Genomic DNA, 144179 nt, shown 5'->3' with positions numbered 1-144179 from the left:
TAGAGAACCAATATTCATCTGTAACCTTGATATTAAACATAAATATATGAACATAGACCCATATCCCTATAATTATATAAGTATATTTTTATATATGTGTGTATATTTACACCTCTATAAATGTCTTTTGCCTCCAACAAACAATCCTTGAACTAACTACAAGTTTTCTTTCTTGATGTGTTTTGTTTTGTTCTTTGTCAGTGATTTGTTGTTGTTTTGTTGTCTAGTTGTATACTGTTGCTTTGTTTTCCTCTGTCTTATTTTCGTGCATGTTATTGTCTCCACAGGTCTGTCTAAATAAGACAGGCTGGATGAACTATCTGGAGGAAAAACAATGGACCGACAGTTCCGGGGGGGGGCTTGGGATAGGGGAAGTGGGGGGGTAAGGAAGTGGTGTTAACAAACCCAGGGACAAGGGAACAACATGGGACCCAAAATGGTAGTGAGGAGGGAGTGGCAGGCCTGGTAGGGAATGATCAAGGGTAAGGTTACATAAAGAAGAGGTATAGCTGTAACCCAGGTGGGGATGGAGCTTGGTAGTAGGGCAGGAGGAAAGTCAAGGGAGATGGAGGAAAGAGCTAGGAGTCAAAGGGCATTTATAGAGGTCTGGACAAAGACATGTACATGCAAATATATATATGAGGATGGGGAAATATATCTATGTTTCTGTATTTATAGGTTTAGTTTTAAGGTGGCAGAAGGAACTTGGACCTCTACTCAAGCACTCCTTCAATGCATGAATACTTTCTTTTATTAAGTTGGCACTCTACGATGCTCACCCTCCCTACACAACTGCTGAAGCCAAAGTGTGTGAACAAGTAAATGTAGTGAAGAAAGCTGATGGTGCCCGGCTATCAAACGAGATAGTGTCTGGGGTCTTAAAGGCTTGAAGATAAACAAGCGGCCATCTAACTCAGAAGGCACAAAGCCCACATGGAAGAACACACCAGCCTGTGTGATCGCGTGGTCCTGAAGGGATCAGTTATCAGGTATCAAAGAACAAAAAAATCATATCATTGGATGCACACCTCCATGATACGATCACCAATGACAAACGGGTGCATAAGCAAATGTGGCGAAGAAAGCTGATGGTACCCGGCCATCAAAAGAGATAGTGTCTGGGGTCTTAAAGGCTTGAAGGTGAACAAGCGGCCATCTAGCTCAGAAGCAATAAAGCCCACATGGAAGAAGCACACCAGCCTGTGCAATCACGAGGTGCCAAAGGCATCATGCAAAATATATATATATATACGACAGTGAATGAAGGGGGAAGTGCAGAGTGGAGACCCAAAGCCCATTTGTCAACCACTGGAGATCCCCTCATAGAGGGGTTTAGGAGAGGAGATGGGTCAGTCAGGGTGCGATGTAGTACCGATGAAGAACACAGCTTTCCCCCAGATCCTGGATACTTCCTTCCCACAACTACCATGATCCGAATTCTACCTTGCAGGACTGGATAGGGCAGAGGTTGTATGTACACTGGTGCATATGGGAGCTGGAGACACAGGGAATCCAGGGTGGATGATACCTTCAGGACCAGGGGTCTGAGGGGTGATACTAGGAGAGTGAGGGTGAGTGGGTTGGAAAGGGGGAACCGATTACAAGGATCCACATGTGACCTCCTCCCTGGGAGATGGACGGCAGAGAAAGGGAGGAAGGGAGCCTCCGGATAGGGAAAGATATGACAAAATAACAATCTATAAATTATCAAAGGCTCATGAGGGAGGGGGGACCGGGGAGGGAGGGGGAAAAAAAGAGGACCTGATGCAAAGGGCTTAAGTGGAGAGCAAATGCTTTGAAAATGATTAGGGCAAAGAATGTAGGGGTGTGCTTTATACAATTTATGTATGTATTTGTATGGATTGTGATAAGAGTTGTATGAGCCCCTAATAAAATGTAAAAAAAAAATGTCTTTTGCCTCCTTTCCTCCTCTATTTCCCTTTACTTTCCTCCTGTCCCACTATCATGTTTGACCTTCATTTGGCTCTCAGTAATTCCTCTTTCAGCTACATTGCACTTGATCTAACCCCACCAGGCATTCTACACCTTCCTCTCCATCAATTTTAGATCTCTTGTTCCCTGTCCGTGGGTCTGTTGGCTCCCCTCCCCCTTCCCTAGCTCTCCCTTTCTATTATCCCCTGGAACCGTTGGTCCCATTTTCTTCTCAGGATTGTAGGATTTGAATTTTTCTAATATGGTTATAAAGTTCTTTCCTGTTGTTTTGTTTATATAGTGGATAACATTGATTGTTTTTCTAATATGTAACCATCATTGCACCCTTGTTATGAATTCATGTTGGTCATGATGATTTACTTTACTGAGATATTTATTGTTGGCTTTATTAGGTAGGGTTTTGTTGAGATATTTTTACATTTATGTTCATAAGGGATATTGCTGTATTATTTTCTTTCCTGGCTATGTTTCTGTCTGATTTGGGTATAATGATTTTACAAGTTTCATAAAATGAATTTGGGGACTTTCCATTTTTATTATGTCCTACAATGGTTTGAATAAAATTGGTGTCAACTCTTCTTTGAATGTATTGGGAGTTTTTAATTGCATGACTCGTTTCTCTTTTCAATATGTATGTTTACTTTTCCTGCTTCAGTGTGTTCGTGTATGATAGATGGTGGTGTTGTTGCTGTTATTGGAAGGTGCTGTGGAGTTATTCCAACTCAGTGTTCCTATGGACAATAGAGCAAAACCCTGCCCCATACTGTGCAGTCCTCACTATTGTTCTTATCTTTGAGCCCAGTGATGCAGCTACTGTGTCAATCCATCTTGTTGAAGGTCTTCCTCGGTTCTAAAACCCGGTACTTTTATCATGCGTGGGACACGTCTCCAAGGTCTGTCTCCCTGGACAACATGTCCAAAGTACATTAAACCAAGTCTCGTCATTTTCTGCTACAGAGCCTTCTGGATGCACTTTTTCTAAGACAATTTTTGTTTTCAGTTCCTCTTTTTAAGTAACTTATTTTTTCTCAATTGCTGTCAGGATTCCTGTCATTTGTAACTTTCATCATGATATGTCATGATTATTTTATTTCAGTCAGCCCTGCTTTTGGTTTGTTTAGCTTCATGAGTACATTTTTTACCATGTCATGATATATTAAGGAAGTTTCCTTCTCTCTGCTCTTTTGATTGTTTTGTTTGTTTCTTCCTGTTTTTTTTGTCCAATCACACATAATGTACTTGATGTTGTCCCACAGAATTCTGTGATTTTCTCTAGATTTTCTTGTCTATTTTAAAAATTATTCCTTTACCAAATTAGGTTGAGAGATTTTCTTTAATCTCACTGATGAACTCTCTCTGATTCAATTCTAGTCCATTTGCTCTTTTTTAAAATTAAAAGATCATACTACTGGGGACTCAGTTTATTGTGCCAACCTGGCCGATAAACACATGTGGGGTTAATTGAAGGGCAGAGGGATAAATGGCTCAGTGAGCCTCACCTTTCTAGTTCTCGGGTCTCTTGCTTTGTGGTCACACCAGGGTGCAACTGCTTTCGCAGTTCCCTGCTACAGCCAGCTTGCAAGACAGACTTCCTGCAAGACATCCCCAGGGAGAAGCCACATGAACGTACCCCGATGCAGCCCTGGGTGCTGGAGCACCCACGTGGAGACCACTGCCAGCGCTGAGATGCTTACATATTCATTGACTCAGCTTTCCTCTGCAGTCGACATCATTGTGTCTGTTTTGTGAGATGGAGCAGGACTTTGTGGACTGTTATTGGACTAATGGGTTAATGTTGGACTTGTGGGCTTGGGCAGCACTGGGTTGGGATATTTTCTTGTTGCGCACTTAACCTTTACATACAACTCTCTCTTATACACAAGTTGCTTTAGATTTACTTCTCCAAAGTACCTAGACTAATAAAGGGGCTCTTAGAGCTCTTATAACAATCAATACATCAATTGTATCAAGCATATTTGTACATATGTTGCCAAGATTATTTTCTAAACATTTACTTTCTATTTGAGCCCTTACTATTAGACCCCAGGGACTCTCAAGGGGCAGCATTGTACTAGGAGGCCAAGAGGTGCAGTCCTTATGCCCTTGTGATGATACTGGCCTTGCTGTGCCCCAGGGTCAGTTAGCCCCTAGGGCAAGGCAGGGCATGAAGTGAGACCAGTGTTAAGAGCTCCGCTGGTGTAGGCAGTCCCCAAAGGAGAGAGGGCCACCGTTGATCCCAAACCCTAGCGAGGTGATCTCCTGGCTGTCTTTTCAGGCAAGTGGGGGAGATATGTCAGTTACGTGGGCGCTGACAGAAAATGAACCACCCATGTGATGGACATGGGGCTTAGAGGAGCCAGCAGAGAGCAGGCTGCCACGGTCAGGCCTTATCAGGGGTTTAGAGGCCAGGGTCAAAATATCAGTCCCTCTTTTTCCCCATCCCTACCCACCCCACCTTGACCCCTTGATAAATTATAAATTATTATTATTTTCATATCTTAACCAACCACTCTCTCCCGTCACCCTTGGTTTCTGTTGATCGTCCCCCTGGGGTGGGGGTGTGGTTATGTGTCAATCATTGGAGTCACCTTTCTCCTGCCCTCCTGGTATCACTACTTCCATTGTTATTTCTTGATTCAGTGTGTGTCGAGCTCTTATCTGTATCTGTGTACATGTTCTGGTCTAGCCCGCAGTGAAAGGCAGGACTGGAGTCATGGTAGTGGGGGGTGAGGAACCTCAAGGAACCAGAGGAATATTGTATATTTCATTGGTGTTATACTGCATCCTAGTTGACTCATCCCTTGTGACCCTTTTGCAAGGAGATGTTCCATTATCTACAGATGGATTTGGGGGGGGGGGTGTGGGGTGTGTGTGTGTGTGTTTTGGGTCTTCTGATGCCTGTTACCTGATCCCATGTCATGATCACACAGGCTGGTGTGCTTCTTCCATGTGGGTTTGTTTATCAGCTAGACAGCTGCTTGTTTAACCTCAAGCCTTTCAGATCCCAGATGCTATATCTTTTGATAGAAGAGGTACCATCAGCTTTCTTTTTTTTTTTTTAATATTAGCATGGTGTGTTTTATTTTTGCAGTACTTTCACATATCCTGCTCCAATTAGTGATACTTATTTTCCCCAGAGATAAAGAAAACAAGGGAATGGGTTATTAAGCTAAACTGAAATAAGGTATGAATAGCAAACTAGTAAATGTACAAGTAATTTTCTCACATAACACTTGATCACTAGAGTATGAATAGCAGCTTCTCCAACTCTGACACCAAGCGATTACATTTAATGCGATGGAAAGTTAATGTCCAAGCCTGGGTGAGCAGCATCTGACACTTGTCAGAGCCAGTCTTAGTTTTCTGTTGTTGTTGTGGTCGGGTGCTGTCGAACCAGCTCCACCTCACAGTGACCCTCTAGACAAGAGAGCACACCCCATCCAGTCCTGAACCATCCCCAGTATCGCTCTATTTTTGCATCATTGTTGCAGGCAATCCATCAGCTTTCTTTACCACATTTGCCTGTGCACCCATTTTGTCTTCACCGATCATGCCAGGAGGGTGAGCATCACAACATGCCAGGTTCTTAGAACAAAGTATTCTTGTATTGAAGGCAGGCCCTGAGCAGAGACCTAAAGTCCATCTACTACATCAATGCCTTGCCATATATGATGTACATAGACCAATATCTCTATTTTTATGAATTAATGTATTTACATAGGTACACACTTATGCTTATACTTCTATCTATAGCTTTGCTTCCTAGATCTTTCCTGTTTCTTTTTACCTTTCTTCTACCTCACCATCACACTCACCCTTCTTCCACCTTAGTAGTTCTTCTCAGCTAAATTGCTGTTACCCCAACACCACCAGGATCTCTTTATGTCCTCCTCATTGTTGATTTTAATTCCTTAGTTATTCCCCTGTCTTTGGCGTTGTTTGCTTACCACTCCCTTCCCCTGCCTCCTTCTACTCGCAAAGTCCTTTGCTCTTCTAATGCGTTATCTGTTTCTCTCATCTTAGTATTAATCTTCTGAATTTCTCTTTGCTGTGGTGTACAGTTTCTAGTTTCAATTGATGTGTTATTTTAGTGCTTTCCTGAATTACTCTAAAGTGTGTGTGTGTGTGTGTGTGTGTGTTCAGTTTTTCTTTAGCTTCGCAATCTTTCCTTTCTCCCGGTTCATTGATAGTATAAAAGTATAATTTTTAATAGTTTATCAGGTAATTTCAATGCCTTTTCTTCCTGAAAAAAGGTCTTCTAGCTCTATATTGGTCATGTGCTTCAGCTGTTCTGTCTTGTTTCTTCATATAAACTTAAATTGCCTTTGCCACTGAGATGTTGTAGTATTAGTGTTTTTGTGTTTAATTGATCTTAGTATCTTGAGACTGCAGACACTCCACCTATCTACTGGTTGTTGTAAAGGATAATTTGAGAATGTGTGTGGTACTGTTTGTTGTTATTATAGCACAGTTAGCAATGGTTTCTTTGGTGGTCTCACTTACGTAAAGATGATCAGGTGGTACAGGATTATGTAGTGTCTGTCACTGTATAGGTATGACTACAGTCATAGAGGTGGCTAGGCCTGCGATTGCTGTCCACTGTCAGGTAGAACAGGAAGGGACAAAAAAAATTGCCAACGAAGAAATAATTTTTGAAAAAGAAACCAGCAAGAGACAGCGGACAAACAAGAGCAAGTGAAAGGAATTTAATAACTAGAAGTGTGTGTGTGTGTGTGTGTGTGTGTTTCAAAAACCAAGGTAGAAAAAAATAAAAGAGAAGCTAATCAAAATATAAAAAAGGAAAGGAAGGGAACTGGAAAAGTAAATTAAAATGGAAAGAATAGAAGTAGAAGCAGAAATAAAGAAGAAAGCAGAGTGCAGAAGTGATTAAAATAAATAAAAGGAAGTGAAGGAAAAGGAAAAACAAAGAGAAAACTTGGGGTGAGGACCTTTTTGTATAGGTCACAGCCTCTAGGGGGTTGAATATTGATTCCAGATGGAGCTTGGCAGGCCTATCTGTTTTCTGTGGTCCACGCACCTGATCCAGTAGGGTGTTTTTACAGCTTAGGTGATAGCTGAGAGGAATCTTTCTGGTGGAGAAGCAGCTGGGTCAGAATGGCTAATCATGGGGGAACTTTCCACGTGTCCAAGAGCAGCGAGGGATCCAGCATTGTATTTTTTGCTAGTGCTATGAGGAGAATCTCAAGCATTCCTGGGCATGGGGGTGATAATCCATCTCTAGGCATGGGGATGTTAAACCATGAGGGCATAGCTTTGTCTTCAAGCAGAAATGGACTTACAAGGATATCTCTGTCTGGTGTATGGGTGAAGGTAGGGGCTGGCAATTGTGATATCAGGAGGGTGTGGGAAACAAGTGAGGATCCTTTCTTAGTGCCAGCTACCAATGTGCCAGGCTTCTGTCTGGATGGAATGCGTCAGGCTAGCTGACAATTCACCTGTCTGTTCTTGCACCACTTTTGATTCCCTTCATCTTCTAGTTAGTTTTCAGTCCACTTTTCTATAATTTCTTCTGAAGCTCAAGTTTCCAAGATTACCTAGTTTTACTAGATCTCTTGTATCTTTGTTGTAAGTTGTCTGTATAGTTATTCATTATACCTGATGTCCTTAATACATAAGTTCTTCTTTTTAAAAAAAAAATATATATACTAGTTACACTCCTGGAAAATTCAGGGTTTATTAAAGTTGGGCAAAAAACCACTTCCGTGTTTACAAGTTTCTTATTGAATTTAATTTAAACTATACAATTCATTTAAGTAATTCTGATTAAAATACCAATAGCTTTAACAAAATTTGAATAAAGCAATAAATATAGTAAAGTTAACTTAATTCCTTATTAACTACTTGTTACTGTTGAGTTGATTATGATCTATCACTGTTGGAATTTTAAAATAAGCTATTAGTTTGTTTTTTATTGATGTAAAATATAATCCAAGAGGTTATTTTCCAATAATTTCTTTTCTGTGTCCCTTTTTTCCCTCAGCATTTTTTACCTCGTTGGAAGTGTGAACAGTTAATCAGACAAGGAATTCTGGAACATGTGCTGTCATAGCTTCACATTTAGACAGAGTCCAGCTCTTGGAGACATCTGTACATCTTTCCATCTACCTGACACCACTGTTTAATTGTTAAAATTACAGGCATTCTTTATGTAAAACCAGAATTACTTGACTACATAGTTTTAGTGCTCATTTCTAAGAATTTATTAGAATCCTAAGAATTCTCACCCTTGCAGTAATCTCTATCCATGTATATAACATTTTATATTAGTGGTTTGTTAATTACCTTTGAGTCTTTTTCCTCTTTTCCCCCCAAACACAGTTGCATTTGGCTGTACAAGAAGAAGGCAGACCCTCATGGGTCTTACATTCGGCAGGGATGCTGTAGCATTCCTGGTGAAGCCAAGAAGCCCAATATTCTTGAATATTTATTAATGTTTCACACAAGCAAGTTACGATGATGTGTAAGACCTCTTGCTATATTTAATGTGTAACCACAATTGTTTATCATCTGATTTGCGAAGGCAGACAGTAATGGCTAGCCTGGCACATGACTATCAATAAACTTGTGCATCAGCAACAACTAAATGCCATAAGCAAGGTAGCTTAAAACAAAGGGAAGTTTATTCTCGGTTCTGGAGGCCAGAAATCTGAAGGCAAGTGTTGACAGCACCTTGTTCTCTCTCTGAAATAAGGGAGGTCCGTATATCGTTTTTCTCAGCTTTTGGGAACTGCCAGCAATTCTTAGAGTTGCTTAGCTTGTAGTCAATCATTCATTATCTATTTACTTGTGTTTTTGGATTCAAATGCCTTTTAAAGATACCAATCACCATTTTGAAATAACAGTGAAAGCAAATAATAATTTATAAGTGTATGTATATATATAGGTAGATATGAGTTGAACCGGTGGTCTGTGGGAGTATACCTGTGTGGCAGGGACTATTTTGATATACTTATTTGTACTGTAAATATGTCAATATGTCCACGTATGTGATAGAGCATACAGGGTACAAAGTTATGAAAACTTATTCATGTCCAAAAACACCTTCAAGTTCTGAGGCACTGGACTGGAAGGGTAAAGACCATAGTTTGGAGACTGTCTAGGTCAATTGGTGTAACAGTCTTTAAACCGAATGTTTTGCATTTTATTTGGATGAGTAGCAGTTACAGGGAGTCTTATAAGCTTGCGTGGTGACCAGTTAAGTTCCAACTGTTAGTCTCTTTCCATTTGGAAAACAGTTGAAATCAAAGACCCAAACAATTAGGTTAAAGAACTATTGGACCACATGAACTCCTACCTCCTGAGGGGTACCAACTCCCACAATCAAACGGGTCCAGTTGTGTAATTGAGGGGTAAAATTAAAGAGACAACAGACAAAATAAAGTATACAATTGCTCACCTTCAGGACGGCCATGATCTCAACAGCCAGGTCCACACACAGAGAGAAAATGTATCATATTTCTAATCATGCTGTATATACATTTTGAGGACATTCAAGCCCCCTAGTGACAGGTAACCATATGCGTAACAGGAAGGGGCTGTACAATAGGTTTATGCGTGACAGAAAGGGGACGAGCTAGGAATACACACACAATAGGAAGGGGGAAACACTGGGGATACACCTGTGACAAGATACCCGCTAAGCAGCTGACCTCCAAGTGTACAGTCATTTACCATGTGTCATAATAAGGTTGTGACAACCTGGGGAAAACCTTTCTGTATCCCACAACCTCTCTAACCTTAAGACGAGGAGAACTGGAAGGTTCCTGGCTACCACTCTAGTAAAAATCAAAGATCCTGAACAGAGTAGGAGAGAAAAGACCAGCTTCACTGGTCTGATAAAGACAGGTAGAGAATCCCCTCTCCCCCTAAGACTATAACCCTTAAACATCCGTCAAACCTGAAAATGAACCTATTCCCAGAGATCATTTTTATGCCATACTGGACAGACCTGTAAAATAGTAACACTTGTGAGGACTCATGAGAACAAAGTATACTGACAATCATATGAGAAGAAATGTTGCTAAAAGCCAAGTTCAGAAGGCAGGAAGAGGGTGAAATGGGAACCCAAAAAGAATGTTTAAGGGATTACAACTAATGTCACAAAAGAAACAAATTAAGAATTGTTGAATGCGAAACTAATTCTGTAAACAGGTACAATGATGAAGTGTTCTTTAATTAAATAAAAACTTAGTATTAGATTGTTGTTGCTGTGCATGTTGGGTGCTGTTTAAGATTTTCAACTCAGCAACCCCATAAGTGTTTGTTGGGGCTGTAGTTTTGGTCATCTCTACTATATTTTAAATTATGAAATGATGAAATGTTAAGTAAGTGAGTAAAGCTTTTCCAAAAAGTCATGTGGAAATAGAACTAAAAGATAATCAAGAAGGACTTCTGCCAAGATTAAATAGACACCGAGAGATTGAGACAGAGTCACAGAACAGAGGCAGGGTTCAGACAAAAATGAGTGAAAGAGAAAGATTTTATTGAGGGAAAAGAACTCCCAGATGGATTCCGCAACCCAACAAGAATAGGTTAAGGAAGTCGCGCATGGTGCTAGGGTGGCAGGATATATACATATTATATGAGCTTAAAGGCATATGGGCCGGTAAGGGGAAGGGAGGTTCTTTGTACTGCGGCTGCAAGTTTCGGAGCAGGAGATGACCTGTCCATAAATCATCTTGTTCTCAGCAAACTTGCTTCCTGGCACGCTGGGGGGGAGTCTGTGTTCTGCCCGGGGGTAAGCTTTGTGACATGCTGGAGGCAGCTGCTTTGAAGTTCAGCAGGTCATTTGTCTTCTTGAGAGGCTGGTGCAAGGGGCTGCCTGGTCCGGACCTGGCCCAAACAGACACACTACCAAGATCCTGTACAAGAAATATGTGAAAGACCAAATAAAACACGAATGAAAATCCAGGGACCCTCAGTTTTAGAGGAGAGGATAGAGAGATTATTTGAATGCTGACTACAAGAAGCTGAATAAAATCTAAATATGAAGACACGAGACTAGTAAATTCTCAACTGACATTACAGCACATCCATTATGAAAATTGTGTTTAATGTGAAATCATCACTATAATCAACATTGGAAGATTTTCTTCTTGTACCCATTGCTGTTGAACATTATGAAGTTTTGTGAACAGGGTTTGATCAGAACAATGAGCTGACAACTGCCCCATATCAATAGCTGGCAGCCCAGGTGCCCAGCCCTCCCCCTCCCCCCACCCATTTACCATAGGAGTTCTACCTACAGGTGGGGGCCACTTTTTGACTAATGATAGTGGCCAACATCTTCTAAATCTGTTCTCAACTGCACTCCGCAGTGAACAGAGAATTATAGTCATTCCCGTTCTGTGTCACACCCATAAGGAGACAGGTGCTTAGCACCTAACAACATATAATCACCAATTAAGTACAAATAGTACCATTACAGTACACTGAAAAATTCAATTTCATTTCACCCAAAGAAACAATTCACCAAAATAAAGATCTAGAAGCCCTTTCTAAGGAAGAAATGTCATGGGAACTTCCTAATAGTTAATAATTGGGCATTTTACATAGAGAATATTGCAAGGCAAACAAAACTTTGGGAAAATTCAGGGACGACTACAATAACAAAATTAATGAAACATTAGAAATTATACCAACACAGCAAATTAAAATCCAAAAGATTACAGAAGTAGGTAGCATTGAAGGTAAGTCAATGAAATGTAATCAAGAAGAAACATTCATCAAGAGAAGACAAAGCTCATTAAGCTGATCATTTTTAGGTGCTATTTAGTTGGTTCCTCATAGCAACCCAGTGTACAAAAGAGCAAAATACTACCGTCCTGTGCCTCTTCACAATTAGGTTTGAACTTGTAACCATTTTATCAGTCCATTGTGAGAATCTTTTTTACTACCCTATTTTAACAAGTCTGATGTCCAACAACTTGAGACAATATGTTCAAAGTATGTGAAATGAAATCTTGTCATCTTTACCATTAAGGATCATTCTAGCTGTATTTGTTCTAGAATACTTGTTCTGCCTGTCCCTGGTCTTCTCACTGTTCTTCATCAATACCATGATTCAAATGTATCCATTCTTCTCTGGTCTTAATGCCCAAATGCCACACTCTCTTGGGTCAGACAGGTCTCAGTCTCAAAGTGACTCCCTTGCTCTTCAACACTAAAATGTCTTGTGCAGCAGATTTGCCCAGTGCAATACTGTTTGTTTTCTTGACTGCTCCTTCCATGGGCATTGCTTGTCAATCCAAGCAGAATGACATTTTAGATAATATTAGTCTTTACCATAATGTTGACTACTGATTATAAGGGTTTTGGTTTCCTTTGCATTGAGTTGTATTCCATACTGAAGATTGCAACCCTTGATCTTCATCAGCAAGTGTTTCAGGTCCTCACCTGTAGCAGTTGAGGTGTCATCTGTATATTGTAAGTTGTTAATAAACACTCTCTCCAATCCTGGGCCTGTCTTCATATGTTCTTAGAATATTATTTCACCATATATTTTGATTAAATATGGCGAAAGAAAGCAGCTCTGACATGAATATTAGCTGCTTTTAAACAGCCCCATATTGTTCTATTCCAATGAATGCCTCAAATACCACTTGGTTTGTACAGGGATGATCAAGGGTTGAGGAATTCCCATTTTTCCAAATGTGATCAATAGTTATGATCTATGTACCCTGTTACCTTTACAACGCAAGTAGCAACAGTTGTTATCTTTGTTCAGCCAAGATCCATCTCATATAATCAATGATAAATCCTTTGTTCCACATCCTCTCCTGAATCTGACTTGAATTTCTGGCAGCACTCTGTTGATTGTAACCATTGATGAATTTTTTTCAGCAAAAGTTTATTTAACAGATATTAATATAAGAAGTTTGATAACTTCTGCAGTCTGTTGTGTCACCTTTCTTTGACGTAGGCACAGATTTTCAGTTGGCCTTGTAACCTTGTGCCAAATTTCTTAGGCATAGACGAGCCTGTATATTACTTCGCTGAGGAAACATTTCCATTGACCAATTGCAGGAACTTTATTTTTTGCGAATGCCTTTGATAGGGCTTGGACTTCTTCCTTCAATACCATTGGTTTTTGATCAGAAGTTACCTCTTAAAATAGCTGAATGTACTTTTCAGTACAGTGAGTGTTCTTCCCATCATCTTTGGGTACTTCCTGCTTTGTTCAATATTTTGCCCATAGGAATCCTTAATGTTTAACTCAAGGCTTGGATTTTTTTTTTCAGTCCTTCAGCATGAGATATGTTGAGTGTGTTCTTCCTTTTTGGTTTTCTAACTTCAAGTCTGCATATTTGATACTTTGTCTCATTAATCTGCCCTTTGTGATTTTCTGTGAACTTCATTTCTTAAATTTATTACAGTTGATCTATGATCAACTGCAAGTTTTAGGGTCTCTTCTGATATCTGCTTTATTTTCTTTTTATTGGCATATTGCTTTCTTATTATATAACCTTGTCATTTATTTCATCCCACAGCATATCAGTTGTCATCAGTGTTGTTAATATTTAATGCTGTTCTTGATGTGTCTATAAAATTGAGGTGGGATATATGCAAGGTCATATTGGGGCTTTTGTGGGCATGTTTTAATTTTCAACATCAACCTGAACTTTTTTGTGAGGAATTGATGTTCTGTTTCACAGTCAGCCTTTTGGCTGCTATTACTGAGCTTCTCTGTCATCTCTTCCCATGGAGGTAGTCAGTATGAGACCTATCTATACATTCTGTATGCTGTCTATCCAAGTACACATTATGTTGTTGAAAAAGGTATTGCATTTAAGTCCATCTCAGCAAATTCTATCATGCAATCAGCAACTTTTGTTTCTCTGAAGCCATAGTTTCAAACTATTGTCCCTCTTTGTTCCAGCTCTCATTCCAATTATCAATAATGCATCTTGATTATATTTGTGATCAGTTCAGACTGAAGTTGGTAGAATTCAATTTCTTTATTCTTAAATTAGAATAATAGTCATACTAATTGGGCTTCCTTGTAGGTATATAGATATTTTCATATTACAGAAAGCATTGTACTTTAAGTTTTGAAATTCTCTTTAGCCCACATTCACACAATTCAATAGTTCAGTCATATCAAGAAGAATTGTACAATCATTACCACAATTTCAGAATATTTTCTCTATACCCCCCCACTGCCATGGTTAAATCATCTTTAAATTGAGTTGTGTAATCACCTTGAGTCCTAGTACTCACTCCCCCTCCCGCCTTCATTGTTTACTCCCGAAATAGCCTCCCCCTCCCCAATCCCTGCTCACCCACCCCTATATCTCCTAGAAACCCTTTCATCAGTTAACTATATTTATCCACTCCTGTGCTTCAACTGGTAAATCCAACAGAAATAATAACAAAAAATAAAATGATATGGATAAGACAATAATATATAAAGACAAATAAAAAGCACCAACATCATTTCTTTTTTCCTAACCCACCACCATCAATATTTTAAAGGCCAGGGAAGAAGTTTTTATCATGGAGTAAGCAAGAGATCCTTACACCTAGAACAAATTCAGGATGGATCTAGAAGGTCAACTGATCAAATCCCAAGTTTGATCCAGCATAATCAGGATGACAATGATTTTTGTTTGGTAGTAAGTGTTTCAGACCTTTGCCTGTAACTAGAGATCTGCCAGTGGCTTAATTTGTCTTGATATTCTGCAGATGGATTTTGGGCTCCCACTGTCCTCCATAGCCTTCCACAAATTGGGTGTTCATAATTTTAGGTCTGATATTACTTCTTTCATCATATTTGAGTTTATTGTCATCTTTGACTCATACGAGCTGGTTTTCTTCCATGTTGGCTTAGTGGACTCCTTACTTAGATGGTTTTTATTTGAATACACACCTTAAAACCACAAACACGATTCCACTTGAGAGCCAAGCACCATCTGCTTTCTCACCACAATGCGTAAGACACTCTTCAGTGATCTTTTCATGTGAGTGAGTATTGAGCAGGGCCATGTTTTCAGAACTGACTATTCTTGGGCTGGAGCTAGAGTTCATTTGGGGCCCATAATCTAGCTGCTTCTCCCGGGGATATTCATGACTCAGGTTTACTGTGGTGGTTGTGTGTTAGTCCAGGTAGAGAGATCCAGGGAGACACTCGTGTATAAAAAAGAACTTTATATAAAAGAGCAACTATATATTGAGAAAACATCCCTGCCCAGTCCAGATCAAGTCCATAAGTCTGATATTAGTCCATATGTCCAATACCAGTCTATAAATTCCTCTTCAGACTCAAGCAACACATGCAATGATGTTGAATGAGGAAAATCACAGGCCAGTGGGTGAAAAATCCGGATCCAGTGGTGGTGGAAGCATCTGAGCGATGTCATGGGTCTCCATATGACTCCTCCATCTCCAGGGCCCTGGCTCCATCGGTGTAGCTCAAAGTGGCTTGTCAACAGGAATGTCTCACAGGGAGACAAACAGAGTGAATCAGATACAGAAAACCTTAAGAGTAGAAACAACATTGTCAGAGATGGTGCCAGAAGATGAGCCTTCAGTCCAGAAGACACTCAGTATGACTCCAGGAGAACTGCCTTCACAAAGTAGAGTCTATTGTGATGTGGGTGGAATACACCCTACATGAGTAAAGCCTTCAGGACCTTCATTTACTGATGGGACATGACTCAAAAGGAGAAGAGATAGCTGAAAACACCAATTACTATATATGCTTGAGTGTAAGCCACGTTTTTTGTTTTTTAATTTTAACAATTTATTAGGGGCTCATACAATTCTTATCACAGTTCATACGTATACATAAATCAATTGTATAAAGCACATCTGTACAGTCTTTGCCCTAATCATTTTTTCTCCTCTTTTCTTTTTTTACATTTTATTAGGGACTCATACAACTCTTATCACCATCCATACATATACATACATCAATTGTATAAAGCACATCCATACATTCCCTGCCCCAATCATTCTCAAGGCATTTGCTCTCCACTTAAGCCCCTTGCATCAGGTCCTCTTTTTTTCCCCCTCCCTCCCCTTTCTCCCGTCCCTCATGTGCCCTTGGTAATTTATACATCGTTATGTTGTCATATCTTGCCCTATCCGGAGTCTCCCTTCCCCCCTTCTCTGCTGTCCCTCTCCCAGGGAAGAGGTCACATGTGGATCCTTGTAATCAGTTCCCCCTTTCCAACCCACTCACCCTCCACTCTCCCAGCATCGTCCCTCACACCCTTGGTCCTGAAGGTATCATCCACCCTGGATTCCTTGTACCTCCAGCCCTCATATGTACCAGTGTACAGCCTCTGTCCTATCCAGGCCTGCAAGGTAGAATTCGGATCATGGTAGTTGGGGTGAGGAAGCATCTAGGATCTGGGGGAAAGCTGTGTTCTTCATCGGTACTACCTCACACCCTAATTAACCCATCTCCTCGCCTAAACGCCTCTATGAGGGGATCTCCATTGGCCGACACTTGGGCCTTGGGTCTCCACTCTGCACTTCCCCCTTCATTTAATATGGTATATATATACATATACATATACACATATATACACATACATACACACACTTATATCGTTGTTTGTTTTTTTTTTTGCATGATGCCTTATACCTGGTCCCTTGGCACCTCGTGATCGCACTGGCCGGTGTGCTTCTTCCATGTGGGTAAGCCACGTTTTTCAGCACATTTTAATGTAATTTTTGTGGTAAAATTAGGTGCTTCGGCAGATATTCAGGTCATATACTTGAGTATATACAGTAATGGAACTTAGAATGTAGGGATTTAGGAAAATTGAGAGTTGTAAAAAATGAAATGGAAGACAGCAATAGATATTCGTGGTGTTAGTGAACCAAAATGGACTAGCATTGGCCATTCTGAATCTAAATGTAGCTTGCTGAGAATGATAGATTCAAGAGTAATAGTGTTTCTTGCATTGTCAAAAAGGACATTTCAAGATCTAGAGTATAATGCTGTCTGCGATGCAAAATCTATCCTCATATATGGAAATCCAAACAATTGTGATTATTCAAATTTACATACCAACCATTCAAGCTAGTGATACAGAAATTGAAAATTTCTACCTATGTACCTATGTCTCCATTCTGTAATTTATCAAACATGGGAATACTGCATAGTTTAAAATCATGAAAGGTGTTAGTCAGGTTTATACTGTCTTACCATACTTACTCAATCTGTATGATTAGCTCAATTATATAAAGAATGTGACACCAGAATTGGAGGAAGGCATATTAACAAACTGCAATATGCGGATGACACAACCTTGCTTGCTGAAAATGAAGAGAAATGGAAGCACTTGCTGATGAAGGTCAAGGATTGCAGCATTCAGTATGGGTTACTACTCTATAAGGTAAACCAAAATACAACTGGACCAGTAGGTAACAGCATGATAAATGGAGAAAAGGTTGAAGTTGTCAAGGATTTTGTCTTGATTGGATCCACAATCAATGCTCATGGATGCAGCAGTCAAAGAAATCAGAAGACATGTATTTGGGTAACTGAATATTTTGAGTACCAAGTTGCGCCTGACCATGCCGTGGCATTTTTTTTCTTTTTTTACATTTTATTAGGGACTCATACAACTCTTATCACCATCCATACATATACATACATCAATTGTATAAAGCACATCCATACATTCCCTGCCCCAATCATTCTCAAGGCATTTGCTCTCCACTTAAGCCCCTTGCATCAGGTCCTCTTGTTTTTTCCCCACTCCCTCCCCTTTCTCCCCTCCCTCATGTGCCCTTGGTAATTTATACATCGTTATGTTGTCATATCTTGCCCTGTCAGGAGTCTCCCTTCCCCCCTTGTCTGCTGTCCCTCTCCCAGGGAAGAGGTCACATGTGGATCCTTGTAATCAGTTCCCCCTTTCCAACCCACTCACCCTCCACTCTCCCAGCATCGTCCCTCACACCCTTGGTTCTGAAGGTATCATCCACCCTGGATTCCCTGTGCCTCCAGCCCTCATATGTACCAGTGTACAGCCTCTGTCCTATCCAGGCCTGCAAGGTAGAATTCGGATCATGGTAGTTGGGGTGAGGAAGCATCTAGGATCTGGGGGAAAGCTGTGTTCTTCATCGGTACTACCTCACACCCTAATTAACCCATTTCCTCGCCTAAACGCCTCTATGAGGGGATCTCCATTGGCCGACACTTGGGCCTTGGGTCTCCACTCTGCACTTCCCCCTTCATTTAATATGGTATATATATACATATATACACATACATATACACATATATACACATACATACACACACTTACATCTTTTTTTTGCATGATGCCTTATACCTGGTCCCTTGGCACCTCGTGATCACACTGGCCGGTGTGCTTCTTCCATGTGGGCTTTTTTGCTTCTGAGCTAGATGGCCGCTTGTTCACCAAGCCTTTAAGACCTCAGACACTATCTCTTTTAATTCCTGGGCACCATCAGCTTTCTTCACCACATTTAGTTATGCACCCATTTGTCTTCAGCGATCCTATCATGGAGGTGTGCAATCAATGATATGATTTTTTGTTCTTTGATGCCTGGTAACTGACCCCTTTGGAACACCTCGATCACACAGGTTGGTGTGTTCTTCCATGTGGACTTTGTTGCTTCTGAGCTAGATGGCCACTTGTTTATCTTCAAGCCTTTAAGACCCCAGTCACTACCTCTTTTGATAGCCGGGCACCATCAGCTTTCTTCACCACATTTACTTGTTCACCCACTTTGACTTCAGCCGTTGTGTCGGGAGAGTGAGCATCATAGAATTCCAATTTAATAAAAGAAGGTATTCATGCATTGAGGGAGTGTTTGAGTAGAGGCCCAAGGTCCTTCCGCCACCTTAATACTTGACTTATAAATATAGACACATAGATCTATTTCCCCATCCTCCTATATATATTTGCATGTACATGTATTTATCTAGACCTCCATGAATGCCCTTTGACTCCTAGCTCTTTCCTCCATCTCCCTTGACTTTCCTCCTGCCCTACTACCATGCTTCGTCGCCACCTGGGCTAGAGTATACCTCTTCTCTAAGCAACCTTACCCTTGATCATTTCCCACCAGGCCTGCCACTCCCCCTTCTCTACCATTTGGGGTCCCATGTTTTTCCCTTGTCCCTGGGTTTGTTAACACCACTTCCTTATACCCCTCTACCCCCCCACCCCAAGTCCCCCCGGAACTGTCGGTCCCGTTGTTTTTCCTCCAGATAGTTCATCCAGCCTGTCCTATTCAGACAGACCTGTGGAGACACTAACATGCACGAAAACAAGACAGAGGAAAACAAAGCAACAGTATACAACCAGGCAACAAAACAACAAAAACAAACCACTGACAAAGAACAGAACAAAACAGTTCACAAGAGAAAAACTTGTAGTTAGTTCAGGGATCGTTTGCTGGCCCTTAGGAGCGTCTTCCAGTCCAGTCTTTTGGGGGCCATGGCATTTTTAATCATCTCATTCACATGTAAAAATTGGACATTGATTAAGGAAGATCAATGTAGAATCGATGTATTTGAATTATGGTGCTTGTGAAAAATATTGGAAGTAATTGGACTGCCAAAAAACAACAACAAATCTGTCTTGGAAGAAGTACAGCCGGAATGCTCCTTAGATACAAGGATGGCAAGATGTTGGACATTGGACAGGTTTTCAGTAGAGACCAGTCCCTGAAAGAATGCTTGTTACAGAAAAGGCACAGCAAAAAAGATGGATTGACATGACTGAAATCATAGGCTCAAAGAGAAAACGTGTGTAAGGATGACACAAGAAACAAGCACTGTTTCCTTATGTTGTCGATAGGGTCACCGAGTCTGAACTGACTGGGTGGCACCTAACAAAACAAGATTGAATATATGCCATCAGTTATATCTATTTTTTATGTTCAAATAAATCTTTATTTTTTTAAATCATTTTATTGGGGGCTCATACAACTCTTATCACAATCCATAGCACATCAATTGTGTCAAGCACATTTGTACATTCGTTGCCCACATCATTCTCAAAACATTTGCTCTCCACTTAAGCCCTTGGCATCAGCTCCTCATTCCCCCCCCCACCCGTCGCTGCCCTCTCTCTCATTAACCCTTGGCAATGTATTATTTTGTAATATCTTGCACTGTCCAACATCGCCCTCCACCAACTTTTCTGTTGTCCATTCCCCAGGGAGGAGGTTATATGTACATCCTTGTAATCGGTTTCCCCTCCCCCCCCCTCCTTCCACCCTCCTGGTATCCCCACTCTCACCACTGGTCCTGAAGGGATCATCTGTCCTGGATTCCCTGTTTTTCCAGTTCCTATCTGTACCAGTGTACATCCTCTCATCTAGCCAGATTTGTAAATTAGAATTGGGATCATGATAGTGGTGGGGAAGGAAGCATTAAAGAACTAGAAGAAAGTTGTAAGTTTCATTGTTGCTACAATGCACCCTGATTGGCTGTCTCGCCCCACCCCCCAACCCTTCTGTAAGGGGATGTCCAGTTGTCTACAGATGAGTCTCTCTTGGTTCCCTAATCTGCACCCCCCTCGTTCACAATGATAATATTTTTTGTTCTTTGATGGCTCCTACCTCATCCCTTTGACACCTCATAATCCCACAGGCTGGTGTGCTTCTTCCATGTGGGCTTTGTTGCTCCTCAGCTAGATGGTCGCTTGTTTACCTTGAGTCTTTAAGACCTTAGACACTATATCTTTTGCCACCATCAGTTTTCTTCACCACATTTGCTTATGCACTCATTTGTCTTCATTGATTGTGTTGGGAAGGTGAGCATCATGGAATGCCAGTTTAATAGAACACAGTGTTGCATTGAGGCAGTACTTGAATGGAGGCCCAATGTCTATCTACTACCTTAATACTAAACTTTGAGGGCCCCCCAGTCCCTTCAAACCTTGTGGATCTGTGCCTACTTATCTTTATGATGCGCCTCCTGCGACCCAGCAGTGTTGAATTTCCCTCTTACTAGCTCTCCTGGGTTGATTTCTGTGGAGTCCCTCTGGTATGTGTTACTCAGTCACCATCTTCCCTCCAAGATAGTTTTTTTAAAAAACATTTTATTAGGGGCTCATACATCCAAGATAGTTTTTATTGATTGTGTTATTAAACTTTTTTTGGTCTTCATTGCCTTTTTTCTTGACATTTTTTTTTCTTTGAGAGTGGTGTATTGAAGTCTTCTGTTCTTACTGTCGATGTGTCTTGGTCCTTTTTCAATTCTATGAGGATCTGATGTATTTCAAAGGTATTTCATTGAGTGCATAGATGACTATTAAAGTTATGGTTTTCTGAGCTATTTTTCCCTTTATCAGTATGTAGTATTCAATCTTTTCTCGTTATGTTGTTTACCTTGAAGTTTATCTTCTTGGAGATTAATATTGTTACCCCTGCTGAGTTTTGTTGCTGTTTGCTGGGTATGCTTTTGTTCCACCTCTGATTTTTAATTTCTTCAAGTCTCTGTTTGTGAGGTGTTTTTCTTGTAGGCAGCATATTGATGGGGCTTGCTTTCTTATCCATTCAGCTTCTCTCTGTCTCTGTACTGGTGTATTTAGTACATTAACATTCAGTGAAATTATTGACATGTATGTGTATTTGTTTCCACCATTTTGGTTTATATATGCGTGTGTTGTGTGTTTGGATGTGTATTGTGTTCAGTTTCTTTGTTCTTCCTGTGTGGTTCCCTTGCTCTGGGTGTTGTTCCGTGTGTGCTGGTTTTTGTGAGGAATTGTCTTGAATGTTGGTTTCAGGTTTGTGTGTTGTTGCTGTTGGTTTTTTTGGCCACAGTACTTCATTGAGTATTTTTTGTAATGGTGGTCTTGCTTTTGGCTTTTCTTGTCTTGAAATAATTGTATTATACCACCATATTTAGTTGCTGAACCTTTGTGTGTAATTGATCTTTTTCTCTAGGTGCTTTTAGATTGTTTGTTGTTTCCGTTCTGATGTTTGACATCTTGACTACAATATGCCGTGGAGTTTGCCTTTTAGAATCTCTCCTGGCTGGGGTTCTTTTGGCTTCCTAAATAATCGTCTTTTTCTCTTTTAGACATTGAGCAAAGTTCTTTGGCTGGCGCTCTTGGACTATTCTCTGTGTGGATGTAACTTTGTTTGTTTCTTCCTCTTCTGGAATTCCTACAAGATGCAGGTTGTTCCTCTTAATGGTGTCCCACATTATTATCAAGCTTTTCTCAGTCTCTTTTGCATTTTTTGGTTATTTGTCCTTCCTTTAGATTGGAATCTATAGATTTGTCTTTCAGTTCACTAATTTGGGTTTCTATCTCTTCAATTCTGTATCTCTATTTTTTTTACAGCCTCCCGCTTTTCCTTTATAGCAGGGGTGTCAATCTGGCCCTGTCGGCCGCATGTAGCCCCTGAGGAGCTTTTTTTGTGGCCTGCGATGCTCCGAAATAAAATGAAAATAGAAAAAAAATTGTTATGAAGAAAATAGCACTTAGGGGAGATCGAGGCAATACCGTACACACAATTCCCTCGTTAACCCTTTATCTGAAGATGAGTATACATGTGGCCCAGTGCTTTTTGGGGGGCCTGTGGATGTGTATAAATGCACTGACCTAGTTCCAGTGATGATTGGAAGCGATCTGTCTGCCACTCTCAGTGTCACATAATGTAAAGAGATCCCAATAGTGAAAAGGTGAAAAATAGCACTCTGGGTTGTGCTGTTATGATCATACCTAGCAGCAGTGCTAGTGACCATTTTTAGAGGGAAGCCATTACAATTGTGCATCACGTTTGTCAGCTGCCCAAATCTTGGTGTTTTTTATTAGTTACCTTGTTATATTTTCCGGTCACAACATAAGACGTAGTGAAAACTAGTAGAAGGAAAGCACTGTCAAGTTAAGGGTAAAACAATAATTTTAGTTTTATAAATACATTAAATAAAATAAATATTTAAATAAAAGCTATTATAGTATTTTAATTATCCTATCCATATTCCTGAATCCTCACTTCAAAATAGAAATTGAACAAAATTTGTAAATGTGATGTGGCCCATGTGAATCTTGCCTGTTGCACCAAATGGCCCGCTTTTTAATTGAGTTTGACACCCCTGCTTTGTAATTCTGCTATTTATTGTAGTGTTTGATTTTTGTGTTTCTGTTTGTTTCTCTAATGAGGTTATAGCTTTTCTATTGTTTTATTTTTCCTTTCAGACTTCTTTCAGCTGTTGCATGAGCACAAACATCATTCTTTACATTCTTTTTCTGGGAAATCCATAACTTGTACAGTTTCAGGTATTACATTTAAGTCTGATTGCTATTTGGTTATTTGTTTATGTTTCTCTTGTTTTGTGTGTGTGTGTGTGTGTGTGTGTGTGACTAATATCTTCTGTTGTTTCCTTGTCATCTTGGAGTCTATTGGGAGTGTTATGTAGGCGATGTTATTTGGAACTGGTTAACTCTATTAGCTGGTGCAGTAGAGGGCTAATGGATAGTTTGTATTAAGTGTCTGAGGGAGGTTGCTAATTTATGTGTTAAGGGAGTCATATGAAATTTGGGGAGGAAATGTTATGAGTGTTGGGAGAGTGAAAGAAGCAGTAGGTTAAAAAAGAGGGTGGAGGATCAGGTAGTGTTATATAGTAGGTTAAAGGAAGGGGTATTTGGCCCTGAAATGCCTCATTTGCAACGATGGATCAATGGGTACTAGTATTTGAGAGCAAAAACAATTTTAAATATTGTGATAGTAGTATTAGTCTTTGGTTTTATGAGTCTGAAAATGTAAGAAAAATTTTGATGATCAGTACAGTGAAACTAAAAGACAGGTTAATGATGTTATGAAGTAAAACTTTGGATATTTAGACTAAATAAAGGAAAATGAAAGAAAAGGGGTAAGAGATGACAGTTTTAATAATAGTAATAGGAAAAATCATACTAGCATAAGATGCAGGAGAGCTGTTAATGTATGTTTGTCCGGGACACTAAGCTTCACACAGAGCTTAGTCTCTGTTGTGGGTGCGAACTAGTAGGTAGATGGGGTGTTAGGGGTCTAGGAAATAAACCAATGAGATCGGAAGGAAAAAACATAAAGTAATATATCATACAAATGATATATATAAACTCCCTTATATAAATTCCTTGCCTGGGCTTGTAAAACCTGTTCTGCCTGCCAAACCTGCTCCAGCTTCTTGTTTTGTGATGCAAATACTTAGTCAATGAGTCAGGTGTATGCAATCCAGGTATGTGTAACAAGTAATATGAAAATAAATCCTCAGAGTGGCCCAATTATTTAAGGTACCAGGCCTTTGGGGTGTCTTCCGATCAGGGGTTGTGCTGAGTGGTACCTCAGGAGGGGGCTGGAGCTCTTGGTGTTAATCACTTAACACCTGCTTTCAGCTGCCCTGTTCTCAGCCCTGTGAGGCTCAGTAAGCTGTGAAGTACCCACTACTAGGAGTGAGTCCTAGATGGGGGATCTCCACTGGCAGTCTTCTGGTCTTGGCAGGAAGCCAAAGAAATTTATATTTTTATTTTCCCTGGTCCCAGTCTGGTCACTTCGAATTATGATCCTTTTGCTCTATCACACCCCACTGGCACGTACCCCCCACCCCCTCAGCTAGCTTCCCAATTCAAAGACCCGGGAATCTCCCCTCAGGCGGCCGAGGAGATGCCCTAAGCGGTTCTAATTGGCTGGTGTTTCTGCTCTCTCGTTGTAGTCTATTTGTGTCTACATATCTTTATGGTGACAATCCTGTGGTCTGGAAGTGCTATCCCTTTCAGTAACTCTTTTGCGCTGTTCTCTGCAGTGTGTGCTGCTTGGTCATCCTCCTCCTCCCAGCTGCCCCTCAATCCCCTCTCAGGTGCTGCTTATCTCCTCTTGCTGCTCTCATTGTCTTTCTTATTTGAAAGTTCATATCCCCTAGGAGGAGTCATCAGGCTGTAACCTGTTTGATAGGTGGGCCTAGTGCTACAGTTTCCCACAGGGTCACGTTGACATAACATCTAACTGCCACAACAGCTAAAGGCAAACTGCTTGTGCTGCTCCTTTAAAACTGGAATTGAGAAAAACACATTTGCCCAATTAGTAGCTGCTATCAGATACTAGAAGAGATATTAATCTACTCAAGCAATAAAACCATTTCTGGGACAGCAGCTGCAATTGGAGTCACCACCTGGATAAGTTTCCAGGCACCCCCTGCCATTCTCAAAGATCCATCTGTTTTTTGCACTGACCAAATTGACAGGGACAGAAGAGGCATTTTCTGCCTGCAATATGGGAATTAACAGAAGACCTTGTGAGAACAGGTTAGTAAGCAGGTCAACCTTGAAGCTAGGCCCTAATGAATGTCCTCACACAGCAGTGCTGCTGGAGATAAATCTGACAGCACACTGATCCAGAGACAAAAGCTGAGATTGCAATTTAAAGAGCCTCAAGGGTGGTCTAAATAACTAATTAGAAAGCTAATTGTACATCTGTGGAGTGGCAAACTCCTCCCCTTTAAAACTGTCTTTTAGAAACTAGGAGTCTTCCCCTAGACAATGAATGACCCTTCTTAATTTGTGAAAGGGGCCCCCACTACATTCCGGGAGCAAAGCATATTTTATCTATGCTTAAGGTATCCTTTTCACCATGCCAGAAGGACTCACATACTTTCTTTGGAAATGATTCTATCTATGCTTTAATAAAATTGTTGCCCAGCCTGTGTGATCACAAGGTGTAGATGGGATCAGAAAGTGTTAGGGAGCTAGAGGCAGAAACCTCTACCTCTACCTGCCAAGGCCTCCCTCCACCCTTACAGACTGTGGGAAGCTGCTCCAGGCTGGATGGCATGAATAAATTCAGGCAGTTGAGACGAAGCCAGTACTCTTGGGAGGACCTCAATCTAGGCCAGGTGAGCTTAATTGAGTCAATGGAGTCAACCAGTACTGTCAACCACGCCTCCCAGTGGAGGGCCCTGAAAAGTCAGAATTGCAAGGAGATGACAAGCAATTCTCCAGGTCTCCAGACCCCATATGCTAATTGCCATACATTCCTCACTACCCCTGTAAAAACCCTCGCCCCAGCTGCTGAATGGGACTTCCCTGACCTGTCCACCTAGGTCATGAAACCTCGGCAGGGAGCCGCAGGATCCGCCCTACTGCCCCACCTAATAAAGCTATTTCTGTTTCTGCTTTCCTTGTCCTGTCAGTTATGTCTGTCTTCCTCCCTGTACCTCAGTTTCACCTTTACACTTCTATCCTTTATAAAAATTCACTTGGATCACAAACCAGGCTTCGGTGTGAATTCATTCTCATGGGAAGCCAATGACCCAGGTATTTCCACCTGAGGAATCTAACAGTATCAGACATCAGGAGACCCCAAACCATCATATGATGTGAATGAAGGGAGTCGGATGGAGACTCAAAGCCCATCCGTAGACAATTGGACATCCCTCACAGGAGGGACAAGTCAGCCAGAGTGCAGTACAGCACCAACGAGACACACATTTCTTTAGTTCTTTAGTGCTTCCCGCACCCCACCCCACCCACCTATCATGACCCCACTTCTACTTTACAAATCCCAGTTCTAGCTTACAAATCTAGCTAGACCAGATGGTACAGATAAGAGCTCTTGTCACACGGGATCCAGGACAGATAAACACATCAGGAACAGTAATGGGAGTAGCAATACTATCAGCGTAGGCCACTTAGGGGGAATGTAGGGGGAGAAGGGGGAGAAACAGAGAATTGATTACAATGATGATGTAGACATAACCCCCACACCCTGAGGGGGACAAACAACAGCAATGTGGGTGAAGGGAGACAGAAGATGGTGTAAGATAGGAAAACGATAATAATTTATCAAGGGTCTTGAGGGTGGGAGGGTGGGTGAGGGAGGGAAAAAAGGAGCTGATATCAAGGGCTCAAGTAGAAAGAAAATGTTTTGAAAATGATGATGGCAACATATGTACAAATATGCTTGACTCCACTGATGTATGGATTGTTATAAAAGAGATGTAAGAGCCCCTAATAAAGTGATTAAAAAACCCCACACTAAAAACTGGCTTAACCGCTGCTGGTGCTTGTGTGTGTGTAAGCACAGCTTATACCTGGACCCTTACAAACCACATAGGTCTAGAGTTTGCTAGTCCCCCCATAGACAACAGCTCAGTTCGGAAGTAATGGTCTCCAGCCCTATATTCTTCAATTCCTTGATGGTGCAATCTTTGCACCCTGATCTTTGCAATCCCTCCAGGAAAACATAATTGCGTTGGCTTTACCATTTTCCTAAGTAGAGGTAGCTTTACTAGCTTCCACTCCTGCCCCTGCCATAGTAGTCCATGTTCTAGAGTCAGGTAGCCATATGGGGTACTGGCAGTCAGTGAGTCTGTCTATTCCATTTATGTGTTCTAGAACAGGGAAATTACTATAGGATAGGTTTGGGCTCATACTGGATCCCCTGTGAGATCAACCTGAGCTAAGACTCCATTATAACTTGACCTTTATATGCTCCTAGTCTGATTGTGGGACCTTAAAATTTAGGGTCACTTAGATTAATGTCAGTTTGGAGCCAATGTCCAGTAACCATCCCCAACGTCTGATTATTTCCGTTCTCCAATGAGAAAGGCGCAGTTTCCACTGGGCAGGCCTGGGAGAAAGGCTAACTATGCATTTTTTTATTAGTGTAGTGGGTGCCTTCCTCAAAGGGACCTGGCTTCCCCGTAAATGAAGGGTTTGTGAACTGGCTCAATTTTTGGGAATTGATCGAGCATTTGCGACTCTATATCTGGCTATTTGAATTAGACTGCTATCCAACTGGCCTAGAATTTTTCAACTTGTACAGATCAATGATAGATTTGGTAGGTTTCTCATTTATTTCACTCCTAGGGACACTCTGCTTAGGTATCCAATGCCATACAAATCAGGCTATTCTGTTACTACTTTGACTCTGCTAACCATTTGGCAACCACACCCACCTTGTCTCTGTTAAATGCTACTGCTTACCGCCTACTACCATGGGACCCAATCAGCCATGTTATGTGCAAACGTCTTAATTAGGGTATTTTCCACTGTCAAAACTGGCTCAAAATAAAATATCAATCACAGCAGTCTTTAGAGATACTTATGATCCCTTCAGAAATTTGTTTCCCACTGAGAGAAAAGGTGTGTCCTCAGTGCATTCCATTTGTGAGTCTATGGGTCTGCCCTGAAACACGCCCATTCCCTTAATCCTCTAAAGTATACCAAGCTAGGTCTGGTACTTCAACTTAACTTGCTCTAAGCCACTGCAGAAGCTTTGCTTCAGTAAACCAAACAGATAAACTATTAGATTCTGTCCTAACGTCTGGTGCTGAAACACTGACTGAAGGATCAGTGCTTAGTTGGTCCACGTCAACACATTCAGACTGATGCAACCGTTTGCTCCTTGCATCATCATCTCACTCCCGCACACATTCCTCGGGTCTCTGCCTGTACATACTAGAAAATGCTAGCAGTCCTTTAAGAGGATAGCACAGCTCTTTCTGGATCAATATTTGGAGGTCACCTTTGGGATTACTGAGACAAGTTTAGAGGCAGTGTCGAAGCAGGCATGAGTGTCGAAGGTGTTTCCCAGCAAGTGTCAGCATTATCTTGCAAGGCATCTGCTGCAGGGAATGCTCCAGATACAACTCGAGGTTCCCTATCAGCAGGGAAAGTTGGGCTAAGCTCAAGTGCAGGTGGAGGGGACAATGGCTTTACTAATGACGGATTAAACTCTTCAGATGTGAGTGGTAGTGTTGTTGGCTGAAGTAACTCAATGGCATGTCAAGGATCCATGTTCTGATATTTCTGAGAATAATCTTTCCATGTGTCCCTATGATGGTTCGATTTTATATCAGTTTGATGCATCTGTGTGAAAGTATGGGTAGAGTTCAATCTCAATAAGGCCCTCTCCTTGGAGGAGGTGCCCAATTTAGAGAGATGCCATGGACAACTTTCCTTCCCTCTCCCTCCATCCTGCTTACCTTGATTCTGCATCTCTAGGATTCATGGCCGAGCCGGCCTGCTGATCATAGGAGCTGCAGTGCCCTGCCCTCTTCCTGCTGACCTTACATCCAGATGCTCTTGCCCCTACTGGCCTGTGATTTTCCCGATTCCTGCTTTGCCTTTGCTTCATTGGCTGGAAGCTGGGTGAGTCTAAAGGGGACTTCATCTAGCATCTGACCCATGGACTTGAGTTGAACTGGGCTGGGCTTCCTGATGTAAATTTATTTTTGCTATAAAGTTATTTGAGTGTAGTTTGATTTATTTCTCTAGAAAACTCAGCGTAGCACAGTCCTCTCCACCGTAACTTCCAGGTTCCCATTTAGTCCCAATCCATGCTCTCCTGTTAACATCAGAAATCATTCTAAGTAGAGGGTTCAGTTAGTGTTGTAATTCAGCCACTCTTTTTTTTTTAGATTTAGCACTTTTTAAAAAAACATTTTATTAGGGGTTCATACAACTCTTATCACAACCCATACATATACATACATCAATTGTATAAAGCACATCTATATATTATTTGCCCTAATCATTTTCAAAGCATTTGCTCTCCACTTAAGCCCTCTGCATCAGGTCCTCTTTTTCCCCCCCTCCATCCACGCTCCTCCCTCCCTCATGAGCCCTTGATAATTTATAGATTGTTATTTTGTCATATCTTGCCCTATCCAGAGTCTACCGCCCCCCCCCCCTTCTCTGCCGTCCATCTCCCAGGGAGGAGGTCACATGTGGATCCTTGTAATCAGTTCCCCCTTTCCAACCCACTCACCCTACACTCTCCCAGCATTGGCCCTCACACCCCTGGTCCTGAAGGTATCATCCACCCTGGATTCCCTGTGCCTCCAGCTCCCATATGCACCAGTGTACAACCTCTGCCCTATCCAGTCCTGCAAGGTAGAATTCGGATCAGGGTAGGTGGCGGGAGGAAGCATCCAGGATCTGGGGGAAAGCTATGTTCTTCATCGGTACTACATCGCACCCTGACTGACCCATCTCCTCTCCTAAACCCCTCTATGAGGGGATCTCCAGTGGCCGACAAATTGGCTTTGGGTCTCCACTCTGCACTTCCCCCTTCATTCACTATGGTGTGTGTGTGTGTGTGTGTGTGTGTGTATATATATATATATATATATATATATATATATATATATATATATATATATATATATATATATATTGCATGATGCCTTATACCTGGTCCCTTTGGCACCTCGTGATTGCACAGGCTGGTGTGCTTCTTCCATGTGGCCTTTATTGCTTCTGAGCTAGATGGCCGCTTGTTCACCTTCAAGCCTTTAAGACCCCAGACACTATCTCTTTCGATAGTCGGGCACCATCAGCTTTCTTCGCCACATTTGCTTATGCACCTGTTTGTCTTCGGTGATTGTATCATGGAGGTGTGCAGCCAATGATATGATTTTTTGTTCTTTGATATCTGTTCCCTTCGGGACCATGCAATCACACCGGCTGGTGTGTTCTTCCATGTGGGCTTTGTTGTTTCTGAGCTAGATGGCCGCTTGTATATCTTCAAGCCTTTAAGACCCCAGACACTATCTCTTTTGATAGCCGGACACCATCAGCTTTCTTCACACTTACTTGTTCACCCGCTTTGGCTTCAGCAGTTGTGTCGGGAGGGTGAGCATCACAGAGTGCCAATTTAATAAAAGAAAGTATTCATGCATTGAGTGAGTGCTACTATCTACTTTTTTGCGACACTTCGCTGTAGTACCTTTATCTTCAGTGATCATTTCATGAAGGTGAGTACTGAGCAGGCCCATGATAATTCTTTTTAAGTGTGAGCCCCCAAACCATTCCTGAATCTATGCTTTTTAAAAAATTTGCTAACTTAGGAGTTAATACAAATGTCACATTATTCCATAGTTCAATCACATCAAACAGAATTGTAAAATTGCTGCCACAATCAGTCTCCACACATACATTTCCCTCCTAGACTACTTGACATCATCTCCCTCTTACTTCCCCCGACCCTCTTTATCCTCGCCCCCCCACAAACTATTGTTATATTTTCTTTCTCAAAGTCTCTGGGTCTCATTTACTAAAAAGCAGAAACAAATAACAGCTTCAAGAAAGTGACCCCCATGGTGCTGCACCCCTGAGACACACCTTAATATACCCAAGCACATGCAACACACAGTAGAGGGGCTGTCACAAGATTTCCAGAATAATAGATATCTTAACCTAGCATAAAGGGGGTTGATGTAACATGACCTTATTTGTCCACCAACCATCAGTACACCACTCTTGGTACAGCTGTTTTCTGCTTCCTCAGGCACCATGTATTTCCAGCTTAAGTCCTCATGTTACAAGTGTGTCTGAGGTAGAGTCTAGTTCACCCAGTGGGATTCCCATATGGGGCTCACTGATGTAGCCTCTGGAGCATGCATGCACCCCAAAGATCCAGGATTTGGTGTCCCAGCATTTTATGGCACCTGGTCTGCTTTCCTGGGATACCCCCCCCCCAGATGCCCTACACCAGTTCTGCCCACCCATTGCATGCCACTGAAGACACCTCCCATTTATTGTTGCCAAGAGCATCCTCAGTCTTTTGTCCCCCACCTGGAGGTTAGCTCTCCCTCCCCTCCCTTCAACAGGCATGCACCTATGTACCCCCAAATTTGACCATTCCCTTTCATCTCCTGTGCGGCACCTCTCATCAGTAAACCCCATTCCTCCGAAGGGGCTACCTCCCTCTCTGGGAGACCTCACCACAGATCTAAATGGCTACTATTCAGCGAACAGCCACTACCCCCTCGCACCCTCCATTTGATCCCAGCTGTCGTGAGGTGACCTCCGGCCAAGTGACCTACACTATACTCACCAGGAGCAGATGATGTGTAGGTCATTGGCACTGGTCCAGCTCGTTAGCGGCCTGTCTGACCCCAGCCAGACGACTGCATGGCCTGCACGCTTGAGCTTGCGCCCCTTCTGCTGCTTGTTCCTGCTGCTCTGGACTCACACAGTGCTTGTCCTTTCGTGCTTCACTCGCTTCCCTCAGCATGTCTTCCAGAGCCCTCCACGACGTGAGGGGTCTCATTGCTGTTCTTCAGGCATGCGCAGTACTCATCATGTTTATGTACCAGAGGTTTTTTATCCATTGTTGGGAATGGAGGCCGCTTCTAGCAATTGTGAGCTGTGCTGTGATGAACATGGGGGAGCAAATGTCTGCTTATGATGTTTTTTATTTCTTTGGGGTATATGTTCAGTAATGGTATTGCTGGATCATATGGTAGTTCAGTTGCCATCTGTTCTAGGTATCGCCATACTGCCTTCCTGAGTGTCTGTACATATTTACAAGTCCACCAGCAGAGGATAAGAGTTCCTATCTCACCACACACTCTCCAACATTTGCTGTTCTCAGCTTTTTTACTTTAACTGGGCTACAGTTATGGGTGTTAGGTGGTATCTCATGGTTGCTTTGACTTGCATTTCCTGGATAGCTAATGACTGAGAGAACTTACTCATATGTTTATTAGTTATTCGCGTATCATCCTTTGTGAATCATCTGCTCCGGTCCTTTGCCCACTTTTTCATAGGGCTACTAGTTTGTTTTTCTTGCCACCTTGTAAATTCTGTAGATTTTAGTAATTAGTCCTTTGTTATGTCATTACTAAATATCTTTTCCCAGTCTATGGGTCTTTTTACTCTTTCAATGAAGTCTTTTAATGTATGCAAGTTTTTTATTTTTTAATATGTCCCACTATTTTGTTTTCTATGGATTGTGTCAGCTTTGTTATTTCTGATAGCCCATCTACTGCACTAGGGTTCCTACTTTTGTCCCAGTTTTCTGATCCTGAGAGCTTTGGGTTTTACATTTAGGAATTTGATCCATCTTGAGTTTGTTTATGTGCATGGGTGAGGCAGTGGTCTTTTTTTGTTCTTCTGCAAGTGGATAGCCAGTATTTCCAATAGCATTTATTGAAGAGGTGTCTGCTTCCCATTTAATGTTTTTTAGGCCTTTGTCAACAATAAGTTCTCTGTCTGTGGAAGCTAGAGGGTAGACAGGTGTTATTTTTGTGAAGGGAAGACAATATAAAACAAGAGATTGGCAAAAAATATTGGAAATGAAAAGACAATGGTAGATTTAACGAGTTATTTAATGTAAAACTGATGTCTGCTCTATAAACCTTCACCTAAGTAACAATAGAAAATATTTTTAAAAACTTAAAAAAATTCTCTGTCTCTGAATTCTATTCTTTAATGACTATTTTAACACAGACACACACACGTTCTATTTTGTTACCATTAGACTCACAGTTTAATGATAAAAATTACATTAAAACAGAACAGAAAAGTTGGTGAAGGGAGACGTCGGACAGTACAAAAAAAATAAAAGGAATTTTTTTTAATTTATTTTTTTAACAATTTATTGGGGCTGATACAATTCTCTTCACAGTTCATACATATACATACATCAATTGTATAAAACACATCTGTACAGTCTTTGCCCTAATCATTTTTTTCTCTTTTCTTCTTTTACATTTTATTAGGGACTCAAACAACTCTTACCACAATCCATACATATACATACATCAATTGTATAAAGCACATCCATACATTCCCTGCCCCAATCATTCTCAAGGCATTTGCTCTCCACTTAAGCCCCTTGCATCAGGTCCTCTTTTGAAATTTTTGTTTTTTTAAAAAAGTGACTTAAATAAGAAAAACTGTGCATGAGCAGCCAGTAGTAACTATTGTTCTCTCTGCACTCGGAGGAAACAAGAGTGAAGTCAAAAGACATGTTGAATACAATTATTACAATAGAATGATGAACAACCCAAACATTAGTCTCTATAATCTTGAGCTTGGAAAACCTAAATGGTGCCTGACTCCCGCTACCTATTACTCTGAACACAATCACATTAGAAGGTCCTCAATGGAATGGGGGTAAAATGTGGAACAGAACTCATGATCATAAAACAGACTGGGTTTACTGGTTGAATGGAGTCTACTAGCATACCCCAAGAATATAACCAATGTCCTCTAGGCGTGGAACTGAAATGACCTTTTTTAAAACCATCAACAGCTTAAAACCCAAAGGGCAGCATTTACCCAATGACAAAGTCCAGAGGGTTACTAAAGAAGGAGTGATGGTAAGAGAAAGCCCAGTGGGGAAGTAGGATGGCACATGGATGGTATTGGAGTGGATGTGCAAAATCAATGTGTATGAATTTTTCGATGTAAAACTGATGAACTTCTCTGTAAACCTTCACTTAATTGGTAATAAGTATACTTCCCTTCCCCCACCCTAACAGTTTCAGAGTCTCAAATGTTTTCGTGTGTTGTATCTTCATTTTCATTTGACTCTAAATATTCACTGGTTGTTTGTATAATGGTTTAATTTCCATATAATTGTGTATTTCAGTTTCATTGTGTTACCAAATTCTGTTTACATTCAATTGTGATCAAGAAATATACTTTGTCGCAGTCTGCTCCAGCAAGGGGACAGCATGCCACCAGCTGTTGTCAGTTGTCCAGTTCCCTCTGTGTCCCATTAGCTTCCCCCAGGGACGTCATCCTCCGAGCCTGGCGTGCCAGCGTGGGGTCTAGTCCCGCTCTCTTTCTCTTCCTCTCTCCTGGCCTGCCTCTGTGTGGGTGTGGCATGCTGGCTCCTCTCCCTAGCCTGTAGCTCTCTCTCTTCATGCATCCTTCCATGTGACCATGCTGTCCTCATGGTTTGGTGCTTCATAGTAGGGTCTACATGCACTCCAGGCTGGGAGAGGCAGCTCCTGGACAGTCTTGAAGGCCAGCGAAGAGACCCAGGATTTTTGTATAGTTCTTTTCTCTTTTTAAAAAATTTTTCTTATTGATTTACTATTTTTATTTTAAAAAATCATTTTGGGCTGTCATAGTCGGTGTACCTACCTATATAGGATAGGTATGGGAGGCATGCTTGAGGTGAGAGCTTTGGGACCAACGGTTCCAGGGAGACCTGGGAGGTCAGAGTGGTGGAGGAAGGGGTGCTGAGCAGGCTGCGCCATGGACAGGGGAACAACTGGGGTATCAGAGCCAGTAATGAGGATATAGGGATCCAAGGTGGGGGTGGTGGTAATGTTGGAGCAACAGCAGACTAGCTAAGGGGGTTACCAAGAGGCAGAAATAAGGGGAAAGTGGCAGTGGGACATGAGGAAGGTAAAAGGCAACAGAGGAAGGACCAAGGAAGCAAAGCAATGGATAGAGGTATAAACATAGTGCTGTGCATATGTAAATACATTAATCTACAAAAATAGAGGTATTGGCCCATATACATATATTTATATGGCAATACCCTGAGGTAGGGGATGGACTTTGGGCATCCACTCATATCCTCCTTCCATTCAAGAACACTTTGTTCTATGGGGACCCAATGCCCATCTGTAGACAACTGGACATCCATTGCAGAGCGGTAGTGGGGAGATGAGTCACTCAGGCTTCAGTGTAGCAATAACGAAACTCACAACTTTCCTCTAGTTCTTAAACACTTCCTCCCCCCAACTATCATGATCCCACTTCTACCTTGCAACCCTGGTTAGACCAGAGGATGCACAGCGGTACAGTTGGGATTTGGAAACAGGGAATCTAGGACAGATGAACCCCCTCAGGACCAACAGTGAGAGTGGTGATACCGGGAGGGTAGGAGGGGTAGAAAGGGGAAACCAATCACGGGGATCTATATATAACCTCCTCTCTGGGGAATGGGCAACAGGAAAGTGGGTGAAGGGAGACGCCTGGCAGTGTAAGATAAGATAAAATAATAATTTATAAATTATCCAGGGTTCATGAGGGAGAGGGGAGCGGGGAGGGAGAGGGAGAGAAAAAAGGAAAATGAGGAGCTTATTCCAGGAACCAAAGCGGAATGTGAAGTTTGAGAATGATGAGGGCAATGATTGTATAAGTGTGCTTTACACAATTGATGTATGTGTGGATTGTGATAAGAATTGCATGAGCCCCAATACATACATTTTTTTAAAAAGAGAAAGTTTTGTTCTAACCAGTCAGCAGCATGAGATGTTTACCCTCCTGACACAATCGCTGAAGACAAAATAGGTGCATAAACAAATGTGGTGAAGAGGGCAAATGGTGCCCGGTTATTAAAAGATATAGTGTCTGGGGTCTAAAAGGCTTGATGTCACACAAGCTGCCATTCAGCAGTGAAGCAACAAGTCCACATGGAAGAAGCACATCACTGGTGCGATCATGAGGAGTCATAGGAACTGGGCATCAGCAGACACATAACAAATAAAAACGAGAGGGCTGGAGCAGACATCCAAAGCTCATCTGTAGATAGTGGAACAATCTCCCCACAGAGGGACCACAGGGAAGGATGAGTCAACTTTCCTCTAGTTCTTAAATATTTCCTCCCCACCACTATCATGATCCCAATTCTATCTTAAAATCTGGCTAGACCAGAGGATGTACACGGGTACAGAAAGAAACACAGGGGATCCAGGACAGATGAACCCCTCAGGACTAGTGGTGAGAGTGGCGATAATTCAAGGGTGGAGGAAAGGTGGGATAGAATGGAGGAACCGATTACAAGGATCTACAATATAAGCCCCTCCCTGAGGAACAGGCAACAGAAAAGTGGGTGAAAGGAGATGTTGGACAGTGTAAGACATAACAAAATAATAGTAATTTATAAATTGTCAAGGGTTCATGAGGGAAGGGGGTGGGGAGGGAGGGGAAAAATGAGGAGCTGATACCAAGGCCTCAAGTAGAAAGAAAGTATTTTGAGAATGATGATGGAAATAAATGTACACATGTGCTTGACACAATGGGTGTAGATATGGATTGTGGTAAAATGATTAAAAAAGAGAGAAAGGAATATAGTCATTGTACAAAAAATAAGAAAAGAATATAAGCCAGGTGACATTCCACCATTTCCAGATCTAGCTCTTTCTTTTTTATTAAATCAGTTTTTGGGGGGCTCGTACAACTTAAAAAATAGTTTTATTGGGGGCTTGTATAACTCTTATCACAATCCATAAATATATCAATTTTCAAGCACATTTGTACATTTGTTCTCATCATTTTCCCTTTTGTGTTCAACTTTGAGTGACTTTCTAGTATCATTCCTTCACATTTCTCACGTTGGAGGACTGGCTTTAAGTTTTCTTGTATGGGAGTCTAATAGCTATGAACGCTCAGCTTTTATCTTGGAATACTTAACTTTTTTTTGAAGGACAATTTTTACAGTCCTTAATTTTTGAAGGACCGCTTTACAACTTGTACAGTGTAAGCATTTTTCATAAAACAAGTATGGATAGATATAATCATATTTATCATATGAGCAAGGGGAACACTGCGGAGCATGTTTGGGAACATGGCAGGGCTGAAAGAGACAGGTTTTGTGCTACATTTTATTCATTCCTAAACAGTGTTATATGAAAAAAGAAACTTTTAATTAAAAATATCTTTTGAAAGAAGGGCTTGGCTCCCCTCCTTGACCCCAGTGAAAAAGCCTATCACTCATACCTGGCCTGCCCTCAAAAGATCAGGTGATATTTTTACATCATTTACCACAATTCATATGCATTCTGATTCAACCCAATAATTGCAGCAATACCGTCAATGTACCATTTGAGTTCAGTTCCCGATCTGCAGGGGAAGAGTGCAAATCTTGGAGGTCCTGCCTATCTCTGTTCGATCAGTAAACCTGGCATCCTTTAGGGCTATGTTCTTAACTTCTCCCCCACTCTAGACAGAACCTTCTGTTGTGATCCTTTTCATAACACTTGGTCATGGTAGCTGGGTGCCGAACAATGTTTTCAATTTCTAGGTTGTGAAGACTGACATTTTCCTGGTCCTTCAGTCTGGGCACTTAATTCGGAGACCTGGGTTTGCTGACCTGAGTTTGACCAGAGCCTGAGCTGAATGTCTTTGGGTTGAGGCTCATAGCAGAGTTGTATGCCACTTCGGGTGTTTATTAGCATACCTGAAACTCTGTAATGTGTCCTGTTAAACACCTACCCTGAGCATTTCTCTTGGCACTATAACTTATTGAGTTATTAAATTCTTTCATCACGCATTTTGTCTGTGAGTTTCTGTGTAGCCGTTGCAATGGATACATACAAAAGTAAAAGAGTGGACACTAATCAAGACTATATAATGCATATATAATAAATGTACAAAGAGACCAGGAGACTTACTTACCATCTTTGGGATAGTGCGTGCCTTTAGGACGAGTAAAAGGTTGCAATCAATAGAATACGACCTTCACCTCTATCTAAAATATTTTATATCTTTTAAAAAGAAAAATTTCAAAATATTATATTAAATGTATCTAGTTGATGGGTATATGGGTTTTCTCCTAAAACTGTATTTTCTAATTATTTGAGATATTTTATAATTGAAGAACAAAGGACAAAATTGAAATATAGATATTTTTTAATTGAAAAACTGCAAATACAGTGACTCATTTCACATTACAGTAGTACATTCAGATAAACAAATGACCATCAATTTTGGTATAAAACCATATTTTTATCTTTTTTTAACATATAGTTCAATTCCCAGTGCAAAAACACTCCAATGAAAAAAAGATTAATGTACAATAAATACAAGCCTACAGGTGTAACCAAAGTACCAATATTTACATGTGGTAAAGTGGTTCCAAACGAACAAGAGTCCTCTCCTTTATTGTATAGAGGACACTCTGCTTACAGAGGGAAGCCCTTCTGGAAAGTCTGCACTCAGCAGCCATTGGGAAGTGTAACAGAGGACAGAGCTGAATAACCAGACAGTAAAGCTCTTAGGTTCAGGGTAATGGTTTCATGGGACATACCATTGGCTTATTAACATGTTTGGTGCTTCTGTTCTACCTCCTCCTTCAGTTGTCAGGCACAGTTGGTGTCGATTCATGTGGAACAACAGAATCGAATAGAGTAGGATTCTGGAATGCATGGCTAATTAGCTGCCTCCATAAACAATGCCCTCCTTTGTCACGAGTCCAAATGAACTGCATGGTGCCTGGCTACCACTGCTGAGCATTTTGATCAAAGAGTTCAGAGAAGGATCCTGAACAAAATGGGGCAAAAATACAGACAAGAATAGAAAATTCTCACAATTCCCAACTTTCTGGAGGCATGGAGGGTGGCTGACCTCCTAAAACTATTGCCTTAAACCAGAAATGTACCATAATGTCTTCTTGAAACCAAGTAATAGTTTGGCTTAACTAGTAAAAAAAAAGTCTGCTTTGAGCTTGATGATCTTTTAACAACTATGTATGTGGAATAAAATGGAAAACAACTTGAAGTATTTGCCTGGGACTTTAAACAAAAAAACAAAGCCAACCACACTGCCATGAAATCAATTCTGATTCACAATGACCTTACAGGACCGAGCAGACCTGCCCCTGTGCGTTTCTGAGACCGCAACTCTTCATGGGAGCAGACAGCCATGTCTTTCTCCCAAGTCTGTTGGATTTAAAGTGCTGCTTTTGTGGCTAGCAGCCCAGCGCTGTCATCACCATGCCACCTGGACTCCCCTGGAACTCTAAGGGGAGTGAATTTATGCTAACAGATGAGCAACAACTCAAAAAAGCTGAAAATGGCTACAGACCGGAGGAATATAATCCGTATCAGCAAACTGTATACATTAAAAACTGCTGAAGTGATGTATGTTTTGTTGTGTGTCTGCTTAAGAAAACATAAATGAAATTTAAAAGGAAAAATATGATAAAGCTGTCTAGAGCCCTACTTTACATTTTAATCTTTGAAGCCAAAGTCACTACGAATTGTAATTGACTCGATGGCAATGAGAGCTTAAGTCGAAAATGCAGTATTGGAACTGCATTATCTTAACCCACTTTCTCTGTCAGGCCTGACCAAGTGTTTCCATCATGTTTTCCCAGTGGTAAAATTGGGAGTTTTATAAAAATGTGCTCTTGTCCAACACGTGTATGTTCCCAGGATCTGGCACAGAGCAGATGCTGCTGGAACGAGCCAGACACCACAGTCGCCCTGTTTCTGAGGACCATGGCCAATAAGCTGCAAGTGATTAAGGCATCACAGTGGCTCAGGTTTTAAGATTTTCTTTTCAGAATGAATTCCAAGAAAGCAAGCAGTCTTTACACACAGAGGGATGCCGGAGAAATCTTACTGATTAATTTGTTGAGAGCTCTGAGTTTTTCTTCCAAGATGAGGCTGTTTTTCTCAGCTCCTCTTTGTTTCTCTTCAGTAACCTGGAGGGCTTTAAGCAGGTGTGCGTTCTCCACATAAAGCTCCTTGAGCAGCAAATTGGACTTCACGCTGTTTTCAAACTAGAGAGGGAAGAGAGCCACCCATTACTATGAGTGCAGGGAAGGGGTACATGTTCCCGACCCTGTTCATTCCACGGTCGTTGAAATGATAACTTTAGGTTCTTAAGGATATAACAAAAATATTGCGTGTATGACACTTCTTGTTACCCTGAAGTGAGACCTCCAACTGAGGGTGTGATGAATTATGTACTGGAGAAAATTTAAGGGAAATTGTGGGAATCAGTTTAACCGGAAGACCCAAGAGTCACAAATCAACAGTTCTCAGAAAGGCTATTGTACGATACAATAATGAATTGCAAAGAATGACAACAATTTTTGGTTCTTTACTGCCCCTTGCCCTAGGAATCACTGTGGCCCTGACCCCCACTGCTGTTTCCTGGGTCTGAGCTTTCTGCCAAACCCATACGGTTTCACAGATGTGAATGACAGGAAACACTAGCAATGACCTCATTCAAAATACAAGGGCACAAGAATCCCAGCATGGGGTTCAGTCAACACCAAATTTCACTTGTAGAACATAGTCAGTAAGCGCCCACATGCCAGGTCTTGCTCTAGCACTAGCGAAGCAGTGGTGAACGTAGTCTCTGGGCTGTGCACCACATATGCTAATGAGAACCAAACTTAGTATGCCATATGGGGGAAGTGCTGAGAAAACCAAGCAAGGAGCAAGAGGGGGGCAGCTAGTTGGTTGAGGGAACTGTAACGACTAATGTAAACCTCAATTTGACTAGACTATGATTCTCATCAGTCTGACAGGTGCTTTTTCATAATGGAATCAACTTTCATTTTTGTGATCTGATATGAACAGCCAATCAGTTGAAAGGGAAATTGCCTCGGGAGTGTGGCCAGCTTCCTTTATCGAAGTGGAAGTTGTGGCAAAGTTTGCTCTCTTTCTTGACCTGCACTCTAGTTGCCTGATCTGCAGTTCCTGTGTTATAAACCTGAAGAAGTCTCCAGCCTAACCAGCAGGTCGTGGATTCACCAGTCCTACAACCCCACAAGTCATCAGAAATCCTTAGCTTCCACTGGACACATACGGTAGGTTTGGGACTTGCCAACCTCTACAACTGCATAAACCCCTACCATGCAGCAAATCTCTTTATATGTATGTATGTGTGCATCTCACTGATGCACCCCTCTCGAGAACTCAGACTTAGCTATTTGGCACCAAGAGTGATTCTAGAAGAACAAAACTCAAAGAATAAGTGGTAGTTACATCATTTCATGTCAACTTGAAGATATATGAAAGTGTAAGGGTAGAGTTTAGTCTGTCAATCAGGTCACACCCTGATGGTGACTCTCTGTGGGCGAGACTTTCTCATAAGCAGGGTCCTGGGCACCTCCCCCACTCTCTGTGCCTTCACTTTCCTGGCTGCTGCAAGCACTACGATACGGTCAGTTGGATCCACATAACTACACCCACTGGCCTGTGATTGTCCTGCATTCTGCATCATTGCATGTGACTTAATGAGTCTGAAGAGCGACTTATAGACTGAAGAGCTGGACTGGAATGGAATGTTTTATTGATCCATAATTACTTCTTGAGATAAAACTTTTTCTTATACATATATGAGTATCTCTGGATTTGTTTCTCTAGTCAACCCGGCCCAACACAGAATGCTTTCTTTCTTTTTTAGTTATATACTTTCCTTGGGAACTCTTACATCTCTTATCACAATCCACACAATCATCCATTGTGTCAAGCACATTTGTACATCTGTTGCCATCATCATTCTCAAACATTTGCTTTCTACTTGAGCCCTTGGCATCAGTTCCTTGTTTCCCCCCTCTCCCCAGTCCCCCTCTCTTATGAACCTTTGATAATTTATAAATTGTTATTTTGTCATGTCTTACACTGTCCGACATCTTCCTTCACCCACTTTTCTGTTGTCTGTCCCCCAGGGAGGGGGTTTTATGTAAATCCTTGTGACTGGTTCCCCCTTTCTATTCTACATTCCCTTGACACTCCCGGTATCACCACTCGTCCTGAGGAGTTCATCCATCCTGGATTCCCTGTGTTTCCATTTCCTATCTGTATCAGTCTACATCCTCTGGCCAGATTTGTAAGGTAGCATTGGGATCATGATGGCGGGGGAGGGAGAGGAAGCATTTAAGAACTAGAGGAAAGTTGTATGTTTCATCATTGCTACACTGCACCCTGACTGGCTTGTCTCCTCCCCATGATCCTTCTGTGAGGGGATCTCCAGTTGCCTAAAGATGGGCTTTGTGTCCCTACTCTGCACTTCCCCTCATTCACCATGATAGGATTTTTTGTTCTTTGATGCCTGATATCTGATCCCTTCGACACCTCATGATCACACAGGTTGTTGTGCTTTTTCTATGTGGGTTTTGTTGCTTCTGAGCTAGATGGCCAATTGTTTACCTTCAAGCCTTTAAGACCCCAGATGCTATATCTTTTGATAGCTGGGCACCATCAGCTTTCTTCACCACATTTGCTTATGTACCCATTTGTCTTCAGCGATCATGTCAGGAAGGTGAGCTTCATGGAATACCAGCTTAATAGAACAAAGTGTTCTGACATTGAGGGAGTACTTGAGTGGAGGCCCAATGTCCATCTGCTACCTTAATACTAAATCTATAACTATATGCACATAGATCTATTTCCCCATCATCATATATAAATATATTTACATATGTACACACCTGTACTTAGACCTCTATAAATGCCCTTTGCCTTGTAGTTCTTTCCTCTTTTTCCATTTACTTTTCTCTTGTCCCACTATCATGCTCAGCCTTCATTTGAGTTTCAGTAATTCCTCTCAGTTACATTGTCCTTGATCAAGCCCTACTAGGCCTCTTACACCATCCTCGTCACTGATTTTGGAGCACTTGTTGTTCTCTTGTCCCTGGGTTTGTTAACTCCACTACAGCATGCTTTCTGAACTTATTCTCAAGTCTGGCTGGATTTAAAAGTACTAATTGCTCGACTTCCAATAGTAAAGAGGCATAGTAATCCATGGCATGAGGTGGCAATAAAGACAAGCATAATATCCCCACCATTAGATCAAACATCTGTGAGAGACAATGCTGTGAGTGACTACTATTTCATTATTATCTTTCAACATTTTTGTTACACCCACAAGCATAGTGAAGCTGGCTGGTTCAGCTTTCAGATACACAACGCGGAAAGAGAAAATGATGAGTCCAGAGCTTCAAAGTCCTGGCTCAAGCAGTACATAAAGGACCTGAAAGTTGCTATTTGGGTCTTGAAATAAAGTCTTATTTCTTGTAGCAGTGTTGAGATTGCTGAAAACCCATCCAGAGTCTTATCCTCACTACCACTGAGTTGGCTGCAATGCACAGTGACTGCACAAGCCAAAATCAAATGTCCTCGAGGGCTCTGGGGGCTATAAATATTTATCGGGGCACAAACTTCATCTTTTACCTGGGGCGTGGCTGGTGCTTTTAAAATCGCTGACCTTTAGCTAACAGTCCAGTTTGTAACCCACACACCACCATCATTCCTGAGTCCTAGCTGAAGAATAGCTAATTACACCATCAACTGAATCCCTTATGTTGAAAGGTTTGACGGGGAAGATGTGAGATCCTGAAAATTGAGATGGGAAAATGTGGACAATAAAAGGATCAAGCTAGGGACATGGAGCCCTTATTGTTGAATTACCTTTTTTTATTTTCAGAAGGACCAGCCTCCTGCCCCCATCTGAAGGGATTAACCCACCTTCTTTGCCTGAATCACCTTCGAGAGTAAAATCAGCCCTCTTATCCTCATCTGACCATAGTCCCACAGCTGTGTCCCAGGAATCTTTGTATGAGGCAAATGCTTTGCAAGATGCACTTTTTGCTTTTAGAACAATAACTAGTGTGAAGTCCACTGTCCCGTGACACGACTTCTTTGAGGCATAAAGTGTGGCCCAGGAGGAGGTATGGCATACTCCAGACAGAGACTGCTTGCTTTTCCTACTGAACACAAGGAGAAACAAAGGCCTCGGGATTAGGTGTGGGAACTGTGTCAGTCTGAGTGTAGTGCTATGAGCCTGCCAAGTGGCAAGTCTTCATTCGATGTTTCAGCTCACGGCGTCAGAAAAGTACCTAGTAGTTACATTGTTGCGGGACGACAATGAGGACTATGAAGTGGCCTATACTGAATGAAGTTGAATTGCTTTTATATACTGGAAAAGGGATCTAAAAGCTGAAGTAAATTGGAATGTTAGAGTAGATTTATCAAGATGGACATACCCACACATGCAGGGGATGCTTAGAGGGCTCTATCAATTCCAAGATGAGCAAGTGTATAGGCCCACAACTCCTATGAATCCTCTGAGGTAGAAATCCACTACACTGTCAGAATATAGATAGTTAATATTTCTCAAAGGATCCCTATGGCACTAAACTGACACTCATTCTAGGAGGCCCAAATGTCAGCTCATGCCTATCCAACAGTGGGTACAGTGGTCTCTGAAATAATCCTGTAATAATCTCTCCAGGTCCAGAATATGCAATTGACAGAATTTTGGATCCCTGACACATGGAGAAAGGGTTATTACAGTAAGAAAGGCCAAGTGGAAGCCATTAGAACTTTCCTCAAAGAAATATTAGACCAAAAGCAGTATTACATTGCTGGAGAACCTGCAGAGATTAATGTCACCATAAAGACTTGAAGAATGGAGGGGGATGATTTCCACCACAATCTCATTCAACTTACCTATCTGTCTTGTGCAAAAAAAAAAAAAAAAAAGGATCTTAAGAGAGTGACAGTGAATTGATATAAACTTAACCAGTGGTGGCTCTGATTGTAACTGCTAATCCAGATGTGGTTTCACTGCTTGAGCACATTAGTACATTTCCTGGAAGACAGCACATAGCTATTGCTTTAATCAATGTCTTTTTCTTGATACCTGTCAGAAGCAGTGTACCTTTAGCTATCAAGGTCAAGAATACAAGGGGGCTTCAAAAAGTTCTTGAATGAGATCAGGTCCCTTAAGGGTAGCATTGGTGAAGAAATTAGATGGTGCCCCACTAATCAGACAGAACAGCATCTGGGATCTTAAAGGCTTGTTTCCAAACAAGCAGCCATCTAAGTGAGATGTCAACTAATTCACATGGAAGAAGCACACCAACATCTGTTATCCATAGATTGTAAATTATATAATCCATATCGGAAGAAGGGAATAGTATCAAAGCTTAGCAGGCGAGATTCTGGTTTTCTGAAGGGAATGGATGAGAGCGGAAGGCCAAAATACATTTGCAGGAGCTACTCAGCGAATAAGTCTCCAGTGATTTTCCGATGAAACTGAGGAATGGGAAGAACCTGGTTACCAGATGAGAGTACTGAAGATGACTATAGGAAATTAAAATGATAACTCTGACTTGAATAGCTAAAATCTCGAACAGTTAAAACTATGGGGGTTTATTTCTGTTGTATTTTGTCATCGTGGTTAGCCGTCTCGATTCTTTGTTATGTTTTTGCTTAACGCCTGGCCTGCAGTTCTAGTTCATAAACCTGCAGACATCTGTTCCTCTGCTACCCCATGAACCAGCAGAGGTCTCCAAGTTGCCACTGGACCCATGGATATGGGACGTGCTAACCCCCCCATGTGTGTGAGTCACGAAGTACAATTTTCTCAATATATTTACATACATGTTTTACTGGTTTTGCTTGTCTACAGAAACCCCGAGGCTGTTCCTGTAAGATGACATGTGAACGGAGTTCTGAGTAAAATGAGAGTCCAGAGACTATCCCAGTTTTTCCCAAAGGGGGCAGTACTGCCCGTTGGGTAGCAGTGAAACAGTCCCGTGACGATGTCTGGGCCTCAAAGCATCCAGGGGCGCTACACAAGCAGACACCCAAACCGTATCCTGAATTAGGGGCAATAGTACAAAAGATTTTAATGGTCAGGTGGACAATGAGTGATTTTTTTTTCCTGTAAAAAGGGGTGGTAGGCCAAGTAAGTTTAGGAATCTAGGGGCTATGTGAACACCAGGTAGCAAGAAGAGAGATTACAAAGACCTTGCAGCTGGTCAGGGCCTCGGGTGACTAGGTAGCAGCAGGCAGCCACCATAGCTGAAGGTGTGTGCTCCTGAGGAAACATAGACAGGAAGTCAGGGCAGGAGTGGACACTAAATCTAAGAGAGCCTTAAAGGACACCGTGACAAGGTTGACTTTTACTTTGAAGAAGATGGGAAGGTGTGAGGCGCGGCGAGCTGAGATCTCAGAGGTATTGCAGCGCCTGTGCTAAGAAGAAATCAAGGCCGGTATGCAAGGCAGAACCAGGAAGGCCAGAGAGAGGGCATAAAGTGAGGGGGTGTGGACCAGAGTGAGATCAGTGGGGTACGAGTGCTTGGAGTCTATATCCATTCTGAAAGCTGAGCTGCGAATTAGGTGTAGACCCAGGCAGGGGGGACGAACAGTGGCTGAGCCATGAGAGGAGCATGGAAGGGAGAGAAGCAGGGTTGTGAGCACAGAGTCTTTGAAGGGCATTTAAAGAGCAGAGAGGAGGGCTGAGGGCTAGGCCAGAGGGCCAGGCTTCTTTACAATGGGCTTACATACTTATGGCAAGGAGGGCTCCCAGTGAGTGGGGGAATAAAAAAGAGCAAGGCAGGATGGAAAGAAGAGGAGAAAGGGGACTTAAGAGGAGTAGGGGAGGGACAGGAGGAAGTAAAGGAACAGTAGAACAGTGACAGGCATGGTGCCTGGCACTCGGTAGAGCAAAACCTTTTACAGGGCCGAGACTATTTTCCCACAACCACGAACAGGGAAGTGTAAGTGTGTGGGTGCCTATTTATGGCTGTCTGGTGATCAGGAAATGTTACCGGTATTTAGCACCTGTCAGGAAGGATTCTCAAGTACAACACATGTGATATTCCACCAGTGAGCAACATGCTTCCCCCAATGCTAATCTGTTTTCTACTTGAGGTATACGATGGGGTACCCACAAAACCTGGAATTTTGTTTCAAAGCTTTGTATTTAAATTTTTTTACAAAACAACCTTATCACCTTCAAAGTACTCTCCATTACACCTAATACATTTGTCAATTCTGCGCTTCCATTCTTGGAAACATTGTTTTTTTTTTCAAATTCAGCTGTTTGGACGGCTGATAGCACCTCTCTCATTTTTTTGCTTCATCTCTTCTATATCATCAACTAGCTGTCCTTTCATGTTCCTCTGCATTGGTGGAAACACAAAGAAGTTGCATGGAGTGAAGTCAGGTAAGGTGCATGGGATAAGAGAGGCATGCTGTTTCTTGTCAAAAATTGGCACACTGAGATGGCATGTGAGCAGTTGCATTGTCATGATGGTAAAACCAGTCCCCCATCTGCCACAAATCAGGTCTTTTTTGTTGCACATTGTTACACAATACTTTCAAAACCTCTAAATAGAAAGTTTGATTAACAGTCTGACCTAGTGGAAGGAACTCTAAATGCACTATATTATGGACATCAAAAAAATCAAATGAGCATAATCTTGATCTTTAATTTCACTTGACGAGTTTTTCTTGGGCAAGGTGATGACGGTGTCTTCCCCTGGCTTGACTGAAGTTTGCTTGTCACCAGTAATGACCTTGAGAAAAGTCTGGATCACTTCAGAGTTGTTCTTTCCAAGAATGACTTGTTTCCAGTTGACACTCCTTCTTGGTGGCCTGTCACAAATCTTCTGTTAAACTTCACTGAACTAAGCTCCAAGATAGTCCAGATAACTTCCCCATCTTTTTAATGGTCCATCATTGGTCTTCAAGCAAAAGTGGATGAATTTTTTGGACATTTTTGTCTGTTTGGAAAGTTGATGGACATCCAGAATAAGGTTTGTTATCGATCGACATTTTACCTTTTTGGAAATAAGAAAACTACTGGTACACTTGAGTTTTTTTCAGAGTGCTATCCTTGTAAGTTGTATTCAACATCACAACAGTTTCTGTGACATTTTTCTGGAGCAGAAAGCAAACTTTCACAGCCACACGCAGTTCTCTTAAATGAGCCATCACAAAAAACAAGGTGTGAGCAAAACTGCTTTTATGAAAAAATTCACTGTGACCAGAGAACCTTCCCAGGTGACGCCGCTGGGTGCACTAACTCAGAACAAGTTGCTCGATGCTCAGCTAGTAGGAACAATGCATCCTATGAAAGCTCCACAGAGTGGAGTTTTCCTGTTTTTCTTTTTTACCCACTCATATATGTTAGGTCATGATTAAGGGGCTGCTCAGATACCTTATCTGTGCAGTATAGTCTCCCCTAACACCCTGACTCTACAGTCCAGGAAAATGTGTTTTCTTCAAAGCCCTTGGCCAACTACAATCTTATTATTAGCTCTCATCAGCTCTAGAATTTAAGTTCCATGAGGGCTTATTTATCTCAGGTCTACCTAGAAAAATGCTTTCCTACACAGTAGGTGCTCAGTAGGCAATGTGCTGAATGAAGGATGCATGAATAAATCCATAACCTTCCTGAGGTTATGTGGCCATCTCAAAAAAGAAACCTTAAAATGATACCAAAAAGAAAATAAGTACAATAAACAAGCTAGTTTTATATATATAATAGAATCTTTTATTGACTGCTATTAATTATGAATCCTGTGGAAAATTACTTCATGTTCAAGTATAAGGTGTTGACTGAGGCTCAGTCTGAGGGGTAACTAATGAACATGGCCTCTCGGAGTCTGTGACCAGACAGTCTCTTACTACACCAGCTGTGTGAATACCCAGGAGGTAGAAGTGTGCAGATATAAGATGTTTGTGAGGAAATGACAAGAACTTATCACTCACCTGGTCCTTCTGCTCATCTACTTTTTCTTGTAGAAGCATTTCCATATTCTTTAAGATCATTTCCACTTTATCCACTTGCTTTTCTGTGGTATTAAGTTGTTTTTCATGTATTTCCTGACAAAAGGAGGTTACCAATCAAAAAATTATGTTTTAAAAGAACTAACTTCAAGACATTTAAAATGGTATTTGGGCGAAATGTACACATCTACAAGTTACTAGCTACGAGCCTCTGTCTGAACATGGGATGCTAACAAGCTCTGTCAGGAGTATAGGTGTGGCGCAGGGCGTAGTGTTTTGCATAGGAATCCGACAGTGGCAGTTTCTTACATAGGCTTACAAAAAAACAAAAACAATGCCATCAAGCCAATTTGACTCACAGCGTCCCTCTATAGAGTTTCTGACAGGATTTCTTTATGGGAATAGATAGGCTTATCTTTTTCCCTCGGATCATCTGGTGGATTTGAACTGTCAATCTCGCTGTCAGCAGTCCAATACTTATCTGGTAATGTAACCACTATTCCAAAGGCCTGTCATATGTTTTAGCAGTTGTGTTCCTAGGTATTTACTCAAATGAGTTGAAAATCTGTATCCACATAAAAGCCTGCATACAAATATTTATCGTAATTTTATTCATTATTGCCCCAAACTGGAAGTAATCAAGAGGTCCTTCAACAGGTCAATGGCTAAACAAACGAGCATATCTGTATCATGGAAATATTATCTAGCAAAAAAAATAAATGAGCCATCAAGCCATGAAAAAAATATGGAGGAAACTTAAGTACTTATTAAGTACAAGAAACCAGTCTGAAAAAGCTACATAATGCATGATTCCAATTATAAAGCAAAATTAAAGAGACAGAAACAAGGTCAGCGACTAGCAGGAGTTCAAGGAACAATAGAGGAACAAACAGGTGGAGCAGAGAATTTTAAGGGCAGTGAAATTATTCTGCATGAAACTTTAATCTTGGGTACAGGGCATGCCTACGGGCAACCCTAAGCGTCATCCTGAATGGGAACAAGAGACAGCAGTTAATAACGAAAACTGATGCTGTGGAGTTAGTTCTAACTCAGGGCAACACATGTATTTGTCAGAGTCGAAGTGCTCCATGGGGCTTTCTTGGTCATGATCTGACTCTGTAATTCTAACATCCCAGAAAACCTGATCTGATCTGTAACCACATGGAGTTTCTTTCTATCTCGTTATTTATTTTTCAATATGAAAACCGTTTGCAGTAGTGGTCTCATACAATATCTGTCTCTTGTGATTGACTAATTTCACTCAGCATCATGTTCTCCCGAATAATCCATATTATTGTTTTGCATCACATCTTTTAAAACAGTTGTATTAGCATTTCACCCACGTCATACAATTCAATCAGATCAAGAAAAGTTGTCCAATTGTTACAATATTTAATTCAAAACCTTTTTCTTCTTCCTTGTACTCATTGTAATTCATGTACTTATTTTTTTCTAACTGTGGCACAAATATACAGAAATATTTTCCAATTGCACAACTTCTAGTTGTATAATTCAGAGCGAGAAGAGGCTCAATAATATTCTTCATGTTGTACAACTATCATTGTTATCCTTTTTCAAACTATCGACCACAGTGACAGAAACTCAATGCTCCCAAAGCAACAGATCTTTCCCCTTCACCCATGGTAGCTGTTGGTCAAGTTTGGTTTCTTTTTTTAGAGTATTTTAAAAAATCATTTTATTAGGGGCTCATACAACTTTAAAAAAATTTATTATTATTTTTTAAACAATTTATTAGGGGCTCATACAACTCTTATCACAATCCATACATATACATACATCAATTGTATAAAGCACATCCATACATTCTTTGCCCTAATCACTCTCAAAGCATTTGCTCTCCACTTAACCCCTCTGCATCAGGTCCTCCCAAGAGCAACCTCACTGGACACCCCTCCCCCCACAATGTCAGCCCTCCCTCTTCTCCCCTCAACAGGCATGCACCTATGTTCCCCCAAATTTGACCATTGCCTTTCTTCTTTCCTGTGCTGCCCCTCGCATCAGTAAGCCCCATTCCTCTGACAGGGCTGATTCCCTCTCTGGGAGACCTCACCCCAAATCCACATGGCTACCTCTCAGGGACCAGCATCAACCCCACCCCATCCATCTGATTCCAGCTCTCATGAGGTGACCTTCGGCCAAGTGACCTACATGATACTTACTTTGAGCAGATGATGTGTGGCCTGCCTGGTCTTTAGCGGCCTGCCTGGTCCCCAGCCAGACGACTGGATGGCCTGCACATTTGAACTTGTGCCCGTTCTGCTGCATGTTCCTATTATCGTGGACTCACACAGTGTTTATCCTTCTGTGCTTGACTAGCTTCACTCAGCATAATATCTTCCAGATGCCTCTACAACTTGAGGTGTTTCATTGCTGTTTTTAGGGATGTATTCCATTGTATGTATGTACCAGAGTTTTTATCCACTCTTGTACTGATGGTAATGTAGGCTGTTTCCAGCTTCTTCCTGCCCACCCACCAGCTTTTTGCTACTATGAACTCTGCTGTGATGACCATAGGGGAGGGAAACATCTGTCCGTGATCTGCTTCTTATTTCTTTGGGGTACAAACCAGCAATGGTATTGCTGGATCATATGGTAGTTCAGTTGCCATCTGTTTTAGGTATCGCCATACTGCCTTCCAGAGTGCCTGTACATATTTACCAGTCCACCAGCAGGGGATAAGAGTTCCTATCTCACCACACACTCTCCAACATTTGTTGTTCTGTTTCTTTTGAAAAATCATTTTATTGGGGACTTGTACAACTTATTGTAATCCTTCCATTGTGTCAAGCACATTTGTTCATTTGTTGCCATCATCATTTTCAAAATATTTTCTTTCTACTTGAGCCCTTGGCATCAGCTCCTCATTTCTCCCCCTACCTCCGCCCTATCCTCCCTTTCACATTCTGGTTTTTTTTAATTGGGCTAGTTATGGGCATTAGGTGGGATCTTATGGTCATTTTGACTCGCATTTCCTGGGTGGCTAGTGACAGGGAGCATGTATCAGTATACCAGTATCAGACTGTTTTGACAACTGTGGCTGTATAAGTAGGTTTTGGGGTCAAGTAATGTGAGATCACCTGCTTTGTTCTTTTTCTTGGGGAGTTCTTTGCTTATCCTGGGTTTCTTCCCTTTTTATATGGAGTTAATAATCAGTGTTTCCATTTCTTTGAAGAATGATGTTAGAATTTGGATCGGCAATGCATTTTATTTGTAGATTGTTTTAGATAGTATCAACATTCTCACAATACTGAGTCTTCTGATCCACAAACACGGAATATGCTTCCATTTGTGTAGATCCCGGTTGGCTTCTTATAGTAATGTTCTATAGTTTTCTTCGTACAAGTCTTGGTTTTTGGTTAAGTTTATTCCCAGGTATTTCAGCTTTTGCAAAGGATACTGATTCCTTGGTATCTTTTTCTGTACCCCCATCCCTGGTATAGAAGAAGTCAATTGTTACTCTTGTATACTGCTACTCTACTAAACTCCTCTATGACTTCCAGCTAGTCTCTTGTGGACCCTTTAGGATTCTCAATATATAAAATCATATTATTTGCAAACAGTGAAGTTTCACTTCTTATAATGAGATTCTTGAGGCTCTTGCTATCTATATTTTCAACTTGTCTTTTCAGAAAGGTTGTAGGAATTTACTCTCTTTTTAAGATTTAATTCCTTTATGCTACTCTTCTAAATAAAGCAGATTTATAAAAAACTATGATATTCCATGTTCTTTTCCCCTAGGCTTCCTGGCTATGTGTGGGGCAGTGTATGTCTCCATATCTTTAAGTTGTTGCTCTCATATTCCCACTCTGCACTGCCCACTCACCTGCTCTTTCACCTGGTGACCAGCCCGATCCATCTTCAGTGTCAGCAACTGAACGGGTACTTGATTTTTCTCATTTTGAGCCTTGTGGACAAAGGCCTCCTCACCCAGGTGAAGGATCCTATGGTTGAGCTGAGATAACTGATCCTTGTATTTCTGACTCTAGAGCAAAAAAGGGTAAAACAATGATTGAAAACAAAAACGAAGCCCCAGCAGATCCTTTCAGTGGTTAATGAGGGGTAATTTTGTCTCACTGTGGGACGTGGCAACATCTGGAGGCATTTTTCATGGTCATAATTGGGGTAGGTAGGGGTGGCTACTGACATGTAGTAATGCTACTAAATATCCTACAGTGTATAGGACAGCCCCTATACAGACTTATCCAGTCTCACACAGCAATGATGCTGAAGTTGAGAACTCTGCTTTATTCCTGAGAAGAAGTGAGAATACATCTAGACCATTAAGAACATTCAAACCACTGTTCTGAAGGCCTCCCACTTTTATCTAAGTTATTTAAAACATCGTGTTAAGAGGGGGGGGGAGGAAGAAACTTAAAGCATATGAATCTCTTCAAAAGGACCTCTGACCTGTCCCTGATATCCAAATCTATCTGGCAGTAAGTTGTTGATATTCTCAGTACCACTGGGCCAGGAAATTAGAGTGTCTGACAGATGTCCTCTTGGTGTATACACAAATGGCCGTGTGTTCCAACAGTTGCTAGAAAATTTCTCAGTTTTTCACCATAGAGATTTCAGTTACTGTCAACCACTGGTCAGGAGCATCTTTCAATAAATTACAATTTAAAAGAATCAAATTACATTTTTGTTGGATTGCCTTTCTTTTTTTCTCACAACAATTAGTTTTCAGGGGAGAGATCAACCACAGTTCCAAGGTATTCCCACGTTGGTGTGAATACCTATGGTTCAGCAATGAGCAGAATCATATCATTTTTATCTTGTAGGTTTAATACGCACACACAAGGGTAAGTATAAAAGCATTTTATAATAGAAACTTGTTAAAAATGATTATGGAAACATATGTATGAATGTGCTTGACACAATGAATGTATGTATGGAATGTGATAAGTTGTATGAGCCCCCAATAAAATGATTAAAAAAAGAAACCTTAATTAAACAAAACTATCAAAATATGAAGCTACTGTTTCATGTCATATCTTTATCTATGCCTATATGCTTCTGAAGTGTTTTCATCTTTCTATTCATTTCCCAAAGAATTCTCACTCTTCAATTTATGTCATGTCAAATGGGAGTTTTGTCATGTTCAAGGGATGCAAATCATGTTCGTTTTAAATGTCCTCTGAGCTTGGGAACACAGAGCAGTGTGGAAGGCAGATAAGGCTGCGTCAGGTGGATGGGTCGTTCCCAATGAGGAGCTCGTCAGACAGTCCTTGCTACCCTCCAGGAGGAGCAGGTATGGCGCCGTAACAAAACACACGCCGTGGTACATTTTCCTGTCCTTCTTCCTCCTCCCCAGCGCAGCTTTCCATTCTCTTCAGATGTCTTCCTGAGAAGTCTCTGTGATCATCCTTGAGAAAATATAAAGAGGATTCCTTTGAAACCCAGAAAGAGAGTCTCCAAAGCCTTCTGAGGTGACTTGCCTTGAATTCATCTTTGAGGTCTTCCCGACCTTCATTAAAACGCTAAAAAGTATTGTGTTATGTGGAGCAGCAGCATTCCTGTAAACTTGTGGGAAAACTTAATTAATTTGGGAATATTCACTTGAGTTTTGTTAAAAATGTGATAGCCCTGATGTAAATGAAAATTGATTTTTTAAAATTTATGTTTTTCCCAGATCATTTTATTAGGGCATAATCCAGACATCATACCAATAGCTCTATCAGATCAAGCAGCGTTGTGCAATTACTGCATATAATCAATTTCTTCCTTTTCATACTACGTGATATCAGCTCCCCATTACCTCTTTCCTCCCCATCAATACACCCCAAGAACTCTTACTCCAGTTATTACCTCTACAGATTCACCCAATCTGGGTTTGATAAACCCCCAAACACAGAAAGATACATAACAGAGAATCAAGAAAGGTACCAAAATAACAAAATACAGCAGAGATAAGACCTAATCTAGAAAACAACAGCAAAACCCAGAAAATATTAAAAACTAGATAAAAGTCAAAGTGTATCTAAAGGGAGCTCAAATAACAAGATTTTAACCATTCAAGCCCTATTTATCATTTTAATTTACTATAATCGTCTTTCCAATACCAGCTGCCTGATAACCAGGTTATTCCTATCCCTCAGTGATAGTCAGAGGGGGGCCACTGGAGGCTTATTCCCTGTGGAGAACCTGAACATGTATTTTGGGCTCCCACTGTCAGCCATAGCTTTGTGAACACCAGAATTTCACAAATTTCAGCTCTGACAGCACGCCCTTCTTCAGATCTGGTTTATATAATTGATAATCCTTGGATCATCGATGATCGTGTGCTTCTTCCAGGTGAGTTTACTGGCATCTCACTTAGATGGGTGCTTATTTGAAACAAGCTCCAATTATTTCCAACAGGGTTTTGTGGAGACCTTGGGTTTTTCTCTCTCTATAAAATCATACCATCTGCAAATAACTAGAGCTTAATTTCTCTTTGCCCAATTGCACTCCCTTAATCTCTTGTTGCCTTTTGATTCTGGCTAGGATCTAGCACAATGCTGAATAAAAGTGGGGATAATGGGCATCTTTGTCTGGTTCCCATTTTCAATTGCAATGATTTCAGCTTTTCTCCATCCAGTATGATACTGGCTGTTGGATATTAAGACATGGACTTTAGTATATTGAAGAATTTCCTTATATTTAATTATTGTTTTTATTAGGAATGGGTGTTGGATATTGTCAAATGCTTTTACTACATCCATCAATATGATCATCTGGTTCTTCTATATTTTGTTTATATGGTGGTATGAATCCCATTTGGGCATGAAGTATTATTATTATTTTGATATGTTGTTGAATTCTACTGGCCAGGATTTTGTTGAGAATCTATGTTCATGAGAGATATTGGCTTGTAGTTTTCTATTTGTGTGAGGTCTTCCTTTCATTGTCATTGGTTTAGTAATTTTTTCTCCATCTTTTGACTCTCAGTCTGTTTTTGTCTGTGAGTTTGAGGTGTGTTTCTTGAAGGCAGCAGATTGATGGATCTTGTTTCCTAATCCAGTCTCCTACTCTGTCTTTTGACTGGGGTATTTAGCCCATTGATTTTCATTGGTATTAATTCCAAATGCAGGTGAGTTACTATCATATTGTATTATCTGTGTTTGGGAGGGAGGAATCTATTCATGTCCTTGTTTCCCGTCTAGATCTACTGTTTTGGGTGTTGTTTTAGTGTGTTGACTTCTGGAAAGAAGCACGGACTGTGGCGATCTCATAATGTTTTTGTGCTGTTGATTTTCTGACCATAGAGATATGGGTAGTGTTTTCGGCAATGCTGGTTTTGTTTTTATGAATTCTCTAACTATTTCCTTGTTTGGGAATACCTTTATTTCTTCTTTATATGTGATATATCGCTTTGCTGGATACAGGATTTTGGTTGGCAGGTTTTTACTTTGAAAGTTTGATCTATGTTGCTCCATTTTCTTATTTCCTGCATATTTTCTGCTGAGAGCTCTGAGCTTATTCCAATCTGATTACCTCTGAAGGTGACTTTTTCCCTCTCTAGCTGCTCTCAAGATTCTCTCCTTTTCCTTGAAGTTGAATATTTTGACTATCATATGTCCTGATGCCCTCCTATACATGTCCCCTACCCCCACCCCCCGGGTCTAACCTCCTTGGAGTTCTCTCTGTCTCCTGAATGGTTATTATCTCCTCCTTTATAGTACTGGGGAAAATTTCCTCCACAAATTCTCTTACTAATTTATATGTAGATTTGTTTGTTTCTTCCTGTTCCAGTATTCCAAACAAGACATTCATTACTTCTGTTCATGGTTTCTCACATCATCCTCAGGTTTACTTCAGATTATTTTACTCTTTTGTTTGTTTCTCTCATTTGCTGAAGTCTGCATGGTTGTCTTCAAGTTCATAGATTCAATTTTCATTTTCTTCCATTCTATTGTTCAGTTCTTTTTTGGGGGTAATTATTTTATTGGGGGCTCATACTACTTTTATCACAATCCATTCATACATCCATTGTGTCAGCACATTTGTACATTTGTTGCCCTCATCATTCTCAAAACATTGCTTTCTACTTGAGTCCTTGGTATGAGCTCATTTTTTACCCTCCCTCCCTGCCCCCCTTTCTCATGAACACTTAATAATTTATAAATTATTATTAGTCATGTCTTACACCGTTCAACGTCTCTCTTCACCCACTTTTCAGTTGTACATCCCCCAGGGAGGGGGTTATATGTAGATCATTGTAATTGGTTCTCTCTTTCTACCCCCACCTTCCATCCACACTCCCAGTATTGCCACTCCCACCACTGGTCCTGAAGGGTTCATCTATCCTGGATTCCCTGTGTTTTCAGTTCCTATCTGTACCAGTGTACATCCTCCGGTCTAGCCAGATTTGTAAGATAGAATTGGGATCATGATAGTGGTGGGGAAGAAACATTTAAGAAATAGAGGAAAGTTGTATGTTCATCATTGCTACACTGCACCCTGACTGGCCCATCTCCTCCCCGTGACCCTTCTGTAAGGGGGTGTCCAATTGCCTACAGATGGGCTTTGGGTCCCCAATCTGCACTCGCCTCATTCACAATGATATTATTTTTTGTTCTTTGATGCCTGATACCTGATCCCTTTGACACTTCATGATCACACAGGCTGGTGTGCTTCTTCCATGTGGGCTTTGGTTGGCCTAGAAGGCCACTTGTTTACCTTCAAACCTTTAAGACTCTAGATGCTATATCTTTTGATAGCCGACACCATTGACTTTCTTCACCACATTTGCCTTCAGTGATTGTGTCTGGAAGGTGAGCATCATGGAATGCCAGTTTAATAGAACAAGTGTTCTTACATTGAGAGAGTACTTGAGTAGGGGCCAAATGTCCATCTGCTACTTTAATACTAAACCTATAAATATATGCATAGTTCTATTTCTCCATCATCATATATAAATATATTTACATATGTACATGCCTATATTTAGAGCTCTATAAATGCTATGTGCCTTGCAGTTCTTTCCTCTATTTCCTTTTACTTTGCTCTTGTTCATGTTCAGCCTTCATTAGGGTTTCAGTAATTCCTCTCGGTCACATTACCCATGATCAAGCCCTACCAGGCCTCTTACACGCTCCTCACCACTGATTTTGGATCACTTGTTGTTCTCTTGTCCCTTGGTTTGTTAACCACTTCTTTTCCCCAACCTTCCCCTCTCTCATGTCCCCCTGGAACTGTCAGTCCCATTGTTTTCTCCTCCAGATTGTTTATCCCACCTATTTTATCTAGATAGACCTGCAGAGATAATAATATACACAAAAACAAGACAGAACAAAACAAAGCAATAAAAGAAAACAAAACACCACCACCAAAAAACAAATGACAAAAAAAAAAGAAAAGCCTGTCAATAGTTCAAGGTCTGTTTGTTGACATTTGCGAGTGTTTGCTGATTGAGCCTGATGGGGTGCCATGCTCTGAACCCAAAGTCTATTTTTGATAATGCCTCGGGACTTCCTTGCTCTGCTCCCCTTGCTGTTCTGTTGCATGCCCTTCATGTTTTGCCTCAGTGTGGTGGGGTCAGATCGGTCTAATTCCCACACTGTGTCTCCAGTGTTGTCCCCTATAGGGCTATGGGTCAGTGGGGGATGTCCTGTCTCATAGTGGGACCAGCCATATGGTCCTCTCTGTGCATTGGCTGTTCTTAGTGGGGATATTGTCCTTAAGGCTTGGTGGGCCAGGATGTGCTCCAGTCTCTCTTCCTCCCCCTTCATTTGCTTCGATTTGCTCTGATCAGACATGTCCCTCTCTCGGAGCTGTAGCTTCAATGCTATCCTCTGAAGTACTTTCTTCTGGGGGCAAGGGCTGCTGTCCATGTAGTTGGGATTGGGGCCAACCCCTCAGACCTCTCTACTGGTTCCTTGCTTCATGCCAGTATGTTGCATTCACATCTTGGAGCATGGGGTAGAAGTCTGGTCCTTCTTTCCCGGCGACGATATGAACAAGACCCTCCCTTTGGATGGGTTAGTTCCCTGTTCCCCAGCTACCCATTTATTTCATTTTCTTCCCCCCCCCAAACCTTTTTAATTGTCTAACATATGTATCCCTGGATTTGGTCTGGCCCCTGCCATACTACCTGGACCTCACCCCAGGAATGTTTGTATACAGTAGCTTTTTCCTTATGTCCCTTTTGCATTTTTTTTAAGTTTACCTCAGCGGACTCATGTTGTATTTGTGTTTTGTGCTTGGCTTACTTTGTTTAGCATCATTTTCTCCAGTTTTTCCCATGTGGCAAGGTGCTTCATGCATTCATCACTGCTTTTCAGTGATGTGTAGTACTCCAGTGTATGTATGTACCATAGTTTTTATTTAAATCATTTTATTAGAGGCTCATACAACTCTTAGCACAATCCATACATACATCAATTATGTAAAGCACATCTGTACCATAGGTTTTTAATCCATTCATCTGTTGATGGAAATTTGGGTTGTTTCCAACTCCTTGCAATTGTAAACTGTGCTGCGATGAACACCGGTATTGCTCAGTTCTCATACAATGTTTTTTAATTCTGTTATCTCATTGTTTTGTTTCTCGGTTTCTTTGGGGTGTGAGGTTCTTAGTATCACACTTTCTTCCTTTTTTCAGAATTGATCCCCAAATCTCTTGTATGGTCACAAACATCATTCACCTGTATTCTCTTTCTGGTTATTTAAGGTCTTCACTTTCTGTGTATTCCAATGAAGTTGCGTAATCTTCAGTTGTTGACTTTTGTTTATCTTGATTTTTTGTGGTTACTACTGCTGACTGTTGTTTGCATGGCATAGTGATCCAAATGTAGATGGTATGTAAGGTTCTGGATTGTGTGTGAGTAGGTGGAGGAGGGAGGGACAGGACTTGCTCTTTGGGTTAGTGGAGAAAGTTCAGATAGGGGCTGGAAATTGTATTCTGTTGAGATGAGGGAGAAATGATAGAGCTGACTGGGTAGAAGGAATAGGAGATAGGAATACATGAGTAGGATTTAGGTGACAGAAATAATCATGTGGTGTTCTGGTTATAGTGGTTTTCTGATAAATTAAAAAAGGGGATTTTAAGGGGTCTGCTAGTACTTGTTAGTTTATGTGAAAGTGTGTCTCACTGTTAAGATTCTGGCTGAGACTGGCTGAATTCCCAAGGAGGTTCTAACTGATGGCAGTTTCTAACATTTTATATTTTCTTTTGGCTGAGGTTTTTCTCTGTTTTGCTTTGTCATTGTTTGTGCTTTGTGTGATTTTCTGTGTATGAAATCCAGGCTATGTAAATCTCTAGAGACAGTAACTGGAGTGATAGTTGTCTAGGGGCATGGCAGGGAGGATGCGGGAAGTGGGAAGCTAACAATGAGTGGAAGAAGGAAGAGTTCTGACATTGATGGTGCTGATGACTGCACAACTCTTACTCTTGTACTTCTGCCAAAGAAGCCTCATCTCAATCTAATTATTATCAATGACTAGACAAACCCAAACTTCAAGACACGGAACAAAACAATTGCATGTAATATTCAAAAGTGCCATGGTCTCCAAAATAAAGAATAGACCGAGAGAAAGAGACAAGAAGACATGATATAAATGCCATATGTGATTCTAAGAATTATCAGGATGGCTGGCAGCACCAAAATGGGGTGTCCCTGACGGCAGTAATGTATCCACACGAACTTTCTGATTTTTGACAAGGGAGGTAGTTACTGCATTCTGAAATCGTTGAGGAACAAAGTCCTCTATAATATTCGAAAATAGTTTTTAAAGAAAGAAAGAAAGAAAGAGAGAAAGAAAAGTTCATTAGCTTCACATCAGGTGGTAATACTAAACCTGACTGTTGATCATTTCCATTTCAAGGCAGGCCTGATATTTCTCTTTCTTTAAAATATCAATTTCTTTCCTGTTGAAAAAGCAAAATTAACAATATCATTGCCAACTAATGTGTTTTCTTCTTCTAGTAACAGTCCACCATGGCTTGGACAAAAAGGCCCACCCCTACCTCCCCTCATATTCTACGGCCCAGATCCCTCTACACTACTGCTACTGCTATGATTGATAATAGTGGTGATGGTTCAATCTTGATCCCAAGCTCCTAAAGCCAGAAGAATTTAGGAAAGTTTACCCTTAGGACTTCAAACCGATTCATTCCAGTTCCAACCCCTGTTGATAATTTGAATTTTTGACCTAAATATACTGAATCACAATCAATATTTTAGCAAAGTTCTCAGGCGATTCTTTAATTTTTAAAAAAGTTCTATTGATACATAATTCACATATATACAATTCAATAGTTCAATCATATCAAGATTGTATAATCATCACCACAATCAGTTTTGGAACATTTTCTTCATTCTTGTACTCGTCGTTATTAGCTTCCCATTTCCTTCTAACCAACTGTGTGAAACTCCCAAAGAACCATTAATCCAGTTAGGGTCTGTATAGATGCACCTATTCTGGACTTCATCTATAGGAAAACATACTTTAAAAACAACAGAAACAACTAACAATAACAAAGTAAAACAGACAAGAACATTTAGAAAAGAAAGCAGAAAGTATTAAAAACTGGAACAAATTAAAAATGGAACTTAAGAGAGATCAAAAGACAAGGTGCCAAATTTCAAACTAACTGCATCTCCAATAATCCCCTTTCCAATGCATTTTACATGAGAACAAGGCTGGTCCCATCCTTGGTCTAGGGTCAGATGGGATTCGTCAGGTGACTCTTTTTGAGGCGGAAATGAAAATTTTCATCAGGAAGGGTGAAACCAAAGCCAGGTGTCACCTTGGTTTGTGCTGGTAACTGCCAAGGTCAATGGTATAGCCTCCCACACCCCTTAACGATTCAGTCTTAGAAACCCTCTACAGACTCAATGAGAGTGGGTTTAGTTTTCGCTTGCAAGATTTTGCCAGATTGTACAAAAGGAGCATTCTCCGTGGCAATCCTTAGTCAAGCAAATTACTACGGATTTAGCAAAGTATGGAACTAGCCACCCAGCAACACAAACACAAACCATCTTACCCTCACTGCGATCTGCTGGGAATGGAGTCTGGTAGTAAACTTAGGAGAAAATGGTTTCAAGGGAAGACCTCCTGGATTTCAGAACTGTAATGATGCAAATCCCCGCTGGTCCCTTCCCCTGCCATCCATATTCTGACCGTCATGGCTACTCCATCAACTATGCTCCATGCTCGCAGCAGGTCAGAGTTGACTTTATCTTGAACTTCTTATTTGGAAGAAAAATCAAAAGGCAGACTGCCCTTGGATATGGCTACAGCAGTAAAAACTCACTGACCAGTGTTAGCACTCCACTCCCTGTCCCTTGTTCCTGCCTCAGTGTCCTAGGGCCCAGACCTACCCCTAATGCCGATATCTACATACAAATATAAACCGTGGTGAAAAGTCCACCTGAAATTATTACTGAGTCATGAACATAGATATTGTATTTGTCTAGGAAGGCCCTAGGATCATTTCACTGTACTAAACTATGTCCACCTGTCCTCACCATCAGGTGTGATGCGGAGTACTTTCATACAGGGAATAAGGTGGTATGCCACGATGGCAGAGGTAAGAAGGATGGGTGTAGCAGCTGCTCACTGTGGGGTGGGCAATGCTGCCACATACATACGTGTTCTACCTTTTACGTCTGAGACCAGGCATTCAGGTATGAGAGGGGCTGCCTGCATGTGGAGGTAGGCCAGGGCCCTTTACATATGTGTCATGTCATGGTCAGAGACCAATTAGGTTCATCCACTCTTGGCTTTCTGGAAAGTGAGGTTGATTTGAGAATACGCCCCACTTTCTATCTCAGTAACTTCTACACTCACTTTACTGAGAGGAAACCACTCATTCTGCTATGTGAAAACTGGGTCACAAGCTCAAAGGTCCTAAGTTGAACCTGGACAAGCCTTTACCTCTGTACATCATTTGTTCTTTCTGCAACTTTAAGTTCTTGCTGAATCCTTCCCAATTCATTTGTCAACGATGTGTTTTCTTCAGAAAGCCTCTGTAGCTCGGCTCTGCAAGCACAATTGACAATCAGAAATAAGTTGGGAACCATGTGCCCATGGTTGGTATCAATGCGTAATACTGAATGTGAGACCTTGGGGCATTCCAAAAGCTATTCCCTGCTAGTGAATCCCGGCAGGGATCTAAGAAACAAGAATGACCAGAGCTTAAAATATATGCACACATTTTCCTCTTTAGTGAGACTGTCACCTGCTATACTCCAAGGTCATCACTGGAAGGAAAAACTGAGGAAGAAACACATATTGATTTATGGAGCGGCCTGATGCACAGTGAATACCTCAGCAGAGAAAGACAGGTGTCACTATCTACTCCATGACCAAGGCTACCCTGGGCCACATTATTTCCTGACAAACAATTCTTAAAGAATCTCTGCCAAGACAACACAAGTGATTTATGACAGGCAAGTATTTTTACCAACAAAAAAATCCCTAATGAGCTTTGAACCCATACTTTCTGTCCTGAACACATGTCGATATTTATCCCCCCAACTACGTCTTTGTCTGGCATCTTGTTAGATTCTAATTTTCCCAATCTAAGTAATCAAGGTACTATATAACCTTGCCATGCTTATCTTATGCATTATGTTCTAGTATCAAGCACAAATATGTCTCATCTGACTTCATTTGATCTCATGGGGCACTAAGGGAAAAATAGAGAAAAAGAAGTCATGGGAACTTTAAAAGCAGCAAAGGGTTTAGAGTAGGGCTGTCAAATAAATGGGACATGAAATTTGAAATGGTCACTCTGGCTCTAGTATGGGAAACAGACTGATTCTAGGTGTGTACACTGTGTTAGGTGGAGGTTGAATTCTACTTTTGGCTGCTTGGAGCGCAGATACACTGAAGATTGCTCATCCTATCTGCTGAACAATTAAGAGACTATGTGAAGCCAAGTATGTAACTGCCCTCACAGAAGTAATGGAGAACACACTCAGAGCAGAAGACAATGGATGACTAGGGGCTCCGAAAACGTAGACAATTGTGTGTGTCAATAGATTCCACCAAGAGTCAAAAGAGAAGCCAAAGGCTGTGGAATTTCATATTGGACAATGACATACTGGACAAGAGACTCATCTCTAAAATTTACAGAAAATTGAGTATCTCAACAGAAAGAGATAGACAATCTAATTTAAAAAATGGTCAAAGGATGTGAACAGATCCTTCACCAAAGAAGACATTCAGGGGGGCAAAAATATATGAAGAAATGCTCTTAATCATTAGCCATTAGAGAAATACACATCAAAATGAGATACGACCTCACCCCCCAAATTAACTGGAAGGTTAAAAAAAACAACAACAGATAACAACAAATGATGGTGAGGGTGTGGAAAGACTGGCACTTTCATACACTGCCGGAGGAACTGGGAAATGGTGCAGCCACTGTGCCAGGCAGTATGGTGCACCCTGAGAAAGTTGGGAAGAGAAATACCATGACACATCAATCCCTCTACTTGGAATGTGTCTTCGAGAAATAAAAACTATCACACAAATAAATAGATACAGACCCATGTTCATCATAGCATTATTCACAATAGCAAAAAACAGGAACAATCTAAATGCCCTGCAGTGGAAGAATGGATGAACAAACTTGGGTGCAATAAACACACAATGAAATGCTATGCAACGTCGAAGAATAACGATGCACCTGCAAAGCCCTCACAGAGGGATGGACACGGAGGACAGTACGCCGAGTGGAATTAGTCAAAAACAAAAAGGACAGATATCGTATGAGACCACCACTATAAAAAATCAACAGTAAGTTTTCTTATGGAAATAAAAACATTCCTTGATGGTTGCAGAGGATGGAAAGGAGGGGGGGGGGGAAGGTGCGGCTAGAACACAGGCAAGTGATAGCCTGGGCGGAGGGGAATGCAACACACAGGAGAAACGATGGAGGCAGGCAGGCGAGTACACCGGTAGTTTGCAAGAGTGAGAAACTACAGACGCAAACACTGTTAGATTCAAATTCCTACAACAGTGGGGGATTGGGGAATCTACAAGTGAGTACTTGGACATACACACAGGCTGAACAGATAGGAGACTTTTACAAACATATATATGTGTGTGTGTGTGTGTGTGTGTGTGTGTGTGTTTAAAAGAGAGTATTTGTATATTTACTTTTACTGCAAATATATCCATGAATGTGGTGGGGCGAACAGAGGACAAAATTATGACAACTTCTTAAATATAAGCAGATACTCTGAAGGAATAAGGTACTGGGCTTTGGGGGAGTGGTATCACAATAGTTGCAGGGGACAAAATGATCCATTAGCATATCATAGTTCACAAAGACAGTGCTCTACATTCTAATCTGGTAAGTAGCAGCGGTCTTAAAGGTCTCTGAGCAGCCGTCTAGGGTGCAAGGACTGATCTCTCCCTGTCCAGAGCAGAGCAGCGGGGTGGCAGTTAAACAAACACAGGGAAAACACTTAGTCGAAGGGACAGTGAGAACACCGGTCTCCACAATCCTGGGCCCAGAAGAACGGGGTGATACCTGGCGCCACCACCACCAGCTCTGCATAAAATCACACTAGAGAGTCCTGGAAAGAGAAGAAGAACCTGTCAATCAAAATCCTAAAAGAAACCAGGCTTACTGGTCAGCGTCTGGTAGGGCCCCTAAGACCGTGCTCCCTTGGGTCTGGACTTCAACTCACTACTGTGTTAGAAAAGTCAACCGTTAAAATGAGATGGGGAGCATTCACCCAAAGACAGAAGGCTAGGAAGGGAGGAGAAAAGGACACAGAAAACAGGGAAGTCGTGGACTAAGGGAGGGCATATTAAGGGGACTGGAATGAATGAATGGCATCAAAATATGTATGAATTGCAGAGTGTTAAAGTATGATCTGCTCTGTAAACCTTAATTCACAATAAAAACTTCATTAAAAAAAAGAGTTGTAGTTGAGTTTTGCACAAGACACATTGTTTCTTATGTCAATAAAAAGGTAAACATTATTATATCTTAAAATCTAAAAAATTCCATTCCATACAAACATATTGCATTGACCCAGAACTTTCATAGCAGTAGAAAAATGCAGGCAAGAGAATGAAAAATAAAGTGCAAATGAAATAACTATAGCTCTAAGCAACAATATGGAAGAATCTCACAAGCAACATATGGTAATAAAGGACGGATGGTATGCTTCTTTTATATAAAGTGCAAAAACAGGCAAAATTAAGGAGTTAGAAGTCAGGATACTGGCTATGTGTGGGGAATCCAGGAGGGTTCTATTTCTTGTTTTGGGTGCTGGTAAAACGATCTGATCAATTTCTTATAAAATCATAGCAGTACACTTTTTTATTGCATATAACATTAGAATATTTTAAAAAATACACACCTAAATACACCAAAGATATGTGATCATGAATGTAACAGAGATAAAAAACATCCAGATCACTACTGTGGTTGGCAGATTAATGACCTCCTAAAGACTGTTCTGGGAAGCCATGGTGGTGCAGTTGGTATTGTATTCATCTGCATTTCACTCTAGGTTGCTAACTGGAAAGCCAGCAGCTAAAAGACCCACCCACTCACTGCTCTAAAGGAGAACGATGGGGCTTTCTGCTTCTATCAAGATTTATAGCCTCACAAACCCTAGGGATCAGTTTTACTCTGCCCTTTGGGGTGGATATGAGTCAGAATTAACTCGATGGCAGTTGGTAAAACATTATTCATGTTCTAATTCCCGATTGTGAATATTATGTTACATGGCTAAGGGGAATTACAGTTGAAGATGAAATTAAGTCTGCTGATCAGCTGACTGTGAGATAATGAGATTATTCTGGACTATTCTAGTGGGCCTATTGTACAGACTAGGGTCCTTTTAAATGAAAGAGGCAGAAGAGGCACAGCCTTAGATTCAGCCAGCCATTGGACGCTTTGAAAAGTGGAAGAGGCCACGAGTCAAGAAATGTGAGTGGCTTCTAGAAGGTGGAAAAAGTAAGTACATGGGTTCTCCTTAGAACCCCTTGGAAGGGGCACAACCCTGATGACACCTCGATTAGAGTACAATTTAGCTCTCAGTTCTAGCTAACATGCAACTAAGCTGTCAAGAAATTAGCTAAATTTTAACCTATTTCTGACCTGTAGCGTCTAGAACTGTAAGATATTAAATCTGTGTTGTTTTAAGCCACTCAGGGACATGGGTCCATCTATGGAAAATATTGGGAAAGGCCTTCCTATATCCCAGGCTTTTGAGATAGAGCATTTGCCAGCCAAAGTCCTCAAGCGAGAAGGCCAGTTCCACCTGTGGCCTTTCAAGCAGCCTGCCCAGCTGGTGGAATTAAGAACTCCCTCTCAGCTCAGCTTTCTCTAGAAGGCATTGGCTTCTGCGGCCAACATCCGAGTGTCCCAGTCAGTTCTTGGGGCTCTCACAGAATTCACGAAGCAGTAGATCTGCGCCAAGGACACTTTCAATAAATACACACAGTGGGACTAAAGGAAGGTGCTTGGAGCTGGCAGGCAGAGACCTTCAGAGACCCCAAAGGAATGAAATGGGGTTCAGGGCAGTCTTTCGTGGGCCCCGTGAGACAAGCACAGATTTCCTGCCGACAGAGATAGTGAAAACCTGAGTCTAAGCCACAGCAGTCCTCTTGGTGAAGTTCTGGGGGTTTCTGTATGGAAAATTTCTCTTTTCGCATTCACACAGCACCTAGCAACACCACGGCCCGAGTACAGGCCAGACTGGGCTTGTAAGCTTGGGCACACCTGGGATACGTGGTATTCTCCTGGTGCCGAGTCTACCAGCCTGCTAGGAGGAAAGGGGGTTATGCAATCAAGTCATCAGGGACTGAGATGACTCAGTTCCACTTGTTTAAGAATGGATAGAGGGCAAACCTGTTATTCTCTCTCGAGTCTGCTTCTTTCTCCCTAGCCAGAAGCTTATCTTCCAGCTGTAGGAGCCTGGTTTTCATGTCATTCTTTTCTCTCTCCAGCACAGTTTCTACCTTCTGTTATCGGTACAGCATCTTCTAATTTCTGCTGTCCTGTCCTAGTGGTCCCTACCCCATGCTCACCTTCCAAGACACAGAGGCTCCTAGAGGGGCAGCTTGTGTCCAGCCATGTCCAGTAAGGGCTGCTCTGTGGCTTTGGACTCCTGCTGCTCAGATGATCTTTGCTTCTGACCAGCAAGGCTGCTAGCCAAAGGTACGGGTTTCTCCAGGAACATGGGCCTTGCCCCTCTAGGGGATAGCATAGATCACCCATGTCTCTAAAGGAGCAGGAGCCACCTCTATATCATTCACCAAGATGGGATGGCCCTGATAGTGAGCTATGCAGAGGGTCCTCTGGGCTGTGGGGCTGCTCTCGGGACCGGGCTCTGGACAGGATCTGCAGTGAGATGCCTCCCTGGCATACGCAGGAACTCAGCCTCTCCACGTTCTGACCCTGCTGGTCCCGTCTCCTTTCTGACTTCTGTGGACCTCAGCAGGCCTGGAGGCAGTTGCCTTTCCCTCCTTCAAGAAGGCTTTCAGCCCCTCTGCCTCCAGGGAAAGCCCTTTTAATTGCTTCCTATATGTGGTTTCTAACTTTTCAAGTGCAAACACTTTGCAAATTTTAGCTTGCTCTTTACTCATCAGCCCTCCCTGCCACCCTCCACCCTCCACCCCCCACCCAACTTGCGTTGCTGCTTCTTGCACTGGGCTAGCATCTCCTTCTGCCTCTCTTCTCTATCCCTTGTCCAAGTCCAGCTGGGCTCCCATGTCTGTCACTAGCTGCAGTTGCCTCTGAAGCATCTTTTTCTTTTTACAGTCCCATTGCTGTAACAAGTGCGCTGCTTCCATCCACAGGAGTTTCTGGCTCAGTTCAGCCTTTGCCCCCTTTCTACAGAAACTTTCACATGGACCTGGCTCAGAAACACGAATGTCACATGTATCACAGGGTTAGAAAGGCCTGCCCAAGCGCACGTTCTAAGTGCACAACTCCTCGCTACTCGTGCCAGCTGCGCTCAGAGAGTGCATGCACAGGATCTAGTTGATAATGCAGCAGACACGACTTGTCAAATGGGACTAAATTTACATTTAGACGGATTAAAATGGAATAAAATCAAAGCTCAGATTCTTGGTCACATCAGTCACTTTCAGTGACCCCATGTGGCCAGTGGCTCCTGTAATGGGCAGGCAAACACAAGATATGTCTATCACTACAGAAAGCTGTATTGGGCAGTACTGGCCTAAAGTTTAGTGAAAAAAAAAGTACCTTTAGTCGAAATTACTCTAAAAAGTATTTTAAACATCTAGGAAAGAGGCCTTTAGAAGCCCCAGGAAAATAACACTGAGGTGGAGTGAGGCCCAGCTGAGAGCAGTCAGCCTGGGAGAACAAGAGTAACTCAGCTCATCAGAGTCATGCAATATGGCTCGACTCACAATCATGACATGGGGTGGGAATGGGGGTGGGAGCAGCCTTCCAGCCAGTTAAGGAAACTCCTGGGACCAGACATGTCCCTTTGCTGCTTCTTAGAGCCTGAGAGGGCTTGGGAATAGTGGCAATGGTCTATAAGGTGTTCTGGACAGTAGCCCGCCCTTTACCAGACAGTTCACAGGTTCAGATACTATGAAGCAAAATTCTCAGGAGGAAGCTCTGGATCATCCTAGTGGGCAGTATGTGTTATTGCAACGCCCAGGTCTGAGGCCACTGTGTGGTCATCTTTTGGGGAACAGAAAGGCAGGGTACAGAAGAGGGTACAATTCAGTAGTCCAGGATTTTCTTTACTGCCCATACTCAAGCTGCCTCAATTCCCTTGCACCATGACAGAAAGGCAGACTGGCTCTGGGATCATCAACCTCCCCAGGTCACAGGACACGGGAGATGGCTTGGTCCACTGTGGTCATCGTAGTGCCGCTTCTAACCCGAGCCATGTTCCCAGCTAAGAATGCTTCCCAAGGAGGCTTTGCAGGTCTGGTCAGCAGGGCTCTAGCCCGCTTGGTGTCCAAGTTGGCGAGGGCCAAGATTCTCTGTGGGAGAGTGAGGTCATGATAAATAGGCATGGGCTGGCAGCAACCAGTTATCATTCCACTAAGTGAAACCTACTTGATACGCTCAGTTTTCCAAAGAAATCTTTCATTGCTTTTCTTTGTGATGACACAGCAACTCGCTGCCATGAAACCGATTCTAACTCCTATGCTCTGCAGGATGGAGCAAACTGCTGCCGAGGCTCTCAGATGGTCCCTCTTCTTGGAGGAGCAAGTCTGTTTTTCTCTCACAAAGCAGTTGGGAGGTTGGAATCACCAATCTTGTAGTTAGCAGCCTGATGCTAACCCAAAGCCCCAGCAGGGCTCCTTTCGCTTAGGACAGCTTTGAAAAGCTACCTTCGCAGATAACTTGCCTCCCTATTGCAAAGGAGCTTTTAGCCTTTTTCTCCATTTGCCCACATGCTACCACGTGCACTGGAAAATTAGAACATGACATTAAATAAGGAAGATGCTTTGCTACTTTGTTCCTTTGCTACAGAGAAGTCTGAGGCAGAAAATAAATATGAATGTGTTAAAAGTAGTCTACAAACTAAATTACTTCATAACTTAAGTTTTAATATATATATTTCTAATTTAAGTTAAAACAACTCATACAAAGCCCTATTTTTTCCTACCTTCCTCTCTGTGGCCAGAGAAAAACTACCCACTTAGCATGCACTGCAGTTGAGTCATTTCCTGAATTAAATATCTAATGTGGGTTTTTGGGAAGAACTTCAGACTGAAGGAGGACCCAGAAGAAAACAGGGCAGCAGACCTGATTTGTGGTAGTCCGTGCTGGTGTCTCAGGCGTAGCTTCTCGTCTGGCCACTGAGCTAAGGTGGCCAACTCCTTGGGGCAATGTGGGCCCCCACTCCTTATCTCCCACAGCTGCCCCTGCAGGCTGCAAAGGGCATCCTGAGACTGTGCATGGAGCGCCTCCAGGTCTGCTCTCTGGCTCTCTAGCATGCTGACTTCACTTTTGAACATAAGCTCCATTTCCCTTTTCTCCTTGTCAAAGTTTTTCTTCATTAGTTCAATTTCCTGCTTGTAGTTTACCGGGAAAGAGAAACATTAGCCCCTGACAATATGACATGGAAACAGCAAGGTTGTCGGGCATGCCAAGGAGCTGAGGCCTGCAGAAGTCAGGGATGAAAAGGCAGCGGTGACATCCCCAAGACTCAGTGCTCAAGATGTAGGCACAGCCTTGTCTGGACCAGTTGGATAACCTCCCGTGGGAGAAGATATTGTCTGGCCGTTGGCTGGCAAGCTCCGTTTAGGTAAGTAACTTGCAACCAGGAGCTCAGAGGTCCCAGTGGAAACAGGGTGGCTGGCTCTCTGAGTCCTGAAAGTAGAAAGAACGCGGCACATGGCAACTGTGTGCGGACATTCTCTTAGTCACCATCTAAGGAGAGGCAGGAGCTAACTTCATCTGAGAAGACCTTGTCAGCCAGGGTAATCCTGGCTGAGAAACTATGCAACATCCCACGAGAGGCAAAGCCAAGGATAAGTTATGCTAAGAATGAGGTAGGTGTTGTGAATTCCCGCACAGCAGTTGGCAGGGCTGCACTCAGCATGCCAGCCCCCAGCGACTTTGGGCCAGGCACTGACAGTCATTTCTGCTTGTATTTCCCTCAAACTGTCTTCTTAGTGCCCCCGCTCACCAACCAGAGAAATCCAAGGCAGCTGCCTGGAGAAGGGTCAGCACTAAGCACGGCTCTCTGTGCACAAAAGGAAGCCCCAGGCTCCCCCTCGGGCACCCCTCACACCTACCTTCGTCTCCAGCTGGCTCTTGACGTCTTGGTAACGTTCTTTCACCTGCTCCATCATGAGTTCCGTTTCGAGGCTCACTGGAGTAGGAGCTGTAACGCATGTGAAAAAGCCTGCGAAGAAGAGGAAATCTCAGCTTAGCTCAGTGAGGACATTACAGGTTTCTTACAGCTTTCCTATTCCCAAGGGACAACAAAGCACAGATTCTACATGTGCTTTTTCAAGGGAAAGGCAGTGATGGTGGAGTCCTGCCGCACTGGCGTACAACAGCACGCATCACTGGTGATCTGCTATGTTGTATCCATGTAGAATAAAGGATCTCAAACTTATTTGGTCAGCTGTCCAATTTTCAGAAAAATAGTTACCCAGCAACCCTCTGGCAATTAACTTTTATACAATAGCCCATCCCTAATCCAGGATAGGGTGTAGGTTATTTGCTTTGGCAGCTCCCACGGATTATTCCAGTGCCCCCCAGGGGGCAGCATTGCCCACGTTAGGAAACACTCATTTAGAACCATTTCACACTTTCACCAGAACAGATTGCTCAGGAGGCTCCTGCAGCCCATCACACCCTTCAAGTTCCTACAAAGTGGCAGTGATATCGTGTGATGGGACTTCAAAGAACCTCCAGAACACGGAAGAAAAAGATAATGGAATTGTCCATGAATGTAAGGCCCCCTTGTACTTCACTTCAAGTTTATTCCCTGGTGATGCCAGGATCATAGAGGAGGTGGGGAGATGGAAGAAGTGGGGTGACCTGGTGACACATGCCTCTGGGCAGTGTGATGACTGGGAATGAGCCTCACTGTGTGTGAAGGTGGCCAGACACACCTCATGGCCTGTTTATTAGCTAAAGACTTCAAATTGGCCTCCTCCTCCTCCACATTATTATATCACACAAATAATGCTGGGTTTCAGGATATGTAGGAGCTCTGGTGGCATGGTGTTTATGCATTGGACTGTGATCTGAAATGTCAGCAGTTTGAAACCACCATCAAGAGTTACAGTCTCAGAAACCCACAGGGGCAGGTCTCCCATGTCCTATAGGGTCATTATGAGTTGGCATCAACTTGATGGCAGTAAGTCTGTGTGTTGTTCGATAAACTGGTCAGATGATTGCTGAAGCCAAAATGGGTGCATAAGCAAATGTGGTTGAAAAAAGCTGATGGTGCCTGGTTATTAATAGCATATGGGGTCTTAGATGCTTTGCAGTTAAATAAGTGCCCAACTAGCAGGTAAGAAACAGCCCACAAGGAAGCACACCAGCCTGTGTGATCATGAGGTGTTGAGGAGAAATGGTATCAGAAGTTCAAAAGATAAGCAACCAAATTGATGTGAAGGGGCATGGATGTAGTAGAGACCCAGAAATCACAGCCCCTCTGGTAATTGGACAGTCACGCTCAGAAGGGACACAGGAAGGGATGATAAATCCAGGGTGTGGTATAGCACTGATGAACTACATAATTATCCTCCAGTTCCTTAATATTCCCTCCCCTTATGATTATGGTTTTTATTTGTTTTGCCTCTTTAATCATATCAGATTTGATGTAGGTTCATCGTATATTTAATATCATTTGATACATGAAAGCTAAGATAGATAACCCTTCAGAAACAATAAATGGAGTAACGGTTCCCTGAGGGTACGGGAAGGGGGGAGGAGATAACAGGGAGCTGAGAGCACTGATGACTGAATAACCCCACTCAATGGGATCGAACAACAGAATTGTATGTGAGTGGATATATTGGATGTGCAAGATATGGAAAAAAATAAAGTAAGGTTTCCTGGGGCGGGGTATGGTGGGCAAAGGAGGGAATAAATGGGGAGCAGATATCAAGGAGTTCAAGAAAAAGAAAATGTTTTGAAACGGATTGTGGTAGCAACTGTACAACACTGTTTGATGTGATTTAACTATGGAATGTTATACTTGTAAGATGTCCCAACAAAATGATTTTAAAATACAATAATAATAATAATAATAAATAAAGCAGTCAGGCACATTCCATACGTGTGGAATGAGGAATGGTGCTTGAGAGCACTGCAAGGACTCGCTTTCCGACCTGAATCACCACTCCGCACACCAGGCACACAAGGCACATCTTTGAACTACGTGTGTTGCTAGGGCTTGGAAGAGAGCTGGTCTGAGACTCAGAATTGCATTTATGCCATGACTCAGTCTTCATTTTGCAGTGTCAAGGATGGGACGTGGCAAAGTCATCCTCTACTCTCATTGTCACCCTGAAAATGGTGACAAACTTTGACATAAGGGACAAGACAAAAACCTGAATGAGAACCTCTGGAAAGAATTACTTTGCCTTGGAAACTGAGAACTGTCAACTTGCGCAGTCACCTGGGCTGACAGGAGGTCCGTGAGGCTGGACAGTCCACATCACTAGGCTTACTGCAACCCAGCTTCTTACTATTCTCTCAGCAGCAGACAAACATCGGAAGGGTCAACTGAGCCTTGGTGCTGCTTCTAAAATGGTTTCCATCAGAGGGATGGGAGGACAGTACATAAAAAGGCCACATTGTGAAACTGCTAGGTTTCATTAGCGATGGCATGAAGCCTAGGTCTGTGATCTGGTGCCGCAGTCCCCAGTCTCGAGCAGACCCAAGACTTCAGGGCCTTGTCTCCCAGGTTTTGGGTCAGTGGTTCGTGCTGAGGGCCATAAATTCTGTGTAGTTGAGGGGACACAGTGTCCATTTCCCTGGGGATGGCTGACCTGTCTGTTGTGTGGAAGAATACGTAGGATGCCTTAAATGGATGTCACAGCACCCTTGGCATCTCTGGATGTGGTGCAGCTGGCTGTGTCAGGCTCCATCCCACATTTCCCAAATGAGTCTAATGGCCTTTGGCTGTTGACTCACAGGATTTCAAGTACCAATCTGCCATTTGCAGGTGAGCAGGTTATGTTGGGGTCCAAAGACGCTGTACCCACATTCAGAGAAAACTTAAGGTTCCCAGGTTGGCTCTTTTAGCTATAATTCATTTACATTTTATTAAATAAATAGCTTTAGAGCACTACAAAACTGGGAGGGAGGAGGATGCAAAATGCTCAACTGCCAAAGATACACAGGTCAGTGTCCACAGATCTCCCTGGGGTGAGGGAGTGGCCTGTCAGTGTCCACAGATCTCCCTGGGGTGAGGGAGTGGCCAAAACTTAGCACACAAAACCACTGTGTATCAGAGCTTTGGCAGCAGGGCTGAGAGACTTGCCACGGTGTCTGCTGATGCACAGTTGGGGGCACTGATCCAAGAACCAACCCCTGGCTATACAGGACTATGACAAAACTCTAGGGCAGCTGTGTTACCTCCTTGTTCTTGTCTTTTGAAGGAGCTGAGATTAATCAAACACAGTCTACACTGTAGGTGGAATTTGTCATAAACCTCAGCACTAAGAGGATCCTGAAGCCAGAGATATCTACTTTTAAGCAGATATGCATGCCTATGCACACAGGTCCCAACTGCTTCCAGTGCTTGACCTGTGTCCTGCGCAGGCGCCGCTGGCACAGGTCTATTCTGACGAATTCTGACACTCAAGGGGACAAATCTCAAGCTCTCTCTGAACATCAGGGAGTCATTAATATGTTTTAGATATAATTTATCTCTTTTATTAAAAGAGTTTTCACATCAACCAGCTTACAGCTCAGAGGACAATCTGTATAGAGACTGGTCTGTGACCTGGGCAAAGGAAATATAGCTCCTTTATTTACTGTCACATACCCTCACTCTCTCTGTCTCTAGCCTATGCTGAAACCTCACCACCAAGTCCCTTCATCTTAATCACAACTCTGGAGGTGGCTTTGGAACATCTACGAGTGATGGACATGCCTCTGATGAGGTCATTGTGAGATCACATAACTGCTGCCATTTCATTACAGTTGATAAAGCCCCCATCCCCTTCCATAAATTCCCAGCTACAAGGAACTCAGCCGGGTGGTGCCAGTGTGTCTGGGGCAGGTGTTTGTGCCTCAATATACCCTATGATGCTTGGAAGTGGCCCATGACACAAACTACGGGTAGGTCTGAGAGATAGCCCAGTTTGCTGGAACAAGGACTCCACCCTTTCCCCAAGAAGATCCTCTACCTTCGGAGCAATCTGCTGGGGGCAGGCATCCATCTGGCTGGAAACTAGATGGGCTACTCTGTGTCTTGTGCATCCATGTCTTGTAGGCCTTCCAGCGCAGCCTGCAACTCATCATTGCGGTCCTGCAGGTCCTATAAGCAGAGTAGAGATGGCCCTGCAATCCCCATGCTACACAGCAAGGCCCAAGGAACAATGCAGCACCGCAGGGTCTGCAGGATGCCCAGTGGAAAGGAAATTCAATTCCTGACAGCAAACATGTAACATTCAAACTATAAGTTTCCAACTATGCAGTGAGTTAAACATGACAGGGATAATTCAGCTTTCTTAAATCCTACATCGCCTTCTATCACTAGAATCATTGCAGGGGCTAAATTTTTTTTTAAAGTGAAGTGAATGTGGAGGAGAAATGCAGATCACCAACACCTGACTCAACAGGAATGTGTGCAAGTCCACCACAGTGATGGGGTGTGGGCAAGAAAAGCAACTCACTGGTGTCCTTTCTCCAGAGGGTTCTGCAGCTTTGACTGTCAAGGCGTTGCCATCATCTTAAAACAAAATGCCACCCAGCAGAGCAGAAGGGCCACATGGATGGCTGAGGCCCAATGAGGCACATAGAGTGGGGGCTGCAGGACAGACAGGCAATGCTGGGAGGCTGCCCTGAATCTGCACCTGGCTGCAGTGGTCTGTCTGCACAGGAGTTGAGGAAATGCACTGTAAAAAGCACACTTGGTTGCCAGGGTTTAGAGGCGAATCTCCCAAGACACAGCTCTCACTTGTAGATTTAAGGGTAAGAAGGCAAGAAGTGCCTGTCTGTGGGACTATCGTGGTGTGAAGTCTCTTGGCATGGCTCTTCTGTCTAGGTCTTTGTGATTCCCATTGATGATTAGGTGGGACTTTGCAAATAGGGCATGTCTAACACAAAACAGAGTGGACTGGTTCATTTTCGTTGCCACTTCCCTGGCCATAGGGATGTGTTATCTTAGAACAGGAACAGAGAGGAATCCCATGAACTTAAGGGATAAAGAACTACCAGTGGAGAACAAATGAGATCTCTGTCTAAAGACAAGAGGAACCAGAGGCTGTGAAACAGAAATTACTGGACAGACTGAAAGAACAAGGCAAAGTCAGAGGCTGAGGCAAGGAGACACGAGACAGAATTGAAGAGCAACACAGAGACTAAGGACTAGAGAAAGACTTGATTGAGGCGAGATGATACTGTGGACCAATGACTGTATCCTTAGTGTTTTCTGATCTTGGCTTGTAGTAACCCATTAAGTTCTCTAAAAAGCTCCCTTAATTGTGAGTATTGCCTGTGAGCTCTGTGCGACCAGTGCAATGGATTATAGAACACAGCACAAAAGTAGAATGCTGTGGAAGAAACAGTTACTATCAGAAAAGGGTAAAGAATGATGGAGGGTGGAGGCATGCCTGATCTCTATTTCGTGGCAATCGGCCTTGATTGATGGAGCTACGTAGGATTCTTCTCCTTGATGTAGCCAGAGGTCAGCTGTGCACTCCATGCGGTTTACTCAGGGACCCTAGATCCCTTCGTGAAGGAATGTGAGGTGTGTGGTCACTTTCCCTTTTGTGCACCTGGGGATGGGGGACTTGGGACTCTTCAGACCTAATGAATACGGCAGCAGTGCTCCCAGGGACTATAGGAGTATGATTCTACCTGGTTTCTCCTTTAGGAAACGTACTCTGGAGGGACACTAGACATTGAACTGTGAAGAAGCCCAAACTGGCCCATCAGGCAGCCACATGGTAAGCGAGCTTTCAGACATTTCTGGTCTAGCCAGTAAGGTGTGTAGCTGAGGCCCTGGCATCATAGGGCAGAGAAGAAACATGTTTGTTATGCTATGTCTGAGTTCTTTCCCACAAAATATAAAATCTATGAGCATATTTAATTGCTATTTTAAGCCATTAAGTGTTGGCGATAATTTCTTATGGAGCCATAGTAACTGGAATAACATGTATGAGTGAGCCACAAATAACTCATGGAAATAGGATTAAAAGGTAAAGGAATTTTCCATGAATTTTTGAAGCCATTTTTCTGTAATTTACAAAGGTAAATTACAGTCTCTTGAGGGGGAAAATATATTAATTTTAAGTGGGAGAGAAAAAAAAGTTCTCACAAAAATCTGTTAAGAAATGGATGGTAGAGACTTCCAGGAAGATGGCGACTGAGTAACACATAGCAGAGGAACTCCACAGAAATCTGTGCAGGAGAGTCACTAAGAGGGAAATTCCACACCGCCAGGTCGCAGAAGGAGCATCAGAAAGATAAGTAGGCAGAGATCCAATAGGTTTTAAGGAGCTGGGTCTTTTGGCTTACCACAATGGAGGCCAGCTAGGGTTTGACCTTAGCCTAAGGTGGCCAGACGTACCGCTTTTTAAACATTTTTTCTCGTGTCTATGGTGTTTTTAAAAAGTCCCAATTTTTGGAAAGAATGGACAACAAGTGAGGGTATGTACGGTTTTCGGCTGCCATGTGGCAATTTCACCAGGATATGAGTTTTATCAATGGTGTCCCGCTATACCAATGTTAAAATCTGGTCACCTTACCTTGGCCCGGCCACTGTCTTGGCTGGAGCCAGGATCATTTGTAGCCAACACAGGGGCTTTATCTCAACACAGCGACAGTTTGACACCATCTCAGGGCAGGGATTAAACCCCTCCAGCCCCATGGTCAAGGATCAGGTTCATTTATATTGATGCTTCAGTTTCCCTCTCTTCTCTCTATTCCCCCCTATCCCCCTGTCTCAGTGGGCTGTTTTTTTCCTTCTCTTTTTCTCTTCCCCTTTCTCTCACACAGCACTGCCAACATCCTGACCACTACCCTTAGCCTAGGGCATTAATGCCTGCACTCAACCCTGCTGGGCGAGCTCCTCCCTCTGCAGCATAACCGGAAGCTGGGAAAGCCCACCCACACTCCAACAGGGGATATCCTGCCCAACTTCTTCCCTGGAAAAGCCCACCTGCCGGTCCTCTGTAGTGCTTAAGACATGGCTGGAGAAATTCGGCACCCCTTCTTTGGGGGAAATCCTGCCTGTGTGCCTTGGGGAGCTCCTATCCATCCTCTGTGGTCCCACGTTACTGAGGGAGCTTCCTCCCGCCTGCTGTAGTGCCTCACAGACTAAGAAAGCTTATCAAACACTCACCAGCTTTCCACGGAGCAGTGGGAACCTCTGCCTAACCTATGCAGTGATCTACCTGATCAGGGAAATTCCGCCCACCATTCACGGTGCTCTATACCAAAGCAGGCAACCAACCAGATTTCTGTGACACTCTTGTTGCAGCGGGCACCTTTGCATGCCACCTGTGGCAACCCAAGCCGTCATGGGCCACACCATCATGGATTCTTGTGAGATCACCCAGTAAAGCACCATCCTCGTGGATCCACAACAACCCAACCAGCATCTCCGGAGAGGCCCATCCAACTTGTTGACTAGGGAAAGAGTGAAGCCACAGGAGGATAAAGTGGTTGGCTAATTCCATAGTGAAATTAGCTGTAGCAGTTCGAAGAAGCTTTCCTACGAGTCTCCCAGAGAGAGCCAGTGCTCTTTGACTCCCTGAAAAATGGCACCTGGCTCCTCTAAAACAAACAGCAATCAGGCCCAATGACCTCAACAAAAAAACATGAGAAACAAACTTCAATGGCAGAGATGCCCTGAACCGAACGACATGCATAGAAGAAGCAGATATTTATCTGCCACATAAAGAATTTTTCAGAATACTTCTTGCAGTAATACAGGATATGAGAAAAGCAATACAGAAAAAAGATGAAATGAAAGAGGAGATTAAGTCCATACACCAAAGGGAAATACAAGAGATCAGGGAAGAGATAACAAAAACTAGTAGCAGACACGCAGACCTCGAGAATCGACTGGAGGAGGCAGATAATTGCACCAGTGACCTAGAGGACAGCCAAGGAGACTTTAAATGCGAACAAAAATCTAATAAGATCATTAGTGAAGCTGAAGAGAACCTAAAAGCTAGGTCTGATGCTATGAAGTGGAACAACATTAGAATTATTGGATTACCAGAGGAAGACACCACAAAGAAGTCAACTGCAACAGAGAGGAAATTCTTGGAGGAAAACTTCCCGAGCTTAATGAATGAAAACCTGGCAACCATTCAGGAAGCTGAAAGAACACCAGTCAGATTGAAACCCAAGAAGAAATCAAGGCACATCATACTTACTATCCAACTTTGAGGAAAAGGAGAAAATCATGAGAAGAGCTAGGGAAAAACAAGCAATCACATAGTTTCCCAAATAAGAATATGCTCAGACCTATCATGTTTCCCCAAAAGTCAGACATCCCCCCAAAATAAGACCTACTTACAGTTTTGCCTCGGGCTGAAATATAAGGCATCTCCCAAAAATAAGACCTCCCCAAAAATCAGCACCCCCGAAGCTACCGTAACTCTGGACTCTGGATCATAGTGGTGGGCACCACCACGCAGCTCACTATTGGCTGCAGCGCAGTCAGAGCAGACAGGTAGTACGAGGTCTCTTTTAATAAAACAATAAACGTGTACCACATTCTTCTCCATGGAAAATAAGATATCCCCTGAAAATAAGACCTAGTGCATCTTTGGGAGCAAAAATTAATATAAGACACTGTCTTATTTTCGGGGAAACAGGGTATCAGAGAACACTATGAAGAAGAGGAGAGAGTTGTTGAGCAACATTGCAAAAATTGAAGGAAAATAATGCAAACCCAAGAATACTCTACACAGCCAAATTACTGATCAAGATAGATGAAGAAGTAATTGTCTTGTTAGAGAAGGAAAAACTCAAAGAATACATTAGAAGAAACCCAGCCTGGATCCTTGTCGATCCAGTATAGGCAGAAGAACAGCACTCACCAAGCATAAGTAAGAGACTGCCACAGAGAACAACCTCACCCAGAGGGAAACAAAGAGAAAACAGCCCCCAAGATAGCATTGGATTAAGGGTGAAAAGAAGTCAAGAATGAAACACACACACACACACACACACACACACTACATTAAAAAGAAAGGGAGGTGGGAAAACACCCAACACAAAAGGTGTAAGATGACATCACAGAGTCCACGGATGGAAATAATACCCCTGAATATCTATGAACTAAACTCAGGCATTAAAAGACTGAGGCTAGCAGACTAGTTTAGACTAGTTTAGAAATACAACTAATCAATCTGCTGCCAACAGGAGACACATGTCAAGACTACAAACAAAACTAGGCTGAGAATCAAATGCTGGAGAAAAACATACCAAAGAAACAGCAATTAAAAAAAAACCAAGGGTTGCAATCATAATCTTGGATAAAACTGACCTCAAAGTGCAAACCATAAAAAGAGATGAGGAACGCTATATAATGCTCGAGGGAACAGTAGGCAAAGAACCACTAAGCATTGTAAACATATTCCCCAAATGACAGACCTGCTGAATACGTCAAACAAATGCTTCAAAATATGAAAAAGGAAGTCACAGCCTCAACAATTATAGTAGGTGACTTCAATACACCACTCTCTGAGAAAGAAATATCACAGGGAAAGAAACTCAAGGAGGCCAGAGATCTAAACACTACAATTAGTCAATTTGACCTGATATATATTTACAGAGCTTTTCATGAAAATACAAAATATTTCACATTCTTTTCAAGCCCACATAGCACATATTCGAAGATAGACCACATGCTGGGGCATAAGTCAAATCTGCATAAATTTAAGCACATTGATATCATATAGACTTCTCTCACTGACCACTGTGCCATAAGGCTGGAAATTAGCAAAAGGAAGATGAATAAAACAAGGCAAACAATTGGAGGATGAATAACTCTCTACTGAAAAAGGAGTGTGTACTGGCTCAGATCATAGATGAAATTAGGAAATTTCTAGAAACCAATGAGAATGAGAATAAGACGTACCAAAACTTATGGGACACAGCAAAGGCAGTTATCAGAGGAAGTTTCATAGCAATACATGCACACCTGAGAAAGGAAGAAAGCCATATGATTGATATGCTGGCACAAAATTTACAGCAACTAGGGCTGAGTCAACAGCACAATCGTGCTAATAGCAAAAGAAAAGAAATAATAAAAATCAGGGCTGAGATTTAGGAGAGGGAAAATAAGAAAACTATAGAAAAAATTAATGCTGCTAAAAGTTGGTTCTTTGAAAAGATAAACAGAATCAACATATCGTGGGTAAACCTAACCAAAGAAAGACGGGAACAAATTTCAATAGCAAGAATGAGGGATGAAAGAGGGGACATTACAACAGACTCTAATGAATTCAAAATGATAATTAAAGAGTATTACGAAGGACTGTATTCCAATGAATTCAACAACTTGGAAGACATGGTCAAATTTTGAAAAACAATCCCTCCCTCGAATTTCCCAGAGGAACATCAAGAATGTCAATAGACCCATAGCAATAGAAGAAATAGACAAGGATATCAAGGGATTACCAACCCCAAATTCCCTGGACCAGATGGCTTCACAGGACAATTCTACCAAGCATTTAGGGAAGAAATGACACCAATCCTACACAAAATCTTCCAGAACATAGAAAAGACGGCAACCTCTTGAAGCAAGTATAAATATGATACCCAAACAGGGCAGGAATCCTACAAGAATTGAGAACTACAGACCAATATTCTTAATGAACACAGATGCAAAAATTGTTAACAAAATACTTGCCAATAGAATACAAATGTATATAAAACGAATACCATATATATTTGAATATAAGCCGACCTGAGTATAAGCCTAGGTACCTAGTTTTTACCTGGGAAACTAGAAAAACTGATGACTTGAGTATAAGCCTAGGGTGGGAAATGCAGGATGTGAATTAACACAGAGACCAGAGGGGAGAGACGGAGCGCAGCCACGGACACATCCTGACCAGTTCAGCTGCCAGCGTAAGTGAATCACTATGGGTGCTTCTGCAAATTGGAGCCTTCCACGTCATAGGATGGCTCTGATTGGTTAGATGTGAGTAACAAACATTCAAAGCCCTGCAGTATCAGTGGGGCTTTGAATGAACAGAGAAGGAACGACAATCACCTGTGAGATATTACACCTCGTATAAGTTAAACCCCAGTTTTTCAGCACATTTTTTGTGCTGAAAAATTCAGCTTATACACGAGTATATATGGTAATTCACCATGACCAAGCAAGATTCATACCAGGGATAGTTCAACATACGAAAGACCATTAGTATCATGTGCCACATTGACATGAAAAACTCTAAGAACCACATGATAATATTGATAGATGTGGAAAAAGCATTCGACAACATCCAACACCAATTCCTTTTTAAGACACGTCAGGAGATAGGAATGGAAGGACAATTCCTCAAGACAATACAAGCTATATATGAAGAACCAACAGCCAACATGGTAGTCAATGCAGAAAAGAGGAACACAATTCCACAGAAAAAGGGTCCAGACAAGGATGCCCCTTGTCCCCACTCTTATTTAACATCGTACTGGAGGTTTTAGCTCGCAGCATAAGGCAAAGGAGAGACATCAAAGGTATTCGTCTGGGGAAGGAAGAGGTAAAACTATCGTTATATGTAGATGACATGATTTTATAAATGGAAAATCCCAAAAGATCCAAAAGGGGCAGAGTGGCAGGATACAAGATCAACAAACAGAAGTCCACTGGACTGCTGTACATATCAGCTAAAATAACAGAAGAGGAGGTCAAAAAGGTGGTACCCATCACAATAGCCAAGCACAAATTAAAATATCTAGGGAAATAGCAGACTAAAAGAACAAAAGATTTATATGAGGAAAACTATGGAACACTATTACAAGAAACCAAGAGTGATTCAACAAATGGGAGAATATCCCATTTTTGTCGATCAGAAGACTCAATATAGTAAAGATGTCAGTTCTCTCCTAGGCACTATATAACTTTAATGCAATCCTGAGAGAATTACCCTCATCTTTCTTGAAAGAAATGGAAAAACTGATTACCAAATTCATATGGAGAGGGAAGAAGCCCAGAATTAGCAGAGACTCCCTAAGAAGGACACAGTGGGAGGGCTTGCTTTACCTGACTTTAGCATATATTATAATGCCATCATGGTCAAAACTGGGAGGTATTGGTATAATGACAGATACTTAGACTACTGGAAAAGAACTGAAAACCCAGAAATAAAATCATCAGCATACAGACAACTCACTTTTGATAAAGCCCCCAAAATATCAAAAGCAGGTACCCTCTTTAACAAGCGGTGTTGGAAAAAATGGATATCTACCTGCAGAAAAATGAAGCATGACCCTTATCTGACTCCATGCACAAGAATAAACTCAAGGTAAATCACAGACCTTGAGGTAAAACTGCAAACTATTAGGTCCATCAATAAGGGAACTGGGACCAATCTGAGAATTTTGGCACTGGGAATACATGGGATAGCAGAAACAGGGAAGGACACAAATGCACATGAGTCACAAATTGACATGTGGGATACACTGAAGATAAAACATCTGTGTACATCAAAATAATTCACCAAGAGAGTAATAAGAGAGCCCACGGACTGGGAAAACATCTTTAGCCTGACACATCAGACAAAGGCCTTATTACTAAAATCTACAATACTCTGCTAGTTTCCAAAGAGAAAAAAACTAATTGCCCACCGAGGAGGTGGGCAAAGGACCTGAACAGCAGTTCCACAAGGGTACAAATCCGAATGCAAGGAGTTGGAAACAACCCAAATTTCCACCAACAAATGATTGGATTAAAAAACAGTGGTATATACATACAATGGATTACTACACATCACTAAAAAGCAGTGATGACAAATACTAAGAGGACGCCTGGCCCTCCCACCAGAAGAACTTATTTCAAAAGACGGCATTGAATCTGCAGCTCCAGGAGAGGGACATATCTGATGGGAGCACATGGGTGATGATGAAGGGGGAGGAGGAGAAAGTGGAGCACATCCTGGCCCACCAGGTCTTGAGGACGATTATCCCGATTAGAGCAGCCAGTCCACAGAGAGGACCACATGGCCAGCCCCACTATGAGACATGATGCCCCTCACTGACCCATAGCTCTACCGGGGACAACACTGGAGACACAGTGTGGGAACTACGCCTGATCTGATCCCGCCACACCGAGGCAAAACACTAAGGGGGTGCAACAGAATAGCAAGGGAATGGAACGGCGAGGTCCTCAGGGAATGATGAAGGTGGACTTTGGGGCTAGGGTGTGGTACCCCAATTGATTGAACTGGAAAACACTCCTAAAGGCCAACACACAATCCTTGAACTAACTACAAACTTTTCTTTCTTGTGCTTTTTTTTGTCATTGATTTATTGTTGTTGGTTGGTTGTATATTGTTCCTTGGTATTTTTATGTCTTGTTTTTGTGCATGTTATTATCTCCGCTGGTCTTTCTAAATAAGATAGGCTGGATGAACAATCTGGAGGATAAAACAACAGGACCGACAGTTCAGGAGGGACATAGGAGAGGTGGGGGAAAAGGTAGTGGTGTTAACAAACCCAGGGACAAGGGAACAAGTGATCTAAATCAGTGGTGAGGAGGGGCTGGGAGGCCTGGTAGGGCATGATCAAGGGTAATGTAACAAAGAGGATTTGCTGAAACCCTGGTCGGGACTGAGCATGATAGTGGGACAGAAGGAAAGTCAAGGGAAATAGAGGAAAGAGCTAGGAGACAAAGGGCATTTATAGAGGTTTAGATAAAGACATGTATATATGCAAATATATTTATATATGAGGATGGGTAAATAGATCTATGTGCATATATTTATACGTTTAGTATTAAGGTAGCAGAAGGACATTGGGCCTCCACTCAAGTACTCCCTTAATGCAAGAATACTTTCTTCTATTAAATTGACATTCTGTGATGCTGACCTTTTCAACGCAACTGCTGAAGACAAAGCGGGTGCATAAGCAAATGTGGTGAATAAAGCTGATGGTGCCCGGCTATCAAAAGATATAACGTCTGGGGTCTTAAAGGATTGAAGATAAACAAGTGGTCATCTAGCTCTGAAGCAACAAAGCCCACATGGAAGACGCACACCAGCTTGTGTGATCACAAGGTGCCAAAGGGATCAGTTATCAGGCATCAAAGAACAAAAAATCATAACATTTTGTGCTTGCCTCCATGATATGATCGCTGAAGACAAATGGGTGCATAAGCAAATGTGGCAAAGAAAGCTGATGGTGCCCGGATATCAAAAGGTATAGCGTCTGGTGTCTTAAAGGCAAACAATCAGCCACTTAGCTCAGAAGCAACAAAGCCCACATGGAAGAACCACACCATCCTGTGCGATCACAAGGTGTTGAAGGGATCAGGTATCAGGCATCATCAGAACAAAAAATCTTACCATAGTGAATGAGGTGGGGGGGCGGGGTGCAGATTGGAGATCCAAAACCCATTTGTCAGTCACCGGAATCCCCTTGCAGAGGGGTGTAGGGGAGGAGGCGAGCCAGTCAAGGTGTGATGTAGCAACAATGAAAAATACAACTTTCCTCTAGTTCCTAAATGCTTCATCCTCCTGCACTATCATGATCTGATTTCTACCTTGCAAGTCTGGCTAGACCAGAGGATGTACACTGGTGCAGATAGGAACCAGAAACATAGGGAATCCAGGGTGGATGATCTCTTCAGGTCCAGTGGTGAGAGTGGCACTACTAGAAGCGTAGAGGGAGAGTAGGTTGGAAGGGAGGAATCGATTTCAATGATCTGCATTTGACCTTGTTACTAGGGGGTGGACAACAGAAAAGTGGGTGAAGGGAGATGTCGGACAAGGCAAGATATGACAAAATAATAATTTATAAATTATCCAGGGTTCATGAGGGAGGGGGAAGCGGGGATGGAGGGGACAAAATGAGGACCTGATGCCAAGGGCTTAAGTGGAGAGGAAATGTTTTGAGAATGATGAGGGCAATGAATGTACAAATGTGCTCTACACAACTGATGTATGTATGAATTGTGATAAGAGTTGTGTGAACTCCTAATAAAACAATTAGGCCTCCACTTACTCAATGCAAGAACACTTTGTTCTATTAAATTGGCATTCCAGGATGCATACATTCCCGACATGATTGCTGAAGAAAAATGTGTGCATAAGCAAATGTGGTGAAGAAGGCTGATGGTACGTGGCTATCAAAGCGTCTGGGATCTTAAAGCGTTGAAGATAAACAAGCGGCCATCTAGCTGAGAAGCATCAAAGCCAACATGGAAGAAGCACACAGCCTGTCTGACCACAAGGTGCAGAAGGGACTGGTTATCAGACATGAAAGAACTAAAAATCATATCAATGGGTGCCCACCTCCCTGATACGATCAATGAAGACAAACGTGTGTGTAAGCAAATGTAGTGAAGAAAAGTGATGGTGCCCAGCTACCAAAAGATATAGCGTCTGTGTTCTTAAAGGTTCTAAGATAAACAAGTGGCCATCTAGCTCAAAAGCAATAAAGCCCACATGGAAGAAACACACCAGCCTGTGTGACCACGAGCTGTCGAAGGGATCAGGTTTCAAGCATCAAGGAACAAAAGATCATATCATTGAAAATGTGGGTGAGTGCAGAGTGGAGACTCAAAGCCCATTGGTAGCCAATCGGACACCCCTTAGTGAAGGGTTGTGGGGAAGAGATGAACCAGTCAGAGTGCAGGGTAGCAGCGATGAAACATATAACTTTCCTCTAGTTCTTAAATACTTCCTCTCCTCCACTATCATGATCCCAATTCTACCTTACAAATCTGGCTAGACCAGAGGATGTACATTGGTACAGATAGCAACTGGAAACACAGGGAATCCAGGACAGATGACTCATTCAGGACCAGTGGTGAGAGTGGCGATGCCTGGAGGATGGAGAGAATGTGGGGTGGATAGGGGGAACTGATTACAAGAATCTACATATAGTCTCCTCCCTGGGGGAGGGACAGTTGAGAAGAAGGCGGTGGGAGACATCGGACAGTGTAGTATATGACAAAATAATCATAATTTATTAATGATGAAGGGTTCATGAGGTAGGGGACAGTGGGGAGGGAGGGGGAAAATAAGCAGCAGATATTAAGGGCTCAAATAGAAGGCAAATGTTTTGAGGATGATGATGGCAACAAATGTACATATGTTCTTGACACAATGGATCAAGAATATATTGTGATAAGAATTCTATGAGCCCCCAATAAAATGATTAAAAAAATAAGAAAAAAAGTAATGATGAATGCATGAAGCACATTGGAAAGAATTGGAGGAAATTATACTAAGCGAAGTAAGCCAAGCAGAAAATGAGAAGTACTATATGAGTCTGATGAGGAAAGCTTAAAAAAAAAAAGTGCAAAACGGGCTTAGGGAAAAAACTATTGTATATAAACATTCCTGGGTTCAGGTTCAGGGAGTATGGCAGGGACCAGACCAAATCCAGGAATACATATGGTAGACAACTAAAAAGGAAGGGGAAAGAGAGAAAAAACAAAAACAAATGAGTAGTTGGGGAACAGGGCACTAACTCCCCCAAGGGGAGTGTATTATTCATATCTTCTCAGGGAAAGAGGGACCAGACTACAAAGCGGTGCTCTAAGATGTGAATGCAACATACTGGCATGAAGCAGGGAACCAGTAGAGGGGTCTGAGAGACAGGCCCCAATCCCAACTATGTGGACAACAACCCCTGCCCCCTGAAGAATTTACCTTAGGGGCAGCACTGAAGCTACAGCTCAGGGAGAGGGACATGTCTGATCAGAGCACACAGGAGCAAATGAGGGGGGAGGAAGAGAGAGTGGAGCACATCCTGGCCCACCAAGACTTGAAGATGATATCCCTGCTCAGAGCAGCCAATAGCTAGAGAGGGCCATATGGTCAACCCCACTATGAGACATGACATCCCTCACTGGCCCATAGCCCTATAGGGGACAACACTGGATACACAGTGAGGGAATTATGCCTGATCAGACCCCACCACACCGAGGCAAAACACTAAAGGCGTGCAACAGAACAGCAAGGGGAGCAGAGCAAGGACGTCTCGAGGGAATACCAAAAATAGACTTTGGGGCCATGGTGTGGCACTCCATCAGACTCCACCAGAAAACACTCCTAAATGTCAATAGACCTTGAACTATTTTCTTGTTTGTTGCTTTGTTTTGCTCTGTCTTGGTTTGTGCATAGTATTATCTCTGCAGGTCTGTCTAGATAAAAGAGTCTGGATAAACAATCTGGAGGAGAAAACAACAGGACCGAAGGTTCCAGGGGACATAGTAGAGGGAGAGGTGGGGGAAAGGAAGTGGTGTTAATAAATCCCAGGGACAATGGAATAACAAGTGATCCAAAATCAGTGATGAGGAGGGTGTAAAAGGCCTGGTAGGGCTTGTTCAAGGGTAATGTAACTGAGAGGAATTACTGAAACCCAAATGAAGGCTGAGCATGATAGTGGGACAAGATAAAAGTAAAAGGAAATAGAGGAAAGAACTAGAAGGCAAAGGACATTTATAGAGGTCTAAATACAGGCATGTACATATGCAAACATATTTATATATGACAATGGGGAAATAATCGATCTATGTGCATATATTTATAGTATTAACGTAGCAGATGGACATTGGGCCTCTACTCAAGTACTCCCTCAATGCAAGAACACTTGTTCTATTAAACTGGCATTCCATAAGGCTCACCTTCCCAACACGATCGCTGAAGACAACACAGGTGCGTAAGCAAATGTGGTGAAGAAAGCTGGTAGTGCCTGGCTATCAAAAGATATAGCACCTAGGGTCTTAATGGCTTAAAAATAAAGAGGCCATTTAGCTGAGAAGCAATAAATCCCACATGGAAGAAGCACACTACCCTGTGTGATCATGAGATGTTGATGGGTTCAGGTATCAGGCATCAAAGAACAAAAATATTATTATCACTGTGAATGAGGGGCAGTGCAGAGTGGGGATCCAAAGCCCATCTGTAGGCAAGTGGAGATCCCCTCACAGAAGGGTCGCAGGGAGGAGATGAGCAAGTCAAGGTGCTGTGTAGCAATGATGAAACATACAACTTTACTCTAGTTTCAATGCTTCCTCCTCCCCACTATCATCATCCCAATTCTACCTTACAAATCCAGCTAGACCAAAGGATGTATACTGGTACACACAGGAACTGGAAACAGAGGCAATCCAGGACAGATGACCCTCTCAGGACCAGTGGTGAGAGCGGCGAAACAGGGAGGGTGGAGGGACGGAGGGGTAGAAAGCAGGAACTGATCACAAGGATCTACATATAACCACCCCCTGGGGGACAGACAACAGAAATGTGGGTGAAGGAAGATGCTGGACAGTGTAAGACATGGCAAAATAATAATAATTTATAAATTTATCAAGGATTCATGAGGGAGAAGGGTTAGGAGGGAGGGGAAAAAGGAGGAGCTGATACCAAGGGCTCAAGCAGAAAGAAATATTTTGAGAATGATGATGGCAAGAAATGTACAAATGTGCTTGACACAATGGATGTACGTATGGATTGTGATAAATGTTGTACGAGCCCTCAGTAAAATGATTAAAAAAATAAAAAGCAATGGATGGTAATTAAAATAGGAAAAATCCCACAAAGAATGGTGTCTTGCTAGGCACCCGGTTGAGTAGTACTACCAATCCCATGGGTGTCAGGGTAGAACTGTGCTTCACAGGGTTTTCAATGGTGATTTTTCAGAAGTAGATCACCAGGTCTTTCTTTCAATATCCCTTTCAATGTGGGTGGACTCAAACTGCCAGCCTCGCAGTCGGCAGTGGGATGCGTCAACTGTGTGCACTTGCAGCTCATTTCCCTTTCCACTGGGCAGCACGGATCTTGGAAGCAGCATCCACAGTCATATTTATCTGGTGGCCTGCTTCTTGTGTGGTTCTTCTTATATTCCAAATAGGTATTCTGAAAATGTCCACTGCTGATAACAAGTTGATTCTGACTCACAACGACCATATAGGGCAGAGAACTACTTCTTTCGGTTTTTGAGGTGGAAAATCTTTACAGGAACAGACGGCTTCATCTCGCTCCCACAGACTGGCTGATGGGTTTGAACGACTGACCTAGATTTTAACAGCACCCAAACATAGCCACTAAGTACCACTAGGACTCCTTTAGACACATCCCTACCACTCAGCAGTGTGAGAAAGCTGATGCCTGATATACAACGAGTCGAAGTCTCTCTGTCTTGAGATTTAGTAACACAAAACCTAGGAGCATAGTCCATTACAACTGGTAGAGATGTGTGGAGCCTGAGCTGGAGCAGCAGGGCCTTAGCACGTCTACTTGGTGGCTCTCTGGAAGGATGGAAGTCAGACTACTGTTTTTAAGTTATCACTTGCTTAAGTGGGTGGCTGTGGATGTTGAAGGTGATAAGGAATCTGGGGAAAGTCTTGTGAAGTAGCAAGTCCACTAAGGTCTATCACAGCATTAAGAACAAAGGACTCTGGGTTTCTTACAGAGGCCACAGAAAGCCATTATGGTGTCCAGCAAAATACACAGCAGAAAAAAGTATCAAACCATAGATAGCGGGTTACCATCTTATATTTCCTTTTATCAAAGGCAGCCTCACCAGGAAAATCAAGATGGACAGTTGGGAAAAAAAAGAAAAAGCTGAAATGATGCTTAAAGAGAAAGAACATTTGATAAATCCATTGTAGTGTCCACAATAGCAGTAAAAACTGCCACTGAAAGCGATCTGACTAAAATCTTATATTTGCCAAGGGCAGCCTCATCGAGAAAACAAAGATTACCAGCTGAGAGAAAGAGAAAGAAAGTTAAAATGATAGCTAAATTGGAGGAAAATTCAGCGACAAAGGGAAGAAGCATGGTTGTTGTGCTTTGCAATATGCATTGTAAATTACAGTGAAACTTTACGCTAAAATTTGGAAAAGAATGGGCGCTACGCAGGGGGAAAGGTCATGCTATTTCTCCTTCTGTAGAATGAGTGTAAGACACTGAGTTCAGCCAACAAGCAAGGATATCCCTGTAGCAATGAGCCCATCTGGTAACCTAATCGACCTCAAGAATCATTCTCTTGTCAAATGAACCGGCAGTCATTGGAGAAATGGCAGATTCTGGGGTAAATGGCAGCAATGTACAAGGTAAATCTGGAGTATCTCAGGAACCACGTAATAAAACAACCAAAACAATGATGGTGCAGTGCAAAAACTTAGCAGATAGGTTGACCTGTCTGGCACAATTTGAACACCAGAAATCTAAGCACAGTAATGAATTATAAACCTTTGGTAATAAATCGGAAATTCTTTAATTCCATAACAACAGGTAAAAACCCACTGCCTTCAAGTTGATTCTGACTGTTCGTGTCCCTATGGGAAGAGTAAAACTGCTCCCCATGGTTTCTTGGTTTCTTTTTTTACCCTAGAGTTCTGAGAGCGTACATGTTTATGGGAGCAATAGCTTGATCTTTCCCCTACAGAGAAAGATGGATGTGAATTGCTGACTTGTGGTTAGCAGTATCACACCAATCTGCACCACCAGGGCTCCTTATACCAATATGTGACACACGCCAACCGATAGATGGCATCGCCCTACTTTAATTAAAAAGGAAACAACAGAAAAGCACTAAGTCAAGGCATTTCTTTGAAACAGGGAAGAAGAGTCCCAAATAACCAGAAGCCTTGGGAATTTGGCAATACCAGACCAGCCCTACATGTACTTAAGGAAGTTTTCTAAATGGAAAGGAAAGAACATTAATCAAACACTCAAATGTACACAAAGGGGGAGGAAGGAGTCAGACAGAGATCTCAGAAAATAAGTACATATTACGACTACTGGATGTAGGGTGTACATTACTGTCACTGGAGGTTCACCAACAGAAAAAGGAGAGGGAACAGTAAACCAGGAATACTTAATATTTCACATTCATTGTTGATTGCATGCTAAATGTTACTGTAATTGCATGTTGTATAGTATAATATTTGTAGTAACCACTAAGAGAATATGTAAAGAGGAATTAAAGCTCATAACAAAAGATGCTAAATACAAAAAATAACAGGAAAATTGATAAAAAGAGAAACCAGATAAAAGAAACTCAAAACCCAATTAGCTAAAAGAATGAAGAAAATGTAAATAGCCAAAATATTGACACAAAAGGCAGAGTGATAGACTGGATAAAAAACATGATTCATCTTTTGTTACCTACACAAAACACACATTCACATTAGGACACAAACTGACTGAAAATAAAGGATGGAAAAAATGTTCCGTGCAACCAGCACCCAAAAAAAGGAGTGTGGTCATACTGATAAAGGCTATTACATAATAAAAGGGCTAATACTTCAAGAAGATACAACAATTATTAGCATATATTCACCTAACCTGTCCAAAAACATGACACAAACACTAATATCAAAGAAAAAAAATTACAGTGCCGCTATTAATATTTGTAGATTTGAAACCTTCAATTTCAGTTCTCGACAGAACATTTAAAAAGTGAATCAATAAGGACATTAAGAACATAAAGAAAATCATAAGCCAATTTAACTTAGAACACTCCATCCATCATCAGCAGACATTTTCACAGGATAATTTTTCCAGAACCAACTACAGATTAGGCCACAAATCTCAAGTTTTAAAACATTAAAATCATACAAAGCATACTTTCTGACCATAATGGTATGAAGTAAGAAATCAATCACAGGAAGAATAAAAATGAATAATTATTATTATACCAAAATTAAATATTGTACGACTAGAAAACAATTTCTCTATGTAAAAAATTAAAAGTGAAATAAAAATATACTTGGTATCAAATATAAAGGAAAGCACAACATACCAAATCCTTTGGGACACAGCACAAACCATTCTCAGAGGGAAATTCATAGCAATACATGCCCATATTTAAAAAGATGGATGAAAATCAATTGTTTAAATGAAAACTTGAACAAAAAGGAAAGGAAGAGCAAGAGGCCAAAGATACTAGCTGAAATGAATAATAAATACCAGTGAGAAAGAAATGCAATAGAATACAGTTAAACAACAGAAAAAAATCAATCAAACCAGAAGTTGGTTCTTTGAAAAGGATCACTGAAACAAACTACTGGATATACTGGGGGGGGGGGGGTGGAGGGCAAATAATCAAAAGAAATGAATCTGGAGACAACACAACATATTCATTGAATAAAGAATCATAACACTATGAAAAAGAACTGCAACAGATTTGAAAGTGCAGATGAATGGGACAAATTCCTGAAAATATACGACATACCTAAACTAATATGAATAGAAATAGGTTTAAGCAGAGTAATTATGAAATAAGCAATTCAGAATGTGATTAACCCCCTGCTCCACCCCTTCAAAAAAGGCCAAAAATATATATAAAAAGAAAAGTCAATGGCAAGATGGCTTCACTGGGATATTTCATAAAAAATTCAGAAGTGCTGACACCAGTTCTATAGAAACTTTTAAAAACATTAAAGAAAGGGGACTAGAACATGTCCAACTGAACACATACACACAGGTAGATCCTTATGTAACAACCAGGATAGACTAGGCCCTAAGAAAAGACAGGTGGCCTGTGATCTCAGACAATGGCTTGAAAGTGAAGTAAAAGGAGGCTTCCATATATCAGAGACTGTGGGAGCAAGCAGAGAAGGGAAGGAAAGAGCAGGTCCACTGAAGAGGCGCCCAGTGGTCTCCTGCTACCCATCTGTAGCTCCATTCTGCACTGCTGGCTACAGCAACCCAGCTCCACTCCTCAAAGACTATCATTGTGAGCAGGGTCCAAAGCTTCACGTGTAATAAGCACGCAGGTCCCATGTGGCTTCCAGCTCTCCAAGCAAGCTGGCCTGCACAGTTCCCGGAGCATAGGTCCCAAAGGACCAGCCTAGGCTATCCCAAGGACAAACTTGGCACCATGATGGTTTTCCTGAAGATTGCCTGTGCTTTGACGGACTATGTTAAGAAGCTCTTGGCCTTAGGGAAGAATACACTCAAGTACAGTGTTCCTCCCCCTCCCAACTTTTCTTAGTACAGCCTTTTACTGCCCAAAGCCTTTTTTCCCTCCCCCGTCCCTCTTCTATTATTCATTTCTGGCACTACTCAACAAAGTCATCGACTCCCACAAAATCTAGCAGCCCTCCCAACCGTAATACCCGGCCACGATGCTGCAGTTGCAGCAGTCACTCCTGATTCATCAGAAGAAGGATTAACAAATGAACAACACTCAGATCTCAAGGAATTTTCTTAAAAAGAACAGGCTCTGAAACTATCATAAATTGAATTCAGAAAAATGTTGTCATGTACTTTCAACAAAGAGTTTGCGAGAACAATGGTCAGAATAGAAAAGCTAGATATCTTCAACAAAAACCTCTAAAAAGAAATGCAGAAAATATTAAGATAAGAGAATTAGGCAACAATTTAGAAGAACAGAGTAAGAGAATTGAAGAAATGGAAAGCTGAATTGGTGAGTTTGAAGGCATATCTCTTAACTCCAATTTATGAGTGATACAATCAGCTAAAAGAACAAAAGAATCTGAAGAAAACATAAGAATGAAGTGGGATTCTATCCATATAAGAAATTCCGGAATAATACTTCCTTAACAGAACAGAGGAGGAGAAAATAATTCTCCAGGAAGCAGAGAGAACCCAAAACACCACAGATCCCAAAAGAAAACACTGGAACATATTGTCGTTGAAATTTCCAAGACAGAAACAATTAGCAGGCTGAGAACAGCTTGGAAAAATTGTTTTAATTCATTTACAAAAACTCTTTTATTGGCATATGACTCACATGTCATACAATAGCTCAATTATATTAAGATAAATTGTAATAATCATTATCACCACAATCAATTTTAGAACATTTTTTCTTTATTGTATTCATGTTATTTCCCCCAACCTCCCCTGCCATAGCCCCCAAAACCATTGTCTATATAGATTTAGTTATCCTGGATTTCATATACAGAAAAATGTATTTTTAAAAGCCTAACAACAATAACAAAGAAAACAGATTAAAAAAGCTCTAGAAAAGAAAGCAGAGGTTAAAAGAACTGGAATATATTTAAAATGAGTCAAAAGGGAGATGTATAAATTTTAACTTAAATACATCTGTAATAACCAATTTTACAATGTTATCTGTCTGATAACAGGGCTGTTCACATCCCATGGCTCTGGTCAGAGAGGATTCCCCAGAGCTTGCAAATGTTATCCACAACCTTAAAACCAGGTGTTCATAATTGAAGCTGATATCATTCCCTCCTTCAGATTTGAATTTCATGAGTTAAAATCCTAGGATGTTACAGGCTGGTGTGCTTCTTCCACATGGACTTAGTTGATCCCTCACTTAGATGGCTGTTTAAGACCAGCTTTTAAGACCCCAGAGGCTATTTTTTTCTGATAGGTGGGCACCATCTAGTTTCTTCATTACACTTTTCTATAGCATTCATGTCTTGAGTGATTTCTTCATGAGGACGAGCATCAAATAAGGCAATTTCATAAGAACTAATTGTACTTAGATTGAGGCTAGAATTAAGTGCAAGCTCAAAATCCATTCACATATTTATGGTTCATCTGGCTCTGGTTCACCTCAGAGATATAATTGTTATTTTCTGTTAGAGAACATTATCAATCATCCCCTTGGGCATAAGGCAATTTTATTGATAGTGTAGTTAATTTAGCCAATGGTATAGAATTTAAAACAAAAATATGTCTTGTAAATTTAAATTTTATGTTTTCTTCCCATTGTCTCTCTTTTGTTGCCTTTAATAGATATTTTTATTAATTTATTTCTATTACCATCCTTTTTGTCTTTTTTCTCATATTTTTCTGTGTTACCAATGTTCTTAGGAACCAAGACACCGCTCCTCTATCTGTCTCTAGGTGGGTCCGCCCACATGCAGATACACCCACATGTGAGTACCGTGAGTGAACATTGTTACCCATGCTGCACCATGCTTTAAGACAAAATTTCATTTATTTGTCAACAGAAATAAATATTTCAAACAAAACAAAACTGTAAACCAATATCCCTTATGAATATAGGGGCAAAATCTCAAAATCCTGGCCAACAGAATCCAACAATCTATCAAAAAGCTAAGCAAAAGAACCACAGCAGGTGAGATTGGTTCCAGGGATGCAAAGATGGTTTGAAATGAGAAAAATAATGAATGTGATCTACCATATAAAAAAGAAAAACAACCACATGAGCATTTCAATTGATTCAGAAAAGGTATTTGATAATATCTAACAGCCATTCTAGATACAAATACTAAAAAATAGGATTCGAAGGGAAATTCTCAATGAAATCAGGGACATATATGAAAAACCAACTGCCAGCATCTTACTCAATAGGGAGAAACTGAAAGCACTCATTCCTCTTTCAGATGGAAATACATAACAATGCTCCTTATTAACACTCTTATTCAACATTGTACTGGAAGTTAGCCAGAGCTATCAGGACACAAAAAGAAGTTTCAAAAATCCAAATGGGCAAAGAAGTAAAACTATCACTATTTGCAGATGATCTGATTCTATACATAGAAGGCACCAAAGGCTCAACAAAAATATTGCTAGAAAATATAAAAAGATTTGGCAACATGGCAGGAAACAAAATTGACATATAATAATCAACAGGATTCTTGCATACTAACAAAGATAACTCCGGAAAAGAAAACAAGGAATCAATACCATTTACAATAACCACATAAAGATGAGTCTCTTTAACAAATGGTGCAGGAAAAATTGGATTTCGACTTGCAGAATAATTAAATAAGACTAATGCCCCACACCCCCACAAAAACATATAATATGGATCAAATATCTAAAAATAAATACCAGAAAATCAATGAGAAAACATGGACAAACTTAAGAGTCCTATTGCAGGGGATACACAAAATGTCAAATATTAATGAAGGATACACACGTAACAGAAGACAAAATTGAAGTCTGGGACTTAAGAAAAGTAAAACAAAAACTTCATCAAAAAAGTAAAAATGTTATCTACAGATTAGGAAAAAGATTTTGGCAATGATATACGTAATTGAAACACTTCAATAAGAAAAAGATGAATAGGTCTGTGTGGCAAGATGGTGATGGAGTAGCATTCCAGAGGGACTCTGCAGAAATCAGTGGAGGAGAGTCACTGAGAGGGAAATATCACTCTTCTGGGTCACAGGCAGAGCATCTTAAAGATGAGCAGACACTAGGTCTTGAAGAGCTGTGGGGTTTGGGCTACTACTGTAGAGGTTGGCTATGGCTTAGCCTTTCCCCTGCCACAGTCTCGGCTGGATCTGAGCTCTCTTGGCCAGCACAAAGGCTTAACTTCAACACAACCACAGCTTACTGCTGCCTTTCAGCAGGGTTTAAACCCCTCCAGCCCCACAGTCAGGTGACTGGGGCTGTTATTTCTCTCTCCCTTCTTCCACAGTCTAATTGGCCTCGGTACCCACCACCTGGTCTTTTTTCTTTCTTGTCTTTCCTTTCACATGTCACTGCTGGGCTCCAGGTCACTGCTCTTTACCTAGAGCAACTGCATCCATCCTCCACTCAGCTGGGGCAGCTCCTGCCCACTTGCCCTCTGTAGCCTTACAAGCAGCTGGGGAAATCTTGCCTGTCTTCTGCCACACCTCAAATGGGGGAATCTCCCCTTAAAACATCTAGGAGAACTCCCATCAACCCTCCAAAGCCCTGTAAGCAGATGATGGAAATCCCAACCACCCTCCACGGTGCACCATGTGGCTGGGAGGGTCCCTGGGCCCCTCCCCGTCCTCTGTGGTCCCACATGGCTGAGGGAACTTCCTCCTACTTGCTGCCGTGCTTTACACAACTTAAGACAGCTCTGTGTGAGCCCTCTCCAGTGTGCCATACTGCTGTGGGAGCATCTGTGTGACCTATATGGGAGATCTTGCTACTAGAACAATTCCGTCTGTTATCTGCAGTGCTCTACACTAAAGTGGGCACACCCATCAACACTATGTGGCAATCCCGCTGCAGGAAGCACCCCCGCACTTCCCCTGAGGTGTTCCAAGCCGCTGTGGGCCACACCACCATGGCTTCCTGTAAGATCATCCAGTGCAGTGTCATCCTCCCCAGTCCACAATCACCCAACCAGAGTCCCATGAGAGGACCATCCAACGTAACCTCTAAATAACAGGATACGGGTTGGCTAGGTAAGGAGTAAAACCACAGGAGGAAAAAGTGGTAGCCTGACCTAGTACATTTAGCTGCAGGCAGTTCAATGACGCACTCCAATGAGTTTTCCAAAGTAGGAGACCAGTGCTTGTTGACTTTCTGAAAAATGGCACCAGGCTCTTCTAAAACAACACAACACAAACAGCAACCAGCCACAAAAACCTCAATGAAAAAACAGGAGAAACAAAAGGCAATGCCAGAAGTCCTGAACATAATGACATGTATAGTAGAAGCAGACATTGATCTGCAAACAGAAAGCAATCTTCAGGATTTCTGCTTGGAGTTATACAGAATATGAGGGAAGCAATATAAAAAAAGGATGAAATGATAGAGGAGATAAAGGCCACGCACCAAAGGGAAATAAAAGACCTCAGGGACAAGATAACCAAATCCAGTAGTGAATTCACAGACTTCTCCAAAAGACTTGATGAGGCAGAGAATTGCACCAGTGGCCTAGAGGATAAACAGGCAGACTTCAGCAAATGGGAAAGGCAGTTAGCCAAGATAATCAAAGAAACTGAAGAAAAGCTGAGAGCCATGTTTGATGCTATGAAGAACAACATCTGAATAATTGAACTACCTGAACAAGGCACAACAAAAGAGTCAATGGCATAATAAATAGTGTAGAAATTCTTAGGGGAAAACTTCTCCAGATTAATAAATGAAAACTAGGCAACTATTCAGGAGGCCAAAATAACACCAGCTGGACTGAATTCCCAAGAAGAAATCACCAAGGCATATAACAGCTATTCTATCCAACTTAGAGGAAAAGGACAGCCTCATAAGAGCAGCAAGGGAAAATAGAAACAGTTACCTATAAAGGAACTCAAACAAGAGTCTGTTGAGACCAATCAGCGGACACTGTGAAGAGGAGAAATTGAAGAAAATAACACAAACCCAAGAATACTCTATCCAGCCAAATTATCAAGATAGATGGAGAAGTTAGAGTCTTCCCAGACAGGAAAAACTCAAAGACTACGATAAAAGAAACTAGCCCTACAAAAGATCCTTATCTAACCGGTATGGGCAGAAAAACATCACTCACCAAACAAAAACAAGAGACTGCCACATAAAACAACTCCACCCAGATGTAAACAAAGAGTAAACAGCCCCCAAGATAACAGTGGCAAAGAAAGGCAGAATGAACCACACACAAATGCACAACACACTGATAAGAAAGGGAGGTAGGAAAACATTCAACACAAAAGGTACAAGATGACATAACAGAGTCCACAGCTGGATATAATAACCCTGAATAACAATGGACAGAACTCAGCCAATAAAAGGCAGAGGTTAGCAGCCTGACTTAGAAAACACAACCCCTTGGGCTGCTACCTATAGGATACACATCTTATGATTACAGACAAAAATAGGCTGAGAATCAAAGGCTGGAGAAAAATATACCAAGAAAACGGCCATTCAAAAAAAAGCAAAGGTTGCAATCCTAACCTCAGATTGTAAAAATAGTTCCCAAGGTACAAGCCATAACAAGACATAAGGGGTAGGGGCACTATATAATGTTCAAGGGAACAGTAGATGAAGAACCAGTGAACATAATAAATATATTCATGTTCAACGCGACGTCCACAAAATTTATCAAACACTCCAAAAGATGATAAAAGAAATCACAGGCTAACAATTATAGTAGGTGACCTTAATACACCATTCTCTGAGAAAGATCACAAGGAAAGAAGCTTAACAAGGAGGCAACAGATCTAAACATTATGATTAAATGACTTGACCTGATAGATATTTTCAGAACGCTCCACCAAAATGCAAAAACACCCTCATATTCTTTTTAAGCCCCCCATGGCACATACTCAAAGATAGACCACATGCTGGGACATAAGTTGAATCTGTGTAAATTCAAACATAAAGAGACCATACCGACTTCTCTCTCCGACCACTATAACATAAGGCTGAAAATCGACAGAAGGATGATGAAGAAAACAAGGGAAAAAATTGTAAGAAAAATAACTCTCTTTTGCAAAAGGAGTGGTTACTGGCTCAGAAAGATATGAAATTAGAAAATTTCTAGAAACCAATGAGAATACAGTTACCAAAACCTTTGAGACAGCAAAGGCCGCTATCAGAGAAAGTCTGATAGTAATATGTAAGCACATGAAAAAGAAAGAGACGTATGATTGATGTGCTGACACAAAACTTACACCAATTAGAGCAGTCAGCAGAATAATCCTACAAATTGCAAAAGAAAAATAAAAAGGGCTGAGATTCATGAAAGGGAAAACAAGAAAATTATGGAAAAAAGAAATGCAGCTAAAAGCTGGTTCTTTGAAAGGATTAACAGAATCAAAAGACCATGGAAAACCTAACCAAAGAAAGGAAGGAACAAATTTCAATAGCAAGGATGAGGAATGAAACAAGGGACATTACAATGAACCCTAATAAAATCAAAAGGGTAATTGCACAGTACTATGAAGGACTGTACTCCAATGAGTTCAACAGCTTCTCACTCCCCGCTATCACGACCTCAGTGCCGCTTCCCAATCTAGACTAGACGGGAGCATGCGCATAGGCATAGGCAAGAGATAAAACTCACGACACATGGAACCAGGAACAGGAATGGGAATAGAGACAACAAAAGGGTAGGGGGAAGGGGGCGAAGTGGGGAGAGAGGAGACACCAATAGCAATGAATAGCATATAATCCCGTACCCCCAGTCAGGGGGGAGAACAACAGAAACTAGAAGGGAAGGGAGATGGCGGTCGGAGTAAGATTTGAAAATAATTAACAATCTACAATGTATCAAGGGGCCACGAGGGTTGGGGTTGGGGGAGGAGAAGGGAGAGAAAAAAAGAGGAGCTGATCCCAAGGGCTCCATGGAAAGTAAATGTCTATAAAAGAAAGACAGAATATATGTACGGATATGTCAGATACAATTGATGTATAGATTGTAACAAGAGTTGTAAGAGCCCCCAATAAAATGATTAAAAAACACCCACACAACAACTTTGTTTTTAAAGAAAGATATACAGTAGAAGAATAGCAGCCGTCAAGTCTGGAGCACTGGGCCTGGTTTCATGGGACATTCTTGTGGCTATAACATGAGGCCACTTTTAGATATCAAGTTGACCTTCCACACGCAGCAAGTAGACGTCATCAAATTAGAGGCTTTTCAGCAGAATCAAGGCTAAACGTAGAAGCCCGGTCTCTTCAAGAAGATACTCTCAGTGGTCTCCTCTTTCAACCTCCAAAAGGAGGGCCTGAACATGGCCTGCTCAAACCTCAGCCACTCTCATAGCCATCAGCTAGGTTGAGCTACACAGACACTGGTCACCTACAGTTCTGTCCATTCTAATGGTTGAACACCACCCTCTTAGCAGGTACAATGAGACAAGAAGTAGAGTTCTTTGGACTTTTTTGCACAAGAGGTCTAGAGACCTGCTGATGCAGCCAGAGGGTCATGCTTTTAGAGAAAACCCTAAGTTCCCCATAAGCTTTGACCCTGCCCCAGTGTAGAAATGGTTGGGGAAGAGGATGGGAATGAGCAAAGGTGAAGGTTTGGGTACCAACAACCAAAATGCTGGCATGTAAGACCCAATACAAGATTAATATGTGACTGCTCACAGCAGTCAAAAGAGTGAGTGCAGTAGAGCTGAGGATGGTGAGGGAACCCCCCCGGCCCAGCCCCCCAAACTTCCCTGGCACATACCCTGCACTTGAATTCATACTCCTTCAGGATCGCCATGAACTGTTCTTGAGAGAAGAGTGCAGTGCCATCTGGTTCCAGCTGATGTCAGACCCAGAAAGAAAGCAACAATACAGAGAATGGTAAGGCAGGTCCTCTTGGGCCAGGTTCCTGGGGCCACCTCCTCACTTTCCTTCTGGGAATCTAACTTCTACTTTCCAGTAGCTCTAGAAAAAAGCATCCAGTCTACCTACTTTCAAACTTGTTTAAAAGGTCTTGCCACCAACAGCGTTTTCTTAGGACCCGGAGCCTGTGGTGGCTGGGATGCACTTCTGCCTTGTCTCTGGTGCAACTTCTCCCTTCCCAGCAACGTCCTTAGGGTAGATGACATATGATGGCACCACGCTCTAAGTGCTCCTTTGGCCTCTCTGGCTAATCCCAAGTACTATTAGTGGGTCCTGGCTTTATCAGTACAGAGGCCATACTACGCGGGGTAGCACTAGGTCACAGTGACTTGTCATGAAAAGGGGAAAGAAAAAGATATTATATAGATTTCTCTCCATTACAGGATTTTTGTAAGGAAAAAAACCAAAGTTCTATCACCCAAGTATCATTTTCAAGACATGGCCCACACTACTGACCATGATTCTAGTTGAAAGACTCAGAATAAGCAGAAGCACTTGCCTTGTCCTTCAGCACAAACTCAAGGTCATTCTGCAGTTTCAGCACCAGCTTCTCTGAATCTGACTACTTTTCCACAACTTCAAAGATCTCCTTCTGCAATCGACTGTTTTCCTAAAAGATTCAGGCCAGTGGTTTAATAGCTATATAACGCAAGCAATGACGCAATGGTAAGTTTCTCACCTTTCCATAAGGGAGAGGTGTTACAGGGAGGCAAGCTGCTTTTCCTTGAAAGAGTTCCTGTAGTGGTGGAGGGTGTGAGGGCAGCTGTGTTGAAGTGAAATTACTTGGAATGGCTTTTCTATTCATGTCTTTGTAACTCCCACCAAATTTTGGGGCCATATCAAGCAAATAGGGTATGTGAAATGCTAACTGAGGGAATTTGTTGGTTTTCCCATTGCACTGTGTATATAAGAGTGAATGATAACAGTTGCAGACAGAAACATTCCATGTTAATCAAGATGGAAACACCAGGAGTGAGCACATGTAAGATCCTTGCCTGAAGTAGTGGAGGCACCAGAAGTATCAGAGGCCAAGGCACTGAGAACAGAAGACAAAGCAAAGGAGCAGTGCTAAGCTCATGAGGTAGAGGGCAGAGGTGCAACACTAAGAAAGAGATGCCTACCATCGTGGGTGAGAAGAGGCAATGCAGACCAAAAAACCTGTTTCCTTAACGTTCTGTAACTGGTTAGCTTCCTTAAGCAATTCTATAACCATGAACATTGCCTGTAAGTTTTTTTGAAGACGTTGCAATACATTATTGAACCCAACAGAGAGGTAGCGTGCCAACTGAGGGATGTTGGTATCAGATAAGGGTAAAAAAAGGATAGAGGGTCAAGGCATTCTGCCTTGTGGCAATTAGCTTGGGCTGGTGTGGCATTGGAATCTCCCCCTTCGTGTAGCTAGGAGGTCAGACGTACGGCATTTCATCAGTTGGTGTCAAGAGTGGAATTAACTGCAATGGCTCCAGGCTCATGAAAGCATGGGGTTTTACAAAAGAAAGGTCAGGGTAAGGGAAGTGAAAATTTTGATTCTTAGATTATTCCTTTGGTTATTCTTACTATGGACTGCTGAAAGGACAAAATGATCTGTCTTGGAAGAAATACAGCTATAGTGCACCTTAAGAGTCTAAGATGGGCACACTTTGGACATGTCAGGAAAGACCAGCCCCTGGGGAAGACATTATGTCTGATAAAGCAAAGGGACAGTGAAAAAGAGGAAGGCTCTCGATGCGATCGATTGGTACCATGGCTGCAACAGGAGGCTCAACGGGAAAAACTGTGAGGATATTGCAGAACCTGGCATAGATGCATAAGGTCAAAACCTACATGATGGTACCTACCTAAAACAATGGCAGTGCTTGAAAGAAATGTAAGAGATGTCAAGGGCGTGAAAGTGCTCTGGAGTGGCCTGAAGGAAATACCAGGCTGGTTAAACAAAACAGTTAATAAGAAGGCCAGGGTTTCCTGGATGTACCCTAACAGAGGCCCAAGTCCGTAGACATACGAATGGGATAATCTGGGTGGAGAAAAGAACATTGAACTGAGTGTTTTTAAAAGGATGATATATTTGGGTTTATGTGTTTAGCTGACTGTTGGATAGAGGTTTCTCCTGACTAGTGTTATAAATAGGTATCATGTGCGATAGAAACAAATACTCAGTTTTATGATTACAGAGAGCTTGTATGTTCACATTCAGCCTATTCTTATTGGATTTGTTAAAAGGGGAGTTAGGAATTTTCCCTGAAGAAATGGGTTTTTGTTTTAAGTCCAAGTAGAGTATTGGAGGCCTGTTGGTGTAGTAGTTACGCACTGGGCTTCTAACTGCAAGTTCAGCAGTTCAAACCACAAGACACTTCATGGGAGAAAGATGTGGCTTTCTATTCCTGTAAAGAGTTACAATCTTAGAAACCCACAAGGGCAGCTCTACCCCCTGCCCTATAGGCTGAATGGGAGTCAGAATTGACTTAACTGCAGTGAGTTTGGTTTGGTTTGGTTTGGAGAGAGCAGTGAAAGCTCTCACCAGTGTGGATGGAAGCCTCACCCAGAACCTTTGCTACCAGTACTTTTGCACTTATTTGCAAAGACATGCAGATCCACCCAGAACAACTGAAAGAATGAGTAGGAGAAAAATCGGTTTGGCCTTTTGAATTTTGAGCTGCCTGCCTTTAGAGTCATCTTAGCAGGGAGAAGTGTGTTCCTCTCAGAGAATGGCTCCTGACAGACTGAAGTTAAGGGAGCTGGCGGCAGCCTAGTATGCTCACTGTGCTGACACTTGGGTCCACTTGGGTGGGAGTGGTGGAACTGCCGCACTGATGACACAGCCTGCATTTTGGCATGTTCTATTGGCACCTGCTGATCTGGCCCCAGAAGCTAGAGATGAGAGAGAGGGGCTGGCTGGTCTGAAGTTTGAAAATGTGAGTGAAGAGGGGAAGACATTGGGAGATTTCATGAGTTGTGAATTATAAAGCTGATGATCAGGACCTAGGCCATGGGGAGTTAGGGTTGATGAGAATATATGAATTGGCCAGTTAATCTAAAGTACAGGGAGGTGTGTGTGAACTCCCAAGCTTGATACTGGTACCTATTTGATCTACCTTGGATTCTAGGGCTGAGTTGACCAGAACCCAAATGAATGACAAGATAAATGTTGACACTATGATCTGGCATACATTGCTCTAATTTGATGGCTTTCCCTGGATTGGATTATATTTATGGAAACAGATGCTCAAAGTTTAAATCATAAATAAAGATTCTTCTGATCAAAAATTTGCTTGTCTCCTCAGAGGACTGGTTGTTAGGGATTGACAATTTAGCAATGGGATATCTAAAATAGGGAGTGGTAATGAAGTAGCTGGTTTACCAGTTTTTATGGGTGTATTAGTATCAATATGAAAAAGAAAAGAAAAAGAACAAGTCAAGGGAAAGTCCCCATTGAAGAGTGTCCTCTTTTCACCATGGGCTCAGGTAAAAGGAGGCGAGGAGAAGATGCTGGTTTGATGATATGACTGAAGTACGAGTGACTGTTAACAGGGTCACCACGACTGTGAAAACAAATCCTAGATGTCAGTGGGCAGGAGGCAATTCTTCATGTATTAAAGGAGCAATGTCTAGAAGAGCCAAAAGGTAGCCCGGGGTGAAGTGAAATGATCCAAAGGGCTCTTCTATCCATATCTTTGTAACACTCATCAAATAATTGGGTGGGACTAGGCAAATCGGGTATGTGAAACACTCATAGATGGGTCGGACAGTGATGCCCTTGCACGGCATCTCAGTAGCAGAGAGAGAGAATCCTGTGTCCATCAAGAAATAAGAGCCATCAGTGGGGCACATGTGAGATCCATGCCGTAAGTCGTGGAGGCAGCAGAAGCCCTGGCACTGAGCACATGAGACAGAGCAAGGAGCAACACTGAGAACACGAGGCAGAGTGGTAGGCTTCCTGGCCCATGGAACAAAGCAGAAGCCAAGGGACTATGCAACTGAGAGGCCTGGGACCAGAGAAAGAGGTGGTTATCAGCATGGTATTGTAGACAAAAGACCTGTATCATTAACATTTCCCGGATTAACTCGATAATTGTGAATATTGTCTGTGAATTGTATGTGGTCACTGAAATAAATGACCGAATCTAGCTAAGAAGAGTGTTATGGGAAGGTTAGGGATGGTTGGCGTTAGAATAGCATAAAGATGAATTGAGGTTTTTTGGTGTTTATTTTGTTTTGTAGGATTTTCTGTATATGAAATCCGGGATAGGTGATCTATAGAAACAGCAATTAGATTAATAGCTCCTTCCGGTTGTGGCAGGGGAGACTGGGGGCTATGGGGAGTTAATAATAACGGGTACCAGAATGAAGAAAATATTCTAAAACTCATTGTGGTGACGCCTACACAATTCTTTTAAAATATGTCTAAACCACTGAATTGTATGATACATGATTTATATGCCAACAAAACTGTTGGAAAAGTTATCTTTCTATAAAATACTATCAACTTTTGTCCCTGTGAATCTATTTAGCAGAACAACATGAATAACCCGTTGAGTGAAAGCAGAGCTCTGTTGTAATGGAACACGGTGCCAACTGCCACGTTGTGCTCAGTGAAAAGGTCTAAGAAGCAATTTTTTTTTGTGCGCTTTCAGTCAATTGGCTTAAGCCTGGGGGCCCCGTGGGCTGGTCTGGAGAACATTTGCACCTCCATAATAGCAAGAAAAATGTCAGTCACATAAGTTTTAAGTTGGATTCAGCTGCTTGGGATATTATTAAGGGGATTAGGTTAGGATTTTGAGATCTGGCTTTCTAAGCCTCTCACCAAGTATGCAAGACCTGTGACAAGAATAACCGTAGGCGGCCCCTTGCTCATTAGGCCCTATTAGGAAGAGGCAAAGCGTCTCTCCCTACACCAGAGACCCTTTTCCTTGTCCCATCACAAGTTGCCTATAGAGGGTGGTGGGGGCAGGCAAGGCAGCAGCCCAGACCCTTGCCAGTCCCGGACCCCTGAGAACAAACCACACCCCTAGCCTTGAAACAACCTCTCCCAGCCTCTTATTGGAGGTAGCTCAGCTCCTGGTGGTAGGAGGCCAGGGCCGCTTGCTGAATGACACCAGTGACCATCAGGAGCTTGTTGTCGATAGCCCAGGCCAGATCCAGAAGGTTCACCTTCTCATCCACACTGAATTCGAGGCTCTAGAAATAAATCCCAAGGGACATTCAAGATGAGTTTAAGTCTCTCAACAATTTGACTCCAGACTCCATTTTCCTTGGCTCTCCCATTTGCCTGAGACTTTTCCTCTTGGGGCCGCCCCCACTCCAACTCCTAGGCTGTCAATAGGAGATCCCACTGTGCCTGAGCCAGGGACACATGAGGAAGAATATGACTCCATGCATAGTACTTCATGGGGATTAATAGCAAGAGAGGGGCCCTTCCCCCCACCTAAACCCAATAATTATAAAGGCTGTATGGAGCTATAGAGAGGAGACTTTGCCCAAGGATAAGGGCACTGGAAGGAGCTCTGGTGGTGTGGTGGGTAATGCAATAAGATGTTAACTTCAAGGTCAACAGTTTGAACCACCCCATTTCCCTGAGGAATAAAGTAGAGGCTATCTATTCCCATAAAGATTTAAATTCTTGGAAACCCAAAGGGGTAAGTCCATTCTGCCCCCTAGCATCATGATGAGTTGAAATTAACTTGATAGCAAAGGAAAATTTGGAAGCAGTTAGAGATGAAAGGGTACTGATACAGGCACTTACAGAGAGCAGTGGCTAAATTAACTCTGCCAACTGCCCACCACTGTAAGCCACTAAAATTCTTTCTTAAAAAAAATCATTTTATTTGGCTCATACAACTCTTATCACAATCCATACATACATCAATTGAGTAAAGCACCCTTATACATTCGTTGCCCTCGTCATTCTCAAAATTCGCCTTCCGCTTGGGTTCCTGGAATCAGCTCATTTTCCTTTTTTCCCTCCCCTTCCCTCCCCATTGCCCCCTTCCTCATGAACCCTTAATAATTTATAAATTATTATTTTATTTTACATTCTCCTTTTTTCTTATGCCACTTGGAGTTGAGTTTTTACCATTTCAAGCTAAAAGAATTCTGGGAGAGACTCCTAACGTAATATATGTAAAGAATCCTGACACATATTTCATATCTCCATAATATCTATCTATCTATCTATTTATCTATCTACACACACACACACACTGATGATTTGTATTGGTAGAAAAATTATGTATCAGAGGACATGAGCCATGGTCAAAAGTATTACAGAAAATGAAATCTTCCTTCTCTCTCAGAATTTTGAAAAATAAACTTAAAAAGAGATGTTATGTGCATCTTACCACCCACATATACAGAATGAAACAATGAATGTTTAAAAATGAATCTTTGCTATATTTATTTTAAATTGACTACTGCACAGTGTGACACTAAGTCCAAGAGCAAGAGCTACACCAGGCTAGTCTCCTGGGCCAGTTGCAGAAGAAATGGAGGAGCATGGGCAGGAAACCCCCATGGCTTCCAGGAATGCGAGGCTGGCCTGTGGAGCCAAGTGGCACAGTTCCCACCTAGGTCTTTTTTGATCAAAGGACTTGGCAGAATGCATGCCCTTATGTAGTGGTCAGTGCTGACTATACACATGCACCTTCTCTGACTCTGATGCCACCACAAAAGTGTGCTTGTTCCAACGCCCATCGGAGTGCTGCCTTGTCCAAGCAACAAGCCTGAAAGGTTAGCATGGCAAAGGGGGAAGTATCTAATACATGAAAACCTACCTTCAGAGTGTTTTTATCACTGTTGTTTTCTCTGTATTTTATTTATGCTCTTTCAAAATTAAAATTTTTATATATTAATAGCCAAAAAGAAAAGTTTCCCGAGAATTTCCCTGTCTGGGATTCTCTGTTGCAGCAGGAGTAAGGAAGCCAGAGAGCAGAGGCCAAGCACAGTAACCCTCTCGGGCTCCCACCCCACCCTCAGCCCATTCTCAGTGGAGCAGCTGTGGCCATCCATTTCCAAACCTGCAAAATCTCCTTGCCATTTTGAATGCCCTCCTGGGCCCACAGAGCCACCACCTGCTCAGGGCATGCAAACCCAGTGCCGTCATCGATGCCGGAGAAGAGGTGCCGGTCTGAGCAGATGGACACGAGGGACGAAGTGGTCGTGTGGCAGCTGCTCTCCTCTGTGGCCTGTACACCAGGGACCAAGAAAGTGCTGTGAGCACGCACGTCTGTTCAGCCCAATCTCTTGTTTCTCGTGTCCCCCACTGCACAAACCTGCACGTTGCCTAGCAAGAACAACCTCACCAGTTATCGCTCTCTTCACTTTCTAGCAAAGGTGAGAGGGCTGGGCACAGCGACGTGATTCATCAAAGCAGCCATGACTGCTCTGGAGCCAGAAGGCAGCAGACAGGGCTTTCTACTCCCACAGAGAGCTACAGGCTTGCAAACTGCCAGGGCAGGCCTACTGTGTCCTGTATGGTCACTATGAGTCCACACTGAGTCAATGGCAGTGAGGATGAGTGTGAGTTGGGTGTGTAAGTGCAGCCCGTGAACTATCCGCATCTCTCTGGCATGACGAACAAGGTACACAGGGCCTCACAAAGGAAGAGCCTAAAGAGGGGCTTGCCATCATGGAGAAATTCCTAAGAGGCTCCAAAAGCAGAGTGGGCTTCCCTGTGTGTGAAACTGCACATTACTGGGAATACAGAAGCAAGCAGCTTTCAGCTAAGCAAGCTAGGGGAGTCTTACGATGATGGTAAAGTCTCTCAAGCGGAAAGCTGACCTGCTACGTTCAGATATTCTATGAATCCACAAGGGCAAGAAATATTTCCCTTAAATTTTTTCTACCTCAGAGCCCTTTCCAGTAAATATGTGTTGTCAGGAATCCCTGGGAGTAAGAATGAGTGTTCTCCACGCCTTCAGGTCATCACATTTCTGCTCCAGGCATCCAGCGCTCCTGCCTCCCTCAGAGTAAAAACCACCTTGCTCCAACCGGCTCATGGCTCTTCAGCTACCCTCTCCTCACTGCCTTGCTGGCTGGGATCTGGATCTGGGACCCTCAATACCTTGCTCAATCACCCTTAACTCCTCTTTTCTGACACACCGGCTCGCTGGCCTCCAGATAGAAGGATACCTAGCTATTTTTTAGCCCTTTCAAGTCCAGCCCCACAGCTTAAATCATGCTCCTCTTGCTCTTTCTGGCTCATCCTGGACTCTTTCCGGTCCCTTCTCTGATGACCACCAGGCTTGTCCTGGCTATACTCTCCACCCTTCATCCTTCATCTTCTCCCAGCAGTACACTTCCTGAGTCAGGCTCAAGGGAGCAGAAACCTCCTCTGCCTGTACTCACTGAGTCACCAATTCTCTAATGAAGGAGCTTGTTTACCGAGCTTACTAAGCTACGCTGGGTGCTCTGCGTGCCAACTGGACAACACTCTAGAGCAGGTATTTTACTCTGTTTGCAGGTGGAAGAGGGCACCATGGCTATCAATGGAGAGTCCCAGATACTCAAATGCATCTGGAACTGCTATGAACCCTCTAGCCACTTACTCTAGAAAATATGAGGCTCAGAATGGGTTTCCCCTATACCATGTCCACCTGATTCTCCTGCTGTCATATATATATATATGACATCAGTACAGAGCTAGTATACCTGTTAGTAAGTAGGTTATCTATCTATCTATCTATCTATCTATCTATCTATCTATCTATCTATCTATCTATCTATCTAACAGGTATACCACATGACATGGTCAAACATCACACTCTATAGCCAAACTGTGGAGACACACACAAGATATGGCACACTCTACTTTGAAATAATGCAGAAGACTCTACCACCCTGGCCTCCTTCCAGTTTCTGCCCTAAAATGACAGTGCAAATGGGCAATTCTCAGGTGAGAGGTATCAAGAGAGGGGTAGGACTTTGTGCTCCACAAACGAAAGACTGAATCCGCCCACTCCTCAGTTTGACATTCTATGCCCCAAAGGTATTATATACTGTGTATACACTCATATCTCTGCAGTGAATTTAGTATGGGTGTGTAGAGAGTGCATGTATATGAATATACTGTGCATGAATGCATACAGAATGTATAGTGAAGGGATGTGTAGGCACTGTGTTTATGATGTTTACGTACACTAGCAGTGTGTGTGGTGGGCATGAGTTTGTGTGCCTTACAATTTGTGTGCATATAGTAGGTGGTACCCCCCCAAAAAAAACCTGGAATTTTTTTCAAAGCTATGTATTTAATTTTTTTCCATGTACCAGTGACCGGGCTATGGAGGCTGCTGAAAAGGAACAGCCCCATGCATGCATCCCAGGATCGCTCTGGCCCATTGCCATCGCTGGAAAGCTGTACCTGCCCAACAGTGCCCAGCAACCATGGGGCATGCATTTAAATTCTTTTACAAAACAAACTTGTCACCTACAAAGTACTCTCAATTACACTTGATACATTTGTAAAATCTGCAATTTAATTCTTGGAAACATTTTTCAAACTCATCTGTTTGGATGGCTGACAGCACCTCCCTAGTGTTTTTCTTCACTCTTCTATGTCCTCAAATAGTTATCCTTCCATGTCCCTCTTCTTCGAGGAAACAAAAAAAAGTCACACAATGCAAGGTCAGGTGAGTAAGGTGCATGGGGAAAGAGAGACATTCTGCTTTTTGCCAGAACCTGGCACACTGAGATGGCTGTGTGAGCAGGTGCATTATCATGGTGGCAAAACCAGTCCCCTGTCTGCCATAAATCAGGCCTGTTTTTGCCGCACACTGTTATGAAATCTTTTCAGATCCTCTAATAGAAAGCTTGACTAACAGTCTAACCTGGTGGAACGAATTCCAAATGCACTACAAATCGACATTTTTATCTGTTCGATAAGATGATGGACGTCCAGAATGAGGTTTGCCATCAATCAACATTTCACCTCTTTTGAAATGAGAAAACTACTCATACACTTAGAGTTTTTCCCATAGCACTGTCTTTCTAAACTGTATTCAACATCACAACAGTTGCTTTGGCATTTTTCCTGAGGAGGAAACAAAGTTTCATAGCTGCATGCTGTTCTCTTAAATTCGCCATCATGAAAAACAAGGTTCCAGTGAAACCGCTTTTACAAAAAATTCACTGTGACCAGAGAGAACCTTCTCAGGTGGCGCTGCAACTCGGAGCTCTCAAAGAGGGAGAAAAAGTCATATTATGAAAGGTCTACTCTGCCCAGCACAATTCCAGTTCTGGGAGGGTACCACCTTGTATCATGTGCATATATAGTGTGTGTGTATAGTTAAGTGTGTGTGTGTGTGTGTGTGTGTGTGTGTGTGTGTGTATGACAGACGCATCTATAGTTTGGGTGTATACATGTAGCATTGACTACATGTATCAGGTGTGTATATATAGTGGGTGTACATGTATACAGTGGATGGGTCCAAACTGTGTGGATATGTGTACAAGTGTGTGCTGTATGTAGAAATACACGTGACAGGAAGAGTAGATGGCTATGACAGCAGGATAATGGGTCAAGTTGCTGTGCTGAAAGACCTGTTAGTCTGGGTAGATTAGAAAAACAAATTCATAGACACTCATAGGTGTTAAGAGAAAGCTTTATACACAAGAGCAATTGAATATTGAGAAAAAATTTCACCCCAAGTCCAGATTAAGTCCATAAATCCAATATTAGCACATATGTCCAATCCCAATCTATAAAATCCTCCTCAGACTCACGAAACACATGCAATATGCCAAATGCAGGAAGATCACAGGCCAGTGGATGGAAAGTCTTGTGGATCCAGTGGCATTATAAACATCTCAGGGCTGGCATGAGTCTCCATGTGGCTCCATGGCTCTATCTGCCATCAGTCTAGCTTCATGTGGCTTGTCCGGAGGAGGATGAAGCACCTATCTGTATCTATCTGGCCTCTGTATCTATCTGGCCTCCAGTAAGCTATTTATCTCAGTGGCACGCCTAAATGAGGTTATCAAGCTGTGACCTGATTGACATGCTAGACAACACCCCTCAACAAGTTGACACCAGAATATGTAACTACCACAGACCAACCTTTGTCAAGTTGACACTTTTACACAACTTTTTACCCATACATAACTCTTAACAAAAAAATAATAAAATCATATCTGTAACTAACAAGATAAAACTAATAAGTGTACCATTCAGTATGTGCCATCCTCATTTAAACATATTATATAAGTGACAAAACAATATTCTATGCCTAAGCATCGCAGTTAAGGAACACACACTTAAACCTATAATCCTATGTACATATTCCAGCACCTATGAAAGTTTGTAGCCAACCACTTCATGCCTTTATCATCTCCATTTTAGGTATAAAATTTCTATACTGCCCACTTACATCAGCCGTGTTCTGAGGAACCTTCATCCCAGTTAGAACCTTGTGAACTCCCCATCCATAGTAAAGTCAAATCAGAACAGGCTATCCATGAAGTCTGCAGCAATATCTCTACTTCACAGGCTCAAACATCTCTTCATCTGGTCGGATTCTGGTCAACTCAATGTGGGCTGCTTCACTCAGCGTCCACATGGTGCCCATTGGTCACCTCGCTTCTAGACCATGGGCACTGTCACAAATTTTCAACAAGCCTAGCCCCCTTGCGCTAGATCATGAATTTCAGACCAGTCAACCCACCCTCGTTTTCTCTTCACGTTCCTGAAACAAGGTCCATGAGTGTCAGTGGCCAGACTCAATCTGTCTCTTTATTGCTGCATTTCGCCCACTTCCACTCAACAAGTGGATCTGGGTGGTCGCCTAGCAAGCAGTTCAGCCTGCCCACAGGCTCCCTGTAATATTCAGCCCCAGAGAGTAGTTTTCTTCATGGTTCCAGATTTTTTCCCAGCTTCTGACAAAACCACGAGTTCAAAATTTAAATATCCAAAGAGTTCCATTTTTTCCCCCTGTCAATCTGTCAACAGCCCTTGGCAAGTCTCTTCACCCTTAAATGTCCTCAACACTGAAGACACTTTTCTTTTCAGAGCTTATTTTTTCAAAGCCTTCTTTGCGGGTGTGTCCTAAACCCATCTAACAATCCAGTTTTAATGACGAGAAACAAGTGGGCTTACAAGCTCTCTATTTTCAAATTTCCCAATAATCATTTCTATCAATCATATATCAATAATAATAAACAGAAAAAAAATCAGTATAAACAGAGTAGCATCAGATCCTAAGCTCTATTCGTAAAACAGTCAAATTCGATGCTTATTTAGTTATCTTACTCATTATCTAAACGCTTCTATTGATAGAAAATACGGCATTAGGCCTCTGACAGCATCAAGCCAGAGCCAGGGTTCATTATTTATTTTTATTTTTTAAAATAATTTCATTGGGGCTCATACAACTCTTATCACAATCCATTCATACATCCATTGTGTCGGGCACATTTGTACATTTGTTGCCATCATCATCATTCTCAAGATATTTTCTTTCTACTTGAACCCTTGGTATCAGCTAAGCATTTTCTCCCTTCCTCCCCCACACTCCTGCCTTCACGATAATTTATAAAGTATTATTTATAAATTATTATTATTTTCTCATATCTTACACTGTTCAATGTCTCCCATCCCCCACATGTCTATTGTACGTCCCCCAGGTAGGGGGTTATATGCAGATCATTGTGATCATTTCTGCCTTCCCTCTTGTCCCACTATCATGTTCAGTCTTCATTTGGGTTTCAGTAATTCCTCTTGGTTACATTGCCCTTGATCAAGCCCTACCAGGCCTCCTACATATTCGTTGCTATCATTTTTGGATCACTTGTTGTTCACTTGTCCCTGGGCTTTTAACACACATGTCCTTTCCCCCACCTGTCCCTCACCCATGTCCCTGCAATACTGTCAGTCCCGTTTTGTCTTCCAGATGGTTTATCCTGCCTATCTTATCTAGATAGACCTACAGAGATAATAATATGCACCAAAAACATGACGGACCAAAACAAAGCAACAAAAGAAAACAACAACAAAAAAACAAATGACAAATTAGAAAAGAAAAACCTGTCAATTATTTATCTGTTCAAAGAAACAACTTTTAGCAGCACTAATTTTACCATAGTTTTCTTATTTTCCCTCTTCTGAATCTCAGCCATGATTTTTATTATTTATTTTCTTAATCTATTAATAGGTTTGTCCTGTTGACTCAGCTTTAGTTGCTGTAAATTTTGTGCCAGCATATCAATCATAAGTCTCTCTTCCTCTTTCATGTGTTCATGTATTGCTATGAGACTTCCTCTGATAACTGCCTTTGCTGTGTCCCATAAGTTTTGGTACATCATGTGCTCATTCTTGTTGATTTCCAGAAATTCCCTAATTTCATCTCTGATCTGGGCCAGCACACACTCCTTTTGCAAGAGAGTTATCATCTTCCAATTGTTTGTCCTTGTTTTCTTCATCTTCCTTTTGTTGGTTTTCCAGTCTTATGGCACAGTGGTCAGAGAGAGAGGTACATATATCAATGTGCTTAAACTTATGCAGATTCATCTAATGCCCCAGCACCTCTATCTTTGAATATGTGTCATGTGGGCTTGAAAAGAATGTAAATTCTTTTGTATTTGGGTGAATAGCTTTGTGCACATCTATCAGGTCAAATTGTCTAATTGTAATATTAAGATCTCTAGCCTCTTTGTTGAGTGAAAGCCCTAGGATAAGAGGAGATGCCTGGAGGTTGGCAGTGGTGTGTGAGATTAAAAGGAAGAGAAAGAGAGAGGGAAAAAAAGAAGAGCCTGTTGAAACTGTAGTGGGAAAGAAGGAAGAGTGAGAAACAAAAGTAACAATATAGCTTAACCCCATCCCTGACCCTGGGGCTGGAGGGGTTTAAACCCTTCCACAATTCGGAGTTGAAGTGTGGCTGTGTTAAGATAAAGCCTTTGTGCCAGCTCCAGATGATCCCGTCTCTGGCTGAGACAGTGGTGGGGCTAAGGTTAGACCTTAGCCAGCCTTCACTGTGGTAAGACAAAGCCCCCAGCTCCTCAAAACCGAGTGGATATTTGCCTGTTTATCTTTATGACGCTCCTCCTGCAACCAGGCAGTGCACAACATCCCCCTTAGTGACTCTCCTGCGCTAATTTCTGCAGAGTCCCTCTGCTATGTGTTACTCAGTTGCCGTCTTGCCTGAAGTGCTCCCTGCCCCTCCAGCCAGCTTTCTCTCAGCCATTTTGACCTTCTGTCAGCCATTTTCACTAAGCAACTCTGAGAAATTCAAGGGGTGATTTTGTCCCCTGAGCTCAAAATATACATTAATCACATTTTCACCATTTCACACAAGAATAACCAAAGACTACAACCAATGAAAAGAATCCAAACTTTAACTTCCCATGTTCTTTCCAGAAAACTATCCAGTAAACTGCATGGCCATATCTGACTTCTGGCTAGCCAAAGAAGCACTATCATGAAGCAGAGATCAAACAAACATCCACTCTCCATCTTTATGATTCTTTTATCTAGTACTCCACTCCCAAGGGACCATAATGTGTTAGTCTGAGTAGACTAGAGAAACAAATTCATAGACACCCATCTGTGTGTAGAAAGAGCTCTATATACAAGAGCAGTTGAATATCACAAAAACATCCCACCCTAGTTCAAATCAAGTCCCTAAGTCTGATATTAGCACATATGTCTGACATCAATCTATAAAGTCCTCTTCAAACTCACAAAACATATGCAATGATACTGAATGCAGGAAGATCAGAGAGTAAAATATCTTGTGGATCCAGTGGCAGTCTAAGCATCTCAGTGCTGGTGTGGGTCTCCACGTGGCTCCTCCAGCTCTAAGGCTCTGGCTTTCATCAGCCTAGCTCCATGTGACTTGTCCGAAGGAAGACGATGCAGAGACTGTGTCTATCTGGCCTCCAGTGAGCTATTTATCTTCGTGGTGGGTCCAAATGAGGTCATCAAGCTATGACCTGATTGATAGGCTAGACTCTACCCCTCCACAAGTTGACACCAGATTGTGTAACTACCATAGGACCCATACTTCAGTGGTATTCGAGGTTACAGAACTCTTAGGGATCCTGCCCTTGCAGGCTCAGGGGTGCCACTTTGAGATCCTTATCCTACACTAGCTTCCAGCAACACCTAGGTCTCCACATTTGGACATGAGTTACCCTTGTTTCTGTATCTTCCCTAGTTCTTAGCCTCAGTGCAACTTACCCTGGAGAAAATCCTTGACAAAGAAGAGAAACCCATTTCCATGTTCAAATCTTAATCCACAAACAGGGATCACACTTCACTTGATGTGGGTGTCTCCTGGAAGACATACCTGCCTGCCTAGGTCATTTCCCCAAGATTCCTCCTTACAAACTCACACCTCTGGCCAGAGAGCATCTGTTCAGGAAGGTGTGCATGGCACAAGAAGCGGTACGGCTCTATAGCCACTATCTTGATTCTTTAATGCCAACTATGCGCACATCCATCCCTAGTTCAGTGTCCACATTAGTCTATACTTCAGATGAATACAAAGGGAACATGGGGCTGCTTCTGCTTCAAGGAAGTCATATCTGCCAATTAACCCAATCAGTGACATATTAGGGCCATACTCTGATTTTTTTTTTTACCTTATATGGCCTGAAATCTCTCCTTAATGCTCTTGAATATCTTCTTCCTGCATTCTTGTTGATTTTAGAATGAAAAACTTATGCTCTCAGAAGTACCTACTCAGTGGTGAAGAATATCACACTGGTTTTACTCTGCCTCCCACACAACATGGGAGTCAGCCACATCCTTGTGCAGAAAGCAAGAATTCCTTAGAGCAGTCTGCTCTGTGGTGGGAGAAGGAATTTCTTCTGTTCGGAAAGTGCTAACCCAGCAGTCACTGAGCAATGCTATGATTTAAGGAAACTGCCTAAATCTGTTCTGTTTAAAGCTGCACGGAGATCTGGTACTTCTGCAAGACATAAAACCCAGGGATAGGAGGGAGGAATCCAGACTCAGGACCTAAATCAAAAGGGCTGCCCGAGGGAGATGTTGCAGAATGCTCTTTGACATTGCTCTCCTGCTGCATCATGGTATGAGGGAAAAGGGATTTCCCTACTGAAATGTTCTCTATCCCACAATTAAGAATGGCTGAAGCTGTCATGTCAGACACTACTTGGTCTTATAGAACAACACCTGGGAGGCAGGCATCACAATTGCCCCATTTTATAGATGAGGAGCATGAGGCTCAGAGATGAGCATGCCATCCAGGGACATACAGTTATGGAGGTCTGTGTGACCCCAGAATCTCAAACACATATCTCTGTTTCTTATCCCTCTTGAACCCCTGGACAACAGTCAGGTGACTCAGAGAGGACAGGTTTGTGAAAGATGCTGACGGTTATGGTTGCAGTCATCAGAAAGATAATACTTAATGTGGTTCATAATTTATTTGTCCTATTTTACCTGGTAATGAGTCCAAGGATCACTCAGTTCGATGGGAGTAGATTTCGGAAGTGAATTGGGTCTATGACTGAACAGGCTAAGCTGGAATTCCTCAAGACTTACTCTGCCATCTCCATCTTGATCCAATTTGTTAAACAAATCTTCCATTTCCTAAACAAAAGTCATACACCTGGATCAGAACACATGTTTTGCTTGATGCAGAGGTTCCACAAACAGGCAGCTCAACCCAGATGTCACCATTGGGCCTCCTGCTTCTCCAAACTTTTGGATCAAGCATTCAACAAGGGCAGCTTGCTCATCTTCATCCACATTCAAAATTGTCTAGGTCCCAACTGGCTGTATTTCCAAAATATTTTTCCTTATCAGTCTCAAGGGAAATCTATACTACCATGTCTGTTTTAGTTCCATAATCAGTAGCTGAGTCATTCAAACTGCCTGAACTCCATAAATAACTTATTTCCTATCTGCTGTGGCTGGGAACTTGCAGTATGTTGGTGGAAGATGTACCCACAAAAACCAGCCTGGCTCCAGTGGGTCACAGGATAACAGCAGCTAGGCCAAGAGCGCTTTAATGAAGAGTGAGGACTGCAATATAACACTCCACCTCTATTCCCATCTGATGAGACTACAGACAGGTTCTAAAGAGGCCTTACTTGGCCGTAGTACAATCAGCCTGGCAGGCAGGGAACGGTGATCTTGAGTGACTGTGTCTAAGAGTGCCTGGCACAACTGCCCTACAGTGGTGAGAGTTTATCACAATGGGGGGGGGTCTGAGATATATTCTTTGACAGGAGTTTTGAAGCCAGTCAAGAGTTTTAATGAGAAATTGATATGTCTGAATCATAGTCTAAAAGAGGGTGAGAGTTTTCAGACCAAACATTTCAAAGAAAAGTGGTTGAGACAGGTCAGTCTCAGGCTTTCTCTCACCTCTTTCTCAAGGTCTTGTAGCCCAATGGTTTGACAGACCAGAGTCAGCTCTTGCATACTGAGGAAACCACTGCTGCCAACGCCAAGCTCTTCCCAGATTATCTGGGCTTGGATCTCAGGGGTATGAAAGGAGGGGCTGCTGAGCTCCAGAGGGCTCCAGACTTGAAGTTGGCCTGAAATAAAGGGAAGATAGTTAAACGTGGTACCACTTGAAGAATTTAGGAGAAGTGTACCAACACCAGTAAGGTTTTCTAAATTAAGGAGGAACAACTGGATAGAGGGATGGATAGATACACGACAGGACATGATGGACATATATATATTAGGTAGAAAGACTCTAAACTTATTTTAGTTGTTTTTCAGTGCTACTGAGTCATTTCCAACTCATAGTGACCCTAAGTACAACACAACGAAACACTGCCTGGCCCTGTGCCATGCTCACAATTGTTCATATGTTCAAGGCCCTTGTTGCAGCCACTGTGTCAATTCATCTTTCCGAGGGCTTCCTCTTTTCATAGTTACTGGTCTCTCGTGATAACATGCACAGGGAAAGAAGATGAAGTCTTGGCATCCTTGCCTCTAATGAGCTTCCCTGCTCTACTTCTTCCAAGACAGATTTGTTTTTTGTAGTTTGTGGTACTTTCAATATCCTTTGCTAGCACCATAGCTCAAATGCATAAATTATTCTTCAGTCTTCCTTATTCAATATCCAATTTCCATGTGTACGCAAGGGAAGTGAAAAGGTTCATGAGGGAACTGAAATGATACAGTCAAAATGGTATCATGGCTTGGGTCAGGCACACATTAGTCCTCAAAGTAACATCCTTACTTTTTAACAGTTTAAAGAGATCTTGTGCATATTTATCTAATGTATCGCATCATTTAATCTCCTGACTGCTGCTTTCATGAGCACTGATTGCAGATCCAAGCAAGGCGAAATCCTTGATAACTTCAATCTCTACTCGATTTATCAAGTTACCTATTGGTCCAGTTGTGGGGATTTTGATCTATTTTATATTGGGATGTAATCTATACTAAAGGCTTTAATCCTCGATCTTCATCAGAAATTACTTCAAGTCCTCCTGATTTTCATCAAGTAAGATCATGTCATCTGCACATCACAAATTGTTATTATGTTTTTCTAATCATTGCCATTCTTCTTCATGAAATGCAGCTTTTCTGATGATGTGCTCAGCACACAGAGTGAAGAAGTGTGGTGAGAGGACACAGCCCTGATGCACACCTTTCCTGATTTTAAACTGAGTAGGATATCCTTGTTTGTACCCACAACTGTCTCATGGTCCATGCACAAGTTTTACATGAGCACAATGAAGTGGTCTGGAATTCCCATTCTTCTCATGGCTATCCAAACTGTTATGATTCACACATGAGATAGTTTAGCCTAGTGAATAAAACACAAGCAACCTCTGGTGTACTCTGCTTTCAGCCAAGATCCACTGACATCAGCAATGGTATCCCTTGTTCCACATCCTCATTTAAATCTGGCTTCAATGTCTATCAGGGTCACATATGGGTGATCTCTTTAAAAAGACACAGTACTTATGGGTGGTATTTATTAGTTTGGGGGCTAATGTGTTATTTAGCTATAAAGAGACTTCAGGGTGAGTTTTGGTTCAAGGTTTAAAGATTATTTCATATCAATAATGTTAAGTCTTCCAGATCAGATCTATCTTTTATTGTTTTTATATAATAGGAATTTATGGTTTTATTATCAGGAGCCATCTACAATGGAACTAATTAGGTAATGGTAGCCATCTAGTTCTGGTCTCAGGTAAATGTGGATGTGATTTTTGGATTGGATTCTTCTTCGGGTCTTTAGTTTCCATCTTACTCTTTGGTTCACTTTAAGTAGAACTCTAAGTTGTACCTTAGGTGACCAGTCATAAGCTTTTGAAACTCCAGAAAAAATTCAACAAACTAAAAAGTAGAACATAACTTCATAAACTAAATTATACTGAATGAATGAGATGTCCCAAAAGACTATGGCTTTAATCCTTCAAATCTAAAATTTATTTATCATTCTATTGGGGGCTTTTACAACTCTTGCAACAATCCATACAACCATTAGTTCAAGCACATTTTAGCACATATGTTGTCTTCATCCTTTTCAAAACAGTTTCTTTCTACTTGAGCCCTCGGTATCAGATCCTCCTTTTTTTCCCCCTCCCTCTTCCACCCTCCTATCCTCATAAACCCTTGACAAATGATAAATTATTGCTATTTTCATATCTTACACTGTCTGCTGTCTCCCTTCACTAATTTCTGTTGTTCCTCACCCTAGGGTGTGTGTGTGTGTGTGTGTTTACATTGATCATTTGGATCAGTTCCCCCTTTCTCCCTCTACTGTCCCCAACCCTCCTGGTATCGCTACTCTCATTATTGTTCTAGCCAGATTTGTAGGTAGAACTGGGGTCATGATAGTGGGGCTGGGGGAGGGAAGCTTTAAAGAACTACAGGAATGTTGCATGTTTTATCAGTGCTATACTGCACCCTTGCTGGCTTGTTCCTTCCTTGTGAATCTATGGTGAGGGAATGTCCAATTGTCTACAGATGGGCTTTGGGTCTCCCATCCCTACCCCAGTGTTTGAATCAATATGATTGTTTGTTTGGGCCTTTCTGATGCTGGATACCTGATACTGTCTACATCTCATGATCACACAGGCTGGTGTGCTTCTTCCATGTGGACTTTTTTCGCTTCCCAGCTAGATGGCCGCTTTTTTATCTTCAAGTCTTTAAGACTCTAGGCACTAATATATTTTAATAGCTGGGCACCATCAGCTTTCTTCACCACATTAGCATATGCACCCATTTTGTCTTCAGCGATTGTTGTCGGGATGCTGAGCATCACAGAATGCCAGGTTATTAGAACAAAGTGTTCTTGCATTGAGGGAGGACTTGAGCCATGTTGAGTAATGTCCGTCTGCTACCTTATTATTTAACATATAAATATATGCACATAGATCTATGTCCCTATTGTTATATATAAATATATTTACACATGTACATGCCTGTATTTATGCATCTAAAATATCTTTTGCCTCAGTTATTTCCTCTATTTCCTTTTACTTTCCTCTTGTCCCACTATCATGTTTGACCTTCATTTGGCTTTCAGTAATTCTTCTTGACTACATTGCACTTGATCAACCCACCAGGCATTCTACAGCCTCCTTACCATCGATTTTAGATCATGTGTTATTCCCTTGTCCCTGAAAACCCCAAATCTTAATAATGAGTTATTGGGTTATATATAAGAAATATCCATACTTGTGTCTATGTGTTTTATTACACACATACAATCAAATACTTGCATTTATTTTAATTTTTAAAAATAATTTTACTGGGGGTTCGTACAACTCTTATCACAATCCATTGTGTCATGCATCCATTGTGTCATGCACATTTATACATTTGTTGCCATCATTATTCTCAAAGCATTTGCTTTCTACTTGAGCCCTTGGTGTCAGCTTATTTTGTCCCCTCCCTCCCCACCCATCCTCCCTCAAGAACTCTTCATAATTTATAAATTATTATTATTTTGTCATGTGTTACACTGTCCAATGTCTCTTCCACCCACTTTTCTGTTGTTCACTCCCCAGGGACGGGGTTATATGTACCTTGAGATCAGTTCCCCCTTTCTACCCTACCTTCCACTTACCCTCCTGGTATCACTACTCTCATTATTGGTCCTGTGGAGTTCATCTGTCCTAGATTCCCAGTGTTTCCAGTTTCTATCTGTACCAGTGTACATCCTCTGGTCTAGCTGGATTTGTACAAGGGATCATGATGGGGGTGGGGGAGGGAAGCCTAAAGAACTAGAGGAAAGTTGCATGTTTCATCATTGCTATACTGCACCCTGACTGACTCATCTCCTCCCTGTGGCCATTCTGTAAGGGGATGTTCAGTTGCCTACATATGGGCTTTGGGTCCTCCTCACTCCTCCTCCTCATTCACAATATGATATTTTGTTCTTTGATGCCTGATACCTGATCCTATTGACACCTCATGATCACATACATGCATTTATATAAACACCTAGCTCAGTAGGTAGACCAACATTGACTTAATACTTTAATGCCTTACTTGCTGTATTAAGATATGTTTTATTCTGGCAGACCTGAATGGCATTATCAGTGAATATTATTGCAAGTTTTGCCTGATAACCAACTCTACTTCTTTAAGTAAATAGCATCCAGTCAGGTAAGGATTTATTCTATAAAAATGAATAATCTAGATATTGAGATATAGTTAGCCTACCCTTATTTAATCTCCCTCTCTCACTAGTGTTCAAAAAATTAGTACCATAGCTTAATTAATGACACTATAAACAAAAGGTCCTATGATACATGGAGAAGATTGATATCATTTGCTACCATAAACTAACAAGGATATCTCTAAGGTGAGCCAGAGGCAAATTAAAAACATAGATCTGGGAATGGATTTGGGGCTCGCACTTAATTTTAGCTCCAGGCTAAGAACAATTATTTCTGATGACATGGCCCTACTCATTACTCACCTTCACAAATGAAACACAGAAGATACGGTTGCATAGCGAAGTGCAGGGAAGAAATTAGATAGTGCCAGGCTATCATCATCTGGTTCTTAAAGGGTTGTTTTCAAATAAGCAGCAATTTAAGTGATATGTCAACTAAGCCCACATGGAAGAAGCACACCAACATCTATGACCTAAGGATTATAAATTATATAATCCAGATATTAAGGATGGAATACTATCAGAGCTTATATTGTGAGATTCTGGTGTGTAGAAGGCAATGGATGACATCAGAAGGCCAAAATATATTTGCAGGATCTACATAGGAAATAAGCCTTTGGTGATTTCCTTCTGACCATAATTGAGAGATGAGAATAAGCTGGTTATCAGACAGAGAATATTGGAGAGATGACTGTTGTAGATTAAAATGATAAACCTGACCTGATTGGTTAAAACTTTGCCACTTGATACATTTGACCTTGATTTGGTTTTTAATATTTTCTGTGTTTTTTTTTAATATTGGGTTTTATATCTGTTGTATTTTGTCATTGTGGGTAGCCTTCTTGGCGCTTTTTATGTGTTTTTCAATGTTTTTTGGTATATGAAACACAGGATAAATGAAGCTAGAGAAACAACAATTAGAATAAGGGTTCCTGGGGGTGCAGTGGGGGAAGTGGTGGGTGGGGTGCATTAGTAGGGGGAACTGATATCAAGGAGGAAGAAAAGACTCTGAAGTGGATTTTGGTCACAATACCACAATGCTGTTTAATGAGATTGAACTATGAAATGGTATGATGTCTGTATTAGCTCCTAAGAGAAGATTGGGGAGGGGGGGAGATTAAAAAAAAAAAGCAACAACAGAGATTTCCGGCAAGATGACGATGGAGTAATACATACCAGAGGAACTCTGCAGATTTCAGCCCAGGAGAGTTGCTTAGAGGGAATTTCAACACTGCTGGAATGCAGGAGGAGCATCAAAATGATAAGTAGGCTCAGACCCACATGGTTTTGAGGGGCTGGGGGCTTTTGGCTTACCTCAGTGGAGGACGGCTGGATTTGACCTTGGCCCTGCCACTGTCTCTGCTGGAGCCTGGGACCATTTGGAGCCTGTACAGCGGCTTGGTCTCAACACAGCCACAGTTTGCCACCACCCACCTCGGGGCAAGGACTGGACCCTTGCAGCTCCTCTCTGTGCCCCCTCAGTCTTGGAGGGCTGCACAGGGGCCTTTTCTCAACACAGCCACAGCTTGCTGCTGCCGCCTCAGAGCAGGGACTAAACCCTTGCAGCTCCACTGGCGGGGGATCGGGACTCAGCTACATTTGTTACTTTGTTTCCATGTCTTCACTATATCCTCCCCTCCCCTGCCCCCCACAGGCTCAGCGGGCTTGATTTTTTTCCCTCCTCTTTCTCTTTCTTGGTCTCTCCAGACCACTCCCCATAGCCTAGGGCATGTATGCCTGGGCCACACCCAGCTAGGTGAACTCCACCCTGTGTAGCTAGGGAGGCTGGGAAAGGGCCTGCCAACCTCCACCAGGGGATACTCTGCTAAAACATCTAACAGGGGAATTCCTACATGTGTGCCTGGAGTCCTAAGGTAGCTCAGCCAACACTCCTCAACCTTTCAAGCTGTTGTAGGAACCTCTGCCCAACCTCAGCAACACCGAAGCAGGCAACCCACCAGCCTTCTGGGTCACTTCCCTGAGAGGGAAGCTATAGGAGGATAAAGTGGTAGGTTAATTCCATAGTGAAATAAGCTATAGGCAGTTCGAAGAAGTTCTCCTGCAAGTCTCCCAGAGAGAGCCAGTGCTATACAACTCACAGGAAAATGGCACCTGGCTCATCTAAACCAACACAAGGCAAACAGCCATCAGCCCAAACGACCTCAACGAAACAACGGGAAAAACAAAAGGCAATGCCTGAAGATGGCCTGAACAGTCACAGAAAGGAATTTTCAGAATGCTACTTGGATTCATAGAGGATATGGGGCAACAATACAGAAAAAGGATGAAATGATAGAAGAGGTAAAAGCCATAAATAAAAGAGAAATACAGGAACTTAGGGAGGAGATAACAAAAACCAGTAGCAGACTCACGTAACTCAAGAATCGACTGGAGGAATCAGAGAACTGCATCAGTGACTTGGAGGGCAGCCAGGCAGACTTTAACAAATGCAAACAAAAATCTAATAAGATCATCAGAGAAGTTGAAGAAAACTTAAGAGTGATGTCTGATGTTATGAAGCGGAACAACATGAGAACTATTGGCTTACCGGAGGAAGACAACAAAGAAGTCATATGCAACAATAGTGAGAGAATTCTTGGAGGAAAGCTTCCCCAGCTTAGTGAATGAGAACCAGGCAACCATTTAGGAGGCTGAAAGAACCCCAGCAAGACTGTATCACAAGAAGAAGTCACCAAGGCACAAAAGAATTAAATTATGCAATTTAGAGGAAAAGGAGAAAATCATGAGTGCGGCTAGGGAAAAACAAGCAAGCAATCACATACAAAGGTTCCCAAATAAGAATATGCTCAGACCTATCAGCAGAATCTATGAAGAAGAGGAGAGAGTGGAATAACATATTCCCAAAATTGAAGGAAAACAATGCAAACTCAAGAATACCTTACCCAGTCAAATTATCTATCAATATAGATGGAGAAGTAAGAGTCTTCCCAGACAAGGAAAAACTCAAAGAATACGTTAGAAGAAATCCAGCCTACAAAAGATCCTTGCAAACCCAGTATGGGCAGAAGAACAACACCCACCAAGCATAAATAAGAGCCCACCACATAGAACAACCTCACCCAGAGGGCAAAAAGAAAACAGACCTCAGATAGCACTGACTTAAATATGGAAAGACTTCAAAGGCTGCTGAGGTAATCTTTAAAAAAAAAGGCAAAAGAGGCATAGGGAAAAAGCTACGGTATACAAACATTCCTGGGGCAAGGACCACATAATATGGCAGGGACCAGACCAAACACAGGGGTACACATGGTACACAACTAAAACGGAGGTGGGGTAAGAAAAAAAATAATAATAAAGAAAAGGGTAGCGGGGGCACAGGACACTAACCCACCCAATGGGAGGGTACTATTTTTGTCTCCATAGGGAAAGAGGGACCAGATTTCAACCCGGTGCTCTAAGATGTGAATGCAACATGCCGGTGCGGAGTAGTGAATCAGTGGAGAGGTCTGGGGGGCTGGCCCCAACACCAACCAAATGGACACCTGCCCCTCCCCTCAGAAGAATTTATTTCAACGGACAGCACTGAATCTACAGCTCTGGAAAAGGGACATATCTGATCAGAGCATATGGGAGCATATGAAGGGGGAGGAGGAGAGAGTAGAGCACATCATGGACCACCAGGCCATGAGGTTGATATTCCCAATTAGAGCAGTCAGTCGACAGAGAGGATCACATGGCCAGCCCCACTATGAGACATGACGTCCCTCACTGACCCATATCTCTACAGAGGACAACACCAGAGACACAGTGTGGGTATTGCACCCAATCGGATCCCACCACATCGAGGCAAAATAATTAAGGGGTGTAACAGAACAGCAAGGGAATAGAGCGGCGAGGTCCCCAGTGAATGCTGAAGGTAGACTTTGGGGCCAGGGCATGATGCCCCAACAGACTGGACTGGAAAACACTTTTAAAGACCAACAAACAATCCTTGAACTAATTACAAGTTTTCTTTCTTGTTGTGTTTTGTTTTTTCTCATTAGTATGTTGTTATTTTGTTGTATATTGTTGCTTGGTTTTGCTCTGTCTTGTTTTTGTGCATGTTATTATCTCCACAGGTCTGTTTAAATAAGATAGGCTGGATGAACAATAGGAGAAAACAACGGGACCAATAGTTCCGTGGGACATGGGAGAGGGGGAGGTAAGGAAGTGGTGTTAACAAACCCAGGGACAAGGGAACAACAAGGGATCCAAATTGCTGGTGAGGAGGGTCTAGGAGGCCTGGTTGGGCATGATCACGGGTAATGTGACTAAGAGGAATTGCCGAAACACTGGTGGGGACTGAGCATGAGAGTGGGACAGGAGGGAAGTCAAAGGAAATAGAGGAAAGAGCTGGGAGGCAAAGGGTTTTCATAGAGGTCTAGATAAAGACATGTACATATGCAAATATATTTGTACATGAGATCTATGTGCATGTATTTATAGGTTTAGTATTAAGGTAGTAGAAGGACATTGGGACTCCACTCAAGTACTCCCTCAATGTAAGAATACTTTCTTCTTTTAAATTGGCATTTTATGATGCTCACCTTCCCGACACAACCGTTGAAGACAAAAAGGGTGAACAACCAAATGTGGTGAAGAAAGCTGATGGTGCCTGGCTATCAAAAAATATAGCATCTGGGGTCTAAAAGGTTTGAAGGTAAACAAGCGGCCATCTGGTTCAGAAGCAATAAAGCCCACATGGAAGAAGCACACCAGCCTGTGCGATTACAAAGTTTCAAGGGATCAGGTTTAAGGCATTATCAGAACAAAAATCTTACCATAGTGAATGAGCAGGGGAGTGCGGAGTGGAGACCCAAAGCCCATTTGTAGGTCACTGGACATACCCTTAAAGAAGGGTCTTGGGGAGGAGACGAAACAGTCAGGGTGCGATGTAGCAATGTGAAAAAATACAACTTTCCTCTAGTTCCTAAATGCTTCCTCCCCCCACCCCACTGTCAAGATCTGAATCCTACCTTGCAAGCCTGACTAGACCAGAGGAGGTACACTGGTACAGATGGGAACTGGAAACACAGGGAATCCAGGGCAGATGATCCCCTCAGGACCAGTGGTGTGAGTGGCGCTGCTGGGAGCATAGAGAGAGAGTGGGTTAGAAAGGGGGAACTGATTTCAAGGATCTACATGTGACCTCCTCCCTGGGGGACATACAACAGAAAAGTGGGGGTAGGGAGATGTGGGACAGACCAAGATATGAGAAAATAATAACTTATAAATTATCAAAGGTTCATGAGGGAGGGGGGAGGGGGGAGAGAGGGTTAAAAATGAGGACCTGATGCCAGGGGCTTGGGTGGAGAGCAAATGTTTTGAGAATGATGAGGGCATTGAATGTACAAATGTGCTTTACACAATTGATGTATGTATGGATTGTGATTGGAGTTGTATGAGCCCCTAATAAAATGATCTTTTAAAACAAATAAGTAAATAAATAAACAATCACTGACATTAAAAAAGAAAATAAATAAAAAACACATATAGATTACATTGCTAAATGTCATCAAGTCAGTTTTGACTCATAGTGACACTTTGTACAACATAAGGAAACACTGCCTGGTCCTGCACCACCCTAAAACTCATTTTACAGCCACTGTGTCAATTAATCTCAATGCGAGTCATCTTTTCTGTTTACCCTATACTTCACCAAGCACAAAAACCCTACTCTGGTGTAACTATAGGAAAAGAGCTCACAGGAAACTGGTGTTCCAGAGGAGAGAATCCAGATCTGGGTTCAGTATAGCAGTACACACACACACACACACACACACACACACACACACACACACACACACACACACACAAACACACACCACAATTTTTGCTTCTCTGGAGAACCCGGTGTAAAACATTTGGTTCCAAGAGTGATTCTAGAGAAACAAAGTTGTACAGATCAATTTTCTCAATTGGTTCCCAAGTCTGATCAGGTTTGAAGGTACTAATAACTGCCCCCATGCGTATAAAGGGCACTGTGAAATCGTGGTGTGCGGTGTGCTGTAGTGGTTACGCATTGGGCTCACCTCAGTGTCAGCAGTTCAAAACCACCAGGAAGAGAAAGATGATGCTTTCTACTCCCATAACTAGTCTCAGAAATCCACAGAGGGCAGTTCTACCCTGTCTGACAGTCACTACTCGATGCACGCAGTGTATCACCACCCGCACATCAGGAATTGGTGGAAATTGATGCTCTAAGTGATAGCATGTTTGATATTCTTCTGCAATTGTTTCGGGGTAAGCAGTATGGAGAAGCTGATTATTTATCCTACTTACAAAAGATAAATTGGTAGAAGGAAAGACATGAACTCAGGACTTCAGAGTCAAAGATCAAAAAATGCATAAAAGACTTCAAAGTTTACATTTATTCTTTAAAAAAAAGGTTTTCTTTTTGTGGTAACAGAGGTGATATTACTGAAAAAATAAACTCAAGAGTAATATCCTAAGAATGATGAATTATAGTACCAACTCAATTCTCAACCTCAAATGCTGTTAAATTGAGAATATTGATTGGGAACAAAACGGACTCTTACGCCTTGGGATGGGGAGATACAGGCAGATAATTAAGAAGACGGGTGGATTGAGCCCCCAATTTCCATAATGTTACTTTAGCTAAGAGCAGATTGTTTCCATCTGAAGAGATTGCTCCATCTTAATTCATGATCTATAAAAAAAACTATTATCCCTTCCCACCACATGAAAAGATTAACTCAATAGTGCATGCTGATATGAATCCTGGGCATTTACTGGAGCCTTGCTTGAGGAGATGCTTTAAAAGATACTGATAAATGTTTCCAGTTAATGAATTCACCACCCATTATTGCTTCTAGACCTAAGACTAGACTTATGTTCCAGCAAGCTCTAAAAGATGACATATACATGGTGACCCAGGCAGAGGTACACTATACTCCAAAAGAATTTCCAGAAACGTAGAGAATATAGATATAAGAATGGCTAATAATGGTGTGTAGAACATAAAGTTGGATCAGTCTTAGTTTACTGATATGGGCCCACTAAGTGCAGAATATAAATTTAATGTTTCAATCTAAGCCACTTTTTGGTTGATTCAGTGAAGCTGATTCGTGGGTTGTATGATGGCATAAATAAATCATGCTCAATGACAAGTCCAGTCAAAGTATATTGTAGCAGAAGGTATCCACAAGATTAAGGAGTTGGGCATGCTATAATGGATTAATCAGGATGGGTCTACAGACGCACATGGAGTAGAACTCACACCTTTACTGCAAGAGGAGGGAGCCCAATTGCAAATGTAGTCCCAGCATCTCTGAAGATTGCTATTTTATGTAAGTCACATTTCACTGTGGAAATGGACTTATTGGAATAGTGACACCTAACTACACTTGGGCTGATTGGGTTGCAGGGAAGTAGGGGCCAAATGGCAGCACTTAATTGACAGAGACAGGTGGATGTGGCTACTGTAATGGACAGCTGAGTCAAAGTGGGAATCAGAACAGCTTGACTGTCATGGACTCATGGTATTGTCTACTCAGGCAGGAAGTCCTTGGGAGTGAAAAACATAGGAAACCTAATGAATATTTACTTGATCTGTCTAAGCAGAAAAAAAAAATCTGGGTCAAGTGAACAGCAGTGAAACTCAAATGATTAGAAGAGTCATAATTGTTCAATCATTCCCTGAGGTGAGATAGTTTACAGACCCATAACCCATTAAAAAGAGCAGGGGCTATGTTTCCCTGTGGAAGGACCCCCACTATAATGACAAAATTTTCTGTTATTTTTTTGTCAGCCTTCCTCAAATGGATCATCAGCATTTTACAAGAGTGAGTGTTCACTGTGGGAAAAGAAATAATTAGATTTTTTTAGGGATTATTGGACACTGGCTCTAACTGAGACCAATTCTAGAAGGCCTAAAACATCACTGTGACCCACCATTTGGTGTGGGGGCACATGGAGGTCAATATTGTAACGGAGTCTCTTACTTCAAGTTCATCTTCAGGTGGGCTGGTGGCTCTCCAAACCCACCCTGTAGCAAATGAACCAGTTCCAGAATCCATTTTGTGTAAGTCAGATTTACATAACTGGAATACTCAGCAGCTAGCAGAACATCCACATTGGGTCCCTGAGGTGGGGAATAAGGCTAAAATGGTAGGAAAAACCAAATGCCAAGAAGACGCCATTTAAACTGTCTAGGAAAATGGTAAGCTAAAAACAATATTGTATCTTCCCCCACACTTTCACCACTTACTCATCTCTCTCCCCTTTCCTTCATTTCACCATATTTTCCACCTTCTATTAGACCTCTCCCACATCACTAGACAAAGCCAACTAAGTGTTCATATCACTGGCACTACTACTAGGATTCTGAGGAAACAGCAATCAACCACAGAAAACCCAAAACATCAAGAAAAACAAATGTAAACAAATGGAAATTGCCCAGATCCAATAGAGAATTCTGAAAAAGAGGCCCTGGAACTATAAGAAACAGGATTCCGAAGAATGATTTAGACATGTAGGGAATACTCAGGAAAACAATAGAAGAAATCTTAAATCAAAGGGAATCTAAGAATATAAACAATGAGATAACAGAATTAGGCAACACAGTAAATGACTTGAGGAATAGATTTTCCTTCTGAAAAGGAAAATCAAATCAGTGAGCTCAAAGACGATCACTCTGACTATAACTGACAAGAAAAACCACCACCAAAAAACAACAAAAGAATCAAGAGAAATAATCTATGTCTCATTAAAAACCCTGAAAAAGAAGTAACAAAAATACATACAAAGAAAATAGTTTTGACAAACTATAAAAGAAAATTTGACCAACAACACAGGAGTACATAATTATTCAAAAAGTTAAGAAAACCAAAATGAGATAGAAGCTAAAAGAAAACCACCATGAAATATCAGAGCCAAATTCTCCAATTTGAAAAAAAAGGATAGAATCCTGAGGGCAGTTACAGAAAAAAGATGGGAGGTGGGGTCAGGGGAATGTATGTCTTGAAGAAGGCGACTACATTTCTATCAATGGTTAAACTGGCTGGAGAAAAACAATGAACAATACTCGTAAAGAATCCAATGGGAGAAAATGCCCGGTATTATGTTCCTACTTGGTTTCTATTCATCTAGTTTCCATCCAGACCTTGGTGAACCAGGCTATGCGCTGTAGACTACTGGGACCTTGAACTGTGTTTTCAAGGCACACATCTGTCCTACTGCTCGAACTGTTCACACTCACCTGTAGCTGTTTTAAGGAACAGACAGACTTTCTTGGACTTAATATTTATATGACTTAGTGTGAGAAGAAGCAGATGACTGCTATCCCAAGGTTATGGAATTGGTGGTCTTTGGACTGTGGTTCAGCTCTCTTGCTCTCAGGGTGCTCTATTAATGATGCCCATTCAATGTGGCCCGGGATTACCATATATTTACTACTTAATGCCCTTCTTTTTTCTTATGAAATGTATTCATCTGATAGGGATGATTCTGCTTCTGTGAATTACTGCAAATTTTGTCTTATCACTGATCCCACTGCTTGTTTATAAATAGTGTCTTGTTATGTACATGTCATTAATTCATATTTTACAGTCTGAAGCCTATCTATACTTAAATAATTTTTCTTCAGCATTTTAAAATGCTATATAATTGGCTAAATAAAAGACATTACCTTATGCCCTAGGGGGATGATTTATAAAGTTCTCTATCATAAAATCATAATAATCTCTGAAGTTAACCAGAGACATATAAACTATAGATATATGAATGGATTTGGGGTTCGCACTTAATTGTAGCCCAATGCATCCTAGCCTGGCCCCGCTCAATGCTTGCCCTCATGAAGAGGTCACTGCTAATATGAGGGCTGTAACAGCATGTGATAAAAAAACCAGTTGGTGCCCGACTATCAGACAGAATAGTGGCTGAGGTTTTAAAAGCTCGTCTTCAAACAGGTAGCTATGTGAGTGAAGCATCAACTAAGCCCACATGAGGAAACACACCTGCCTTTATAATCCAAGGATTGTAAATAACATCCAAATCTCAGGAGAAAATAGTATCAGAGCTTGAATTCTGGACATGTGGTTTACAGAAGGCTATGGAAGACAGTGAAAGCCAAAAATCCAATTGCAGGGTCGCTTGGATGGATTAAGCCTCTGGGGAATCTTCTTGGACCAAAGTCCTGGGATATTAAGAGCCTTGTTAGAGACAGAACACTGCAAAGTTGATTAAGTCCGTTGTACTTAGGTTACATTTTAATATCTTGCTATTTGATCTCCCTTTTGACTCATTTTAAAGTTGTTTCAGTTTTTAATATTTTGCTTTTTTTCCTATGAAGTTTTTCTCTGTGTTCTAATCATTGTTTTCCAGTTTGTCTTTTCAATGATTTTCTGTATGTAAAGTCCAGGCTATGTAGATTCACAGAGGTAGTAACCGGCTTGATAATTGTGTAGAGCATGGTAGGAGTGATTGGTGGCAAATTAGGAACTAACAACGAGTTCATGAGAAAATGCGCTGAAATTCATTGTGGTGATAACTGCAGAAACGTTCTTAATAGGATAGAACAATTGAATTGTATGATAGGTGAAATATGAGGGAGTACCCCCCCACCACCAACCCCAGACCAGAATTGCGCTGGGCAGAGTGGAGCTTTCATAGTACCCATGTTTCCTGCTAAGTATGCATCGAGCAACTTGCTCTGAGTTAGTGCACCCCGTGGCACTGGGAAGGTTTTCTCTGGTCACGGTGAATTTTTTCATAAAAGCAGTTTTGCTTGAAACCTTGCTTTTTGAGATGGCCAATTTAAGAAAACAGTGTGCAGTGGTGAAATTTTGTTTCCTACTCAAGGAAAAACACTGCAGAAACTGTTGTGATGTTGAAAACAGCTTACAAGGGCAGTGCTATGGGAAAAAACTCAAGTGTTTTTCTCATTTCAAAAAAGGTAAAATATTGATTGATGACAAACCTCATTCTGGATGTTTGTCAACTTCCTGAATGAACGAAAACGTCAACTCATCATGCATTTGGAGTTTGCTCCACCAGGCAAGACTGTTAATCAAGCTTTCTATTTAGAGGATCCGAAAAGATTGCATAATAGTGTGTGATGAAAATGGTCTGATTTGTGGCAGACAGGGGACTGGTTCTGCCACCACGACAATGCCCCTGCTCACACAGCCATCTCAGTGTGCCAGTTTTTGGTAAAAACCAGCATGCCTCTTTTGCCCCACACACCTTATTCACCTGACCTCACTTTATGTGACTTCTTTTTGTTTCTTTGAATGAAGAGGGAAATGAAAGAACAGAGATTTGAAGACAAAAGCAGAGATGAAGAAAAAAATTGGAGAGGTACTGTCAGCCTTCCAAACAGATGAGTTTGAAAAATGTTTCCAAGAATGGAATCACAGGTGTGACAAATGTATGAAGTGTAATGGAGAGTACTTTGACGGTGACATGGTTGTTTTGTAAAAAAATTTAAATACATAACTTTGAAAAAAATCCATTTTTGGTAACTCCTTGTATCTTCCAATAAAACTATTTTAAAATAATAAATATGTAAATGGGGTTAGCCCAGATTCAGTTGTACACAGGTTAAGACTTGAGTCAGTGGTCTCCTGTATTGCTTGCTGTCCTTGGGAGTTATCAGTAGCTTGTCACCTGACTTACCAAGCTTGGACTTATTCGTCTCTTTAGCCACAGGCTTGATCTGCCAACCTTGAATTCATTTCCCTCTGTAGCCATAGACCTTTGTCTTTCAGCTCCTTTTGGGCCCATCAACTCCCAAAGCTATGACAGTCATGATAACCCTGCACCCTAACATCAGCATCATGGGCCTAGAACTTGCTCAACTTGGAATTTGCCTTCTTCTACATCTGTGTGAGCTATTTTCTTGATGAAACGCTCTCTATATAAGTATATCCGGAGAACAGGCTGTCCAGGGAGATTACCCACACTGCACTCTCCAGGAAACTATTCTTGTCACAGCAACACTGCTGACAATCCAGGTCCTGGATCTTTCAAAGTACCAAGCATGAGGTCATGGTTTTACCTTGTGCCTCAAATAACTCATTCTGAGGCTCTTTGGCACCATCAGGTTCTTCATCTGACTTGAAACTCTGTGGAAAAATGGAAAGGATACATAAATCCCTTGGAGAATATCAAAAGCAGTTGCAGAACACCAAACAAACATGTAGCACTGGAAAGCTCTTTTGTGTAACTGAAGTGGACATGCTATCTGTACACCAGCAGCACGTGGATCATAAATTCCTTATTGAAAGTGAGAATGCCAGAAGTGGCAATAGGGAGCATGTCGTACTTTGTGAAATCATACTTGGTGTTCCTACCCCCTAAGTCATCAGCACTTTAAGTGGGCACATGCAGTCAACTGTCTTGGTTACCTTACACCAAGAGAAAAGACGAGGACACCCAGAAGCATCTGATTCTGTCAAAATCTTATGGTGTATGTAGTGACCAAATGAATACCCACATATGGAATCGGTGGAGTCCTGGTGACATAGTGCTTGAGCACAAGGCTACTAACTGGAAGTCAGTTGGTTTGAACGCACCAGCCTTGGAGACCCTTTGAAGCTGTTCTACTAAGGACGATGGGGTTGCTAAGAACCCAAGTAGGTTAAGTGGTAGTGGGTTTGGGTTTGGGTTGGACCAAGACTCAGCATTCTAAGCAGGAGCAATCTTGAGGACTGAAAGCTGAGAGCAGACAACAGGAAGAGTCTACGGAAGCGATGAAAGAAAGAAGCATCGTGCTACCGATGGAGTCCAGCATGCGACAAAGGGACAAGGTAGCGCCTTCAGCTCACACCCTGTCCACTGTCTCTCTGGGGTAACTGAGGTCTACAGTGCTTAGGTGTCTTGTCTACCAGAGGTCTAGGGCCGACCCTCCAATGCTCTCACACCCTTGAATTTAAATGACAAGTCAGAGCAACACCAGTAAATTCAGTCCCACTTCCCTAATGCCTTCCACTCACTGAAAAACTAAAAATACCCTTTCCATACCCAGTTTTGAGTACCAAAAAGGCCTCAAAAATCAGAAGAGCCCCGATGAAGACAGAGTCTCATTAGCCCAGGAAATGATAATTCAACCCACACCATACTTCAGATCCAAATGTAAAGAGAACAGAAAGCAAATGTCCTGGGTTTATGGTGTAGCCCAACATAGCACATGCATCCATGAAAGAAAATTTAGGATTTAAACGTGTGCTTATTTGTTTCCCCCTGCCTTACAAATGTTTAAGATTAAAATCAATTCAGGACTCCAAGTTACCTTACTAAAGATAGGTTCTTGATATGGTCTCATCTTTCAATCTGACAGCACATAAAGGAGGAACCAGTAACATTCTGGAATCCTTGAATACAGATCTAACAAGTATGTGATTTACTTAGGACATGTGATGCATCATCATGAATATGCTTCTTGACATGGAGTACAGTGAGGACCTGGCCCTTAGCAGGTGTCTGGGATTCACTCCAGGTACTTGAAGTGAGTAACTTAATGAACTGGGAGAAGGGAGCTGAAGCTAGCCCCCAAAGCGGCAGGGGAGTAGTAAGTATTTCCTGTCTTACAGTTTCGAAGCACTACAGTACTAGCGTCAGAAAGGAGTGAGAAACAAATGAAAACATTTCTGCTGTTGCAATGTCTGAAGGAGAGCACTCTTTGTCCAGGGTCACATGGAGACAACTAGACCCAGATCTTATTTAAAATGAGATCTTATTCCCCAATGGTAACCCTAGCACCTGTCTACTTAAAATTCCAGGGAATGAGACTCTCTCTGCTTACATTCTCTCACAACCATGTGAACTAAGATATTTACCTGATATTAGGCACTCAAGTTGGAGAAGGAAATTCTGACCCACCTCCACACTTTGCAGAGATGTTGCTCGGTGGAGCTGGCTGCTCAGGCTGCTCTGTCCTTGCTTATCTGCTGCATGCCTGACTTCAGTCTCCAGTGAGCACAACTCAGGCTGGGTCCGACGACCATACCACTTAGGACCACTCACATGCTTCGGTAGGACAGCTTGTGAGAGAGAGAGAAAGGAAGAGGGAAATTTGGTGAGGAGCCCTTTAAATGAGCTCTCTGAGATTTGAATGTGTCTACGTTATCATGGATGAACATTTTTACCCAACAGAAAGCATTAAAAAGAACACAAGAAGCTGCTTCTCTGTTATGTGTGAATTGGGTCTGAAGGCTAGTAATAGTGGCTCAACTTTATGCACTGCTTGAAGTTTTCAGAGTCTGTTTTTGCTTTTGTTTATGCAATAAAAGGCTGAGGGGGGAAAAAAACACCCCCAAACCCTCTAAACCTGAAGCCCTAACTTTTTATGCAAACAGTAGGTTCTCCAGTAGTCTAACAATCTAGGGCTCTGGAAGCTGAAGATCATCTTCCAAACCTAAATGTCCTCGGAGTACATCTTAGCCACCAACAGAGGAAGAGAGAGTGGTGCGTGGGATCTGTGGATGTGGGGCCAGGATACAGGCAGGCAGGTACCTCTGAAATTCAGAGCATGTCTGGTGAGTCTGGGACAGAAAGAGGCTTTTAACAGCTCTCTGCTTCCTTTTGAAATCCTTTCTTCTCTATATCTACAAAGAGTAGCTGGGACCTCTCAGCCAGAGAAGAAATTGATGCTGAATTCTCATGAAAATTGAAAGTGGAAGCTAGGAAAAAGAAATGGGGACTGGGGTGGCATGGAAGCCTGATCGAACAGGCCATGGCTTCAGAGCAGAGCCAGTTGAAGAGAAGGCAAAGAGACTTTCATGAGGTAGGGACGGGGCAACAAAACCAGATGCATATTTCGGTGCACATGTGTCTTTTGTCTCCCTACACAGAAGTCTTGCTTCATAGGGTCATGCGCCACCTCACTTGTTTTCTGCGGACATTGACCTTGGGGTTATGCAGAGCAGGAATCTGGTTAAATCTGACTGCTGGTAGAATAGTGATACCACAGCAGATAGGAGTAAGGTGTTACGTTCGAGTTCTCATGTGTGAACGTATTAGGCATGGCACTATGCTGGTGTGGTGAGTTATGAATTGGACTGCAAACAGCAGTAAGAAACACTTGCACAACTACACAGGACAAAGATGGGGCTTTCGACTCCATTCTCGGAAACCCACAGGGGCCATTCTCCTCTGTCTTATGGGGCCGCTATGAGTTGAAATCCACTCGATGGCAGTGAGTGCGTGTGACATCCAGGGCTTCCGACAGTGTGTGTGGTGGTGATATAACCTATCATACCACAAGAGACTTTTGAAGTAAAAAGATATTGTTAATAAGCATGATTGGATGACAGGTATCAATAAGGAATGGCTTGGGAAATTCTAAGGAAATGTGACTACAGCTTATAGGAAATACCAAGCAAGAGAGAAAAGTTTCCAAGTCAGTAGCTCCCTTCAAGGAGAAGTAGACAGGAGAACCATACCTTCCGAGAGAGAGACCACGATTAAAGCGCTGCCCAAAGGGTGCGTGATAGAACACGTCTGACTCCCTACGAAGGGCTCTAAAGTGGGTTTGTGTGAGTGGGGAAGCATCGATTTTTTCTAGTATCCAGACAGGGATCCCTTGGTGGTACAAATCATTTATGTGCGTGGCTATTTACCAAAAGGCTGGAGATTTGAGTCCACCCAGAGGAGTTTCAGAAGAAAAGTTTAGTGACTATGCAAACAGAAACCCCTGCCACCGGAGATCCTGTGGACCGCAGTCCAGTCTGACACCCGTGGGCCACCGTGACTCCCAATCCAATAGACAGCAACTGGCTCCCCCCCACAATAGTTTTATTGAGATATAATTCACTTAGCACACACTTTCATAGTTCAGTCATAGTTTAAAAGAAGAGTTGTATACACATCAGCACAATCAGTTCTGGTGCAATCTCCCCACTCCCATATTCATGATTTGCTTCCCAATTCCCCTTGACACACCTGTATCCCCTTTAACGATTACATCATTTGTTGTCTCTATACATCTGCCCCTTCTGGGCTTCATAACTGGGACACATACTAAAAAAAAACACCCCAAGAATAAAACAGTGCACATTAAAAAGGGAAGAAAGAAAAGTCTACCGGCAATATTAAAATAAGCTAGAGCAAAAAGACTGTCATGAAACAAACAGGACTTCTTTAATTCAAGGACCCCTTCAGGGTGTGTAAGAAGAAGGGCATTGTCAGGGAGGGAAAAAGAAAGCTGGTGACAGAAAATACATTTCTCCCTGGACTCATCAAACCCACCACCGGAACAGACCATCTGCCAACATCCTGCTCCGAGAGCCCAGCCCACTGCTGCACCGCCTGCCTGTGAGAATTTCCATTTGCTCCTTCAGTGCTGGCTCCACAACATCATTCCTTCCTTTATAGTTGCTGCCAGCCAGCATTTTCCTTAGAATAGTAAGCTGTCCAGAAAAACATGCTTTTTTCACAAGCCTTTCTAATGTTCTCAGAAGAACATCCTAGGATGGAATCCATATAATCCGAACTTGACGGTGGGATAAGCATCAGAGCCTAAATTGCGAGAATCCTGTGTGTAGCAGGCAATGGGAGATAGTGGAAATCCAAGATCCACTGGTGGAACTCCGTAGGAAGTAAGCCTCCAGAGACCTCCCCTATCTAAAATTGAGGGAAGAGAGGAGAGTGGTCACTAAACAAGGTGCTTGAAGAGAGGAGAAAGAAAACCAAAGGCATAAATCTGACCTCAACAGTTAAAACTTCGTTAGTAGGTTCTCCGCCCCGCCCCCAACACCCACCCCTTTTGATGCAGGCTGGACCTGATCTGATTCCCAAAATTTTCAGTTTATATTGTTTTCTTCAGTTTTTGTTTGCTCATATTAGAGTATATCTCAGAGGAGTTATTCAATGGAGGTCACCTTCTTGAAGCTGTGTTATATGCGTTTCTGTTTTTCAGTACTTGAAACCTAGGATCAATGAACCTAGAGGGAGAGCATGTAGGATAAGGAGTTTGGGGGGAGGGAGTACAGTGGTAGATATGGGGTAAAAAAGAGATGATGTCAAGGAGTCCATAGAAAAAGAATGCTTGGAAACTGATTGTGGTAACAATTGTACAATTCTACTTAATGTGATTGAAATTTGGAATGATATATGTATTAAATGCCAACTAAAAAGAAAATGAACATCCTAGGAACTTACCACCTCCAAGAAGAAGAAATACAAAAATAATATCCACACAGGCCAGGAAGAAACAAGAGTAGCAAACGAGTGATCAAAATACAAATAAATGTGTCAGCTTCCCAGTATGTGATATTATGAGACTCAAACTCTCAGGTTTGGAAGGACCATAAGCTATTGCACCAAGTACTTTTTTTTTTTTTTGAGTCTGAGCAGTGGCTTTCCTTTTGCTACACACACGAGAATACCAAGAGTTCAGGTAATGGTGCTTTGACATTGAGACACTGGTTTGCTTTCTTTTTGTTGTTGTTGTTCAGAACACAACTGGACTTTTATTTGACACAGAACATAATAAAGTTGCATGAGCACAACAAACTGAAAAGCCAAAGGAACAAAGACGTGGTTCTAGCAAGTCTTTTAATGAATAATAAAACATTTAAGCTTGATAGAAGAATTCATTTTTTCTAATGCCCATATGTGGCAGTTACATAACTTCCTGTCAACTTGCGAAGAAATGGAGTCTATACTGTCAACCAGGTCACAGCCTGATGACCTCATTCAGAGGCCCGAAGGAAATAAATAGTGCACTGGAGGCCAGACACATTCTTTCTGCTTCATCTTACTGCTGACAAGCCACATGGAGCTACACTGAAGGAGACAGAGCCCCAGAGCTGGAGGAGGCACGTGGAGCCCATGCCAGCGCTTAATGCTTCCACCACTATTGGATCCACAAGACTTACCGCCACTGGCCTGTGATCTCCCATTATTCAGCATCATTGCATGGCTGTGTGAATCTAAAGAGGAATTTATGGGCTAGTATTGACGTATGGGGTAACATTGGACTTATGAACTTGATCTGGACTGGGCTGGGATGTTTTCTTAATGTACAATTGCTCTTTGATATAAAGTTCTCTCTTACACACATATGAGTCTCCTTGGATGTGTTTCTCTAGTCTACCCAGACTAACACATCATACTTTTGGAATTCCCACTCTGTTGTTCAATGGACACACCTGCCATGTTTTGAGTCAGAGAGAGAGGCAGTGGAAATAAAAAGCATGCTTAGACTCCCAGATAACAGTACACTCTTCTGACGTGGCAAATGCCTGGTTATCTTGTCATTCTCTAAAGAGATCCATCATGTGGTTCCTACAGATGGCATAGTTATCAATCACAATATCCCAGACCCAGAGGGCTACTGCATTCCACTTTTTTACTTCGAAGCGGTTCTTGCTCGCACCACCGGTGGTGCTGCTCAGGTATCCACATCCATCACTGCTGCCATTTTGGAAACACACTGTCTACTGGCTTGGTTTGACAGGAAAAGATTTACCAAGGGTAATGATAAAAATATATTGACATTATGTATTTAATAATGGTCTTTAATGGAAAGAGAAAAAGGCAGGGGATCAGGGTTGTTCTTAAAAATTCAGGACATCTGGGCACTTAATGAAAGTAATTAACTCCAAGAGAGAAGTAAAATAATGTTGACCCGACAGGACTCATTCAGCTAGAGCTCCTGCTGCCAGACCAGAAAATTGGGAGGTAAGGTGAAGGAAATGGGCAGGTGGAATCCTGAAACTAAAACCAGGGCACTAGGGTCTCTCCTAAACCCCCTTTTTTGCATGTGATTTCCACTCACAAAGCAAACCAAGGATGCTTTAAAGTGCTCTAGCTTTGGCGAGCCCACGGGTACCAGCTGCGCCCTTGCTGGGAGCAGCGATTTCTCCAGGGCTGAGTCCTAAAGGGGACAGAATCCCAAACACGAGAACCCCATGCAGGAGCGGCAATGGCAGGTAGCCAGAATTTAAAGTAGAAGAAAAAACAGGTATTTACCCCAGGTAGATAGATTGTGGTGTGGAAGAAAATAGGCAGATAGTCGGAGTCCAGGGAGCAAATTTAGTTCCAATTGGCAGAGAAGGAAACATCCCCCCTGATAAGCTGGATCTCCCCGTCTGGGGGTCAGCCTGACAGCCCCCAAATCGGAGTACATCACAAGCATAATAATAACAAAAGAGTCAAATATATATTTTTGGTTTAAAACTCAAACCCAAGTCTGGTTGCTCAGCTCCAAGGAGCACATGGGCAGTGGGGGATTGGGGGGCTTAACATAAATCAGCATAAGAAGAAACCTAGCTAAGGAATGCCAGAACTCAGCTAAGAGCTGGGTGGCTTTTTGCATATCAAAGACATGCTGTAGCAAGTGTCAGCTTCAAACAGCACATAAGTACAGCCCAGAGACTTTGGGAGACAATTCAATTTGATTTTATTCTAGCTGGCCAGGGTAATAAAATAAAATAACAGAAAAAATAAAATCCATTGATCTAGTAGGCACCAGTAGACTAGATAGGACAATAAGCCCAACTTCCCTCTTAGTGATTCTACACATAGCTGGGGAGGCCCTGCCTGTCCTGGGGCCCTTGACAGGGCGGTGGAACACTCCAGCCCCTCAGCTACACACAGCACAAGGCAGGTACACCAGTGAACTCCAGCACTCAACTGACGCCTGGCCACGGGTGCGATCTTGTCTTTGAAGTAAACCCACACAGCATCTGTGGAACCCTACATCAAACAAGTACACCACCCCGCTACCTTGAGGAAGAGTTGGAACTCCTCCAGCCTCAAGGACAGGTGATCAAGTCCCAGTTACCTCCTTACCTACTACTCTATTTCTTCTCTCTCTATTCACTATCCCATATTTGCCACTGCAGTCAGTCTCAAAGAGCTCAGGTTTGTGTTGGGTTTTTCCTTTCTTCCTTTTCCCTCTTTCTCCTCTTCTCTCCCACTCTCTCCTATCATATATCCCTACTGGCTTCCAGGTCACTATCCTCCACTTAGGGCAAATCAACCCAAATAGCAGGAGGAACTCCAGC

The 144179-nt window shown here is 42.1% G+C and overlaps 1 protein-coding gene, 1 long non-coding RNA gene and 1 other non-coding gene across 3 annotated transcripts; all 3 read right to left on the bottom strand.

Moving 5' to 3' along the window:
• Positions 1–75787: 75787 nt before the first annotated feature.
• Positions 75788–103223, bottom strand: LOC142436348 (uncharacterized). The gene is made up of 3 exons (XR_012781896.1): positions 103161–103223; positions 102501–102578; positions 75788–75837 (listed from the first exon to the last, which is right to left on the bottom strand). It is a non-coding gene; the product is annotated as an uncharacterized LOC142436348 (long non-coding RNA).
• Positions 103224–107695: 4472 nt separating this feature from the next.
• On the bottom strand, positions 107696–138209 carry LOC142436349 (ninein-like protein; the record flags this gene model as incomplete). The annotated part of the gene is made up of 6 exons (XM_075540057.1): positions 107696–107836; positions 109672–109839; positions 119049–119198; positions 119976–120148; positions 136226–136292; positions 138049–138209. Coding segments are annotated over 6 exons (860 nt in total), but the record flags the coding sequence as incomplete, so codon positions are not given.
• LOC142436350 (small nucleolar RNA SNORA84) lies at positions 111912–112043 on the bottom strand. Its single transcript, XR_012781897.1, has one exon. It is a non-coding gene; the product is annotated as a small nucleolar RNA SNORA84 (small nucleolar RNA).
• Positions 138210–144179: the final 5970 nt, after the last annotated feature.

This window comes from Tenrec ecaudatus, unplaced genomic scaffold, assembly GCF_050624435.1.
Source record: "Tenrec ecaudatus isolate mTenEca1 unplaced genomic scaffold, mTenEca1.hap1 Scaffold_229, whole genome shotgun sequence".
In the NCBI taxonomy this organism is placed as follows: Eukaryota; Metazoa; Chordata; class Mammalia; order Afrosoricida; family Tenrecidae; genus Tenrec; species Tenrec ecaudatus.
Note: the sequence above shows the minus strand (reverse complement) of the source record. Positions and strands in the feature narration are given on the sequence as shown.